The following is a 144179-nucleotide window of genomic DNA, read 5'->3' on the forward strand; positions in this document are numbered from 1 at the left end:
GAAGGCAGCAGGATAATGGAGAAAGGACTGGACCTGTTGGGAAAGGGAGAGCTCAGCTGTCTTTAGATCTTTAGAGGAGGGAAGCAGCACATTGCTGCAATCGATTACGTTGGCACTAACAGGGAGAACTCAAGCAACGGTGCTTTTCGGGGACCGGGCACAACGGACAGCGGATGCTCGCAGGCTGCTGTATGGCAAGAGCAGACACATCCTTATTATTGCTAAGAAGCAATGTGTGACCAGGAATTAGCTACACGCTTCCAAAGCGGAAAGACATTCCCCAAGGGCTGGGGAAGAAGGAGCTCTAGGGTCTCTCTTTCCTCCCGTAGTACTGCTCAGTGGGTACCTGCATTCCTTGTCGCGTAGGGAGCCTTCTCCACTCGTATCACAGCTTTTTTAGGGCTCTAAGCAGTGCACATGAATTGATTTATGTACATTTAAATGCTAACAAGGCATATCTTCCTTTCGACTATAAGTACTTTAACTATGTTCCTCACCTCTTTCAGTTAAATTCTTCTCTCATCCTATTCTTTATCCATTCTCCTGTCACCATTTCTTCATTTGGAAGAGTCCTGGATTTTTTATTGTGCTTTGTGTTAATTTGGATGATTTAATCACACCCAATCTAACAGTGGCTGAGCTGAAGGGGCAGCACAGTATCACACACAGGCGAGAAATGAGCCCTTGGGACAATGGAAAGAAAAGGCTAAACTGGTTTTGTTGCTAGAGAAAACATCACGTGGAAAGTCGCTGTGAGTAAGATTTGAAATAGGTATTCTGAGCCACAACACAGGTGTCCTCTCCTCATCCTTTAGGAAGAAACAGAAATAAGCGAGCCCTTTTTCTTTGGCCCCTGTGCTGAGCCAGTAAATCATTCCCCCTGGAAGTAGTGCATCATTTTTCACGTCTCTCGGACCGTGTGACCTGCAGACGGTAATGTCCTTTTGACAGGGGTCTCTTTTACATACGGAGAGACCACAGCACATGGTTATAGTGGAATCCCAGAACGAGCTTTACCGCCTTCAGGGGGAAACTATTCCTTCCAGAGCAGCCTCTCATGTACCGCTGTGTCACTCTGGTTTTTTTCCTGTAGCATATATTATATTATAGTTAATCCGCTGAACAGGACAGCTCCACCAGTTAGAAAGCATTGTTCTGAAAACAAAGCTGAACTAAATATACATGTACAAATACATCTACAGTTTTGACTTCTTTCGGGAAAGGGAGAAAACCCTACCACCCTCAATTCCATTTGTCAGCACGGCCAGGGTTTGCTTTCATAGCAAGTCCCTCCATGGAAGAATAATTAAAGAGAACAAAATCACTATATGCTGAGTTTTAGAAAACTCTGTCCAAACTCTACGAGAAGCGATTGACTCACTGGAGTGTAGGCTTGACTTGACTGTTACGGACTAAAAGTAGTTTTTCAAAGCTCTTTGTGTTCATAAATGCTATCTATAACATCCTTCATGGTGCCTTTTCTGCAATGTACGATAATGTGAGCTCACACACAGTGAATAATTAGCAGCCAATGGACTAAGAGTAATGGATATGGAAGCCGTTTCCAAGAGGGGATTTCTCTTCTTTTCTCTCTCAACTTTTCAGGCGAATATTTGAATAGTCAGAGACAGGAGGGATTATATCCTAAAGGTAATTAATATCAATCAGTCATCAAAACTAGCTGCTTTTGTGAGCTCTAATTACCGAGGAGTCCAACAGCTTGGTGGATCACGCCACACGGGGGGGTTCTGGCCATCTCCTTGCTCTAGCCCCCGGAGTAATGGTGGACTTTCACTTAGTCATCGAGTAGAGAGTTCTCCGAGGAAAATCACAGAACAGCCTATGGAAACAAGCAGTGCTCGGGGAAAGGACGTCAGCCCCTGGTTTGCAGCCTGGAACCCAGGAAGGACACAGCCTTTGGCCCTCCTTCTTCTTGGAAAAGTTTTATCAGTAGCAGACAACTGCTGTGATGTGGCTGGCGTGACTTTGCGTGACGTCTGAGTTTCCTGAAGGGCACATTTTGTATTTCCTTAGAGTAAACCCATCAGATTGAGCCAGTCACAAACTGAGAAGGTCACCTGCTCTCAGAGTCCTGATTCAAGTTTCGGTGTTGTTTAAACCTAGAAAAACAGGCATAATATTGTGCTCATCCTGAGGCACAAACTTTAAGGTCAAAGAGAGCAATTGAGAGATTTGTCAAAGTCCTGCCTGACTCAGTGGGTGGTGTCAGCACCACAGACACTCAAATTCTGCGTAAAAGCCATTTTAAGCACTCAGGTTCCTCCTCTTAAAAGCCTTTTCAGCACTCAGTTCCTACTAAATAAGATCTCACTATTTAAATGAAAGCATTTTTTTTCCCTGCATCCAGCACTGCTCCTTCATGTTTCTGTTGTGTCTGATGGTTTAAATGTTCTTTAATTGTCATCACACAGGATGGAAGAATATTATCAAAGCAATTGAACTGTAGACAAAGGGACTTCGAACATTTTCAGCTGCGTTCAGCCCTCCAGATGAAGCTCATGACAAGCTTGAAGGCACAGCAAGCACCAGGCTCAGCTGCCGGCCACAGCAGGCCAGTACTCACCCAGGGCAGATGTGGAGGGGGCGGGGAAGGCACAAAAAAAAGCTGGACTGTCCTAAATGAACTTAGAGGAAGAAATAGATGTGATATTCCATGGGGCTTTTCCTACCCAAGCAAAACTAACAGCCTTTCCTGGTTAGTAACCTGGAGTTCCTCCTTTTTACCATCTCATACCAAAGGCTTGTAATGCAGGCAACAGCAGGAAAAAAGCAGCCTTAAACCAATACCGACTTCTAATTCATCTGGGTTCCTAATCACTGCTCCACAGGGACTGGCAGCACTTTAAAAACAAGATGTATTTAATCACAGTGTCCCACTGACAGCAGTTCAAAGGCAGCTTCAGTTGCTCTCATCTTCAAGAGAGAACTTTCTTGCCCAGACTTCAATTAATCCCCACGCTGTCTAATTTTTCAGCATTTTCAACCTTGTACAGATTCTTTGCACAAAATCCTGTCACTTCCACTTGTTCTTTCTTCTCAGTTTGAATATACAGGTCTTCAGCCAAAAAGGAAATAAGAAAACTCTCTTATCCAGAGTTTTCCTTCCCTGCACTGCAAGCCAAGATCATAGCTGCTTTTTGATTTGCTTTATTTGTCATAATCAAAACTAAAAATAACCCCCAGGGCTCAGTCTCCTCAATTTTAGTCCATTACAGAGATTGTCAGTTTTCTGGCTTGTGCAAAACAAGTTCTTCACTATTTTGCCTAAGAATTAATTATGATGAACCATTTCTTCAGCACATGCTCCAGATTTTCCTAAAACTGTATGATTTGCTTTTTAAATATGGGAAACTCTTCAGTCTCCTAACATACAGCTATACTCCTGTGTTTTGCAAAAGGAACAGATTTCCTAATTCCCATTTGACTCCAAGTCATTTAAGTAATTTTATTTATACTTATATACCTCAGAATTACATGAAGCCTCTGAAAAGCATATTAATTTTTCACTTCTGCTTGAATAGCTTTCAGTATTATATATTAAATATCAATTTAAAAAAGTCTTAAAATACTGTATTCCTCAAAAACAGACATGAGAATGGAACTTTCTTGCTCAACAAATCTGCGCTCTATGCGAGTAATTTCTCTGTTCAAGGCATATTTTCTTTTTCTAAGATAGTCACCCATTTCGCTCTTACGATGTTTTCACGGAGCATTTGCAATGAAATGGATCACAAAGCGCACATGCAATATACTTCTAAACATATGACCAGCTATGCAAGGACAGCTGTATTGCGTCATGTCTTCGACTGTGACCAGTAACAAAAGTCAAAAGAAGAGTGAGGAGAAGGGTAAGAATATATTAATATTCCTCTGTTGTGTTCTCTCAGTTTCCAATGACTTGTAGGTTCAGGAAATTCAAGAACTGTGGGTAATGCTGTGTTTAACTGACCTTGGTGAATGTTTCTTCCGTGCATTTATCTAATTGCTATTTAGCATCCACAAAACACTGTAAGGAGCTCCATAGTTCAATTACGCACTGTGTAAAAAGCACTTCCTTCTATTTGTTTCAAACCTTTCTCTTGCTAATTTCCTTTTGATACCATCTGTTCATTAAGAAAGTGAAAAAACAATCCTTTCTTGTTCACTTTTTCCCATATTACTCAGGATTTTCCACAGAACGGCTTAGGATAGAAGGGGCCTTTTGAGACCACCTAGTCCAACCCTCCTGCTCAAGCAGGGTCACCTAGAGCAGGTGTTGTCCAGTTGGGTTTTGTACATCTCCATGGATGGAGAATTCAAAGCTTCTCTGGGCAACCTGTCTCCACGTTTGACTACCCTCACAGTAAAAAACAAACCAAACCAACCAAACAAAAAGTTTTCTTGTGTTCAGATTGAATTTCCTGTGTTTCAGTTGTTTCAGTTTGTGCCCGTTGCCTCTCGTCCTGTCACTGGGCACTACTGAGAAGAGTCTGACACCACCTTCTTCATTCCCCATCCCCAAGTATTTATACACATCGATAAGTTCCCTCTTCTCCAGGCTGAACAGTCCCAGCTCTCTCTGCCTCTGCTCACAGGAAAGATGGACCAGTCGCTTAATGATCTTTGTGGCCCTTTGCGGACTTGCTTCAATAAGTCTGTATCTTTCTTGTAGTGGGGAGCCCAGAACTGGACACAGTACTGCAGATTTTAAAGACCTCCGTCACATCCTTCTTCAGCCACCTCTTTTCTAGACTGAAGCTTCCTGGTCCAGCTATTGATCCTTTGTTGGGAGTCATTTTGTTCCCTTGCTTACCCTTTTTACTCATCTTCATATTCTCTAGACCCAGTATATCCATTTTGGGACGGGACAAGCACAGCTTTGCTTGCATTCAGTGTGTGGATGCACATGCACACACGCAGTGGCATGAGGATGTTTTCTGTACATGCTCTACTCCGTTTCTAACAACTCCTAATGTTCAATTGCTCTTTGACTGCTACTGAGCATGAAAAGATGTTTTCCTAAACCTACATATTAGAACTCAGAGATCTCTTTCCTGAATAAGCCTTTTAACAGATGGGGTTGTATAATGCCAGTTTTTCCTTATGGTATTATTATTATTATTATTATAATCACTTCCAAATGCTTCCCCCTATTCATTCTTCCTTCAGTTTTTGCTTTGCTTTCTTAAACGAAAACTGAAAAAATAATTTATTTTGCATTAGCATTTTTTGCCCCCTTTCAATTATTTTCTTACGGCAAAACAGAAAAGTGAATGAAAGGGGGGGAAAAAAAGAGAAGGATAAAAAGGGTAGAAATGTATGTGTAAAAATGGAACACAGAAGTGATGTATTGATCCTACAAGTGATTTTCTTTGTGAGATGTTTACAGCATAGCTTATGTGAATGCCTTCTACACTCACATGGTGGTCTATGCAATGACAGAAGAATTCAGACACCTCTGTCAACATTGTGGGCACAATTTTAGACATATGTAAAGTAAGCTGTGCAAGGACTGAAGACTTCTGGCTTGTGGAATGGAGAAGGAAGCAGAACAGCCATGCTTTCACTACCTACTTCTGCTATGTAACGTGCTTTTCAAAGCCAGATTGGCTACCACGACCTATGACTAGATACTTGGAAGGGTCTGAAGTAGTTGGATCTCCTTGTACAAGACAGACATGCATAGAGATTGCTTTATTGTAAATATTTGCATCATTTTCTTTCTTTTCACATTTCCAATAAAGTTTTGTTTACCTTCTGACATGCAGATTAGTATATGCAAAACCCCATGGATTTGATCAGAAACGGCTGTTTGTTCAGGAGCAGAAGAGGTATGTCACGCTATGAACGAGGTAGGACTTGGAGTATTTTAGGATTTCATTCCAAAAGGATGAGAAGCACTCAAAATACACTCGGGGCCAAAGGCACAACTCTTTTGTGATCAGAGGGCTGGAACCCCTCTCCTATGAGGGCAGGCTGAGAGAGTTGGGGTTGTTTAGCCTGGAGAAGACAAGGCTCCAGGGAGACCTTGTTGCAGCCTTCCAGTACTTAAAGGGGGCTTCTAAGAAAGATGGGGACAGACTTTTTAGCAGGGCCTGTTGTGACAGCACAAGGGGGAATGGCTTTAAACTAAAGGGGGGTAGATTTAGACTAGATATAAGGAAGAAATGTTTTACACTGAGGGTGGTGAAACACTGGCCCAGGTTGCGCAGAGAGGTGGTGGATGCCCCATCCCTGGAAACATTCCAGGTCAGGTTGGACGGGGCTCTGAGCAAGCTGATCTAGTTGAAGATGTCCCTGCCCATGGCAGGGGGGTTGGACTAGATGACCTTTAGAGGTCCCTTCCAACCCAAACTATTCTGTGATTCTATGATCATATGATTTTGTTACAGACAAAGCTTGGCTATCTCTTTTTGCAATCCAACACATGGCTTCATGGTGTGGAGTCAGAAATTCACAGGGATGCGTTACTGCCACCTTAACAATAACATTTTTCTGACTGAAGTTTCAGACAAGACATTTCTTTCCAGCTCTATCCTAACATAATGGTAAGCTATCTGAATATATTAACTGTTTTGTTCTCCACCAGAAGTTATTTGGCACAGTCTAGCAGGCAGACTAGAAGGATTTCACTGGGTGATTATACGGTTTGGTTTAACAACAATAGTTGACAGTTTTTCTCACTTTGATTTAGAAAGCAAAAAATGACATTTTTTTCTCATATTTTCAGGTTGACCAAAGTGAATATGTGTGAGGTGAATTATTTCTAGCAGAAGGTATACATTTTCTTCAGAGGGCTTCTGTCTTCTGTGCAGCTATCTAGTGTCCCTTCTCATTTTACAGTTAATTTAACTATCAAGATCCAGCTATGTTATTTATTCATTTGGGCTTGGATTGCTGGTTTCTTCCATAATTATTTGTATTATAGGAATGCTCACAGATTCTAGACCTATAGTGAGAATTATGCAAATGTAATGATATGATCCTTGCTCAGAAGAGCTTACAAATTTAAAAGGTCAAGAGAAGACAACACAGATGGATGCAACAGATGAAATACGAACTTGGATCCCTGATGCCTGATATATAGGACTTAAAGGAGACTGGATAAACTGTTCATACATATAAAATGGCAAACTGCTGGCATGATGTCTATGGAGCAGTGGGATCAAGTCTGTCCTTTATTGTGCCAGCAGAAATTCACTGTAATGATTTCAAATTCAAGTAAAGCTCCTTTCTTAAATTATTTAGATTGGAAATAAATTAAAAAAAAAAAAAAAAGAAAATAAAAGTACCCTCCTTCCCACCCTCAATCATGTTGGATTTTATGGAATTAAAGAAAATAGGAGGGAAATGATCAATAAAATCCTCAAGAGACATTTGAAAACTGCAGTATCAGTACAAATTCATGTTTAACTTCAGATAATTCATGCAAATCTCTACCTTACAAAAGTTAGTAATTTATGCCTCACCTGGCATCTTTCCACTGTCAGGACCTGAACAGGTTTGTTATTTTAAGCCTCACAAAACACCTGAAAGCAGGTAAAGAATAGAGATCAGAGCAAGCACACCTGAAGCCTAGCTACCATGGCAATTGGATGCTACATGAAGATTTAGAGCCCAAAGCTGGGCATAACAGAACAGCTAGTTGATTTCCTAGGGCAATGTAATTATCTGCTCTGTGATTTAAGCTTGCTTGATGTGCCTAGTTGTGTGAAATACATTTGGCTCTGCTCCAGCTTCCGAGAAGGTGGCATTGCTAAAAGGTGGTCCTCTCTGCTGCAACATCATCCACTAATAAATTTAAGTAAAAGCGGTCTGTCTTCTTGGGACACCACCATCTCCTATGGTTCTGGGGGGAGACCTCTCATTCTAGTTAAGTTTATGGGCATTTGAATGCGGGAAAAGTATCTCAGTGTTCAGTGACGGGGCTGTACTCCTAATACTTTACTATATGTGAAGCTCTGAACTTCTGCAGAGGTTGGGCTCATGGGAACAATGGTAATCTTTTCAAGGTAACCAGCTGGACGAAAACGTGATGGGATTAACCCTTTCTTTGAACATTCCTGTACCTATGACTCCTCTCAGAAAACAAGTGTGTGACCATACAGTCAAGCAAATTAAAGCCTAAATGTGATTTGGATGCACGCTTAATCCACAGCTCACAGTGAATTCCACTGCTTGGAGAGTAACGTAATGTCTGCATGCCAATGACTGTGACCTCCTCTTAGAGAAGGAGGGGGCCTAGTGCCTTGAACTTCTCCCCTGCCAACTGGTAGGACCTCAGACTCCCTTAAAATTATCCAAACTTCCCACGACTGGGAGATCCAGTTAGGGATGCCCTCTGTTTGGTCCTTGTAAGGGACGTGCCAGTACTGGAGAACAGAACTGCCATGTGTGTATTTCAGCTTCATATAAATACCTGCATCTAAGTTCCCAGCATGGTCCATGGAAATCTACTCAGTACAGTCAGTGAAATCCAGTAATTTCAGAGTTAGCTCATCCTAAAATAGGCACATAAGCCTTGATTCAATTTGCTAAAACTAAGCACACAGTGCCATTTGAAATGGCCTGGGGTAGCCAAGACCGACACGGCAGGCCAGCAAATACAACACAGAAAATATGGGTAACCCATGCTCTTCTAGAGCAATAGCTAGAGTCCAGGAGGGATATTGGTTAGACCTGGGACCTACCTTAAACAAACTTCCTTTAGAAATCCTCATCTGTGATCCAAATATCACAATATAAAGCTAAGGTTGATGACCCTTACCTGCTTGCCTGGCAAGATAAATGGGAAGGAAGAGAGTATTCAGTAGTTATCCAAGGGCAGCAAAGAACTGAACCGGATCCTGTCGATACTGTAATCTACCGGATTACAACATGAGTACACCTGGCAGCTTTAATCTAGTAGGATTAATTGCCCCAAATCTGTGTCTGTATGGCACCAGCTGCAGTGGTCCCAGATTCCTTTTTCATGCCTCCGTATTACAGTACATTGTGTAAACTGTAGTCAAGTATTTGAGCAGTGATTGCATCTTCAGAGATATTTTAGTCCAAGGTCAACACTCTGCAGTCACAAAAATTAGGATAGCTGGTAACCCTACTATCACACCTGTGCTTGCCTTTGCCCTAGTACCAACACCATGGCTGAAAAATGGCAAGCTACAACAGTAATGCACTAGAACTCTATATGCAAAAAATTGAGTAACAAAAAGAACAATCTTTATGACTGAACAAAAGGCTCAGCACTAAAACCGCTATTGAGGAGCATTAGTAGGTAACTGACCAGGGACATTAACATGGGCAACAAAATAATGAAATAGTAGAAAAACATGCTAAGTAAGCCTTTTGTATACATACATAATGGAGATGTAAGACTGAACTGTGGGTGTCCTGATTTATGCTGATTTACAAGTCTTAAATGAGTTGGTCTTCTTGCTTACTATATCACTCTAACTGTAAATGAGAAAACAATCCTTGGAACTCGTAATTCTCAGTTGTTCTTGTACACACCCATTTACAACCCATATGGTGTTACACTAGAAAAAACATACAGCTTTTAGCTATCCTTCTGGCTGTATCTCTTCATTGAATAAAAGAATTTATCTACTGCAGCATATTAAATCAGGATCAGGTACCCGTTAAGCTGGATGACGCGGATGCAGAAAACATGGACCCTGATAAAAAGGCCTGACAATATGTCTTGTGGCTATTGCCTGCTTAAGCTGAAAAACTGATCATCTTATTTTGCTGTATTTCAGTTAAGCTTTCTTTTTGTATGTACAGAACTTTAGGATTAGTTAATGAAAGGAAAGAAACATTTTCATTCTCCCTATTTTTACTACAGCTTTCTAAGACAGAAGGATGGAGAGAACCGCCAGAACAGTGTTTGACAGGAACAGGAGTTCCAGCAAGTACATTTCTTCAGGCATCTTTCAACTTTAATGTATGGAACAAATACAAGCCAACAAACCAAGGCTGAATGCAAAATGCAATCAAACACATTGCTATTTGGCAGATTACAATGGCACTTCCCAGATCCATCTGAAATTAAAGCCCCAAGCTACGGTACTTCTTGTGTGAGACAAGTTAAAAACGGATCCTGCACCGCTGAGTTTACAGAGCTGGGAGGGAAATGGAAGTTCAAAAAGTGAAAAATCTTCGAGGCCAATGGACAACGAAAGCCACAGCCAGGACTAACGCAGAGTCTCTCAGCTATTATTTCAAAAGTAGCATCTGTCAAGTTAGAAACAGAATGGGAGCTAAGACCTGTCATCTCCTCGTTTGCAGAGTAAGATGCCACTCAGCACCTTGTTATTGACATGTTGTTTGCGACTTGGAAAAGGTAAATGCAATATGGCCCAATGTCCTTGAAAAGATACCACCTACAGGTTTTAGTAAATTGTGTGGACTAACCACACAAAACACTTCCGAACTACGTAACCACATTTTTTTCCCCCATTCAGGATTTCAACAAGTACAGCTCTTGTGGTAGCCAGCTCTCTACTATGTATTTAATTTTTAAAATGACCTCATTTCTTATCCCAAGGTCTGTTGCTGTGCTTTCCCTTGGAAAAGAAACTGAATTAACTTCCAGTGTAATGCTGCCTTGACAGAACCCGGTCAGAGACCTCAGCTGAATCACTACTTTAAAGAAAGAGCTTCCTGCCATGCATGCTGCTGCCCTCACCCTTGAGGTTGGTGAATGAATCAGATAATCATTACAGCATCAACCATCTCCCCTTCACCTCTGCTGGGTCAGAAAACTTAGTATCCAACTTAGTCACTGCACGATCAGACCCAAGCGTCAGAAGTGAAGCAGTTATCCACACAAGAATGGCTCCCAGCAGGGACAGGCAAAGGGAAAAAAAAGCCCAAGTTTAAGCTGAAATGGAAGCTGCCTTCCTCAGGGAATAGACACTGCTACTAGATCAGTTGTGCTTTCATCAGAAATCTCTCCCTGGTATGTCAGTTGACGACGATACAGCATTAAAAAGGTGACAGACGGCTGACTGGACTGAATGAGTACAGTTGACATCACCAGATATGGGGAAAAAAAACAATCCAGTATTTACTGGGAGAAAAAAAAAAGCTCTGTCCCTGTCCCGGGGACACAGTCCCCCACACCACCAGCTAGGCAAGGTAAGTAGGCACCTCTCTATACCTGTATGCAGACATGGAGCTTGTTATTCCACCCAAAGTTCAAAGGGAAGTAGTTTGTGAATGGTTTGGTAAAAGCAGAGATTTTCCCTAATTACTTTCCATCTTCTCAGCCAGAAAACTCTTTATATATGACTGTGCTAGAAAAGAAACTTATTACAAAAAAAGCGCCATTTTTCTTTCGCAACATGGGTTCTTCAGTCTCTAATCAGCGAGAGATGTTATATTAAACAGACATGGGAGAGAAAAGCCTTTGGTTACAATTAACTTCACAATCCAATTCCCAGTGAAAGAAGACACACTGAAGAAAGGACTGCACAAAAAGTCTTCTTATTTTATAGATCAAGGACAGATGAAACGGTTTGTTTGACAGTGTGGAATGTGTATCCACATTCATTACATATTCCAATTAACGTCTAAGCACCTAGCGAGATGGGGGAAAGTGCCGTTATCCGACTGTCACTCTGAGGACTACAGGCTGGAGCAAACTGAAGAACTGATCCCAGAGCTCCCCAGAGTCCCCACATTGGCTCAGCCCTGCCTTCACATAGCTTCGCTTTCCGTGCACGGTAGTTTATGAACTGAACATCCTCCTCAGAGCAAATCTGTAAAATTGCCGTCTTCTGATCCCTCACCACTGACGAGGGGGATGGGGAAAAAAATAGAAAAAAAACGTTTCTGTCACGGGAAGGAATTCAAAGTGGCTCTGTTAAACTTTGCACAACATCTAATTGTGGAGAGGTTTTATTCAGAGTTTAAGTACCTCCCTGTGGTATAGCTTAATTGACTTTGGAAAGGACCATCCCGCACACAGCTTAAGTGATTAATGCCTGTGTGTAGATGAGCTATGAATTCCTCTCCAAGCAACGCTCCTGCCGGTTCGGGTTTGAACCCATGCAGGTGAACCGCTTCCCTGCTCAATAGTCTAGAAGCAACTGGGGTTAGGTATTTTACCCTCCAAAGTGAAATTTCTTCCCCCCCGGCAGAGTCCCTTCTAAATCACGGATGCTTGGAAGGGCAGGAAGACACCAATACTGCACTTCAAGTAGCTTCACTATTACAAAGAATCATCACATCAGCTGAAGAGGTTAAAAAAATCTATTTTAATACAACCCACCTGCAATATGTTTTCAATGACTCCCTTAAGACTCCTTAAACGTATGTGCTTCAGATACTTCATAATAACCACGGTATTTTACCATCCGCTCATGATACCGGGTCTTGTGAGTAAAACCTTTGCTGATTACAAAAGGAAGGCTATTTAGCCATACTACCTCTTTGTTGCTACCCTACTCTGCGAGGAGGTGTTAAGGTTCCTCCTTCCTTTTTCCAAAGCCATTATTCCCCCAAAGCCTTGCAAAAGTGCTTTTTATTTTAGATTGCACACAAGAAGAACAAAGCCAGGTCTATAAGAACAGGGACGTTTCTTGCCAAAAGGATATATGCCTTTTATATTAAAGCAAAGAGCCCATCCCTCTCTTTCCCACCCCACTTCCCCCCCACCCCAATACTATTTTGGCAATTACTGCTTCTTGCCCAAAAAAAGAAACAAAGATGACTCTGCTACTTTCTGCTCCTGAAGCACCGGCTGTTGAAAACAACCTATACAACAGTGTATATGGTAAGGGAGGGGAAAAAAGATGGAACAATTTATTTTGGTTCTCTCACCTTCAATCCCAACAGAAAGACCACCAGAGATTCCAGAAGAAAATAAAATCAAGATGAAGCCAAGATGGATGTTGAAAGGCAAATAATGCACCCACAAGGTGGCTTTATAGTACCTTTTATCTCTAGTTATACAAAATACAACTGCTGGGTAAAACAAGCCCATGGCAAAATTACTTTTTGACTGTTCTGTTTCTTTTTCTCTGCAATGCTTCTTGGAGAGACTTAACGGGATGACTTTTGACAGGTTATTCTGTGACGCAACTGGTACAGCTTGGTTTTCCACCAACTACTGCATCATGCTTCGATACACGCGATGGAACTCACAGCCTCACTCTACGTACAATTTTGTGTGTGTATGCGCCCCCCACATATGCATACACACAAATGCATGTGCAGGGTGAAACTGCTGCCTGACATTCCCTGGGGACCTACCTTTGCGAAACATGTAGGAATTGCACCTTTAGGATTTGTACCCCTCAAGTCAAAATTGGTAGTAGTTATTCAAGGGATTCAGAAGTTACCAGAGACAGACACATAACATATAGTGTTGATTGCATAGTGGTATCGAGCTGTGATAGATAACCTCGTAAATTAAACATTCCCACTCCAGTTAGTCGAAGCTTTAGACTAACATATTAAACCAGAAAACCCTTCATTCAAAACAAAATAGCTTATTCTCCCCAGTTTTCGGTTTTGTGGGTTTTTTTTGTTTTACTTTAAATAGATGATGCTGCAGAAAGTGCTAAGAGCCATTAGATTTTACAAAATAAAGGCAGAACTTATTTTGTGTATCAGGATTTAAAAAACCCATCATCTATTGATACATGGACTTCTAAGAACCATTTTCAACAATATTTGGTATTTAGAAGACAAGACTTAAAGTAATGATTTTACTTACATCTAGTATGTTGTAGCAGTCCCGGTGCTGTCCTGTTCTTCATGCTGTACGGGTTCATAGGAGCTGGGAACAGAATATGCAGATCATCCCCAAAACAGTCATTAGTTTGATCAGAAACATATCCAGACAGTTTGTCAGCACTCAGCTGGTATGTGTCCTACAAAATTCTTTGGAAAATACACTGAAAAAATATGCAACGGTCACTCAACAAGCAGAAACACAGATGAAGACACTGGTTCAACTGACTCAGGCAAGCTTTTCCTTTTCTGTGCCTGAGGTTGTCCATTTATGAAGTGGTCAGCGATTTACAGTGAAGTCAGGGTCTTCCTAAGCCTTACATATCACACTCAGATTCCATTTGGGTTCCCATGCTAACATTTGTAACTGACTTAGTGTACAGTTTTAATGGGCTGTTGCATAGTCCAGCACATGAACAGGTTATTATATTCATTTTAAACCACAAGACATAGTGAACAACCATGCATTCATTTGTAATGTGTTTATACAAGTTACATTTAACACTTTATAAACCTCTTTGCAAAGTGGAATGTGCTGTAGGATCAGGTTGATGATGCCTTTTGGGTTTTAACAAGGAGTCATCCTTGGCTTGTCTGGTCAACTGGTGCAGAGCGGCCCATGCCATATTCTTTATAATTACTCTTGGGCAAGGGGAAGAGGAAGTTTTCTTCAAAAGAAGAGTTTTCTTCAAAGATCTGGAGGGAAAGTCCTAGAATATATACAGTGGAAAGGGCTGGGGATCAGGAGTCAAGAACTCAGCCAAATGAAGTGTGGCTACATCATACAAATTAACAAGTTTTGTGAGTACATAGGATGCCCCTTCAAAACAAATTAAAAAAGACAATTTTTTTGTAGAATTTTCTTTGAATGTCTGAAAATTCCATGCTCTCAAAAATACCCTTGTAAGATACCACAAAGTACTGTATGGAGAATGAGTTCACGGGAAATGGAGGCAGTAGAGAAATATGTATTTTTGCCAGATGAAGCAAGACCAAAAAAAACCCACAAGAAAATGACAATTACTACTTCTCCAAAGAAGAGTCAACTAAAGATAAGAAGTACTATTGTGGCTCCTCTGTGGCATTGTGTTTTGCCAGCAAACACAAGCACTAAGTAACTAGGGCAATACAGTTCCTCTAAGTCACACATACGTGGAAAAAGAGGGGCTGAACCAATGTTGTGCTTAACTAGCAAATTTAGGTAATATGCTGAAATAACTAAGGGCCTATCACAGCCCTCGTGGATTTTCCTCCATCAAAGCACTTCTGGTGTTTGCTAGCAAAAGAAGCACAAAGCAAGACTGACTCACAAGTATCAGTCAGATTCAAATCAGTCCTTCTGATCTTTGTAATTGGGAGGGATTTCTTCCTGACTTAAATTATTATTAAAAAAAATACAGTAGTATAAGAGCACCCTTTGAAGAGATCCACACATTTATGAAGAGCTAATTACGTTGTTGATCATTCAAAACAGATTCATTATGAACTCAACATGTGGCACAAAAGTCATTTTATGAGTGGCCTTACTCCTGCATCAAGTGAACTGAGGAGTGAAAATCCTTGCAAAAAGCCAAGAGTTATGAACATAATCCTCTAGTATGCCATGTCTCAGCAGGTAAGATTAAAAAGACAAAACAGAACACCTCAAGACTGCAACAACAAAGAGTTTATTAGAGTCAAGAATATATGATCACTGTACAGAAAACATTCAGAGTTAAAGTGTGAAATACTGAACCACTCACTGTGCATTCCGGTTGCTGAGCCTTTTAGTGACGATTTAATTGGCTGCCTACAGCTGGCTAACTTATCAACAGTTAAAAACATTTTTGTAAGCAGGGAAGAAATGATTGTCCTTTCTAAATGATAACATTGCCCAAGGTGGGAAATAAAGGATCATACGAATTACATTTAAAACTTACTCAAGGAACAAAGTTGGTGGGAAGAGAAGAGAGGAGATTGCCACAGTTTTGTGTTTTTTCTGCACCGAGGAACTGTAGCCTCACTATTGTAACTTTGTACATACTCATGTTCAGTACAGCAATGATTTCTGTTTTTAAATAAGAAAATATATTAACAGGTACAAGAATTTACCCTCAAATCCAGCCTCTTCCAGTTATCTTTGGCTTGAGAGGAAGTTGCTTACTTCAACCTTTGAGGCTCAAATGTTGTCACTGGAAAGAAATGCCGTAGTATCTGAGCCCCAAGGATGGTATAAACAACCATTTTCCTTTAAAAAATGGTTGTTTTTAAACCTTCAGTGAACGGAGACTCAAAAAGCTCCTGAGCTCTAAATTCTCCATGCTACCAAACCTGCAGCTTTTGCCTTCCAAAACTGTTTGGTGAAGTCCACAAGGGCTTGAGAAAGTCTCTTTCTTCAGCATTTGCTTGTTTCCACCACAGGTAGGCAAAAGGCTTATTTTCTCCAATACTAAAAGAAAACAAAAAACACATAGCACAGCATTTATTCAACTTGGTTTACTCTCAAAGAACAAAAGTTATGTGTAAATTGAACTCTGTGTTTAAAACCATGGTGAAATGCCTAAAGGCAGGCGATTTTCACAACCCTTCAGGAGAACAAACAGCATGGAAGCCAACTCTATCTGCCCCTTGACAAATGGTTTCAGCCAATCTACACAATCCTGCTGGTAGATGTTCCCTATTTTATTTTGGCATCCAATGGGAGGAAAACAGAAACCCTGTCCTAAGGGAAGGAACTACAGCTGCATTCTGGGATACAGCAGCGCTGGGACCACAGCTTGGAAATATCCTAAAGCCACTTAACATTTACAGCTTAATTTGAGTTTGTTCCTAAACAGAGAGCAGCCAACCATCAGTACAACCCTAAATTGTACAGCTACATTTTGGGTGGGACACCCCTCATCCACCAAGCTTTCACTTTTATAATCACTGCTTAACATGAGCCCTGAATGCAACTGACTTGACTTGTAAATTTACAAGGGAAATAAAATGTGAAATTAGTCACTTCAACTGGAGATTGTTTCCTTCCTCTACAGAAATAAATAATGCTGCTAAAATGAAAATGACTCTCCGGGGAGAAATGGCTATCCAGTCTTCATTACTATCAACTAAAATTAGTATGCACTTTTTCTCCTCTTGAGCACTATTGTACAACACCATTAACTTATTCTAAATGTTAAATTTATTTACTTTTGAGACAACAGTTTTTTGATAACCATTAAGAAGGAGACAAGTACTACATAAAAAGGTCTGTAAAATATCTGATAAGATTAGAGATGCATTAGAAACTAAACTAAAGGCTTCATAACACAGCTTTGAACTGAACTCAATTTACAATATTGTTACAAAAGAACAATACCAAGCTGATGCCAAAATATCTAGATTGCTTTATCCAAGAGCTTTACTTACTACAGAGTGACATATAGAATGCTAATATACAACAGTTACTATAATAACCAGCCTTATTAAAAAGCTCTTAACTGCTGCAGTAGACAGCACAGATTCCTCGTAGGCCTATTTTGGAGGCAGTAAGAGAATAAATATCTATCGATAAACAAGAAAACATGCTGAAGGGCATTTCAAATGAAAAATTGTGTGGCATTAGGCCAAAATCTGCTGTTTAAGCATGTGTCATAATACCTGTGTGGTGGTGGTGGTTTTGGTTTTTTTTAGACAACTTATTTTACTATTAAGAGCAAGGCCATTGGAAATTCAATGCAGCATTATACATGAACAAATTGAAAGCTTCAACTGGCCATTGTGTAAGATGACCCCTTTACAGCAAATTCAATGATGCATTAATTGTTCATTTGTTCAACGATTTACAGACTCTGTGAAGACTCCAGCAGCAAATTCTTAAGACCGCCTCAGACAAAAAGGAAAGATAATGATTTTGACTAATGAAGTACTAAATAGAACTAAAAAGTATCCTATCTCACTTGTAATATAAAGAGAATAGACATTAATTACATTTTATTTTGATGGATTTTTTTTTTGTAAGTGAAAAAAAAATATAGAGCGCTTAGATTCTTAAGACTTGTAAACTGCTAATTAATTTGTGACTATTCTTTTTGTATCCTACTCACACTTATAAGCATCCAGTATTTTTGCAGGGGGAAGCCTGCAAGTGTAATTATTTACAGAACATGAATGAAGGCAATAATCTCAACTCCAAAACTAGCAGAAGAATCCTACATCACATGGAGCCAAGAGATGCCTTAAGCACTCACAAAGCAACACACGATTGTTTTCATTTTAGGCACCCGATCCCAAAAGTAGAAAGGAAAGCTAAGAGCACATAGGTAGCAAACTCTGCAGCAGCGCATGAGGAGCGTTCAGGGCCGCAGGAAAATCAGCCCAAAAGTCTCCATGCTGGAAGCCAGCCTCAGCCAGCTGGAGAGGTAACAACTCCTAAATGAGACAACTGGATCAGGCCTGCATTGGTGGCTGTCACATCTGCTTATTTGGTATCCAAAGCGCAATACACACTGTGGGCTTGCTTTTTAACTCCCAAAATACGAATGGAAGATGCAATCGGTGCCTGCTGTTGTATTTATCAGCCTGTTGCTTAGAACACCATTCCTGGGAGCTAGAAGCCTGGGGTTCAAATTCTTGGGTACTTTTAAATATTCTGAACAAATCTGTCCTGTGATTTTAAAAGCAGTTGTAAGTGCTGAAGAAAGGTCAAGCAAGAACAAATCTGAATGGAAAAAGAAAAGGTCACCTAAATCAAACCTGTAAACTCTGACTTACTAATACAGCTTCACAAATGCAATAACTATTATCTGGGAGAGTCTGGCAGTCACCTAAAACCAATGAAGTAAAAAGACAAGTCTTAAAAAAGTGACTGTCAGTATGTGATTAGAAGAAAGGTCTTCTTGAATCTTTGTAATGGCTTTTTAATTTTTATTTTTTTTTAACCTAGATGTTAGGCATTTTTCACTTTGTCTTATGAAATTACCATCCTCCATCCTACGATCAAAGTAGTCCATAATGAATGACAACAAATTTTGCAACATTTTCATATAATTACAGTCCTTTTTTTCACATCACGTAAGAGATCACCTTTATTAAATATATATGCAGATGAAAATGACATTTTTGCTTCTTACCCTGCACTACAGTGCAATTATTCAAAATAAAAATTAAGTTTGCAGGAAACAACAGATTAGTTGGAAGACCTTTAGCAAAATGGATAGGCATAAAAATAGTTCTCAGTTTCTAGCAGAATTTGATCAGTCTTTTGAAGAAAGAATCAATTAAAAAAAAATGGCATAATGACTGGCGTTTCAGATCAGTTTCATTTTTCCTCTCAATTCTGTTTCTTGTCATGAGTCTAATACTTAAGGCAAACAGTGTAATATCTTAAATCCCTGATAAACACAAACTAAATGTGTCAGATGGCTTTAAGGAAAAGACACTGTAATTTCACAGAAAAAATGCTTTTGTGAATACAGTTTTATTCAACATGAGAATTAAACATTTTATTGTCTTACTGTGGCTTGTAGCAGGACAGCACACGTGTGGTTAAACATTTCATTCTCCATACTAGACCAAGGGTAAATTTTAATAATAAAAATAGTGGAGACAATAATCTATTGCCACCCCACACCATTAGCAAGAATCAGATAATGTGTGAGGGTGGATGGGACCTCTGGAGATCACTTAGTCCAACCCCCCCCTGTTCAAGCAGGATCAAACACAACAGGTTGCTCAGAACATTGTGCTCTTGGATTTTAAGTATCTCCACAGATGGAGACTCCGCTACCTCTCTGGGAAACCCGTCCCAGTGTTTTATTACCCTCACAGTAAAAAAAGTTCTTTACGTTTAGATGAAGTTTCCTGTCTTTCAGTCTGTGCCCATTGTCTCTTGTCTTGTCACTGGGCACCATTGAAAGAGTCTGACTCCACCTTCTTTACTCCCTTCCATCAGGTATTTATACACATTGACAAGATCCCCCTGAGCCTTCTTCAGGCTGAACAGTCCCAGCTCTCTCACCCTCTTCTTGTATGACAGATGCTCCAAGCACTTGATCATCTCCATGGCCCTTTGCTGGACTTGCTCCAGCATGTCCATGTCTCTCCTGTACTGGGGAGCCCAAAAGGGGCACGACGCTCCAGATGCATCTCACATAGCACTGGGTAGAGGGGAAGGATCACCTCCCTCCACCTGCCACCAACACTGCCTAATGTGGTCAAGGAAGCTGGTGGCCCTTCTTTGCCACAAGATCGCATTGCTACATCATGTGCAACTTGTCCACCAGAACCTTCAGGGCTTTCTCTGAAAAGCTGCTTCCCACCTCATCACCCGCTCCCCTTGCCTGTGCTTGTGCAGGGGGTTAGTCCACACCAGGTGCAGTACTTGGCATTTCCCTTTAGGGAACTTCATGAGGTTCCTGTGCGGTCATTTCTCCAGTCTGTCAAGGTCCCTGTGAATGGCAGCACACACTTCTGGTGTATCAACTACTCCTCCCAGTTTTGCATTGTCTGCAAACTTGCTGAGGGTGCACTTCATCCTATCATCCAGGCCATTAATGAAGACATTAAACAATTTTGGCATCAGTATCAACCCTTGGAGTACCCCACTAGTGACTGGCCTCCAGATGGAGTTTGTGCCACCAATCACAACCTTCTAATCCCAGCACACCAGCCAGTTTCCAAGCCATGTCAGTGTCCATTTCTCTAGTCTATATTGCTCTGCTTTGTTTATGAGGATATTATGGAAGACAGTGTCAAAGCCTTGCGAAAGTCAAGATAGAGAATAGCTACGGCTCTCACCCAGTCCACTGAGCTAGCCATTTTATCTTAGGTGGCTATCAGGCTGGGCAGGCATGATTTCCCTTTTGTAAATCCATGCTGACTACTGCCCATCACCTTGAATCCATTCTGCAGGTGCAGATCTGTAGGTAGAGCAGAAGCCTTCCCTCCTAATACCAGAAGTCTCAAGGTTCCAGCCGTCACCATCCTGGGAGTCTCTATTTCCTAACTTGATGAGCACAACGTATTCTTGCTCCTCCTTCAATGCAGCTGGAGGTTCAGGCTCTTCTGTCTCCAAGGTCTGGGGAAGATCTGGTCAACCTCTTTCTTGTCAGCCCTGATACTGTGCAGTTTGCTGACCTCCTCCCTCAGCTCCTTTACTTGGTGATGGAGACATGCCACCGCTGCACACCTCCTGCAAGCAAGGAGCCCAATTCCCACTGCCCCAGCAAGAGGTCTCAGCCACCCCCTACATCCCCAGATCTCAAAGACTGCATTCTCCCTCGGGAACTCCCATCTGTGTTGAGGCCTCTGACATAGGGGATAGCTGCTCACGTAGCCGCTGGGGACCACATTCTGTGGTACACTGTCAACACTGCAGAGGATGTGGATGCTGTTATGAGCAGAGTTCCTGGCCCCTGCTGTGCAAGCTGCTGTGTCTGTTAAGCAGCAGATCTGATCAAAATAATTACATGGAATGCACAGTTCAGGAAGTCTAGCAAAGGTAGGAAAGAAAGGAAGTTTATCCTCACTCATTTACTTTGGGAATGAAAGCTAAGGAAGTTCTGGATCCTTCCCTCAGAACTCCAGCTTTCCAATTTGCAGTTCTTACCCTTGGCAATACAACCAGTTACATCCCACGTAGTGTGTTTGCTAAGGTGCTTTAAAGAATTTTCTAGGACCACTAAGAGCTTGCTCTCCAGTCCTGGCAGCAAGAACACACTTTTAACTTGTTGGAAAATGAATTAAAAACATCATAAACAATGAAGTTAAGTCTTGAACTTACCACTCGCAACCTCTCACCTTACTCAGCTTTCACAGAGACCACCAACAGAGAAGATATCTCACCTGTGCAAACTTGTGTATCTGCTCCACCACAGCTGCAAAGAGGGCATGGACACTTTCATCAATTAGACTCTGCATATAATGGACAGCTTCTTCATCAGACAGGTCCAAACGAAACTTGTCCTGCACCTGGAATGGGAGCAGAGATGACAAAAATTAATTCAATTCAACAGTTAAAACATGCATTATTCTATCTGAACTATACAGTAGCGGACATAATGACTTCAGTTATGGAAGTTTAGTAGCGAATCTCTCTTTTACTTCTAAGTTACAGCAATTAATTGGAAATTTACGATGTTATGTAAAATGCCTGTTTTTAACTGTTTCATAAAAACGAGTATTTAAATAATCTAGAAACAGCCCCCTACACCTCATCCCCCCAACTAGTAATTTCAAAGCTCGAGGCCAGAAAGTCAAAAGAAGTATCTGGACGTAAGAGTTTAAACAGAACTAAAATGCTATGAGAAAAAGAGAAAATAATCAACATTCACTAAACAAGAATGAAATACCACTTGAGAAAGAACACACAACTTTGAATATTAAATACAAAGTTGGACGAGTCTGGATTATCCTAACCATTTTTGAAAGTATGTAAACACTTCCTTACTCTAAGCTTGTTTTCAGATAAAATTGTCTTTCAGAAACTGTAAGGCTATTAAGTAAAGAATACAGAAATACAGGAAGGGGCAAGCAAATCAACCCTGTCAAAACTGACCTTTATACGGCAGGTGAGAATTTCATTAACTTTGATTATATCCACCATCCATGTACAGTTGGTTGGAGACACTGCTACCCCCTACATTGTTTTTTCTTTGACAGCAACGTATTTTAACTATTGTACCAATAACGCATTTTACTTAATACTTGCAATTTGTATATGAATTTAAAGCTGAAAGCACTATAATTAAGAATACAGCAACAACATCTATACTTTTCTATTTCAGCCTTGGCAAAGCCTTGACCCGTGAATATTTACAAAGGTGGAGTGGATGCCTTTCTGTGAATTCCAACTAATTCCACGGCAATTGTTCAGGACTGCTCCAGATGGCAACATTTCACAAGCACTGTTACCACAGACATTCCTTTGGTAATACTCAAAAAACCTCTGTACACAGAACTGACAAGAGCTTAAATAGATCTTTAGGGGCGGCGGGGGGGGGGGGGGGGGGGGGGGGGGGCAGGCGGGGAGGAATATAAAAAGATTTTGCTTTACAAGACCCAAGTAAATTTTGCAGACATGCCTTATCCCTCACAACATTTATGAGAGGCAGACGCATAAATAAGCATTTTGGATGAGTGCAAATAATCTGATGCATGGATCTGAGAAATTGCTACAGATATCAAAACTTCACTTTCTAAGTTTTCTGAAGTGCTGGCTGTGCAGCAAGGTCTGCATATAGGAATGGCAAGTGTTCAGGTTCTTTCTTAAAAAAAAAAAATCACTACATTTTTTGGATAACAATGCTAACGTTGGGTGCTCAATTTGGAAAACCATTTGTACTGTTTAAGACCTTCCAGCGAGTCCACGATCTCTCAGAATTAAGGAGTCTAAGATCCCAGCATTCTCTAGTCAATCCTATCCCCAAATTTTAAAACTACTAATCACCTTGCAAAGTAGTGCTGATCACAATATGAAAATTGTCCAGCAAATTCACATTACTTACAGAAAACTAATTGCTGCCATCTCATCACGCACTTTATTCTCATAAGGATAAATTTCAAATGATGTGAGCTCTTGTGGAGACCATCATATTCATTTACTTCAGTCTCCTGCATAACGAGCTAGGTAAAATTGTATCAAACAATTTTTGCATCAAGTATGTAACTTCTAGTTTACCTGTGAGAATCTCTTTTATGGAGTCTTTATCCTGAAACAGAATGCTTCACATTCTAGGTAAATTGTTTCAGTGATTAATTGCCCTATTTAACAATTGTGACTTATTTCCTATCTGAATTTTTCCAATTCTGATCTCAAACAGTTGAGCTCATTAAAACTTTTTACATTAAAGAACTGTCCATCAGAAATCTCTCTCATGTAGGCAAATATCAAATGATTTCAGTTGCTTCTTAACCTTCTCCTGGATATGACGAAGGACACTGACTGTAAGACAGAATCAAGTCTTTCCTGAACATTTTCCATACATTCACTTTTTTTAAGCATTGACAAAAACGCAAGCCAAATTATTTCAACAATATTCTTAATAAGGTCGTATTTGTGAGATGATACTACCTTCTCTTCCCATTTTGTATTCTTTCTATGCACCAAGGATACCGCATATGCAACCACCCTCTATAACAGCAAAATACTTCAAGATTTCAGTTTAGTTTTACTCTGCATTCTTTTCAAAGGCAATGTATTCCAGAATAGTGCCCTTCAGCGCTACAATAAAAAGCATAAGTTAGCCTGCCAAATATGGAAAGATAACGCTGCTTCACTCAAAATACTGTTATAACTCTGTTGCTGATAAGTTTGAAGTAAGCATAAATTGAGTTTTTCCTCAACTTCCCCTCAAAAAGAAGTTTGATCGATATGAAATAATAGATTAAGCCAAAAAAGTTCAAACTCTCAAGGAAGCAAGTACCAGGGAGAGATTTAGAAGATATTTCAGGCTAATATTACAGAACTTTTATCTTCATAACAAAGATGATGAGAAGGAAGTTTATTATCTCCCACAGACATATTAGGAGTTTGACAGCCAATGAAGCACACAGTAGAATCCAACTGAATTTAATGGACTCTTCACATGCTTGCCATTATGCACAGGCTTAAATACCTCCCCAAATTAGAGCACAGACTTCTATGAGATCTATTTTCACGCTCGTAGAAAAGGTGATGTTAATGAGTATTCAGCAAAATTGCTAACTGCAGTTTAAAAAAAAAAGTATCACTGTAGCGCTCTTTTACACAACTCTAGTAATCAAACACTTCAGCGATCTTCTAATTTGTTCATAGAAGAACTTCTCTGTTCTGAACTACTAGACTGAAAGTCTTGCAGTTAGTGATGTTAAGATGAAGCTTCATTCTATGGAATTAATGACTATTTAAACCCACTTCCCATCTTCCCCAGGAACAGACTGGCACGCTGATATATGTGGAAAGAAATTTACCCACAGTTAGACCTTAAAATCAGTTTGCAATTAACAGCAGGATCAAATGCTGCCGAATACTAGATCTTTGCATGAAAGATTTTCAGCACTGCAATTAAAATTGACTGCTGCAACCTAGCCGAGAAGGAACACGGCAAGATGACAAATTACCTCTTGAGCTGCAACAGCAGCAAGAAGATTAATATACATTGACTTATGGTTCTTGTAACAAAACCAACAGTAATTCTTATTTGAAATCTCTGAGTTCCAAAGTAAATCATGTATTCTGAAAGCCAATGGTTTCTCGCAGAGGAGATGCAATTAGGAAGAGATTTCTGCATGGTGTAAAAAAAAAAAAAAAAAAAAGTGATGAACACGCTCATTCTACACACTTGGGAAGAATGGCAACCACGAAGGCATCAAAAACGTCCCACCTGAATTATTCACTCAGAGTTCTCACTTTGGCATTTAAATTAAGTGCATCTTGTTAGTTTAGTCATTAGTATTTGTCAAAGAGAAAAGAAATAAACTTGATGAATCTGGTTAAACTTCTGCTTTGTTTCCAGAAAGGAAAGTTTTAAAACCCACACCGTATACACACATAGATTTTAAACATCAGGTCTCAACAGCAGCATTTGAATGTTTAAGGATGAAAAGGTTGGATAAAGAACTAGAGAGTCCATGAAGATACTGCCATTCAACTTTAAGGTTTCAAGTTGTCCACCTCCTATCCCCCTGCACAGAGGATAGTTCAGTAATAAAGTATAAAAGAACAGGAATACATAGTTATATGAATCTGCATGACTAGAAATTTTATTATACTTCAGTTAAATTTGAAGGGTCCTGTAAGAAAGCTACTGTCAGTTATGATAGAGCTTAGTTTTCAAAGAAAAATAAAAATCAAAATCAAAAGGGGAAGAGGCCATAAAGAGAAACCACGAGGGACAGTTCAGAAGAAAATATGGGGGGGCGGGGGTGAGGGAAGAAGCATTTAAGTATAAATTACTTGGAGCTGAACCGGTGATGAGAATAGAAAAAAAGCTGGTCATCACTTGCTGCAGAATCACACAGAGGATGGAAACTTAGCAAGGTAACAAGCCAAGACAGGAAAAAAAAAAATGTATTTTACAGTAAAACCACCAAGACATACTACTTTGAACCATGATTATCCCATCTAAAATTACAGGTTTATCAACTACAGTTGAAACAAACTCAAGAGAAAAGCATACAAGAGGAGGAAGTGGTACCTAGTAGCTCCCTCACTTTCCAGCAGTGTGCCAAAACAATACAATAACATATAGTGTTTTTTTGGTGGTGTTTTTTTGTTTGTTTGTTTTCCTGCAACTGATATATATCAAAGGTCTTTGCACATTCCATTACTGCTGCCCCATGCAGTGAATTTCTCAGTATCTGAGGAGATTGCAGATTAAAGCATTAACTAAAAGATCATCTTCTTTTAATGTAAAGATGAACTTATACAGCATGTATTTTTAATATGGTCTAAAGCTACATTTACGCATTTTATTTATAATCAGGTCACAGTTTGCAGATACATTACCATGCTTTCTAAAATAGTTTAAACATAAGGTTTAAGGTGCTAAGAAAGGGTAGGGTGGGGGGTGAAATAACAAAACCAGACATCAGTTTTGACTACACTTTTGCTGAAAAAAAACAACCAAACAAAACCATCAACCCCCCCCCAAAACCCCAAAACACGAACACCCTGTGAGACTCCAGTCAAAATTAGAATTAACTTCCTCTCTTCCTCCACCTGCCAAAACCAAACAAAACGCCTCAACCCAAAATCAAGTGGTCACTTCACCCATCTATTGTAAAAAAAACCCAGGATCCTATAATGACACAGCCTGATCAGAGCAAACACTAACTAGAATCCCACATCTTAAATTCTGGGGTAAGTAAAAGAAGTCCCATACCACAAATGTTGCTATGGGGAAGTAGAACATCATGAGAGATAAGACTGCAGTAGAAATTAAACTATTTCATGGAAAACACTGATATTTCCTACAAAAAAAAAAAAACAACCCCACCCCCAAAAAAAACAAACACCAAAAAAACTGTTTTAAAGATACGAAATTTCAAAACTTGATGCATATTTACATCTGATGTGACATTTCACTAGAAAAAGGGAAATTGTAAAGTTAACTGAGAGGGAAAGAACATAACATCTACAAGAATAATGGGCAGTGTTAATCGCTGGTAAACTCACACTTCATTTTTGCTTGAAGTGTCTTCAAGGAGCACTAAAAAGACCATCGTTTCAAAATGGTATCAAACAGGTTGTATGAAGCTGATTTCACGGAAAACTTCCAGTCAGGCCCACAGAGCTGCATACAATATACAAACCAAGATGGCAATAAAGAGGAGAGGAGATACTCAAGAAAACCCTAATCATCATATTAAAAATTGCAGTTAAAGGTCTGAGATAATGGCAGGCCTGTGTCTTCATTCAGTTGAATGAATCTCCAGGTTTACCCTTCTCCCTTTTGGTATTTTGTATTCTTGGTAGCGCGACAGGCTTAGGATTGAGAGATCATACACAAACCCAGTTGGGAATAGTGCTAATGCAGGTAAGTGCACTTCATTGCGAAGTTCCAAGATTTTCACTTACGCTTTTTGCTCCTTAACCACAAGATTGCCCTTTTCCTCTCACCAAAGAGTGGATTTGTATGGATTTTTTATTCTTTTTTTTTGTCCTCCAGTTTGACCTGCTGTACAGTATAGGCCATAGTTACCCTTGTATTAAGCTCAGGAATTTTTCTTTTTTAGTAGCAAGCATCTTCTCACTGCTAAAACATTACCTAAAATGGATTAGGTAGTTAAGGCTCAAGGTTAAGATAGGCTTTTTAGAAATTCTTAGGACACTTTTATAAATTTCAGGGCAGTATCCAAATCCATACTTCATGAACATTTCTAGCTGTGTTTCTCATAATTACTGAAGAAGGCAGTAATCATTTTGAGCTAGCAGATCACATGTACATATGAGAACCCTTTCTCAATCCTATTTACTTTTCAGACTATTTGCAAGTCAGCCATTCTGAAGACCGCTGGCTGCTCTAGTATTTATCTTTTCAGCAACATTAAGCAGCACTGCTTGTGTTTTCTATGACTACTAGCTACATAATTTTATCACTCCAATATGGGATTGCTCATTGCAAAGTCAGCTACTTCAATTTAAGAGAAACTTCAGTGTCCTTTTTCATTGGGTCATAATATGCATTGGATTTAAGCACCCTGACTACTACTAAAACCACAGAAAAAAATCAAATGATAGCCAAAGAAGACAACAGCAATATTTAGTGGGGGTTTCATTATTATTTTTACTATTTTGCCTTATAATTGTTACCGACAGTCAGCATTCAATGTTCATGAAGCAGAAATTGGCATTAAATTCTTGGCTTAACCCTTATCACATTTCATCTTTTTCAGCAAAAGGCTCTCTTGCTTTCCGTGTTGCTTGCAGTCCAAACAGCTCACTGTACAAACTATTCAGATGCTTTATTTGCATGAACAATTTTATTTGAAAGACTATTCTGACAATAGCTTTTGTTTTCAAGGCTTTGATTTGAACAAACTGCAGTTTCTAAACAAATCTGTGCAGGCTTGTTTTTATTTTTTTTTTTTTAATAGAATCATAGAATAGTTTGGGTTGGAAGGGACCTCTAAAGGTCATCTAGTCCAACCCCCCTGCCATGGGCAGGGACATCTTCAACTAGATCAGCTTGCTCAGAGCCCCGTCCAACCTGACCTGGAATGTTTCCAGGGATGGGGCATCCACCACCTCTCTGGGCAACCTGGGCCAGTGCTTCACCACCCTCAGCATAAAAAAAGTCTTCCTTATATCTAGTCTCAATCTACCCCCCTTTAGTTTAAAGCCATTACCCCTTGTCCTGTCACAACAGGCCCTGCTAAAAAGTTTGCCACCACCTTTTGTCCAGGTCCCTCTGGATGGCATCCCGTCCCTCTGATGTGTCGACCACACCACTCAGCTTGGTGTCATCTGCAAACTTGCTGAGGGTGAAGTCGGAAAAGCTGTTAGTGAAGCCAGTTAAAGATGTTAGTGAACATCTCTAAATTGAACTTCCATTAAAATAATGGTTTCAGCTGCTGCCGTATGCAAAGATGATACTCTTCCAGCCCAGATTTCATCATATTGGCCAAAAACTTCTAATCAAATAGACTGCATGATATAAAGCAACAGGAGCACAGGAGTGTTCTCACACTCTGTTCACGTTGTGATGTTTATTCCTTTTTTTTAATTTTGAAATGAATTAATATGCATGCAAAATCAACAGCCTAGAAACAGAAAAGCTGGGTGTGCAGCTGCAGTGTCATTACCCGAATGGACAGAAAGGGCAAAATAAGCTCCATGTCAATGTGACACTTTTATAAAGAATAAATCTCCTCAGAGCAGCAAGCAAATATAAATACTGAAACAAACAGACTGCGACCAAGGAAAAATGAGTTTATTTCTCCTACAAAAGTAAATTTCCTCTTGGCATTAATAAATCTCAGAAATGTTTCCTAGCTCCACCTTTTAACAAATACTTGCATTTTCAGTCAGGTGAAAAAGGACAGATGCCTTTTTAGGCAGTGGGTATGTCAAGCATCGAATTAGAAGTCCTTTCCCTTTCACTAACTTGTGAACTCAACTCTCAATTATCCATTGACTGACTCCTGGGGAAAGAGCACAGGGAGTTTTACTACAAATCACATGAAGAAAATGGCAAAGTTAGCTCAGGCTTAGAAACAAGCTAGCTCAGAAATTCTTTCTGTACCTCAAGTCACATTGTATCTCTGCTTCAGCTTTTCTAGCTGTAGAACAAGAATCATCTTACTTTAATATGTTTAATGCAAAAGGAACATTTATACTACTCATTTTCTTATCAAGTGGGATGAGTCCTAGTCAATACTTGCAGACTTGGAAACACAGAGGGTGCTCTCAGTGTTACACTCTGTAAGAAGAAAATTCTCCACTCTGCTGAATGGTTTGAATTTAGCCTTTTCCTGTGTATACCCAAAGGCACTATCAAAACTGAATGGGGCTACTTTCACAAACGGCAGTTACCTACTGCTTGCTGGAAGCCAGGTATTTGTGCCGTCTACGTTCACAATAACCTTGCCTGTAAATGAAACAGTCACAGCATCTTTGCAGCACCTTCTTTAATCAATGGGCATCTGAAACACAGCTCAGTCAATTAGGACACTGTCCTTTAATGCCTGCCGAGTTCTTTGTGCGCCAATGAATCACTGGTCCCTGATGTTTTCTAATTTAAAGGTCAAATTTGCTATGAAGGACAGATAGAAACCATCTGGCTTTCCTGTAGAAAAATCAAAAGCTTTTTTTGTTAGGATGTGACAATGCTGAGTACATTAGCTACATCTGAAGAGTGATAGTCTACCTCTTCCTTATGCAAAACTGGCTATATAATTGACTCCAGATTTTAGTCATTACTACTAAAATTTATAGCACTGGCTAATTTAAAAAAGCCCAACAATTAGCAATTAGTGTTGTAGCTTTACTGGAAAAAAAAAAAGCAAGTAGCACTGGCAGGAAAGAAAAAAAAAAAAATGCATTTGTGGGAAATGTTCATTTTATTATCAGTTATGCATTGACAAGTCAACATAAAGAGATCTCAGCCAAGCCCTTCTCCTGAAAACTGAGAGGTGGAAAAGAGTAAGCGAAGAGTGGAAAATTTAAAGGCCATTACCTCAGAGGCCACAGAAAGGGAGAGGCAAACTAGGGAGAATCTTCCACTACTTTTCAATTTAATTTCATTTTGTGACATTTTTGAGCCAAAGTGGACTTTCAGAAAAGCCTAAATCAGAGGGTGGCAGCAGAAGATGGTGTCATGAACCATGAGGTGCAGCACACTAGACTGACAGTTTTCTTTATAAATAGTATGGAGAGGACAAAAGGAGATGAAAGGATAAAAAGGACAACTAATTTCAGGCTCTGCAGCTACTTTTTCTTGGTCAAAAACTGACAAACGTTTTACTGTTAAACAAAACACCAAAACTTTGAAGAGGGTTCCTATGGTTTTGAGGATGGGGAAAATTTTGTGTAGTTGGTAATCACCGTTTTCTGGGTTTCTCTCTGGGGAAAAGTAGTGATCGAAACTGGAGCGAGGGAAGTGAGTCACTAAAACAAGCTTTTCTTACAACTGAAAGGTACTAGCCAATTTATCTAGTAATGCTGGATATACATGCTGAAAGTGGATAGCTGGTTGAAAAACCATTTTTCCGTACGCTCTCAAAGAACAGTTGTGACACTTCAAACAGAGCTTTTCTTGTTTTCAGGCCAATGCTGACTAACTCATTTTCAGTCCAATTTTAGGTGTGAGAATGCATCATTAAGGTCAGCATTGATTTAATTTCTGAAAACAAATGTTATGCAAAGCAAGTCAGAAGGTACTGCCACATTTTGGTATGCTCTAAATCCGTATTGGTCAATGAAGTCAGTGGGAATTTCTGGTTCTTTTCACACTAACAGGAAGAAAATATCCACATTGTCATCTTCCTCCAATAAGTAAAATCAGTTTGTGTAGAGCTTGTTCTCTTTTAAAGAAGAAGAATATGAAAGTACCTTCACAGATGACAAGAACAGAGCACCCAGCTCTGCTTACACCATCCTGTGCCATAAACCACATCAAACAGGTGTAAATCTATACTTATTTTTACAGAAAGTTGTACCTGACACACGCTGCTGTTTCAATTTTGCCTTGACTTGATACATATTTCTCCCAAGAAATTTCACAACTGTTGGACAGAAAGACACCTGGACAATATGCTTTCAGTTAGATTTTAAGCTTGATTATACAACTACATTCTGCCAGTTAGCTCCTTGGGATGTAACGCTGTTACTGGAAGGTAGATAGTATTTTGGCAAAAACAGTCTTCAACTATAAAGATCCTGCCTTCCCTTTCATTCCTCAGGCTAGTAATAATACTCCTTAAGAGTGCTTTCCGCACTCAGATTTTTCTAAAAAGTCTCATTTAACATACCAGTCTGAAATTCTTAAAAAAAGTGAATAAAAAAAAAAAAATCACAATTCAAATCATCCAATGCCTCACTGAAGAGGACATGTTCCACATAACACTTTCTTTCATGATCTTACTTTGTTTCCTGACTTGTCTGAACATACGAAAGTCGAAGGATTGCTGACTTCCAACCATCTTTTCAGTCTAACTAGTGAGCATCCTGTTATAATACACATATATCACAGGAAGCGACAGAAGAGAGCACAAGAAATCAAGCCGTATTATAATGACAGTAGTATTCTTTATCCTATTTCAATTTATTTTACGCAAGCCATCGTCATCATATGGTATATATAGTTTCTTTTTACTTGTATATGTATATCACTACAAAAAATTAAACCCTCATTCTGGCTCTAAAAACTCAGTAGATTACTTTCTGAAACCTTAGAAAAGGGGAACACCAAAAATATTTCCAAAGGCAGCTTTACTCGCTAGCATGTTTTTACATCTTACTGTATTTTTCACCAGCGGGCAGGTATTTCCTGCAACATAAAGCACCTCTTGCCTATCAGAAGTGAGTAGGACGCATTATGTCACTTTGTGATGCTAAAGATTAGACTGGAACTTGAGCTACCATCTAACATCGCAATGCTTTCCCTTTGAGGAATCAAAACTGTGACTGTCAAAGAAAAATCTTTCTTCAGAAATAATCTTTAGAATAATTCATGCCTTGGTAACAGCAGTATAGCTGCACCTACTGAAAAATTCCAATATCAAAGATCTCTATGCCAAACGACTTGTGCGCCAAAATAATTGAAGTATAATACTCTTTTCAGTAAGCATTCCTTTGTTTAAAAACAAGAAAATTCTTTTTTTTCCCTACTATATATTTTTCCTTGTAGTTTAATCATAAACTAGTATTCCCATTTATCACCAAATTTAGATAAAGGTAACCTATCTAGTTACCTCCGTGAGATCAGAGCCTCACTGGCTCACCAGCCCCCTAAAGCAAAAAAGAGGGTTCTGCAAAACAAAGAGTATTACTGCAGCACCGATACGGAAAATGCTGGCTATGAACCTCCACCTACACTATTAAGGAGGATACCTTCTCAGATAGAGAAACATTTGCAAATCTCCACCTTTGTCTTCCATGAAAGTGGCATCACAGTTGAAATGGCTATTGACTTGACTCACACATCAAAGGTAATTTAATTTTACAGGTCAGTCCAAAATGGATCTTTAGCTAATTTGAGCCTGTTGAAATATATATGGATTTTTTGTTTAAAGCTTTAAGAAAAAAAATAAAAATCAATTGAGATGCTGAAAGCATTTATGCAATTTTCCTACAACAAGGTACAGTATTATCTTGTTAAATGACTGAACAAACTTGTCACTCAGCCCAAGAGATGCAAGACACCTTATTCCTTTTTTATTAGTACTAACAAAGCTCATAATTGATTTGAGACAGGTTAATGGGCATTTAATATCCAAAACAAGTTTTCTAACACATTATTTAAAAAAACAACAATGACCTATTCACCATTCTATAATGGGTAAGATGATTCTGATCCTAGTCCATTTACAGCTGATTTGCTAACTGTTTTTTTAAGAGCAAAAAAGTAAAATCAAAAATCGAGAACTACAGAAAGCAATTACTGTCATAGGAGCTTTGAACATAGTTGTATGCATCCAGTAGTTCATAATGTCAACAACTGTTCACCTACTCTTTAGAGATCCCATTACGATGTATTATTTTTGCACAAATTCCAAGAGTATATTCGAAGGACAATTTTTAAACCAAAAGGACCAAACCTGAACAGTTAACAGGAGTTAAAAACAGCTGAGCTGCCAGAAAAAATGAGAGTTTAAGAACAATACCTAGGGGAGGGCTGAAAAGTCTATGAGTTACAAAGAAAATATTTACGAACAAGCTAAACAATTTGGTTATCTTTCTGATAATACCTTACTGTGTGGGTTTTGTTTTTTAAAGGAACAAACACACTGTTAAATGAACTTACAGAACGTGGGAAAATAAAGCCTTTTCCTCTCAAAACATTTGAAAATGTGAAAGTGATTTGCATTCCTTAACAGAAATACTTGCCTTACTGGTTCAGTTCTAGCTCTTTTCACATTTTAAAGCCTCTGCGAACACAGACTTGAACTTACCATGAGGGTAAAAGTCACAGTTCACCAAACTGCAGCATTGTCAGAGCTCCGTATCCCAATAACTAATTGCTGCATTTGATCTAATAGTGATCCGTCATATAACAACTAAGCTTACGTTCTCTTCATGTAAAGAAAGCACTATTATCTACACTTTGTAAGGGAATTTATAAGTAACCAGACTGATCTAATACATAGCTCTTAGAACTTCCTTTTAGACTTTGCTTCCTTCCATGATCTCCAATCGGATACAACACAATCATGCTTTACATAATCTTGATTTTTAACTACTGTACATCAGTGAACCGTAACATACTTAGCAGCTGTGGAAAAGACTGTTTGCTTTCAATTCTGTATCTTGATTTGTTATTTCAATAAAATTATATGGGAAATTTATGTAGAGTAAGAGGGCTTTAGAAGTGTCTGAAATACTTAAATGTTGTTACATTAGAACAATCCTTTACGAATATTTTACAGAATCTGACATCCTATTACCATTAATTACAGAAAGCAATATACCCTTGGACAGCGCTTCTACAGACTTTACCAACATAAAATATGATGCCAAGATCCTAATAAGAAACAAGGATACTGCATGTTAATTGGCAGGGAACGCTGGGAGACTCAGTTTGATAAAAAATGTCAAAGCTCATGAGAGCATTCAAGGCAAGAATGAACAATATCATGTCAAGCGACGGTGAACTCTGGACAGAGATGAGTAAGACAGGAGACAGATACGGGGCCATGGAACTTGAGGGCCAGGCAAATGAGTATGTAGATGAAGGTCCATCCAGGGGGTTGCCTAGGGTGAGGCAGTCAGCCCCACACATTATGGCTGCCTCTGCTAAGAAAAAAAGGAGGGTAATTGTCATAGGCGATTCCCTTCTGAGAGGAACAGAGGGCCCAACATGCCGAGCGGACCCGTCCCACAGGGAAGTCTGCTGCCTCCCTGGGGCCCGGGTCAGAGACATTACTAGGAAGTTCCCTGGTCTGGTACAGTCTTCTGACTACTACCCGCTGCTGGTTATACAGGCTGGCAGTGATGAGGTTGCAGAGAGAAGTCCAGAAGCGGTCAAAAGGGACTTCAGGGCACTGGGGCAACTGGTTGAAGGGTCAGGAGCACAGGTAGTGTTTTCCTCAATCCCTACAGTGGCAGGGAAGGATACTGAAAGGAGCAGGAAAACACACCTGATCAACACGTGGCTCAGGGGCTGGTGCCATCGGAGGAAATTTAGCTTTTTTGATCATGGGGAGGTTTACACAGCACCAGGCCTGCTGGCGACAGATGGAGTTCGGCTGTCACACAGGGGGAAAAGGATTCTCGCTCATAAGTTGGCAGGGCTCATTGAGAGGGCTTAAAACTAGGTTCGAAGGGGGAAGGGGATAAAACCAGGCTCACTAGAGATGAGCCTAGGGGTGGCATGCCAATGCTGGGAGCGAAATGGATAGCCCAGCTCAAGTGCATCTACACCAATGCACGCAGCATAGGTGGCAAACAGGAGGAGCTGGAAGCCATTGTGCAGCGGGATAGCTATGACTTAGTCGCCATCACAGAAACATGGTGGGGTGACTCTCATGATTGGAGTGCTGCAATGGATGGCTATAGACTCTTCAGAAGGGACAGGCGAGGAAGGAGAGGCGGTGGGGTGGCCCTGTATGTTAGGGAGTGTTTCAATTGTCTAGAGCTCAACAATTGTGATGATGATATGGTCGAGTGTTTATGGGTAAGGATGAGGGGGGAGGCCAACAAGGCAGATACCCTGCTGGGAGTCTGTTATAGACCACCCAACCAGGATGAAGAGGCAGATGAAGCGTTCTACAAGCGGCTGGCAGAAGCCTCACAATCGCCAGCCCTTGTTTTCGTGGGGGACTTCAACTTCCCAGCCTTTCATAAACCCATGCTGACTGGGCCCGATCACCTGGTTCTCCTGTGCATGCTGCGTGATGATGGCACTCAAGATGATCTGTTCCATAACCTTCCCCAGCACTGAGGTCAGACTGACAGGCCTGTAGTTTCCCGGAGCCTCCTTCCGGCCCTTCTTGTAGATGGGCATCACATTCGCTAACCTCCAGTCAACTGGGATCTCCCCGGTTAGCCAGTATACATGACTGAAAGTGGCTTGGTGAGCACTTCCACCAGCTCCCTCAGTACCCTTGGGTGGATCCCATCCGGCCCCATAGACCTGTGTGTGTCTAAGTGGTGTAGCAGGTCACTAACCATTTCCCCTTGGATTATGGGGGCTTCATTCTGCTCCCCATCCCTGTCTTCCAGCTCAGGGGGCTGGGTACCCCGAGAACAACTGGTCTTACTATTAAAGACTGAGGCAAAGAAGGCATTAAGTACCTCAGCCTTTGTCACTGTTTCCCCCCCCGCATGCAATAAAGGATGGAGATTCTCCTTAGCCCTCCCTTTTGTTGCTAATGTATTTATAGAAACACTTTTTATTGTCTTTTAGGGCAGTAGCCAGATTAAGTTTAGTTGGACTTTGGCCCTTCTAATTCTCTCCCTGCATAACCTTACAACATCCTTGTAGTCTTCCTGAGTTGCCTGCCCTGTCCTCCAAAGATCATAAACTCTCTTTTTTTTCCCTGAGTTCCAGCCACAGCTCTCTGTTCAGCCAGGCTGGTCTTCTTCGCCACCAGCTCATCTTTCAGCACATGGGGATGGCGTGCTCCTGCGCTGTCCTAGCTTCAGCAGGGATAGAGTTAATTTCCTTCCTAGTAGCTGGTACAGTGCTGTGGTTTGGATTTAGGATGAGAATAATGTTGATAACACACCGATGTTTTAGTTGTTGCTACGTAGTGCTTACACTAGTCAAGGACTTTCCAGCTTCCCATGCTCTACCGACTGAGCAGGCTGGAGGTGCACAAGAAGCTGGGAGGGGGCACAGCCAGGACAGCTGACCCCAACTGGCCAAAGGGACATTCCATACCATGGGACATCATGCTCAGTACATAAACTGGGGGAAAGCTGGCCGGGGGGGCCGCTACTCAGGGACTGGCTGGGCATCAGTTGGCGGGTGGTGAGCAATTGCACTGTGCATCACTTGCTTTGTGTATTCTTCTTCTTCTTATTACATTATTATTTTATTTCAATTATTAAACTGTTTTCATCTCGAGTTTTCTCACTTCTACTCTTCCAATTCTCTCCCCCATCCCACCGGGGGTGGGGGGGAGAGTGAGTGAGCGGCTGTGTGGTGCTCAGTTGCCGACTGAGGTTAAACCACGACATGCGCCTTTAAGGTTTCCTTCATGAAGAATGTCCGGCCTTCCTGGACTCCTTCGCCCTTCAAGACTGCCTCCCAAGGGACTCTGTCAACCAGGCTCCTAAGCAGGCCAAAGTCTGCCCTCTGGAAGTCCAAGGCAGCAGTTCTGCTAGCCCTCCTCCTTACTTCTCCAAAAATCGAAAACTCTATCATTTCATGATTGCTATGCCCAAACTGGCCTCCAACCATCACATCACCCACAAGTTCTTTGTTTGCAAAGAACCTTCTGTTAGGAAGGCCTCTTCCTATAAAAGAGGGTCTCTCTACAAAAATGTAGTTACTCCCATCATCTACAACTTAGAATCACAGAATAGTTTGGGTTGGAAGGGACCTCTAAACGTCATCTAGTCCAAACCCCCTGTCGTGGGCAGGGACATCCTCAACTAGATCAGCTTGCTCAGAGCCCCGTCCAACCTGACCTGGAATGTGTCCAGGGATGGGGCATCCACCACCGCTCTGGGCAACCTGTTCCCGTGCTTCACCACCCTCAGCGTAAAAAATGTCTTCCTTCTATCTAGTCCAAATCTACCCCCCTTTAGTTTAAAGCCATTCCCCCTTGTCCTGTCGCAACAGGCCCTGCTAAAAAGTTTGCCGCCATCGTTTATATAAGCTCCCTTTAAGTACTGATAGGCTGCAATAAGGTCTCCCCAAAGCCTTCTCTTCTCCAGGCTGAACAACCCCAACTCTCTCAGCCTTTCTTCATAGCAGAGGTGTTCCATCCCCCTGATCATTTTTGTGGCCCTCTTCTGGACCTGCTCCAACATGTCTTTCTTATGCTGAGGGCTCCAGAGCTGGATGCAGTGCTCCAGGTGGGGTCTCGTGAGAGCAGAGTAGAGGGACAGAATCACCTCCCTCCACCTGCTGGCCACAGTTCTTGGGATGCAGCCCAGGATACTATTGGCCTTCTGGTCTGTGAGTGCACATTGCTGGCTCATGTCCAGCTTTTCATCCACCAGTATCCACCCAAGTTTTCTTGGCAGGGCTGCTCTCAATCCCTTCATCCCCCAGCCTGGATTGACACTGGGGGTTGCCCTGACCCAGGTGCAGGACCTTGCACTTGGCCTTGTTAAACCTCATGAGGTTCACAGGGGCCCACTTCTCCAGCTTGTCCAGGTCCCTCTGGATGGCATCCCATCCCGCTGGCATGTCAACTGCACCACTCAGCTTGGTGTCATCTGCAAACTTGCTGAGGATGCACTTGATCCCACTGTCAATGTCATTGATAAAGATATTAAACAGTACTGGTCCCAATATGGACCCCTGCAGGACGCCACTCATCACCAGTCTCCAGCTAGAGACTGAGCCGTTGACCACTACCCTCTGGATGTGACCATGCAACCAATTCCCTATCCACTGAACAGTCCATCCATGAAATCCATATCTCTTCAATTCAGAGAGAAGGATGTTGTGGGGGACCATGTCAAAGGCCTTACAGAAGTTCAGATAGACAACATCCATAGGTATTCCCTTGTCCACTGATGTAGTCCATCAAAACTTGGTAGGTATTGAACTGTTTCGGTTTTCTACTTTAAGCCTCTATCTCCCATGTTCTATGCGAGTAACCTATTCAATCTTCGCAGGGCATTTAGGGACAGAGGTGAGGTTCAAATATTGATATGGAAAAAGAATTAGCTGTCAGTTTCTCAGGAAAACAACCAAGTAGAGGGAGGACTGTCATCTTTACCACAAAATACAGTACTTCTGGCTAGCCCAGCCTTCCTGGAAGTGAAATTGAATAGCTATATGAACTCTTTGTATCAATTTGAAACCAAGAAACTCTGAACAGAAATGCTTGAATTATTGCAGGTAAAGAGAAAGATTTTGTTGGAGTCACAATTTAGTTTTCTTTAAGGGAATTGTATTAGAACATGAAATATTCAAGGTTCTGAACCTCTGCTTTCATAGCTTATTGAAAACACTGAAGAACAGCCCATTTTAGAGAAAATCCACTGCTGGAATAAAGATTACACTGAACTGATTTCCATTGGATACACAGGCTCCACAAAGTCTTTTATGGAATTAAACCAAAAAGAGTCCTTCACTATAAATCAGGTTATAAAAAAGCCAACATTTGCCTAAAATGTAAGTGTAATGAAATCTAGATGAACATTTATCCCGTATTTTTAGTGTCAACTGTTGTTGAAACATCAAATGGAGAAGAATGATTCAGGCTGGTGCAAAGGGACAAAGTTAGAATTATGGGACATGAGTTTGTTTTCACAATAAACAAAAATTTCGTGGTGATGAAGATATACCAGTCTACTGGTTTTAAATCTGCAGCAGACTGGTTTTATATCTACCAGTAGACTGGTTTTATAAAACCATCCATGACTTACAGGATTCTAGACTAGATGGAACGATCTTTCATGATATAGTCACTTTTAAGTTTCGTAAGGTGGGATCACTGTTCTTAGCAGAATGCTAATACCACTTGGAACAGAGCGCTAGAGCAGACTGTGTGCTACTGCATGGACGATAAAGAGCTATTCTGTATTTATGGGCACACGTGCTAAGTGATCTCAAAAGTATATTCTCGTATCTTTAACTTCAATGATTCTAGAAATTGCTCAAAACTTATAAAACAGGAGAACGTATTTTCAGGTCAGTTACAAATAAGTCACCACAAGTGACTGAAAATTTCATGACATGATGACTTGGGTGACTGAAAGACAAGGAAAGCTTTCCAATTACCTTTTTTACGGTCTTGTCAGGTTCAAGAGCAATATCTGGAATGTTGGCATCCACCATGAGAGAAAATAAGTTCAAGATCAAGTTGGAATACCTAAGCAGAAGAACAAATTAGGTAAAACACTTTGTAAACTGTACAAAAGACATTTTGTAAACAACTTCATTTAAGAACACATCATCTTAGCGTGAATTGGTAATGCTTCAGATGAGATGTGCTCATAACACTTTAGTTGAACAGATTTACGTTAAAACCATAGGATAACTGATATTAGAAGTGAAAGTTTAAACCTCAAACTGTCTCAAACTGCCAAAACTGAACAGACTACTCTGGTTATGTTATAATTTTCTAAAAATTGTCAGAACATTTATTCAGAAACACATCAAATATAAACTGTGAATCATATATTGTAAGATTTAACACCATTTTCTACCTCTAGTAGGACAAACGTGCTAGAAAATTGATTCAAATGTTATTTTTTATTAAAAAGGATATCGGTGATACAGCAATATTATATAAATTAGCATTCAAACAGCTGAAGTCTTCAGAATTACAAGAAATGATTTTTCAAGTTGCTGCAAGGGCTTTTGCCATAACAAGTTGAATATAAGTATTTTAACCAGATCCAAGTCTGCAGTTGCTCGGTTAAGCTGCAATAAAATTGGTAGGCACGCTACACTTACGAAGTACAAATGTCATTTATAACTATTAAAAAAGACAAGACAGAGTATAGTTTTCAGTTTTAACATGGTGTTGGAAACACTTGAGAATCTTTTAAAGAACACCATTTTGCCCTTGCAGGAAATTAGCTCTAAGTTGCTTTTTGAAAGGATAATTTTCAAGCTGTTCAACATAAACTGAAACTTCCCCTCCTCTCCAAAGAGATCTAATCCCCTTTCAGAGACAAAGTATGTGACTGACTTCAAAATCTGAAATATTGCTTTGCTAAGAGCACTTGAAGCTTCATAGATGATAGAAAATTAATTCTTAGCAGCAAAACTTGTTTATTAGGAAGCTGCTGAATATATATAAGCTGACAATTGCAAGGAGTACAAAGTATTTTAACTACACAAAAGGACTGCTTCATAGCCATATTTTACAAAGTAAATACTGCTCAACAAAAAATCTCTCTAGAAAAGCATAATTCCATCAAAAACTCTTAACATCTCATTATTATCTGCAACTAGCACTACCTAACACATTCCAATATAAGTTTTAACTCTTTATAACACAAACATTTAAAATAAACTATTTGGGCAGAAATCTTCAGTGCCTAATCTGTTTCAGCTGTTCTACTTCACTTTCCCAGGGGCAAGGGGCTGGAATCAGGAAAATTACTTTTATCACAGATTAAAAGAAAGAATGAACAGTTATGCTACCATTTTGTTTCAGATCTGGCTAAGAAATCTGGCAGTCAAGTTGCTTTGGTGCCAGGACCAGACACCACAGGTTTTAATGAAAATTTTTTCTACTTGCCTGAAACAAGCAAATCTCACTTTAAACATGCTTAAATCTTACAGCTGCATTCTCTCAAGTCTCTTCCTAGGTCACTGGTAGCTTCCATTGGTAGTTCTCCCTTTGAACTGACCCAGGAGTCCAGAGTCTCAGAGTCCCTTTTGCTCTTGAACCACATAAAGGGTAAGAGCTTATGAGCACTACAGGTTACTGGGGCTATTTAAGTGATGGAGGTTTGTAAAAGAGAGTTCAAAGGTCTAGGCATCATTGCTAGATGCCAGTTAAGGGCTAGTTCTGTTCCACACAATGAAGTTTTTTGGTTCTTGGTGCCTAAAGTAAAAGCACTGGAAGCATAAGATCATCTGAAGAGCCTCATTAAAAAAAAATAATTCAAGAACAGGTAATTTTGGGGAGGAGAAGTATGAAGTGGGATGAGACAAAAATTAGGAAAGAGCTGCTTACTATACTATCTGCAGGCCTCTCCTCTGCTCCTCACCCAATTTCTTTAACTCAGTAATCAACTAGATGGTGGTCTAAGGATGAAAAAGAGCTTATTAAGTAAATTTGTTAGCTGCCTCTAGGACTCTTGTCACATTTCACAGATTTTTAGAAAATTTATTCAAAAACCGGGACTTGACAAGAGAGGCGAGAGCTTCCTACTTTATAGACAGTTGGCTGCCATCCTTCCCATAGACAACATCCTTGGCAAATATGCCAAGATGTTCACAACTGGTCAACTGACAGCCCAAATTCACCTTAAGTCTAGACATTTTGCTGAAACACCCGAGTTAGGAATCTGACCTGTAAAAAACAAACACCTTTGTCAAGCAAGTCGTATCACTCGTCTTTGACATCTACGTTACAAAGGCCTCTGGAATGGCTGACCTCCATCCACAGCCAGAACAAACTAGGAGCTCAGTTTTTATAGGTTTAAGGAGCTTCAATTAAGCACCTAAACTTGACCCTGAATCCTTCTCATGTAAATGCATTCTTTGTTTTCCTCAAAGCCCCGTACAAGTGAATTTACAAAATAAATGAGCACTCAGCCGCACTGGAGGTTGATTAAACTTATGGTTTAAACATGTGGTGCTAAAACCATGGAGTTTCTGTAAAAGTTTAAGAAATCCAATAAAATAACTCTATTCCTACATAGAAGAGGCCTCTTATATACCAAGAAACCCACATCAGATAGAAGTTCAAATTCTTGCTGCCATCTTTTCTGAGAACAGCAGTTTTATTTTTAAGTGCTTAGTATCTCATCAAACACGTGTTTGATCCTAAGCACTTTATGTATTTTTTTAACATTTACTGGCCCCTCTTCATATAGATGTCTTAAACCAACTGAACATTTAGGCTGTTGACATTGCAATACGTTATCAAATTTGAAGCCACAAACTTCCCTTACAAAGACAGGACAGGAAAGTATAGTTACCAGCAGTCCCAAACTAAAGCCCTGTTTACCTGGTCTAACTCAAAAATTCCTAAATTTAAAATGGGATTGCCTTTTCTGCAATATAACTTGGTTACTCCCAGGACTCATATCTTCTCTTCAAGACATACATGTACTCCCCAGTCACTATCACGTCCCAAACAGCTATAATGAACTATGGCACTTATTCTTCCAAAAGCATTTCCTTGCAGTCCAGACTCAAGCAAAACTGACCTGATCCCAACCAGTTTCACCTTTGCTCTTCCCCCTTTCACCATCCACCCCCAGCTTTTAAAAGACTATCCAGACCCTGCACTGCCTAGCTACAACCTTTCCAAAGAATCAGCACTTCCGAAGGCCATCACAGCTTTCCACTTGTTGTCTATAATTTTTTCATTCAGATCCATATGGCATCCTCTGTCTACTATACCATTGAGAACAGGCTGGGGAAAAACTGGCTGGAAAAATATCCAGCCAGCTGGATATCCCCATCCATACAGAGCAAGTATCTCAGCCCAAACTACAGCTTCTGTCTCCTGTTACTTCCCAATCCTTTGTCCCTACCTATGCCTACTAACTCAAACTGAACATCAAACTTCTCACGTGACCAACACAGGGGAAATCCTTGCAATCTAGAACCTCACTCTGGGAAAAACTTTCAAATGTTGATGCTGGATTTTTCCCTGCTGGATCCTGCTGAGGACGTGTAAACTGGGAATTCTCAGAGGAAGGGAAATGCTGACGTGTAACAGGACTTGAACATCTTTAAATAGGCTCAACGTGTATAATGAAGGTAGAAAAGGCTGCTACAGTCCAAGTGAGGATGCAAGTTATGCTGCCAGCTACAATTTGCCCTGCAACACATTCAGAACGCAGAGGCTTCTCCTTCATTACAGCATTGCTGACAAACATACATGACTGATTATTGTTGTTCAAAAAAGTAGAAAGCATCTCCCCCACCCCCCAAAGAAAACCCCAAACCCAACAAAAATCTGCACACCGATCACATGCCAAACTGCTTCCAACCTAAAACAATGAACAACACTATTTTTCCACTTAAAAGTTTTAAATTCTTTTTATTTGTTTTCACTATGCAACACCAGGAATCCTGAAACACTGAGATACAGCACTTGAAATATGTAGAGAACTGTCTATACCCCAGGGAAATAAAGAAGAGAGAATAAAACACGAATTGACAGAGATGACAGAGTTTGCATTTTGTCTTAGCAATCGGAGGTTATGATTTCACACTACTCAGCCAGAAGAAGTATCTGTGAACAGGTTTGTGTCAACATGCAGAATTGTTAGAACTAAGCCATTCCACCTCTAATTATTCTTTTTTTCAATAAGCAAGTAATCCTAATTTTTAGTTCTAGCTGCTTAAGTAATAGTTACAGTAATACTAATATTATCCTATGCTATCTTTGTTGAAAGCCTTAAAGATACTTATCCAGAACCATTTAAAAATACCTTCCTATTAAACTGAACAAATATTGGAGAGACTATAATTACAACTACAATCCCAGACACTAAAAATGAAAACATCTTGATTTACAGTTTAGTTTTATAGCCAAATTACTGCCATATTCCACACTTAATGATGATCTTTGTAGCAAATCATTACATGAATTAATGCAATAGATAATCCTTCACTGACACAATAGACCTTTCCATTGAAACAGCTAGGTTTAGACAATAAAAACAACTCAAGTATTTCACAAATAAGAAATACAGTATTACAAAATAGTTAAGCAATATTTAGAACATGGAATATACATTAGCCTTCCTGAGTGTTCTCTGAAGTCACAAAAACTGTTTGCTGATAACACACTGCTGTTTTTTCATGCTGCTGAATTGCTTTTAACCCATTAATAACGTCAGTTCATAAACCAACTCCTTACTCTTTCTCCTTTTAACAAGGAGAGCGCTACATGTAGCATTTTTATTTTGAATCATTGACTGCCTACTTTTCATACTACATGTACTTTTCACATATGCTTTTCATATTACTAATTTTTTCCACATATTTGAAGGTTTGCATTATGTGATCTGGATAGCAAAGTGAAATTCTTTCATCTCCATGGAAGATGTACTAAATCAATCACTGGACAGACCAAGAGTGCTTACCTGCGTGCTGTTCAAACAGAACAAAGCTGAGCTACTTGGCTCAGAGAGTTGATGGTAAGTAATATGGCCACTGAAAAATAATAAAGCTGATTCCAAGTCTAAAGGAGGGATCTGTTGGTCCGTAAATAAATACAGTCTAAAGAGGTTTTAGCTGTCACAGTTCTAGGTATCTACAGAAACTGCTAACACACTTGACTGTCACTACAAGTAGCTAATTTTTGTCCTGCAGGACCCGAACCCAACTAAGCTTATGTATGCCATCTTCAAGCCAAAGAATTTGATCATCACTAATCTAAACTGGAAGAGGATAAAGCAGCAAACGAGTAATGACTTAAGAGTTAAAAGGACAGTTAATTGATCATCAATAATCAGAGAAAGAGTTGCTTAAGGGCAAAAACATATCCAAAAAGCAAGATATAAATTAATACACCACAGAAGTTACAAAAAAAGATATTTAGGTTATTAAACAAGCAAAACTGGGGACCTTAACTTGAAGGACAATTACATTCAAGCTCCACATTACACCAATGCTGTGATCTTTTCATTCGTTTTTGTACAAATTCTTGTGACTACGTTCAGGCTTCAAACAAGCTTTGAATTTTCAACAGAAATATTTTCTCCGATTCATTTACTCCTCTCCTGCTTTACGGCGGCTCTAATAAATTTTAGCATCAAAATACTATTGTTACCTGCGGAGGTGGAGAAAGGCTGTGTAGCACTGCTTACGGAACTCCTGGTACTGCTCACTCTGCGTGCCTCCCATACCTTCCACCATCTCCTTATTCAGCTTCATTGGGGGAGGTAGAGGCTTAGGGTCCCGACCCAAAATATAACCAAAGTCAATGTGAAATAGTTTACCTGTAGAAGAAAAGGCAAACATAATTATTTATTTCAACACTTCATATAGTATCAAATCTTGATGCAAAACTTGGGGAAAAAAAAAATCTTTAAGTGCAATCTCTAGAAGATGCTAAACAGCTCTCAAAAATACAATTCACTATCTTCTGTAAGGCTTATAACCATGTATTTTATATCTTCAGCTGCCAATTTAAAATTATGGGTTTAAAAAAGTAAAGCTGATTTCAAATTCCTTAAGAGTACTAACAAATGAGATGAGGTTTTTGCCTTTTTTTTTAAAACATATGGAGTATATTCACAAAGACTGAATCAATGTTGAAACTAGTCAGTAGATATTAAATGCACAGTTATATAATGGATACTACTAATTCTTTGCTCCTTCTTTAGAATTTGTTAGCAAATTAAAATATTAATACACACTGCATTGCTTTTAGTATCCCATTTGGTTGCTGTGGCATGAAATACGTTATTTCAGCTGTATGTTAAATTTACAAAAGAGAAAATAGGACTCACGATCCTAAGAACGACCTTTCAAAGCCACTAAATACCAAAGAAGATTTCAAAGCTATTTCAAAATTCTTTAAGAGTTATTTAAGTAAGTTTAAAATTTATCAATAGTTTTCAAATACATTGAAGAAACATCACTACACTTCCATATATGAAATTGTATTTCAAATTTGCCAAAGTCTGTCTTACACTTTTTCAGTACTGAAATGCAAGAGTTACATCACTTGATGACTACCTTTCCCTTCTCAGATAACTGACTACATTTAAAATGTTTCTGCAGCATTAACTTGACAAACTTATATACATCTCTTGCTTCAAATGCACAAGGCAACTTCCCTTCCTATCAAGAGCTCGCGTGCAGCCACGCTCTTTACAATATTGCTCAGACCTTTATTGGGGATAATTCACTGTATTCCCTTTCAATAGTACTGAACCTTATGTGAGATAGGTGGCCAAATGAACAACTGAAACACCAGCAAGTTCAAAAAACCTACTAAAACATTTAGATAATCTGAAGATTAGATATTGTATAAATACGCAAACAAAATTGTTGTCAACAGAAATCAAAATAGTACCATTCATAATTCTTAGGAAGCCAATTTTCTAGGAACATTCTTGACTCACTTAAGTGGAAAATATTGACCTTATAAAGCAAAAAACTTTTTGAAAGTGTTCTGCAAACAAATTTTCAGTTTGAAATGCGTAAAACAATGACTTGGGTCATACCAGAGCTGCATTACAAAAAGATGGTAAAGAATTCAGACACGTCAAGAAACGTTTATATATTTTTTTTTAAATTATATAAAAAGAAATCTGTTAAGTGATTTCCTTAGGACAGAGAGAAGCCATCTTCCTGAAGTCTGCAGTAATGAGGAATCTGGAAGTAAATTAAGTACAAAAAGGTGATGTGTGTTTGAACTGTTAGGTAAGTTAAGTTTTGCATCCAAAGCAAAACTACCCGGTGACATTAATAAATTTAAGTTTTATATGACTAATTCATAGAAGAGAATGAAATGTAGATACAAGATGGAAGTTCTTTTAAACAAGAAGGTAGAAAATTATTAGTATGATTGTTATCTAGACAGCCACAGATAGCACAGAACATACACAGTCTTGCTTCAGAATTATGGAACCAAACAGCATTATGGACAGAGATCTGTTTGCCAAGGGGTATTTTAACCTGCAGCATCTGTATTCATTTTAATATTTTCATGAGCTTAGGTGCTCAGCACTCTTGGGAAAAAAAAAAAGGGAACAGCCAGTATCTTTCAATTAGTCACCCCTCTTTGACCATTTCATTGAATAATGTTCTATCATCAGAGAAGGCTGCTTGAGATCTGTCATAAGCACTCTTCTTCAACCCAAGAAACAAATTCCATCACAGTCAATTTTCTAAGGGAGATCACAAGGATGCTTAATAAGCAGGCAAAGTATTTGCTAGTTGATAAATGGAACAATGATTACATTTTGCATACCTAACTGTGCTAAAAAACACCCCACCCTTCCTTCAATAGTTTTTTCAACCTGTTACAGGAGTTACTTTTAGAGCTCATTTTTGTACACAAAGTTTTTGAAGTAGGCACTTTGACATATACAGCCTTCCCCAGCATTAAGTTACAAGAGATGTTTAATTAAAAAGTTTGGGGGTCTGTTTTCTGTTCACTTATTCAAACCTGTCACCTTGAAGAGTCAAGAGACAACATTTTGAATAAAACAGTAACTCTTGTGGCAGTAATTAAATCTTTTTTTAGTTTGCTCTGGAGATAGGGAGTAAGAGACGATAATTAATAATGTAAATTGATAACAAAGATGCATCTAAAACATTTTAATAGCTGACTGATATATGTTCATATAAATTAATTAGATATCAAATAGTTTGTTTACTCATTTTTAGAAATGAAGTATAAAAAGTTTAAGATGAGGCCATCCTGCATTAACATTATAGCTTCCCTAGCTGTACTTCAAAATTCAGCAGATTTTTAGGCTGACTCAAAATGTATGTCAAAAGCTTTAATTTAAATACATTAAATATATTTAATATTTTTCAAATCCCTGTACTAAACACAGACTTAACTCATTTTCATTCGTGCAGCTCCTCCAAGATGAATTAAGCCAGCATACCACGTTACAGAATACGGGCAGAAGGCTCCCCTTGGTGCCTGCCTGAAGCCGCTACACCAGTAAAGACCAACCAGCCAGCTTGAGGGAATGCTGCAGTTTTAGAGCGTTCTACACAGAAGCCTGACTCATGTTCTCCTCGAGGACTTAACTACAAATGGAACAAAAGAAGAACAGGCCTGCTTTGGGTAACTGAAATTGGTTGTATATTTAATACTGAAAATTAGGTGATGTTTATATTATGTTAATAAATAATAAATTTATCAAGTTAATAAACTTGATTTGAACTATTTTAATACTAAGATAAAAGGTTGCAAGTATCTCAAGTGATCATCCCAAGTAAAATTTGTATCAGGGTGTAACACTGAACATCCCACTTTCACAATATTAATGAATGTGATCATTAGACTATCACTCAGTATAAGCTCTGTTACAAGAACAAGGCTGGACAAAGTTTCTTGTACCTATCCGACAAGGTGTAGTGCCAGAAAATACTAAATAGTAGCAGAAAGAGCAGGATAAAAGTAGGAACCTGAACACTCCAGCTCTATATAAAGCAACTGTTGTAGATTATATGAACTTCAAACAAAAAAAAATATCACTTTGATCCAGAAATTACTGTACTGATGTAATTTTAAAAGGACAGAAAACATATTTCATCAGAATTTTTGTTCTGCAAAAATTGACTTTCACTGTGAATAGCATATTGTCTCCTAACATAGCCATCATTCCTCATACGCATCTGTAAGAACGGAGGCAAAAGCTGTCAGTAACAACTTATGAATTTTTTTTTGGTCAACTTAAACATGTTTTTTTCCTCAAGAGCACAGCTCCACAAAACACTACTCATCCAAAATTTGCCAGCCTCAGGTACGACAATACTTAAAAATAACCTTGTCTAGCAATCACAGCTCAAAAACAGTCTACAGGAGAATCGGCATCTTATTTGGGCAGGTGTTGCATGAGTTTTTAGTTCTGGAGTGTCACATAATTTGTGCAGTTTGTATTTGGAAGTTCCTGAAAGTTATGTAATTTGGTTGATAAGAAGCATACCTTCCCAACTGAATTTAGAAGATGACTCTCTTAAACTTATATTTCACAGAATCACAGAATGGTTGAAGTTGGAAGGGACATCTGGAGGACATCTGGTCCAACTTCCTGGTCGAGCAGGGCCACCTAGAGCCAGCTGCCTTGCCCAGGACCACGTCCAGACAGTTTCCGAGTATCTCTAAGGCTGGAGATTCCATGACCTCTCTGGGCAACCTGTGCCAGTGCTCCGTCACCCCCACTATGAGTAATAAATCATACTCATAGCGTGGTATTTATATATAATTATCATCTATCCTCCCAGTAAGTTAGACTGCTTGTGAACTTTGTGTAACACCACTGTTTCTAAAGGTTTTGAACTTGCATGTTTTATAAAAGAATTACATCTCCTTCCTTCAATATACAGTGCCATAACACATACACTTCTATCTTAGACCATCATGTTTTTAACCTCAGCTTCTAATCCATCTTCTTCAGTTTTATTACATCTTAGTTTAAAGGGCTCTTAATTATTAGACACACTTAGAAATTAAAGACAAAACTGGACTTCTCATTTTGGTTTATTACTGTTCCTGAATGACTGCTAAATCATATGGGTGAGAGTTTTTTGTTTGAGTCATGTTTTAAACTAAAAGATAAGTTACTTAAGACAACAGGTGAAATATATTTCATCCTCTAAGCCTCACATTCTTGTAAGGCTAGATATAAAGGCCTTGGATTTCTAGTATTTAGACACTGAAACCTTTAGACACCTACTTAAAAATTTGAGCTCCTTATAAAAATGGGGGATTTTAGGCATCTGAGAAAACAAAACGTAACAATTCAGGGAACACCTCGAGACCACAGACAAGTACGCATGAACTTCCTGCTCTGTTTCAAGGCTAGGAGCAGGACTGTATGTAGGCACCTACATATAGTTCAAGATACACAGCTTTGGACAAACATTTCTGAGGAGTTGAGCCACTTTCAACATCAAAGTCTAAAAGATGACATCAGCACTCTTTCAGGAAGCAGGAAAAATCTCTGCTGGAAAGAGAGATAGAGTCTCTCACCTTAAAAAACAGTGCCCTAATAATCACTCTCCACTCCCTACTTAAGCTATTTTACTGTAGAAAAAAGAAGACACAAGGCATTTACTGACTGGAAGAGGATGAGATGTTTCCAGGAATATGCAATAATGCAGCATGCACACACAAAATTATTTCATTCAAAATCTAAAAGCTGATACTGTTGTGTACTTTTAAGCTTTTTTTTTTAAAATTATATAAGGTTGACTACATTTTTCTACCCAGTTTTCTAACATATGGAATAAAGAGGACAGGCCCTTGGAGAGTTCAAGGAAATGGCATCAAGCATAGAAAGTTTCCCTGACTAGCAGTCAGGGCATGAGGGATTTGAAAGTGCATCTGAGTTCCTTTCAGCCTTGAGTGTGAAGTGATCTTTGAATAAGGGAAGCATGGAGTTGCTGAGACTAAAAATTGGTATCTGGTGCTTGCAATAGCCAATAACACCTGACTGCAGCCAGAGAGGCTGATTTGTCCATCACTTTTACTGCTAATGCCTAGATTTTAGTACAGAAGGCTCCCCTATAGCAGCACAGAAATTGTTTTATTTCACCAGAGGACTGTTAGGAAAAGCTACTGAAAACCTGCATAGAACTCTGAAATCCTTAAACAAAATGTGGAAAGCAAAGCAAGTAAGATGCAATTACTAAAATAAAGTAAGTCTGGTGGCAATTATCTTTTAAGAGGTGAGAAAGCCTTAGAAATTATTCCAAACTTACCTGTTCCCACTTTTGGGAAGAGGGGGGGAAAAAAAAAAGACAACCAACCAATACACAAAAACCCTGAAGCTCTGAATTTCAATGCATTTTACGTAAACTGCAACTGCCACTACTATTTTAACCTGGCTCGTATAGAAGTACAATTTAGTGACTGTTTTAACTGAATTCCTATTTTAAATTTGAAGCAATAGGATAAAAACTCCTCTGATGAAAACGAGCGGATGGATGGATGGGATGGTTTCCTGGCTTTCCCAGAAAATTCTGATGCTACCATCAAAACTGCTCCTTTACTAACAGAGCACTGCCATGGTGAAAAAAATCAGAATGCCTAATTTATTGCCATCGTTTTCATCAGCTACATGTTATAACTTTTCTAAGACTACACAAAAATGGAAGAAAGCAGAATGAATTCTTAAGGACTTATTCAGGCTACAGATTTTAAACTCGGTATGCAGCAACAGCTGGAGGTGAAGTTTATCATCATCATCCATATAATGGATAAGGGCCCAGCTTGTGCTAAGCGTTGTAATTTTTCCCCCTCACACCTCAAGCTGTCCATTCTCAAAATACACTCCATGCAGGCATATTATAAGAAACAAAGAGTCAGATATACATTGTTAAATGAGAAATACTGTTCAAGATACCTGTAAGAGAAAATGTTTTATAGCAGACCAACAGTAGGCATCACGGAAATTGGAGTTGCAGAGAGAAATCTAAAGGATAACAGTATGTGTTAGTTTTGTGGTTTTTTGGGGTTTGTGGGCTTTGTTTTTTTAAAGGATGTTCCTCTATCAAGACCAGTAACATTTAAAAATGTATTTAAAAATTCCACTGCATTTTACATACTATAGTAGTTTGCAACATTAATAAATGTATTTATCAATGTACTTATCTAAGTACTGATATAGAAGGAGGGTTTGAATCCCAGAGTTTTTTTCCATCAATTTTTGTCATCTTCAAACGTGCTTTGAAATAGATGGTTTTAACTGAAAAGCACTGAAAGTACAAACACGTGGTGTCATCTCACATACGGAACTCTTCAGATCTTTGCTGTCTTACCCTGTCAAGCCTTTCTAACTGAGACTGAAGAATAAATCAGATGTCAATTGGTGCACTTCACACTGAAGACAGACCACAGCCCTACCTCTAAGCACTAAATGAGAAGACAGTCCAGTTCTTTCACCTGTCTACACATGATGCTAAAAGCAAATGTGGTTTTCAAGTTCTGAGCCCTCAGTCTTTGACCTGCCCTCAGATAGTAATAACCTAGTATTATCCACGTAGCAATTCACTCTAATGCTACAGAGCAATTTCAGGTGTAGAGTTCAGATCAAAGTACCTGTATTTAGGGAACCTATAATGGAAACTTGAATTTACATGTAGGTCCCTAAAGGTTATTGAAAGATTAAGCTGGCCAGTCACTAGCATGAGAATTAGTTGCTCAGACACACACATGCAGTGCTACTCAAGAATGCCATTTGAATGTCTCAGGATATCCTAAAATATCTAACACATAGCCTGCAAATATGACAGGACTTTTATGAAACCTTTGTCTGTCCATAAAGCAACTTGAAGTTATTAAGATATCTCAGATGGGACAGGAGACTTCACTTGGCTATCATAGTCTATCAAAAAGCTCTAATGATGACTGTACTGTCGTAAGACTTTAAAAGGCTTAGCAAACATGAAAACATCCATACTTGGGTGTTACATCAGTAGCTAGATCCCAACTCTACAATCAAAAACAGAGAGCAGAACAAATGGAGAAGAAAGTATTTTCAAGGGAAGGTATGACATAATTGAAACATACTAGCATAACGCGTATTAAATGAAAGTTAACTGAACATGGTACATCTCGTATATCACAATCCAGCTCTTCCTTCCAAGGCAATAAAGGGCACATTAGCTGGTAAGTGAGATACTGGCATTAATATATAAATCAGTCTGTAATAGAATAGAATGTTTCAGTTGGAAGGGAACTACAACGATCATCTAGTCCAACTGCCTGACCAATTCAGGGCTGACCAAAAGTTAAAGCATGTTATTAAGGGCATTATCCAAATGCCTCTTAAACACTGGCAGCCTTGGGGCATCAACCCCCTCCTCTAGGAAGCCTGATCCAGTGTTTGACCACCCTCTCGGAAAAGAAATGCTTCCTAGTGTCCAGTCTAAACCTCCCCTGTTGCAGTTTTGAACCATTCCCACGCGTCCTGTCACTGGATCCCAGGGAGAAGAGAGCAGCACCTCCCTCTCCACTTCCCCTGCTCAGGAAGCCGTGGAGAGCAATGAGGTCAACCCTCAGCCTCCTTTTCTCTAAACTAGACAAGCCCAGAGTCCTCAGCTGCTCCTCACAGGACATTCCTTCCAGCCCTTTCACCAGCTTCACCTCCTACAATGAGGCACTGATGTTAAAGCTGGGTATTCAGCTGCAAAACAGTGTCTTGTTATTTATAAGTCACAGTAATATCTGCTGTTACAGATTTGGAAGCAAGAAATTAAAACTTACAGCAATTGATAACATAGAATCATAGAATCATTAGATTGGAAAAGACCTCCAAGATCATCGAGGCCAACCATAAACCTAACACTGCCAAGTCCACCACTAAACCACATCCCTAAGCGCCTCATCTACACGTCTTTTAAATACCTCCAGGGATGGGGACTCCACCACTTCCCTGGGCAGCCTCTTCCAATGTTTCACCACTCTTTCAGTAAAGAAATTTTTCCTCACATCCAATCTAAACCTCCCCTGGAGCAACTTGAGGCCATTTCCTCTCGTCCTATCGCTTGTTACTTGGGAGAAGAGACCAACACCCACCTCGCTACAACCTCCTTTCAGGGAGTTGTAGAGAGCGATGAGGTCTCCCCTCAGCCTCCTTTTCTCCAGGCTAAACAACCCCAGTTCCCTCAGCTGCTCCTCATCAGACTTGTGCTCCAGACCCCTCACCAGCCTCGTTGCCCTTCTCTGCACACGCTCCAGCACCTCAACGTCCTTCTTGTAGTGAGGGGCCCAAAACTGAACACAGGATTCGAGGTGCGGCCTCACCAGGGCCGAGTACAGGGGCACCATCACTTCCCTACTCCTGCTGGCCACACTATTTCTGATACAGGCCAGGATGCCATTGGCCTTCTTGGCCGCCTGGGCACACTGCCGGCTCATGTTCAGCCGGCTGTCGACCAGCACCCCCAGGTCCTTCTCTGCCGGGCAGCTTTCCAGCCACTCTTCCCCAAGCCTGTAGCGCTGCATGGGGTTGTTGTGGCCCAAGTGCAGGACCCGGCACTTGGCCTTGTTAACCCTCATGCGGTTGGCCTGGGCCCATCGATCCAGCCTGTCCAGGTCCCTCTGCAGAGCCTTCCTACCCTCGAGCAGATCAACACTCCCGCCCAACTTGGTGTCGTCTGCAAACTTCCTGAGGGTGCACTCGATCCCTTCATCCAGATCATTGATGAAGATATTGAACAAGACCGGCCCCAAAACTGAGCCCTGGGGAACACCGCTTGTGACCAGCTACCACTGGATTTAACTCCACAACTCTTTGGGCCTGGCCACCCAGCCAGTTTTTTACCCAGCAAAGAGTACGCTCATCCAAGCCATGAACATATTTCATCTCCAGAAGAAGTAGGAAGTTGAAAGTTCTCAGAGAAAATAAATATTCCTGTAATGCAATGCTGACTATATAATGTGACCTTCAGGTTACAAGCTAAGGCACATTTATGAAACTGATACAAGTATTCTTGTAATTTTAACATTACTAATAGATGAGGAAGTTTTGACTGAAGGTTCCCTATATCTCTTTCCAAAAAAACTTCTACAGCTGCCCTTGAAGTATAATGTATAGCATTTAAAAATTTGAAAATCTATATTTCTTGTTTAAGACTACTTAAAAAAAAATCACCCTATTTCTAGAATTAGAGGCATAAAACAGTCATGAAAGACAGCAGAAATTATTTCACCCAGATAACAGACATTCTTATCCTATAGTAAAAAAAAAAAACAAACAAAAACCAAAACCCCAAAACATTTCTAACATTGAGTGGGAAACAATTTGGTTTTCTAAACTTCAGTATCTATTGCTTAAATATTAGGTTATACCATATCTATTATAAGCATAGACATCTGTATGTTAGAAGATGATGCAACAATTCCATTGGAGGGAGTCCAACACAGATGTGGCTACATCCACCAAACTAAAAGGTAGAGCTGAAAAAGGTAACGATATATATTGCCATATAAATCCAAGAAAAGTATGTGAACCCACAGCTGGTACTCAGCATTCTTTACCCTATTGGAAAGCTTCAATTCATTACATAAATATCATCAAGAAAGGATGCATATATGGTCATATAATTTTGAAGAAAGGTACTTATAGCTTCCATTCTTGAAGTTAGCTCTTTCCAACTTAAGTCTAAGGGATTCTCAGTAGCAAGAAACAAGTCTTTGTAGCAAACCTTTGTTGTATTTGAAACATAAGAATTTCTCTTGACAGTTCAAAAAACCTCTCTCGGTATGTGACAGAGCATAGGTAGCAAATGAAAACAATTTCAGGCTCAGAATGTACCGTGGATGTGCGCTGCCCTCTGCTGTACTGCTTAAATTCTTCCACTAAGCCAAACAGCCATTGTGCTGTTACTTTTTAACATAGACAGGTAAGATACACTTTACCCCAAATCAACACACTAAAATATTACTACTCTGAGTATGCAAGCAGTGCCTGCTATGTCTCTTTTCCCCAAATAACATTTTTTATTCACATGTTTCTCATTCAATAAACATTCACTTTTATAAACACTTAACCACAACTCCTAACTCTTCATAACTTTGTAATGAAGGTATTCAAGGCATCAGAACTCCTATGGGAAGCTGTAGTTCAAAAGCAAGCAAGCAAAAAAAAAACCCCAAACAAAAACAACTCCAAAAATTTTTTCCCCTACAAGAAATGTTTTTGTTTGTTAAGACTTTGTGAAGTTCATGCATCTACACACGAACTCATTTTCAACGAACACACCTGAATTTCCCTCCACCCTAAGGCATTGATTGCAATTGTTGAAGTAGCTTAATTTTAAAATCTTTCATTTCCTCTAGTAGAGGAATCTTCTATTTATTTAGAATCACTAGAATTATTCACTCTACCTGGTGTGTTATTAATCCCTACAGATGGTAACAAAAAATAACATAAAAGAAGTTAAAACAAGTTAGGGAGAATCAAAACGCGTATCTGCTATTTTGAACTCTCAAGATACGCAGCTTTTGCTGCAAAGTAAAGGTTGTACTTGATTAAACAGTAACTTCTACTACTTTCTCTCCCCCAGATGTGAATTTGTAATGAGCAGAACACTAAAGAGTCTATTTCCTTCTTTGTTTTTAGAGAAGGATAAAAAAAATAGATATATATAATCTCAACTGGAGCTGAACGGTCCAGACAGCTCGGTTAGGCTGATCATGAAAACTTGGATTTTTGCTGTACAGTGGTTTGGTTTCATCAAGAACACAGGACTCATAGGGAATAGAAAATGCTGAAGTGAATCCTCCTTTGACAGGTCTCATGTGACATTCCCACTTCTGGGACACATCATGTAAATTTCTTAGAAAAACATACAGACCTGGAAAGCTCACAGAACCATTTTGTTTAAAAGGAAGTCAAATCTGAATTTGCATGGACATCTTACTGAAGTCATCAAGATTATACCTAATTCCATATGACTACTGATAATACTTGTCTAAACATCTACTGTATTTAGAATAGCATACATAAAAAAGAATTATTTGACAACTATTAAAATACAACTGGCATCCAATTAGTAGATCTTGAATTTCCTTTCTGATAGCATGTTAAAAAAAGCTACTAAACAGGAATGTAATAATTTAATGAAAAACAAAATGGTTTGATAAAGAACAATTAGGATACTTGGGATTGAAGTCACTTTGCAAGTATTTTTTTAATGCATCCTTTTTTTCAGCTTTGGACCAAGAGTTCTGAAAAAAATACAACACAAACGTAATTATGATTTTAGCCAAGTTTAAGGTAACAGTGAAATGTTTCCTGGTCTTAGGTGAAGGCAGTCAAATCTTACCGTATACTATGTCCATACTACTTTCAAAAAAAGCAGCATCACTAAAGAGAATTCTTACGTTTAACAAAAAAAACCTTACAGGTCCAGCTTTCAGTGTAAAAAATGTGACGGTAGAACACAGGACTGTAAAATAAGCCAACCGAAAACTGTATGAAACCCCCAGTGTTTATAAACATATCTGTGTTTAGGTGAAGTTAGACTTCCATTACCTACAGATGTATAAATGGCTCTTAAACTGACATTAAAACCACGTATCAGATATACATTATATCTTGCCTACTAATGTGTTTAGAGAGCAATTAATCTACTTGCTTTCTTACTCTTCAACTACCACTTCACACTACGAATAGTTTAAAGCCAAACTTTGATTCACTGGATCAAATATTACTTTAGATGAGACAATATAACTTTACACTTAAAAATATAGTCTAACCTACAATACTCAGTGGGTTATACTCAAAGGGAAAATGAAGCAAAACAGTACCAACACATTAGAAATTAAATGACTGCTGTTATAAAATTATACTGCTAAAAAGAATTACCTGTTTTTGTTAGCAAAAGATTATCCAGATGTCTATCTCCAACTCCAAGGATGTATGTAATTACACAATAACCAGCTGTAACAAGTAAATTGTAAACATCAATGTAAGTACCTTTCCTGGAGAGCAACAAGTTCCAAACAATTAACAGCAGCATATGACATTATCTTAGTTCTTGTTCACATGTAATAAATACACCATAGAGACTCTGGGCAGGGGTCAGGCTGGTAGAGAATAATCAAGATTATCAGCCATATGAAGAACATCTGAAGTAATAAATTAAAACTCTGAAGTTTATTCACTACTGCCTAGATTTTCATTTCTTACTACATGATTATATGCCTAACACTAAAAGCCTAAATTCATTCAATATTGGGATTAAGAATACTTTGTAGTATTCCGAGCAAAATGAACATACACATTTTGAACTTAAGGTATTTTACAACAACTGTAAACAAGCATTAGACATTGATATGAATCTGGACTTATACGTCAGCGGTATTTACAAGCTAAGCAGTAAGCCAGGCAGTGATAAATAAATTGGAACTAATGCAAACTGTTTTAATTCTTACTTTCACCCACTAACCAGTCTGAAGCAGTTCTAAAGACTGCGCCATCAGAAAGAGAAGGGGAAAGAAGATACTGTGGAGCAACAACTGAATTCCCTTTTTTTTTTGTAGAATGAAGTCAGTTTTAATTTAATGGGCAGAAAATGTGGTATTTTAACACTGCCATCAGTTTACTGAACAAGAACTACACTACCACTTTTTCTTGTCATCCAAATGGAACAAGCCTCACCCCAAAAAACCCCAATGTTTTAAAAACAAATTAAAATTTTCTACCTCAAATACAGATTATTTATTATTACATAAATGCTTTACAACTCCCTGAATTATAAAGACCCCAACTCATGATGCGGAGGGGGCAAAGGTAAGATTATTGCTAGAAAGCAAAGATTATTTAACTTCTAGTCTCCTTTAAGGAGAACAAAAAGAGGGCTGAGGAGAGGAATTGTGTATGACATGCCAAGCTCAAAACTATTCTTTTCACAGGGATTCTGACAGCAAGTACATGCATAGTGCCCTACCTGCAGCCATCTAAACTGAAATATCTTAATATCTCATCTACCCTGTCCTTCATATCTGAAGTATGAAGTTACCAACTGTAAGACTCTAACTTACCACAGCTCTTAACATATGTGTCCATCACCTCTGCACTTATTCCATGAGGGCCAGTCTCACTAGGTGCATGTTTTCTGAAGAAGTTCTAGAGGGGAAGTCATCAACAAATTTAGTTATACCACATGATCTGAAACAGGATCTTTAGAACTAGTAGAAAGAAAAGATTTAAATAAAGACCACAAATGGCTGTTATTACAATCTGTTAAACTAACAACCATTCCCCAAAACCCTAGTAAGATCTAATTTAATTTTATATCGCTTTATTTGTTTTCTGTCTTAACCATCACATTCTTACACTCTAACAGATGTGAAGTTCAAATTGAAAAGCAGTTTTCTTTATTAACAGCTTCAGAACATTAACAATGCATTGAAAAGTTACTAATTAATAACTATGAGCGCAAATACTTCCACAGGAAACTGTTTAGGCCAGATCAACAAAAACTAAAACAGGATTAACAGCCCAGATTAGTAACTACATTTGGGACACACACTTTTACAAAGTTTATCATCATTATATGTCTCCTCAATATCCTCAATATGAGGAATATCCTCAATACAACCAACCGCTACCGAGTTAAATAGGAAAAATCTAAGTCATCAAATGGAAACTTCACATTTCCTGTGAAATGTGGACTGGGCCAAAACAGTCCTTCCCACCACTCAGAAGAAAACTTTTTTTCTTGATTGAGACAAAAGATAAGTAAATTAAATCCAAGCCTAAGCACAAGTTTCTTCCACTAAGCAAACACAAAGCTAAGCAAGCACTGTAAGAGGAGCTTTGTAGGCATGTGGATGATGTAAGTGATGGGAATCTTAAATGAAGGGAATCTTAAAAAAAAAAGAAAGAGAAGGAGGTACTGAAGGAAGGTACCTGCAGGCTATTTAAGAAAGTTTTGCTTGAAAAGCCGTCCTGTTGTAACACGTATCAGAGTTTTAAGGCCTGGAGAAAGTTTTAATTATCTTTGCTTATAGAGGAACAAGACCTTCTGAGATACGTTAAAAAAAAGCTGACAGAGTAGAAAGATTCTGGTAAATGAAATCCCTAAGCAAAATGTGGAACGAAATTTTTAACTGGTTAACAGGGTACTAGAGAGATCTACTTTCAGTGCTCCAAAATTTTACATGCTGTGTGTAAAAAACAAACAAACAAACCACAAACCAAAACCCAAACAAACCCCAAAAAACCAAACACACAAACAGACTTCAGACCATCCAAACCCTAAACTGTAGAGTGTGGAACAGAAATGCCTCCAAAACATGAACTGTAAATTCAAGACTGTTGATAGAAGGTAAGTTAACACTTAAACATCAAAACATCTTTTCCTTCCTGCAGATCTGTATTACCAGCCAGTATTAGATTACTTGCTTTGTATCTTTTCAGAAGTGAAACATTTTAAAATATTTATATACAGTGCCCATCTTTATTAAAACAGCTGTGACACCCAAAATCAATATTTACAAAAAATAATAAACCAAACTTTCACAACACCTAAAAACGTTCATTTAGTTTTCATTTCCTTGGCCTACAATGCCCAGCTATTTTATCATGCTTTGGCACAGGAAATCTGTGCTCTATAATGTATTTTGCCATTGATCTGTGAAGTAATCTTAAATCACATTCTTTTGGCATCTTGTCTATTTAGATTAGCAATTCTTCACAGGAAGAATTGCTCCTTACGTCTGCACAGCAACTAAAACAGTGGGGCACCTATTTTAGACTGGAATATGATGTTATAAGTAATTGCAAAATGACAATTTCACAAGCATTTCTAAATATATTATTTTATAAAAACATATAATGGACTAGAATATGAATAGTACATTTCCAAGATTACAAAGGATTGCCAGGAAAACACTTTATAAACTATATGATTATTGAATGTATAGATGTAGCTTATCACAATCTTTACTGAATGGAAAGCTCAAAAAACTTATGCAATTTGATGCTGGTCATTGTCTGATTAATGATAAGCATTTTTTATAAGTGATAAGTATTCGATATGCTTATTTGTTAAGCAAACGATAATGACAAATGATAAGCATTTTTTAATCTCTGTATTTTTAATGTATGTAGTTTATAGTAGCTGGGAGCTACTAGCTTTGGCTCCCAGTTACTGAGCTATGAACAAATGCAAACTTCAGTATCAACTACAAAAAAGGGAAAAAAGGTATGTGACAAATTGAATCCCACATAAACATGCTGTGTTTTTATTAAAAAACTTATTAGCTATCTCATATGGCAATTTGGTATGTTTTTTATCCAATCATATTATCTCAACCAGCTGAGCTCTGCTACCTAGCTTGTGTCCTGTGCTTGAAACTAGCATGAATTCTGTGTGCCACTATTCAAGTGTGTTCCTACTCAATTCCATGACAGTTACAGAAAGGTTTGCTAAATAAAAAAAGGTTAAAAAAACCCAAACCGCACACAGTATCTATATATAGGCTACGGCAGGGTAACAGACTTCAGAAATCATATGAACACACTAGTTGGTTCCATCAAAAAAAAATCATTAAAACATACTTTGACAAGGTATCAAGCCAAAACTACTGAATGAATAACAGAAACACTTTAAAACAAAACAGTACGGAAAAGCATCATGCATCTTCCATTCACCATTACAGGAAAGCCAGAATTTCAGTATCATAACTAAATTACACTTTAATTATTTAAATGGTATTACTTTTAGGGCATGAGATACTCATGTGATGATTTAAGTACTTTTTTTTTTTTAAAGCAAAACATCTGCTGTAGATACCCTTATGTTTCAAGCTGTCATTTGTCTTCTAACAACAGATAGAAAAATCAGTTGAGAGACTAAAGACTTCTACATGAGATCTAAGCCTGCAGTTTATACTGTTTGATCAGAAGGTAACTTAAAAATCCCCCATCACATACCTGTATACTTTCCTCAGTAGCAAGAACTTCTGCCACTGGTACTGACTGAATAAACTGCATAAAGCCTGTGACAGAAGACAACCAAAAAAAGTCTCCAATGTATAGAACTTTCAAGCTACTTTATAATGCATGTTTATTAAAGGGCAACACTAATACACACTTTCATTCGGCTGCTTCTCACTGGCAAAAAAACATGTTTTGTCCCCATTTTCTGCCTTCAGCAGTTTTAAAACAACTTGTCATTAACACCAAATTAGCTTGCAAAAGGTCTGTTGTTCCAAGTTTTCATGAGAAGAGAAAGATCAATCAATGGCTTCCTAAATATTTATCCAGAATGTATCTAAAAAGCATAGCCAAGTTTGATTTTGTTTTGTCTTGTTTTTTTTCCTCCATTTCATGCAAAGATCTATAAATAGGAGTGTTATTTGTCCAGATGACACAGCAAGCTAGCAGCAGAGATAACACTACCAATTGTCACATACTCCAAAATCCAGACCAGGCTTCTTCTATGAAGATATTTGAGTCACCTATGGAATACTGTGGTCACTCAGGTTGTTTACTTCCATGACTTACATTGCAACTAGGTTTTCTTACACATTTGAGCTCCTTTTTAGAATACTGTACTAAGCAAAACATCTCTCATGAAAACAGCGTGTCACAACAGTCTATGAACAGAAGAAGATTCCTCCCAATACTGTATTTTTAGGAAATAAAAGTATTCATACCATGTTTTGTACTAGTTGCCAGCACTTTATAGGGTGTCAGCTTCAAATCCAGATTCTCTTTTCTTAACAGCTGGAAAAAAACAAACACAAAAAAGCAAAGATAAATGCAATAGAAAGGCAGCTTCTACTTCTAAAAGGAATGTGTATTGGACACAGATCTCCACTGGTCTTCACTGAAATCAGTAATGAGTGAAAGCCTGTTCCTGTTTCCCAATTTTTTGTTTGTTTGTTTGTTTTTAAATCTACACCGGATCATTGCCTCTATAAAGAAAAAAAAGTGACCTAAGGTCTGAGAACCCTGGAATATATTAGCAACTTAAGCTGTATTAACAGCTTTCACCAGTCTTGCTCCCGACAAGGAGAATCAAGAACATAGAAGGACAAGGATGTGGATTAATAATTCTCACCTTATCCATGAGTGAAATAATCTGAAGAATAAGTTGATCTTGACGTAAATCATCACCATGCTTAAAAATTACAGGATATTTGCCTCCATCTTCTGTCTTGAAGAACAACTGAGCAGGCATTAAGGCACTCTGGAAAAGGAAACTTCCTCTACTAAGCTGGTTAACAGCAATGTTCACATTAACATATTGCTACAGTGGAGTTCTAAAGTACAAATCCTTGTTTACTGCATTGTAAATTAGAAGTGAATTAAGCAAGTATCAGGTCACAGGATTCAGGTACCAAATTCAGTTACAAAAAGGTTTACAATAGCCCTATTTGAATACCAACAGCATGGCTGTGAGCACCAGAAGTCTTTTCACCTTCCTTAAGTTTGGTAGAAAAGAAGCAATTCTAAAGCTTCTAAAAGCAGTTACTCACTGCCTAGGACTCAACAGTTAGAACGTACTCTTTCCACTTACAAAAAGTGTGATCTAGGCATGTTTTAAAAAAAAAATCTTAAGGCTTTCCTTCTTTCTCAGCAAGGAATGTGAAGGATACATTGCTCCTGCCTCCCCCCCGCCCCCCAGCAGCAGAAGAGGAAAGGACAGGAGGATTCCAATTTTGTTTGTATGCATGTAATTCCAACCAACATAGAAGCACTATGCAAAAGGTCATAACAAAACAAATTTAAACTGACCAGATCAAAAAGAGACACAATTATAGGATAAACATCAAAGAAATGCTAGGGGCAAGACATCTTAAACAATCAATTGCTTCTTTAATCTATTTAGTAAAAGCAAAAATGCCTTTTTACATTCTTGTTTGAGAAAGCCAATTTAATTGTTTGCAATTTCTCTGCATAAAATGGGTTGAAGGGGATCAATTACCTACATGAATGATTTAATCTATTGCAACTGACCAAGTCACTTTCCTCAAAACAAACAAAAAAAAAATCAAGGATACAGAGTTTAATATTTGAGCAGTTACATTAGATTTTCACATGCAATGAATGTTTCAAAATTATTAAGTTCCATAAATAAAAGAAAAATGATTCTTTAAATAGTCTTACAAAAGCTGCCATGTGATGTTCAAGAGCACCAAAAATCACTCATTCTTCCCTCTTTGGGTTTGTTTTTTATCCCATAGTACAGAATGAGAGATTAAATGGAAATCTATAACCTTTCAGAATCAGGAGGACAGAAACCATCTCTGATTTTGAAACAAGTTACATCTCATATTTTTGGTCCTAAATTTTCTACATTGCTACAGAAAACCAATATTTAGAAGACTATCTGACTTGAGTTTGTCCTGATCAAGTTAAGCTATTATTCTTGATAGGAAATATTTAGTTGCTGTTCCAGCAGTCTTTTTATCAACATTCTTCCCCTGATCCCGACTCTTAAATCATATTCACGCTAAGAGTTAACAAGGTTTTGCAAACCTGAGTCTTCATGACAAGATCTTTCCAATGATGCATCCAACATGAGGTGCAAGAGCATAGAATTGAAGAAATGTACTCTTCAAAGAGACTAACTGGTATATAAAGAACCAAGCCAAAGCTGGGAAACCAAGAGATGGTATGGTAGAAAATTATGCAAAGATGTTCATCTCTGATTTTAAGTAAACACAAATTATACCACAGTCAACAAGCAGCCTGTCAAAGTTTGAAACTACTGGGTATAATAAATTTGTGACTTAGTAGAGATGATGGATCAACACAAGTTGCCACAGCAGCTTGAACATTTTTTAATTGGCAGAGAATGCTTCCTGGACATAGGCCTGACTGGTCAAGCTCACTTTGGTCATCTTAAAATTAGATCAGTCACCTATAGAAAGTAAATTTATAAAGAGGTCCTACATCACTGGACACAGGTAATAACTTACATTCCAGGCAATAACTTGCATTCCAAGTGGTACAGGAAGCAAAATAACCCCAGCTCTTTCAACAGCACATTGACTGTTTATTAACTAGAATAAGGGCTGGCCATATGATCACAAAAAACTGCTACGGATTGGTTTAGGGACTTACCAACCATAGGGATACAGGATCTACCTGTCAGCCCACCGCAACTGTGTGAAATGGACCACCTTATTGCTTTCCAGTCTCTACCAATTTAATGGTTTTATTTTGCAATTAAATAGAGATACATCTAGCTGAGATGCAGCACCTGACTTGATTTGTATGATTCTGAGCATAAGCGGTACTCCTGTCGAACACAGTCTAGAGTTCAGAGAAATTCTGAACTCGGAAGTATGCCTTCAGCTTGGGGACTTCATAAACTTTATAAACTGTATCAGTCTTATAAAAGCTGCTTTAAAGTTTGCACATTAACTTGAGAGAAAAAAAAAAAGAGTTTCATAAAGGAAATAGAGTTGTTTAACCACTTTAAGAGCACGTTACAGTTACATTTTGCCTCGACTATGTCAGCCCCTTTAAATCTTTCAACTGATGTTTAAGCTTAGTGCTCATAAGATTTGTTTGTATTTCAGCTATTCAGAAGATCTCATTTACCTTGAAGAGTGTGGCTTTTTCAGGGATTATCCCTTTAATTTTCACCTGAGGTTCCAGAGGAAGTGGAATAAGTTCCATATCTGCTAAATTCATCTTTTCGTTATCTGCTAACAATGCCTGAAGCCTCTCATTCTAAAAGAATTAAAGAAAAAAAACTTGTTTTAAAAAAAACATAACACACATACTAGGTGTATATGAACAGTAAAAAAGTCTTTTAACAAAGGATATATTATTAGTAAATATCCAATTTATTATATTCTTTACTCTTCCAAAGAATTACAGTTTCACTCTTAAAATCCAGTGAAATAAAAATCCTCCATTTGCAGTAATCTGAATAAGAAAGCAGATATTCCATCTAGCCTGAATATAGTCAAGCATTTTTATAAGTGCCAGGTATAGTAGTCTCAACAAAACTTTATTCCTAAATTGCCTACACAAGTAGCAGGATGATTTATTTTCTATATCAGTATCAAATCTTAGTTCTGTTTCAGAAACTTGATTCAAGTCTTCAGCCCTGATCCCTTAAATCCCTGAACTCAAGGAGATCCCACCAATGAACCAAATCGCCAACAACTTGCATAGATCCGATTTCACAGCTTGCTCTACATTCCTACATCTGTAGTTACCAGAAATACACTACTAGTCAGTTTTAGAGTTCCTTACACTGGAAAAAAATTACTACGCTAAAAAAACCCATGCTTAAAAAGTGTGTCAGAGGAAAAGAAAATACATGAATAGAAGTTCCTTTGGCATTCTTGCTTCCTCCTCATACTTGTCTGTCAAGTTCACTTGAAATATTTTAACTAAGGACAAAGCTTCTTAAAATGCACCTATGATAGAAATCCTTTTCCTCAAGATGCAACAGATAACTTTCAGAGAACTTTCAGAGAACGCAAAGTTCTGCTAAACACACACCTTATATAAGAATAGTTTTGTTGCTCTTGGAGTAAATGAAACCTTGCCGCTAGTCAAATTTCGTTATCTATTCCGGTGTAATTCTCACACCACAATAACCTCTGCTCCCTTCCCACATCCCCCACAACTTGTTCACTGTTATATCATCAACTATTCAATTATTCCCGTATCTTCCTTTTGCCGAAATATCCCGAGATTTTTCTCAAGGGCCTCTTCTCTTTTTCATCTACAACCTTTCAGAACACTTTTGAACTTTGACTCATCTAAACCTCTCCTAAGTTTGTTTAAAGATTGCTAAAATTATTACAGGACAGGCAGACATCTGTTATAAATCTCAGTGCTAAGAATTTTTAGTGAAAAGCTAATGTTCCTATTGTCAAATTCTAGCCAGAGATAATTTTCCCAATCCTTTAGTTACCTTCTTCTTACGATTCCCACTTTCACGTTGCACTGCTTTCATTACATGAACCAGCCGATCTACAAATGTCTGCTGGGCTGCCAACAACGAACGCATAACTCTGACAGACTTATCACCCTAAATGAATTAAAAGAAACAAAATTAGTTCTTTGTTCTGTAATTATTTTATCTAGAAATTATTCCTTTATTCTTAGACCTTTGGGCTTTTAAGAGGTAAGTGAATAAAGATCAATTTTCCGTCAATTCGAAAGGTATTTTCTGTAAAACACAAATCAGAATCACTGTAGCTGGCAATCAATTATCTGACCTACCAGTGCACTTCAATTTGTATCAACAATTTCAGTGGTGAAGTCATGCATGACAAACCTATTCACACAGCCAAAATAAGTTAGTAAGGATAAGCACGTGGAATAGTCTTATGAAGCCGAAGAGTCAGATTTGAATAACATATCTAAAATGGGAATTAATATGAAGTGTGAGACACACTAAAATCAGAAAGACTCCACATCTGCTATAAATCAGAGATTGCAATTCACAAAAGTGGTTGGTTTTTTTGTTTTTGCCTTTTTTCCCCTGCTGCTCCAGCACCCTCTCTGCTGCTGATACAGAGAACAATACAGTGAATTCAAAAGACAGGTCTCTGTCTCAATTTGCACTGCAAGGACAAGTGCTTCCAATAAAAAAAATAGTAAATAAAATAGACTGATTACACAAGGCAGAAGATTTTAGAACCAGCATGTTACTAACAGGAACAAGAAATAAAACAGAGGAAAAAAGTTCTCAATACTTATTCTTTTCTTTGTCAGTAGTTTCTTTGGTTTACCACAAAGTCAAAATTCAAGCAGAAGTGGAAGATTTTTTTTAAAGTTTCAATACATATGACATGAAAAACTGTCCTCCTTCCAGACACCTCTGCCTTTTTAAAGAACGGCTAGCCCAGAACACTCTGTATTGCCTTACACAGAAGCATTACCTTCAGCAAAGCCTGACTAAATCTTCTCATCACATTTAAGTACATTTCGTGAGTCTTTGGGTCCCTCTGCTGAGTGTCTTGGTCTTCACACTCCACTATTACATACCTGCAGCATAAAAACAACCCAAGTTATGCTGTACTCTGGTGCTACACAATTTGAGTGAAATACAGCAGCCCTGTATTATAGGCCTGGAACTAAAAATAAAGTCGATCTTTGAATGAGATACCAACCAACAGACAAAATCTTCAAAATTGCCCAGTCAAATTCCCACTTGGATCAGGAGCTTCTATCAAAGTTTCTGAGGCCTTTCACTTACAGTGAAGCGGCATCACTCAAACAGGACAAGTCAGAAGTCCAAATCATATGAACACTCCAACCAAGCAGTACATGTGGGAGGAGCAGGCATTCCACTGTGCTACTACCCTCTGCACAATGTAGTGGCTGCAAACTTGCTATTCAATTATACCTGCAAAAACAAGAATCTCCCCCCACCTGTTCCCTATTTTATCATTAGCAATGGTGGAAGAGACAGTATTGGTCCTGAAGCAGCTCTGCAAAGCCTACATTCCAAAACAAGTTTGCATTTCTAAAATTATGATTCGAGTACAAGAATTTAAACAGTACAATTTGGAACAGTTATACCAAAAATTTAATTTGTTATGTTAAGCATTTGTTTGGAAAGCTTTTGTGGTTATTTATATTCACAGCACTGACAAGCAAAAAGCAGCTACGCAAAAAAGGTCTTCTTTCTGTTGACCATTATAACTCCTAGTATTACCTAGTAAAAACATATAACCCCACTACTAAAAAGCGGAAGAAATTAGCAAGTCAGTCGATTTTCAAACACTGCATTTGAATTCAAAAGTGATTCCACACATTCAAACACGCTTGGACTTTACATTGACAGCTAGAATTATCCATTCCTTACGCGCTTGTGCAGAATCTCTTTGCAACTGAATGATTATGGGACAAGATTAGAGGTCTGTCATTTGCAGCTGATCAGATTTGACTAGTCTTACTCACAAATACTCATTATATACATTAAAATAAGACATATGTAACTTATTCCATGAGTATTATCTCAATGAAATCTAAAACTAGAGATTACTTCTAGAACTTTGCAAATATATTGTTCTATACCATTCCCTCACTAAAGTGACAAAATTAGATTGCAGTAATATGTGTATAAAAATAAGCCCATATTTACAAAGTCTGTGCACCAAAACTTCAAGGGAAACAGGAAATAACGAATTGAAGCATGCCATTTTCATCTTTGTTTGTTAAAAAGCCCTAGACAGTTTCTCAAAGCTATCTTGAAACAAGGAGTAAGAGTAACGCTTCATACTTGGATAGGTGTCTCATACGTCCGAAGAAGAGACAGAAAAAAGCAGTAGCACTGACTTCTGTAGCCACTGTTAAAGTATAAGGATAGGATAGCTTTACAATGACAGGTGACTGAGCAGGGAGGTTTGATTTTCAAGGGTTATTGTACTTTTTCCATTGATTATTTTAGGTGCATGCTGTGTCTGGATAGTTGAAACAAGCAATTGATCAGCAGCCAAGAGGATTTATGGCTATGTCAGGTCAAACAGTGGCTGCAACATTTGTATTTTGTCACTGAGAAATTGAGATGTCTGGAAAGAAAACAAAGAATAAGTTGACTGGGTTTTTTTGTTTGGGTTCTTTTTCTTCCCCCGCCCCCCCAAGTCATAAGACAAAAAACTTCAGAGTTCTGGATGCTCTGAACTTTCTGTAGACTGAATGTCTGAGATGTTGCCGAAATGTAAGTGCACAGCTTCTATCAATGTGATAGAAATAAGCTAACCTACTAAGACTTATCTTAAATGAAGAATATTTGGTTAGGTCAAGCACCTGGCTTCTACCCACATCAATTAGGCCTGCAATTATTTTAATCATTTAAATTTAATAGCACTTTTTTCTGAAGCCAAACATTATCTTTGGCCACTCCAATAGAGGTATGTACACTAAGGAACTGTAGTTAAGTCATGCACTTATATATTTTAAAATTAAACTACTGAAAAAGCAATGAAATAATAAAACTTAAGACGACATTTACAAATGGAGTCACTCTCAGGGTAGGTTAGGATCCTTTTAAGAATTTTATAAGAACAGCTGAGTAGGCTGACATCACATATCACACTGTTCCTAATTCACAGCTGATCTGTGGTTAATATTCATAGCACATTAACATATGATAATGTGCATAAGTTTTTTTTAATTATTAGATACATCTACAAAGGATACAAATGAGAATCATTTGACTTAAGGTTAGCCGTGTAAAAGGCATCTAAGCTCTCTCTTTTTACTTGTATGTACACACATTTTAATAGCTGTATGTGTTGTGTATATGCAGATACATATCAACATAAACACATACACACACACTTTTAGAGTACAGCTCTATTCACCTCAGCTTTCTTCAAATGAGATAATTCTATCTGCAAATGCTTACTCAGAAGGCATGCAGATGACTAGTTTAGGCATCTAATTTAATTCTTAAACCACTGAAGTGAGACAAGATCCTTAGCTGAGTAATCTTACCTCTCCACTATCTAGATGAACTATTCGCAACTAAAGTTCCCCCTTAAGAAAGCACACATCTGCAGTGACATTTTGTTTGTGCTCGTAGCATAACCACAAATGGAATCTAAAAAATAATTAGGTTAGCACAAAAAAATTAGTGCTTTATGAACCTTCATAAAGTACACTCCTAATTAATACAAAAGTGCATAACCTTAATATTCTAGCCAACACTGTCAAAAACTATAAACACAAACCAAATAGAAAAGCAGAGCAGAAGATGAACTTTATCTCCTTCCCACCACACCACCCTAAACAAATTGAACGACAATTTATAAACTATAGTTAGGGGTTGGGTTTTTTTTTTTTTAAACACTGTACTTAATGCCCTACAAATCACCTTTGTCTAATAGTAAAGCACGTTTGTGCATTTTAAAAACCAGCACCCTCCTTTTACTAATTATTCTGTTCAAAGGCATATGGATTTAAATCTACTACTTCATCCTGACAGAAATTGAGATTCTCAAGACAGGTCATCTTTTGCTGTGCATCCTTCTGGGCATTATAGCTTTGATTTCAATTAGACATTAATACAGTACGAATAAACAGTTTCTAACATACCAGTATAAGTAGTTTGCCAACGTGGAATTTTTGCATGCTCGTGAAATCAAGAAAGTGCAAAGGTCTTGCTGGAAGGGATTTAAGAAAAGTAAAATTAAGTTATAAAGAAGTCTAAGCACTTAAGAGAGTGACGAAGTTAAGGAAAAACCCAAAATAGTTGCAGGAGTTTTGAGAGATACATTCCCTTCCAAAACGTGAATCCAGTCCAACCTAATATTTAAATTGTATTAGTTTTAATATTATTCCAAAACCAGCAACAACACTACAAGTAAAAAAAGGTCTGCTACTACAGTAATATATTTGCCAACATGTCAAAAAGTACATGATGTTCTCCAACAATAAATCTTTAATGTAAAATTTCTATTTACAATATATTACACTTTCCTCCTATGCAATTATCCCTCGCTATAAGAGTCAACCCTGAAAGGGATTTACTACCCTGTTTTGCATCCAGAAGATCTAAAACTCATTAAGATGTTCTACACTTTAACATTAAAAAAAAAATCTGCAGAGGATACACAACATTTAGCTGCTTTTTTTAAAGTTTAATATTCCAACTAGCAAGAAATCTGTGTATCTTTACTGATATGCTCAGTTTGAGGCTTATTATCTATGCTGTACTGAGACCCAAAAAGGAAGATTTGCAACAGGGAATGGATCTTTAGTTCAAAGACCAATTAACTGCACATCAGATTAAAAACAGGTTCCCTCAAACTCTCTTTATCTTTTATCTTTCCCTCCCTCCAGGCCTACTTTTGTTACTCTTCTACTTGTGGTATAAATTGAGTATAATCCTTGGCAGATGTAAATCAACACAGCGTCTCACTTAGGTCCAAAAAGATGACACCCACGCCAAGGAATACAGCTACAGGAAGAACAGACTGCAGAGATTAAAACATTTGGATAACTGTTTTCCATTAAAAAACCTGCTTTAAAACACCTCAAACACATGCAATTGTCAGTATCTATCATCATGCAACAGCCTTTGCAGTTTTCTCGTTTAAACAGAGTACTTGAATTTTATGAAGAATTCAATGCCCAGTCCCCCAGTTTTGGATAGTGTAACCATGTACATAAATAGATGGCCTGTAAAAAAAAAAAGTCAGTTAAGCTATTGCTATTTTCTTCGCATTTAGTTTGTTAAGCACTTTAAGTATTCAGCAAGATACAGTAGAAAGATTCAAATATTCACAAACAAAAACTAAAAACAGTTCTAGGTCACTAAAAAAGCCTCACGTATCAAAAATACAAGGTAAAGCATTTGACTTACATCAAGGTTTTCATTGTCTGCAAGCTCCTTTGTCTTAGAAGTAAGAGGTGGTGAGGAAACAGGTGGAATAGGACTCATGATCTGGGAACTACATAAAGGAAAGCATGTAATCGGCATGATTCAAAGTTCTTTCTTGCAGGGCAGGGGGCATGCATGGAAATAGCAATGCATTTCATTTCCACAGCATAATAAATTCAGAAATCTGGAAGAGAAGTATCTTTGAAGATACTATCTTCTTGTGGTTTAACCCGGAAGGCAGCTAAACACCACGCAGCCGTTCGCTCACTGCCCCCCACAGTGGGATGGGGGAGAGAATTGGGGGAAAAGAAGAACAAAAGTAAAATTTGTGGGTTGAGATAAAGACAGTTTAACAGGACAGAAAAGGAAGGGAAAATAATAATAAATATACAAAATAAGTGATGCCCAATGCAATTGCTCACCACCCACCGACTGACGCCCAGCCAGATCCCAAGCAGCGGTCACCGCCCCCTGGCCAACTCCCCCCAGTTTATGTACCGAGCATGACGTCCCATGGTATGGAATATCCCTTTGGCCAGTTTGGGTCAGCTCTCCTGGCTGTGCCCCCTCCCAGCTTCTCGCTGGCAGGGCATGGGAAGCTGAAAAGTCCTTGACTAGTGTAAGCACTGCTCAGCAACAACTAAAACATCGGTGTGTTATCAACATCATTCTCCTCCTAAATCCAGAACACAGCACTGTACCAGCTACTAGGAAGGAAATTAACTCTATCCCTGCCGAAACCAGGACATCTCTCAACCCTGTTTCAGAACAAACTGCATGAACAGCAACTTTGACAGCTGCAGTTCCTGAAAGTGGCAAAAAAAATCTATGCCTGCTTAGCTACACAGTTTATGGCTGTGAAGGACGTTCACTTACATCAAACAGCATTTTGTTTCATCTTCCATAAAAAAAATAAAGCAGACATAGATGGGAATTTAGCAAATGCACAGTTTCAGGATAAGCTTTTTTAGTATGTTCTTAAGATGAAATTGCTAATACACAACACCTGCAAGCACTTGTCTCTGGAATGCAACTACACATAACAGAGGAAACAAACCCAATGCTTGCAAAGCAAAATTATCAGACAGTAAATTTACCTGGAAGGAAGTAATCAAACAGCTCTACTAGTGTCTAAGTGTCATTGCAGCCTTAAAATACACCATACATCCCAAGACACCCACTCTACAGCTTAGCAGCAAGATCAATGAAAAGCAGTATTCTTGTAATACGAAAAGTATACCCTAGTGACACAAGTGATTAGACATTGACGGTTAAGACTAAAAATCCTGGAAACATGTATTAAATATTCACAGGACACTTCAGTTAACGAAGTTTGTTTGCACCTTGCTTAATACCATATTAATTAGATATTTCAACCTTTCTTTTGGATTCCTGCAAGAATAAAAAGTGTGCTCCCCAGCTCCTTTACATTCACAGGACTCTCCCGACGCCTTCTTTTGCAGGAGCAGGAAGAAACTTCTTTCCATTTCAGACCGATCGGACTTTTAGATCCACATTCTTTGATGAAAGTGGGAAGCGGAGCCTCGTACAACAACTTTATTGAAGACACCCTAACTTTTGCAAGGACAGAAGGAAGCAATGCTAGTGTTTTTCCTGTTCTCCAGGAGTTGTCTTCCTTTCATACAGCAAGGCCAAAGGCCACAACTTTGAGATTAAGAATGTTTGCTCTGTAAACTATCTGTAGTCAGGAAATAACCCCTAAGCTTTCAAGGAATGCGTTTTTTTTTCCCCCACATCATCGCTTCAGATTATAAAATAGGATGTTGAATATGCAATGGTCCCTAAAAAGGAGAAAGAATTTGAGAGCTTACAATGTTACACGTTTCTGCTTTTCTGCCGGAAATATAAGCTTCTTACCTGTCTATTTCTGCACCATTACTCCCAGATGTTGTCATGCTTTCCGACATTGAACCTTGACTGTCCCTTTTGCTAGGTTCCAGTCCATTCTTTATGTCATCAAAGTTTTCATATTTCAATGCCTGGACTAACTGTAGCAGGTACATCAGCAAATCCTCATGGAGGAAAAAGAAAAAATTAATTGAGGGCATCAGTCAAAGCTGACTAGGACTCCACGTGTTTTCAAAATTCTAGTTTACAGAAAAACTTAGTCAGGATTTAGTGACCTTTAAAGAAATGGAAATTGGGAGCTCCCTAGCAAGTAATTACTACATCAAAGTTATCTTCAGTTAAGCTGCCGTACTTGCTTCTAGCATCCACAAAATAAACCTTTCCGTTTGTGGCTCCCAAGAAGAAAACTCAAGCATAAAATCTGGACCATGGTACCAGGAATTCAGATTCTCTCCTCTCTTATGCACTATCTTGGGGTTGAATGGGATTGAGTGCTCCCTCAGTAAGTTTGTAGATGACACCAAGTTGGGCGGGAGTGTTGATCTGCTCCAGGGTAGGAAGGCTCTGCAGAGGGACCTGGACAGGCCGCATCGATGGGCCAAGGCCAACTGTATGAGGTTCAACAAGGCCAAGTGCCGGGTCCTGCACTTCAGCCACAACAAGCCCATGCAGCGCTACAGGCTTGGGGAAGAGTGGCTGGAAAGCTGCCCGGCAGAGAAGGACCTGGGGGTGCTGGTCGACAGCCGGCTGAACATGAGCCGGCAGTGTGCCCAGGCGGCCAAGAAGGCCAATGGCATCCTGGCCTGTATCAGCAATAGTGTGGCCAGCAGGAGTAGGGGAGTGATCGTGCCCCTGTACTCGGCACTGGTGAGGCCGCACCTCGAATACTGTGTTCAGTTTTGGGCCCCTCACTACAAGAAGGACGTTGAGGTGCTGGAGCGTGTCCAGAGAAGGGCAACGAGGCTGGTGAGGGGTCTGGAGAACAAGTCTGATGAGGAGCGGCTGAGGGCACTGGGGTTGTTTAGCCTGGAGAAAAGGAGGCTGAGGGGAGACCTCATCGCTCTCTACAACTCCCTGAAAGGAGGTTGTAGCGAGGTGGGGGTCGGTCTCTTCTCCCAAGTAACAAGCGATAGGACAAGAGGAAATGGCCTCAAGTTGTGCCAGGGGAGGTTTAGATTGGACATGAGGAAAAATTTCTTTCCTGAAAGAGTGGTTAAACATTGGAAGAGGCTGCCCAGGGAAGTGGTTGAGTCCCCATCCCTGGAGGTTTTTAAAAGACGTGTAGATGCGGCGCTTAGGGACATGGTTTAGTGGGCATGGTGGTGTTGGGTCGACGGTTGGACTCGATCTTAGAGGCCTTTTCCAACCTTAATGATTCTATAATCTTTTTTTTTTTTTATCCCTTGCATAGCTGAGGATCAAAAAAAAGCCAAACAAAAAACACACACGTATCTGATCTATTTTAGATTGAAGACTATAATTTTAATCACTTGCTGTTTATAATGAGTTTGTTCCCTCTACTATTCAGCTTGCTCTGTTTAGCTGCCTTCAAGTGTTTCGTAAAAGGTACATTTTTAAAGTCAAAGCAGTAGGACCCTGGCTATTGAAGTGGGCTTCCAAAAATTTGATATATTTATGCTCCCTATTTTAAACTCTATTGATTGCCAAGGATTCAGGAGTTATGGTAATACACTCAAAGTATTTTTTTTTTTTACTGTCAAAAGAAAACAGAATATATAAATAATTGAAATTTAACAGATTAGCATCTATTAAGTGTGCTCTACTCACAAATCAAAGCTCATCATATTCTAATCAGTATACAATTAGAAACATCTTGTTTCCACAGACGCTTTTCTACTTGCTTTTTTTAGCAAAAGAGTATGACAATATACTGCTTCAACTTACCAGGTGGATTTGTTGGAAATCTTTTAGCAGACTAAGTTCAGAGCAGTTCTATGCAGGTTAACATTCAAAATTTAAAATCTCCCCATTCTCCTGGTTTCTGGGGAGAACATATGGTTGTTTCACTTTGTTTGACAAAACCAGCTATCACTAGCTGTTCATACTAAGACAATTATCAATGAGTGCCACTTAATAATGTGGAGACCTTGCTCCATAAAGAGCTTAAATAGCATCACAGTGAATTTCTTTCTTTTTTTTTTTTTTTTTTTTTAGTTTTCCATCACTATTATTCACTTAAATGCCTTAAAAAGCAGCAAACATTTCAAGTACTTAATGAGACTAAAAATCCTGAGACCAGCTGACTTCACATGTACTCACAGCCCAATGAATACCTCATCATCAGCCTGCTGAAGCCTGGCAACGGCATACCGCCGAACCGTTGGGTTGGTGAAGTGAGATGACAGAAGTTCTAGAGAGTCTTCCACATCCATGGGCTTCCACTTGCCCAGCAGCTCCAGTGCTTGCTTTGCCTCTTGTGGTAGGTCCCAGTTGACGCATTTTAAGAATTTTGTCAAGGCCTAAATAGAAAGAGATGGGACAATTCATCAGTGAAAAGCCAGGCTAAACAAATGATTTAGAATAGAATGTAGACTATTTCAGTTGGAAGGGACCTACAACGATCATCTAGTCCAACTGCCCGACCAATTCAGGGCTGACCAAAAGTTAAAGCATGTTGTTAAGGGCATTATCCAAATGCCTCTTAAACACTGGCAGCCTTGGGGCATCAACCCCCTCCTCTAGGAAGCCTGATCCAGTGTTTGACCACCCTCTCAGTAAAGAAATGCTTCCTAGTGTCCAGTCTAAACCTCCCCTGTTGCAGCTTTGAACCATTCCCACACGTCCTATCGCTGGATCCCAGGGAGAAGAGAGCAGCACCTCCCTCTCCACTTCCCCTGCTCAGGAAGCCGTGGAGAGCAATGAGGTCAACCCTCAGCCTTCTTTTCTCCAAACTAGACAAGCCCAAAGTCCTCAGTCACTCCTCACAGGACATTCCTTCCAGCCCTTTCACCAGCTTTGTTGCCCTCTGGATGCATTCAAGGACCTTCACATCCTTCTTAATTTGTGGGGCCCAGAACTGCACACAGTATTCAAGGTGAAGCCGCACCAACGCTGAACACAGTGAGACAATCACCTCTTTTGATCAGCTGGTTATACTGTGTTTGATGCACCCCAGAATGTGGTTTGCCCTCTTGGCTGCCAGTGCACACCGCTGACTCATACTGAGCCTGCTGTTGACCAGCACCCCCAGACCCCTTTCCGCAGGGCTGCTTTCCAGCCATTCTTCTCCCAATTTATACTTGTGCCTGGCGTAACGCCATTCTAGGTGCAGAATCTGGCATTTGGACTTGTTAAATTTCATCCCATTAATCATTGCCCAATGCTCCAATCAATCTAGATCCCTCTGCAAGGCATCTTGTCTCTCAAGAGAGTCAAGAGCGCCTCCTAGTTTAGTATCATCAGCAAACTCAGCATTCAACTCCTGCATCCAGATCGTTGATAAATTTATTGAACAGAACTGGCCCTAGGATGGAACCCTGAGGAACACCGCTGGTGACCAGTCACCAGCCAGATGTAGCCCCATTCACTACAACCCTTTGAGCTCTGCCCTTCAGCCAGTTCTTCACACAGCACACTGTGAACCCACTCACCCCACAGTTGGGCAACTTGTCCAGAAGGATGCTGTGAAATTAACATTTCACATTAAGGTAGAACTAGATCCAGACTATATTTACATAAGCACAGACCTGAGGAACCTTACTGATGTAAGTGACAATACAATATTGGATTGTTTTAATACGTCCCAAAAAACTGCAGCTGGGTTATCTTCTAAGTCAAATGTCAATGGTTACTGCTCTACCACAATTACCACTACATAAAAAATGCCCACTGCTGGGGGATTATTTAGTTATTTAATTTACTTTGGGCTTTTGGTGTGCTGCTACTTATTCTGGTAATGCTAATCCTTGTCAAAAAGGGATGAAGAGTCTCTTTAATAATCTTTCCTTGCTGAAGGCAAAATTGACAACACTAGTATTTTAAGCTGATGGTGAGTGTTTGTAGCTGACGGTGAGTGTTTGTAGCTGACGGTGAGACTGCTGTAGTAATAGCCAGTTCATATGATTTAAGTGGGAAAATTACAGTCACCAATTTTTAAATCAGTAACATTGTAGAAAAGGTTAAAATAATCTTGACTAGCTTCCAAGACACTGAAGCTCTATCTCTGCAAGGACAGAACATTGTAGAATGAGTGCCAGATGAAGCACCTCTTGCATCAATAAGTCCTCTCAAATCATTCAACTTACCTTCTCCTGATTAGTAAGGTAATATCTGAATTTCCAAACTAGATCCTGTTCCTCGTACGTTAGCTGCTTTGTCGGTGGATAACTCACTATGATCTATTAGATACATAGTCAGAAAGTGAGTTTAAAAACATAAACAGCAATAATCAACAAGTTAACAGACTACATTGTGACAAAGCACAACACTGAACACACAAAAATAGCTAGGAAAAAAAAAAGCTTTTCAACAACACAAAGTTCTCATGGTATCATGGTGGTGCTCCTCAGTTATGCAGTTGACTGAAGTGGCAGTGTAGGCAAACATACACAGTTACTTTAAGACTGCCATTAGCACCTATATACGTGCACAGTATGCATTCTTATCCCCCCAAAACCGTTTTACAAAAAAATGAGCAAGTACCTTCTGCTGCTGAGTTGGACTCATCTAACTAACCACTTGTAAGAAACACTGAACAACATTTCTTCATTAATTACTTTCTTTAAACTGAAATGAACTCTATTTCCTTAAACTGTCACCACATATTAATACCAAACTACCTAATAAAATTGAATTTAGCCATCATATGACTGACTTACATTAAGCTGATCTCGCGTAGCTGCATTAGGCTTCAGATCATGATCAGAAGGTCCACTTCTTAAACTTCGAGCAAGCTTGTGATGTTTGCTTTCTACTAAGTTCTCCTAAACACAGAGGGTAAGTCAGTATTTATAAATATTTAAACTCCAGAGAAAATTATTATTGACATGAAACCATCTAGCAAAGACTCACCAGTATCTTGAATAATGCATGACAATTAAAATCCACATCTAAAACTACAGCGTCTTCTGGATTTTTGTTATTGTTTTAGAAGAAACTCCTTCAATAATATGTGGAGGGTTGTTGGGGATTTTGAGGTTTTGGTTTGCTTTTTTTACTTCACGCAATTTACAAACCCTATCTTGCCTTTTGGTGAATTGCTGCAAAATGCAAGCGCTTCAGTCAACACATCTGTGATTTAGCACTCAAACGTGCTAGCCGCTTTTATAAACATTTTTAGGATGTTTGCAGCATAAAGCTTTGTATGCAAGAAAAACTTCTCAAAAAGTTTTCCCACTGTTAATACCATGTTAGCAACAGTAGGAGCCACAATAGGAGCCACAGTGTCAACGAGATTTCAGCAGCCAAGGCAGTTTTCAGCATTGTCAGACTTGCTCTTGCAGTGTTAGATTACACAGTGCTCAAACAGTGTTGCCAGTAGAAGCCCACTTACATTAAGGTTCCCAAAGCTGCCAATACCAGTCCCACTGAATTGGCATCCACAATAATGGAAATCTTTTCTAGAACTGTACTTAGGCACTGTCTATATGAAAGACAACATACAAGAGAGCGTAGGGAGAAAATATTTTAACAGACAAAGTGACCAAGAGTTACTGCACCTTCCGCTAAATTTCTGTTCTTCAGCTCCCTCTTACCTTACATTCCCACCCTCTGACCTCTTTTGCCAACAATCCCCCTTCTCTGCTTTCCTACACCTCAGAAGGAAGCATATTAGGTATGGAAAGGAGATGAACATAAGCATTAAATCAATTCTTGTATTTTAATCTAGCAGCAGCAGAAAAAAAAAATTACAAAGAGTCAAATCCACTGAATTTCTCAACTGGTCAAATACATCTTTTCACTGGACTTTTAAAATATCAAAGACAGCAATATAGGCAAGCTTTCATCTCCATTTATGAAAACGTCAACAAAAATACCGTAATACAGATTGCATTACATGGAGCATTGCTTACCATAGACATCTGGGGATCTGGAATCTTAACAATTTCAGAACTTGTTAAAATTGGAGATGACTCATCACCATCCTGAATGACAAAAAGTTAAAGGCATATTAAACATCTCAAGTTTTAGGAAAAAAAAATGTCATGTTAATGTATTGTGAATTATACTACAGTGAAAGAATGATGCAACTGCACCTTGCTGACTTTGACAGTTAAAGGGGAAAACAGAAAATAAGGAATGGATTCTTTTTCTTGTTAGTTTTTGCCAGATGATAAACAAGGTGGCAAGACAGATGAAAGTTCATCTGAGGAGACGCAGCATGGCAACTCACTACCATGCTGGCACACAGGTGAGTGGAGAAATTTGCCATTATCATCACGTGTCCTCTGGAAGTACAAAGAGAAACCAAATCAGGGTCCATATTTCCACTGAAAACAAATAATTTCCTAGAAATAACAACCACGTTGCAGAAAATACCTCCTAATAGTACAACATACAGACTCTCTGAAACACAGATGAATTTAGGAAGATGTAAGTGTGCCTAGCTGTCACAGGTTCCACACAGAGCATGACATTCTCTTCTAGAAGTTCATGCTGTGCTGCTCTGGAGCACTATGACAGGAACCTGCTAGTTTTCCTTAGGGGAGTCTAACCTGCTGCTGCATAAATAAGGGAAAGGAGAAATTAAAAATTTTCTGCTTGAACCAGGCAGAAGGAAAAAAATACAAAACCTGCCACCACGTAACAGAAGCAGCAACTCTGTTTCCCTCTTCCAGTCACATCCAGCTGCTTAGTTTTGTTTTTTTTACCTTAGAAGTGTAACTAAGCATTAATTGACACGATCTACGGAAGAACATTTCATTTAAAAGACAGTATAAAACAGTAAAACAGAAAAAACAACAAGGCAACACCAGCATAATATGTGCTATGCTATATTTATACTCAGTTCTCATTTATTTTGGAGTAAATTTCAGCTCAGAATAAAGTTTTTTTTGACATATCAACATTTCCCTCAATAATGTAAGTTTTGAGATAACTTGCTCGTGTTTGCTTCTGCCCCCAACCCTCTTTTTTTTTTTCCTCGTGCTTTTCCAATCACATATGCCTCTTGGGATGGCTTCACTTTTATACTTTTCAGAGGTAACTTTCAAAGAAGTGAGGGCCTTGTATCAAGGGGAAGAACAAGTCACCAACAAGACACAGGAGTTAAAATTGCCATTAACGTTTCAGGAGAAACATTTTTTTCCAGCTGCATAAATTTTGTGTTGCTGACTACAGTAAAAGATCTCTTATTATTAAGCTGCACATTCAGGAAAACACTTCTTAGTGTCCTATGCCTTTCTGAAGTAACAATTTTACAGTCAAAATAATGACAGTAACTATACACACATCCTTCCTAGTTAAGGGAAATACACATACACTCTGGCTGTGGCTGATGATGATCCCAGAACACGAGCAGCATGGCTTTTCCCATTAGTCTTTAAAAAAAGTACCCACGCAAACAACTGAGGACAAAGAGTACATTTGCTTACAGTTTCTCTGTTTTAAAACCATACTGCCTACACGATGAACTTAGTTTTAACTTGATTGTATAGAATTAATAGCATTTCCAAAGTATTTCTGTTCTAACACAATACTACTGCATCACTATAACAGTAGACTGAACTGAGTCTGAGCCACACTGACAGATCAGCACTCGCATTGTACTAAAACCTTTACCATCTCATCAGACAGAACTTTCAGATCATGATATCCTAGTTTTACAAAGTCAAGTTACATAAAAAGCAATGAAATTGTTTGGGGGGGGGGGGGGGGAATCCTTCTAAAAATAAACACATCTGATGACAAGAGATGACAGACCAACTTTTATCTACTAATTGGTTATCTTCCTAATCAAAACCATGACAAGGCTGCAATCTGACTTGACCTTTACAAAGCAAAGGATTACCAATGCCCCAGCGACAAACAAGTTTCCACTCCGTTTAGACCCTTCACATAAAAGCACTGTAGGAAAAGCTTGACACAGGAGTGGATTCACTAGCAACTAATAAATGTTCAAACTCCTACTGAAGCATTTATAACATCCATATCCCATGTGGATTCTCTAGGGATAAGCAGTAGTAACACCCATACTACTACATCTTTCACTGAAAACATTCAGATAAAATAGCTGTAAAAGGAAAGAGGCTGACAAAGCTTTTAGGCTGGTAGAAATGGAGCACCTACCCCACAATCAAAAGCCTATGACAGCTGTTACCAACCCAGAACTTACTAGGATGAGAATGACAAAAGCACAATTGCCTAAAATTTGCTTACTTACAAAACTAAAATTAAAAATGCAAAGCCTTCCAGTGACTAATGTCAAAACATCTGTAACACCCTTTAAAACCAAGATTGGGAATATTTTCCAAAACTAGTGATAAAAGAATGATTTCTAAACTCATTGCTGACGTGTCTTTTTTTAACCTTTCAGAAGAAATATTATAATGACTATTCTTTAAACTCCTCTTCTCAAATGCAGCTAGATTATGCTGAATAGCCAAGCTGAAAAGCTCTAGTTATTCAGCTCAAGCACTAGGAAAACTTTGTTCCCATTGCATTTTAAAACAAAGCCTTAAGCTTCAACCAAAACTTGCTATGAAATCAAGTTTTGCCAAAGCATTCGTGGGACAAGTTACTGTGTCAGGAGTTAACATGTGCATAACAAACTATTTTGTGAAATCCTCAAGAAGGCACAATGCCATTAGTTTGCCCGTGAAGGACATCAGTTGTTTAACTTTGCCTTCCAATTAGATTAACACGCGGCTCTAATTCTCTCTCGTATTTGGAGAGCATCACATGGATCACTGTGACCCTGACCATACAAACTTACTAAACCATACCAATGCCTGAGGGTCAACGCTAAATTAGCGTTCGACTTTGGTCAGGTGCATGCTTTTGAAGTGTCTCTCCTGATCATCCCCATGTAGCGAGCTTTGGTTCGTATCATAGAGGTTTTAGAAATACCTAATATCCTCCAACTGCCAACAGTCATTCTGCCCATGGGACTTGATTAAAGCTAGTCCCAAGTATAAGCACACAGTGCAGACACTGGTCCTTCAGCAACAACTTCACTCTGTAAATCTGCTCCTCTTGGCTGCATTACTTGCTAGCACAGCCAGAAACCGAGATGACCTGCTATATTTTGCCACTGGGAAACAAAAGCAACATAAATACTAAACAGCATTAACTTGCTTTAAACTACTACGTTACAGAACTTTAGAGGTATTTCACTACATTAAGGTCAGTGTGTGTGACTTCTATAAAAATATTAGAGCCCATTTAAGAAAGTTAACAAAATTTGCAGAATTTTCTGAACCAGCAAGGTTCTTCTGCACTTTCCTGAAAATCAGTTTCACAACATCAATAAATAAGGAGGTTCTATTTATCTTATTCTTTACTCAAAACATCATTTCAGATAATGCCAATGGGATCCAACTTCTCCCAAAGGAAAAGTAAATGGACACCCAATGCTGTAGACATTACTTATTCTTTCTTTCAAACCATGACAAAGGCTCTGATAATCAGACTACTTTTTTTTTTTAAATAAACTGGATGCAGCAGTGCAATGAACTTATTTATTCAAACAAAGGTTTCACTTGAAACCTGCAAAAAAACACATTAATGATAAAAGTTGGTGTTATTTGCACTTGCAAAGTCACACTGAATTTTCGCCTAAACAGAGAATCAGAAGCAATGTTCTCATTACTAGCAGACTGCTATCCTTCATGTCTTGAATGCTGTATTAAAATTAAGTTAACAGAGAACATGGAAAGAGCCACTGCCACTTCACTTCATTGTAATTGAATGTTGAGTCAAAGAATCTCAAATTCTGTCAGCCACTGTTTAACAGGCTAGTTCTTCGTAAACACTTGAAAACAAATTTATCAACAAAACTGTGACAAGTAATCTCCACTTCGACTATCGGTCACAGGCAGGTGACAACAGAACCTAGTTTCATTAGACTCAATATAGTGGATTGGTGATGCCGGATATGTATACTGTACACTGTAATTGGAAGCATGACAAAACTGAGAAGACAGGCGCTAATTCATGTACTGTTTCCTACCGCTGCCAGAAAAGGGTCAAGAACTTGTTGAAAAGCTACTTCATAACAACAAATCCCTCAAACTGCAGTTAGTTATAGCAGTTATAGTTAGTTATGTAATATGTACTATTACACATTCAATTACTTCATTTCCACAAGAGCAGCCAATTCACAGTTTTGTTCCATGCACTTTTAATATGCTTCAGAAACATCTGTTGAAAGAAAGATGCGTGCTTGAAGTCTGAATGTTCTTTCCTGCACTTTGCACACCTGTAAAACCATAATGATGACAAGAAGAGTTGTGTGTGTAAATCAGGAATAGTTCATCTATAACGGTAGGTTTCTGGAGGTGAGGGAGAAAAATCATTTTTAGGAATGTCACATTCAGCTATAAAAATAAAAGAGCCAAGAGGACACAAAGCCGCATGGTAGCCACGCTCATCAGTTTGCACGTGTGAAAAGTACAGCACGTTCTAATGTAAAAAAGCTAATGGTTAGTAGAATGTTTCAGTATTTTGATCGTATTCCATTATGCTCTCCAGAAAAATATTTCCTTGATTTCCACAGAAGTAAATAAAGTTATTTTGTTTCATGGAGGAATCCGACACATTGTAGGTTTCATTCCGATTTGTAACACAAAAGAGTTTTGTAATAGTAAGATCCTCTACGATAGCCGGTTCTAGGAGAAGTCTGTAGAAGCACTATGAAACAAGCTATTCTAAAGGCAAAAACATTTGGAAAAGTGGGGACAGCTCCCATTGTCAACTACAGTCCACCAAAAGAAATGCTAAAGAGCTGCTTGGACACTCAGGAAGAAAGCTAAGCAAGTTTTTAACCTAGACACCTGCCTAAGTCACAGATCTTCACCAAAATTTTATCTTTTTCAACTCTACAAGCTGTTTTTAAGAGATTTTAAGCAAGCCTTAAGTTCTTCTGTAATGGTTTACTGAGAGACACAGTGATAACTAAGCAACTAACACGTCACTACAATAAATGCTAGGGGGAAAAAAAAACTAAGAACACCCAAACAAACAAAAAAACCCAACCCTAAAAAAAACCCAACCACCACCAAAAAAACCCCCTGACTACATGCAACAACAAAACAACAACAAAAACACAAACAAAAAAAAACCAACACACCACTCCCCCACCCCCAATTTTGTGGAATCCTGCTTTTTGCAATGTATTACTGTATTTTTCACTACCTTCTTCTAGTTAGTTAGATCAGAGTTCTGCTGCCCAAATCAACTGGTAATATTGTCACATACATAGAAATACTTGTAATCTATTTTCCATTGTATTAACATTTTCTGTACTGAATTAGGTTTTTTTTCAAATTCTCAGAATAGACGCTGCTTAAAGTTAATGCCTGTTCTCAATAGGACTCCAGTCTGTTTTTCTACCTTCTTTCTCTTTCTTATAAAGCTGCATTATTCAGTAACTTTCTGAATTCTTATGAATCTAAACATGTTGAAAATTAAGAGGTAATTACTGACTTTTTTTTTTTAAGCCAGATGATAGATATACTGCTTTTTCTGTTTTAGTAGGTCTTTCTACAATGCTTTCCAAAGCCACACTGATGTCTGTTAAGCTCACTGTTAATCCTTTGTTCCATTAACTTTGAACTCATAAAAAACACTGAGGGCACTGCTTTGGAGATCTGTTTTGTAAACAGAAAGAAAAGATGCAAGACATTCCAATCCAGAAGTCTTTTACTTAATTGACTGCCAAAGCATTTTCAGCATGAAAGACTAAACTTCTGTATTTGTTCATTTTAGAGAAAATGTTCGCCAGCAGAGCTCCTGTGCAAAGTTTTAATAACTTACCTTTTATAAAGTTACCAATCAATACAGGTACATTTCTTCCTCATATAAGATATAATTTTACATACGGCTACTCTGAAAGTACTGCTGGATGACTGAAGGAACCATAAATCAAAAAGTTTTTAATCACACTTATTAAATTCTGTAATCTTGAACTGTATTACACGAATGATTGACTTCTGCAATCTTGTTGCATCTATACTATTTGATTTGTATGTACGTAAACAGTTGCCAGTGACAGCTGTCTGCCACTATCTTGCAGCAGAATATTTCACCTCAGCAGAAAAACCTATCCGTTTTAGGTGCGTATGTTCCTTTTTAAAGACAACCATAAAGCCTGCAAGGCACATACCTTTTCGTAGTAAACTATTCCATACTCTTTATCATCACACTTGACGCAACGGAATTCAATCATCAGGTACATAAAATTAGAACTTCGTTTTTCCCTCTGAGAAGAGAACCACCACAGATGCATATCATACATTAAAGCGCATCAATCTTCAGCATTCTCAGTACAGCAATTACCCTACTTCCTTTGTGCTGTAACTAATTAGATTATCAGTTGTTGTAGCAATTATTCAGTTAATCATTTCATAGCACTACTTGAGACCATATCACCTTCTTCCTGACATTCTTACTTCCTTACATTCCTACTTTATGATAAACATCCACATGTAACAGATAAAATAACATTGTTTTCATCAGTGGCTTGCAACTGTGGTCTTTAAAAAGGTGATAAAGAATAACCAGCTGACAGCTGGGATTTTTGTGGGTTTTTTTTTGTTTTGTTTTTTTTAAATCTTTACACACAATCATGCGTGTCAGAGTCAAAAACCAGAAGACAGGGAAAAAAACAAAAATCACTGTTTCAGATGAAACCATGAAAGAGACAAATTAAACTTGGACTACAAGATTAGATTTGCAGCTCATTCACTTTCAGAGGAAGATATGCCCATGTATGCATTTTTTAAATGCTTTACCTAGAAAAAGTGCTTAGAATTTTAAAATCTATATGGGAAACAAGAAAGAAGTTATACATAACCACCACCGGGAATATATATTTAATAAAAAAATAAGCATCCCCTTTAACAACAAGTAACTCAAGTTCGTTTCATGCATTAATAATGCATTGACTTTCCAGCATAGGCAAAATGGTTCTGCACTTAAGGCACAGCTCTAGGAATCAGGAATTTTAGTTTTCTGTATTTTTACAGAAAAGGAAGGGAAAAAAAAGGACATAGGCTGAGTTCTCAAAAAAAAAAAAGATTAATAAATTTTTGTTTTTATAAACTCTTAAGTTCAAAAAGAATCTGATTCCCTGAGGTCTAATTATCAATAAGAAAACAGAAATCTCAGCACGCAAAGCAGAAAACAAAGGAGTTCTGTTGTGCAAGATGAGTATAATCAGTTAGCAGTTTTGGGGAGATTTTGCCCAATGAGGGTTAACACCTCATTCAGGTATTTAACTACCAGATTTTTTTTTTTAAATATTCATTCAAATCTTAGAAGTGTTTTTCCCCAGCAGCCAAAATCAACACCAGTAAAGCTGAACAGGTCTAAAACCAAGGTACAGCCTGTATGTCCAAAAAGCTTCCCACCACAATCTAAGTCCTAGAGTTAAATTAGTCATATCTAGCAGCATTTGTTCCAAGCTATTCCAAATTATTAATAAATTCTCTCTTCCATGATCAAGTTCACTTGAAGCTGACAACTGACAAGACAGCTGTCCATTCTCATTATTGCCAAAGTAAAATCACCTTTGGAAACTTAAAGAATTATTCTTCCTTTTATCATATACACTGGTGGTTGAAGAAAAATAGGATAAGTGCTTTGAGTTAGACTCCTAAGCAAGCAAACGTTCCATATTAGCAAGATCCCAAAAAACATTACAAATCTGATGTACGATGGCCTACCTCATTGATCATTTCTATTTCTCTAAAGGTCAGTCTGTCCAGCCAGTCCACTTTCACCATATGACCTTGCCGATGAGACTTGGTAAGCTGCATGAAAACACAGTGATAATATTTAAATTGCTGGGAGCGAGAAAAAGAATATCAAAGTCATAATTTTACAGACACTACCATAAAATCGGGGGGGGGAGGGAAGGAACTGGAAAAAATGTTTGTACAAAAAACAAAACCACGTTCCAAGCACATTGTCATTGAATTTTTAACACATTAAAAACAGGAACCTATTTTTTAAGTAAAGTCATGTAACAAAAATACTTCTTTTTTTTTGTTACTAAGTTTCATATAGTAAAACTTACCAAGTCAAACAAAAAGAAAATATTTCAAAAAATATCCAAACTGAATAATTTGGCCCTTATTAGCCTTACCAAAACAAGTTCTTAGGTTCGGACTTACACATCACAAAATGTCAGCCAAAGACTTACTCACAGCAAGTCGCAGACAGCTTGTTCTCCCTTTCTTTTTAGTCATCTGAAAAGTAGTTCAGGTTTTACTCCTACATCTACATATTGCTGTAGTAATAGCAAGGAAGTTGAGTTGTTTAAAGGACTACCTAACAGTAGAAGAGTGGAAGAGAAGATAAGAAAGATATGAGCCATACTACCTGTAGTTTCAGATGCACTGACACACAATAGTTTATGAAAAATTCAGCAGAAGACCACACAAATATGAACAAGAATCACCTTTTCGGCTACTGAGAAATCACAAGTGTTCCTCAAAAAATTAGTAATTCTTGCAGTATGCAAGAAGAGATGCAAAGGGACTAGAAGACATCAAGTTCTTTCATGTTTCAAAGAAATCAGTATCTGTCTAGAAAATGGCTAGTGAAGAGACCCTCAACATTATTCCTATTAAGGGAAGGGTTACAACTACTACTTCATTGCTTTGTTCTGTGGTCAACCAGCCCACCCATGAGCATTTAAATTTGAACAGGCCATACAATCACACCAACTGCCATTTCTTGTCCAGCTGACAGCTAGGGGACAGGCAATACACAAAGAATACTAGGATGGCATGTGACCGGAACATATTGTATGTAGGAGAACACAGGATACACAACAACAGCCTACTTCTCACATATAGAACTGGAGATGAGGCTACTACAAAAAAAAAGAGAAGACTTGCTATATGCTGGGAGTTGTCTAGGTTGCACAGTTTGTCAGATACCTGCACTAGACTTTCAGCAGCTCACCACTAAAGATAAAAAAAAAATTCACTGTGAAGAAAAAAAAAAAAAGGTCAAGGGTTTGCACCAGTAGTACTGTTTCATTATTCTCGCTCAAATCCCCCGTAAACTGATGCCTTAGCAGTACATGCACAAGTATTACCGTACACCAAGGATGACCTGGGCTAAATATAAACCCTATCATGATGTACTCTGAAAAGAGCATCAACTTCATGTCCAGGTGCAGATCCTGACAGATCTGGAAAGTATATACGTGACAAACTCACAAGAAGCCAAGCTTCAGAAATTATGCAGAATCAAATAGCTTTTTACATCTCCTAGAAGCAATGCTGACACAGCAGGGAAATAATTGTCTAGTGTCCAAAAGACCTTAAACAGCCATTAAAACCATTAATAAAATGAAATTTCAGTGTTCTGCAGTCTCCCTGAAGGTGTTCTTGTATCAGTGGAACTGATCTGTCAAAGATCAGCCGGTAAGCATTTATCCTTGTCTTTTAACATCTTAATCAACTGCCCCTTCACATCCAACAACAACAGACCTTCTTGCTTCTTCACTTTCCACAAAGTGACTTCTTGCTGTTTAAGACAACTTCATTGGTTTATTTTTGGTTTTGTTGGTTTTTTTTTCTCTTATGCACCTCCCCAGAGTTTAATTTGATGTTATGGTCTAACAACACTTTGGATACTGGTTCCTACCTCTAAGCAGGAAACAAAACTCCCAATTAATTTAGTTTTCTTGGAAATAGTTTATGTCAGAAAGAGTTGGAATACACTACAGTCCACACCATGGCCTCTGCGCCCTCTCAAGATCTGAATTAAATTTTAAGGCAGATTATTTATGAAAGCAAGCATAACATATAGCTCTGAATGACAATACTTGCTCATTTCACAAATGTTATTTAATTCAGCTTTTCTGATTCTTGGTTCCTACTAAGTCTATTAGAGATGAAGTTTAAAATTTTCCACTGAATATTAATCCTCAACTACAGTTATTGGCTCTACCTAAGTAAAGGACTAATCAAAAGCAGTCAATTTAAAAAGCACCTAAAAAGCTATTCAGTTGGGAGGAAAATCCTGCCCCCCTTTTTTTTTTTTTTAAACTTATTTCCAGATTTGCTAGGAACTGGCCATTTCAAGAAGCACTAAATAGTAAGTTAGCCATGAGCATCTGATGCCCTTTGTTCTGAACTCGTTCCATGAAACACAAAAACATAATCCCGTAACGACTATAAGATTGTTCACTTAAAGCAGCTGATTACCTAACTTTTCTTTAAGCTCTAGAACACAGTATAGCTTGACAGAAGTAATAAGATTTTGATGCAAACTTTGGAAGACCGCTGCAACTTCTAATAATTAGTTAACTCCGTTCAGTATATATTAGGGGCTTTTTTCCATTTGTTTTGTTTCCAGTAAACTCTGGGACAGCTAATCTTCAGATTAGCTTCAATAAACTTCAGAAACTTAACAGTACGAAAGGAAAGGGAATGGGGGCCAAAGTATAATCCTTAATAACATTTCAGGATGCTGGATGTAACCAAAGCACAGAAACCCAGCCTTTGGGTTCTTAAAACTTATCAGCAGGACTGTAAACAGAAGCACAATATAGTAATAATTTTTTGCCATCTTATGTTATATTCTGCAGCCAGTTCATCAAATTCTATCTCAGCAATATTACAAAGACAGAGTGTGCCAGGACTGTACTAAAAGGATAATACAAGCCTTGGCCTTTGCTTCATACGTGACTTTAATATATTCCAAAGGTAAAGAACCAGCAGCATGCAGACCAGTTATAACCCAAGATGCTGTTTCAGGCAGGCTGGACATCACCACTTAATGCATTCACAAATGTCCTACCTAGTTCACAGAAAAGGTCTTCTCGTTCTCAGCAGTGAAGAAATTCCTTACCCTTACATGTCCACCATTTTAGCCATTTCTAAATTACTCCCTATTTTTTTTTTTAATCTAACAAAAGTATTTTTTTCTTACTCAAGGTAGGGCTTTTATTTCCACTATCTTAAACCAATGCATCAAAATTTTCAGAATATCACATATTCACATCCAGCACTGATACGCAGATTTAGGATAGCACTTATCAAAGCTTTGGCAAAAAAAGTTATTTAGGTACCTGGGTCACAAATTCTTAGTTCGTTTTCTTTCCTTTATTCTCTAGTGCAGTGAACAAAAGTCATTCTGTATGTTTTAGAGGAAAATTATTAATCTCTTAAACCTGCAAACCTCCCTTATAGAGAGGAAAAAAGTCGTAATACTGCAACTAGTTAGGCCTGCATACAAGACCCAGAAGATATGTAGGCATATGAACACATGAAGAACCATTCTCTTGGATTAATATTTAAAGCTTAAAGTAAGAGGGAAGCTAGTGCATTCCCTTCAGGGAAAGAAGCATTCATCATCTGCTGCTAAATAAGAGGCATCCCTTTAGATACTATCTCACCGTTGTTATTATCTAATTTCATTCAGCCAGCAGAAGATGTGAGGGCAATGAATGGATCAAAAAGAACTTAAGAGTACTTTTTGTTTAAGTAGAATAAATTAAAACACCACTCATGGGAGAAACATCTTTATGTCATTAATATTTGAGCGTGTTAAAGGTATTCCACGCTCCTCCCATTAATATTCCTTAGTACAGGAAGAATCTGCATTCACAATGACCCCCAGGATGCAACATGGCTTTTTCATCAGTAGCAGTTTTACAAGCAACATTCACGTGTTTTGTAAGAGCACAACCATTGGCACCCCAACATGAAATGAGAGACCTGCCATAGTATCAATTATTTAAGGTAAAAGGATGCAACTCCTCCAGCAGCCAGTCACTGATTTTATACAAATTCCCTATAATAATCCCACACACATACACACACACAAACTCAGAAGCATGTCAAGAAAATAGAGTTCTCTTTCAGATGGAGAAAAGGTCCTTCAGCAAGCTTTTCTCAAAAGTTACTTATTATCTAGAAGACTCTAATTTGGCCTCTGGTATCAGATATCAATCAATAGCATGACTCTTCTAAACGATAAGTCTGTCCAATACACAGAAAAAAAACAAATCCAGAGTAACAAAGTCCACACAAACTCATCTTGTATTTAATTAGTCCTACTCCTCTTACCTATATTTAAATATACCTTCACATGCAGTAGCATCAGGAGGCATTTGGCAACTGATGAGTAAGTCATAGAAAAACTGAAGCTGATTGTACTCAAACAATGGCTATTTAGGAATGATACATCACAAGGACCTCATCTGCTGTGTAAACAGCTGTGCAAATGAAAGCTCTCATAGACACACTACCCAGAAACCCTATTCACTTTGCTAGCATCTAATGGTAAAATGTTTTTATATATGAACAAAACAAAATATCAGTGAAAACACTTTCATCTTTCAAAAATTAGTATCTCCCAAAACAGCTTTCAGAAGAGAAGAACAGTGGCAGTGATGTTATTAGCTTTTTATTAGCCATTAATTAAACTCTCTAATTGGGATGTGAAAGGAGAATTCCCTCCTCTTCCTCAGAGACTTTGAGCCCTCATCTCCCATATGCCAAAAGAATAGGCTAGAACAGACCCAGGTATTTTAAGACTGAAATACTCTACATTATTTGTATTTCTTGAGCTAGGGAGCATAAGGGAGTGAAGGGAAGAGGAGAAAACACACTGGTAGGGTATGGTCATGTTTGCATACCAGACTTAACATGAAAGGGAAGGCCTACACTCTAAAACCCTTTCTCAGAGACCTGCTGCCCACATCACGTAACCATTTGATGAACTACAAACAAGCCTTGATATTTAGTGTCTGTCTACAGAGCTTCCTTAGGCTAGAGGGGACTTATTCTACTATGATCAATAAACGAGGCACCACCGCCGGCAGAAAGCTTTAATGAGTTTCCATTATAAATTCAAGGTGAACTAGACTAGTAAGACTAGTAAGAGAGACGCTAAATGAAAGTTACTTTATTGCTGTGATAAATCTCTAGATGAGAAATTGGACATATTTATGGCACTGAACCTATCTTTCACTGGGAGTTGCACAAAGGTGAGGATGAAAACTAGGAGACCAAGATTAAGAAGAAAGTACACTGAGTAAGTGGGTTGAGCAATTTGGAAAGCTTGGGGTAAGCTTACCTGAAGAATGAGAGAGATCAGCTAGTAAAACAGTTCAAGAACTAACATCTACTGATCAATTCCAGAAGTAGCTTTGATGGCAAAAATACACTCTGCCATCAAGCTGGGAGAAGAAAATACTAATATACAAACATATTCATGAGCTGAAATGAATGAAACTTTGCTTAATTTTTGCAGTTCTATTCAAATTCTTTCTAATGTAGAGGTATGTCATACACATCTGCACATTACACCAGACAGCCTTAAATCTAAAGGATTGCTACTGAAAGAAACTGGACTGTCCTCACAAGTTACTGTTAGCAGCTGCTCTTACTGAACCTGATGGAATTTTGACTTCAAGCATCTTCAAGGCATGTTCACATTTTCATTCTTTACAAAGAATTAGGATGTGAATTTGTTACAACAGAATGCTACGTATATTAAAAGGTGTTTATATGTCCCCTTTAAAAAAAATACTTCAGAAGCAAATGAGTGTGATCTAGTTTACTCGTTTGTATAAATCCTGTGAAGTATCTAAACAATCAAAGGAAGATAGCTTTCACAGGAGAAAACAACATGAGAAGCCTGTCTTCATTAAAACCTGTCTTCTTTCACTCTGGTTAAAGCACAAGCTTTTCACATACATCTTAAAAGGTTACCTGCTATTCCATTACCTTTGCCAAGCGGCTCATTTGATCTTCAGAGACTGTGCTGCTGGTTCTCCCGGGAGTTTTGGTGGGCTCCGAGCCATCAGCTTCTACGTTGGGCCAGACTTTCAAATCATGCATTCCTTGACGAAACATACTGCAGGGAAAAATGCAGAATCGCTTCAGTAAATTCAAAATAATACAGCTGTCAGGAATCAAAGTACAGCAGCAGCTGCAAGAAAATGAAGTAGCTTCCTTTGCCAAACCTACAAACATGCACTGCCATGCATAATTTAACTGAACTGCAAAAGTGCCTTGCACCTTGTGCCCCCTATGGCCTTCATTTTTATTGGCACACGGAGTTTAGAAGAAAATGAGTAAGTCTGAGACAACTTATTTGGCAAGCGGAAGAAAAATGGGTAATTCCCAAAGTCAGTGGGGTGGTACAAACGCAGACTGAGGACAGAGCTTGACCTTCATATTTTTATTATTTGTAATGAAGCAGAAAGAATTCCTCTTGACTTGCAAATTATAATAGTGACTTTAGGTCTGCCAGTCTGAAAAAAATTCAACTAAAAAACTACCTAAGTTTCATTTGAAGGTCAACTGATAAAAAGCAGCCTTCTGAGCTGCCAGATAAAAAAAAAGAAAAGAAAACCACAACCCTCAACACACCATTTTCTCCATCTATGCTTGAAATTGAATTGGTAATTGAAAGTACGCAGTGAACAGAACTTTGCAGGGTAACTGACCACCCTTTTTCTCTGCAAAACCCTGCTTCCCTTGTATATTTGTGCCAATCCACCTATGAAAGATGCCCCAAGAAATCAAGCGCATTAGTTTTGCCAATAAGAGGTGATCACTTAACTCTAACAACTTCAGGTAAATACAACTGGAAGGAACGCTTTAAGAAGTTAACCATTAAAAATGAGAAATACTGACTAGAAGGACCATCTGACCTTGAATTTACACATCACTTTGTGGAATACTACTACAAGGGTTTCCATTTACATGTAAATACAAAATTTTGAAATTATTTGTTGCTTTCTGTCCGTCTACTTCCCCCAGGCCCCACATGCTGGAAAGAAAAGTAAGTTTCATTTATAAATTCTATCTTTTTCCAGGAAGTATGCTTTAATGCTTTAAAAACTACCAGCAGTCTTTGGGGCATAGTCCAATTGATCCAGTTCAATTTTCTGCCCTAAGACAATGTCAATCTTTTTGTCAAAGCAGTATCTTCAATGACAGAGATACCACCTCTCTAGTCATTTTCTTCGTTCAAGTGTCACTATAACAGCTTTCCTAATACTAACCTAAACTTTTCCCGCACTTCAGTTTAGCCTTATTACTTCTTATCCACTGACAAAACAAAAAAAGGCTATTTCTCCCCATTTTCCAACGCTACCTACATACTAGAAAAGTGTCCCTACGGTCTTTTCTTCAGCCTCACTAGTATTTACTCCTCCTCCATCACACCCGTTTGCTAGATGTTCAGTGATATGGACACCCTTAGACTCCCAGTAGTCAGCAACTTGCCTAAAGTCAGTTACATAGAACTGACCATATCCCAGCCGAGTGGATGAGCATGGAGAAGGAGGATACAACATTGTCCCTGATGCGCATACTTGTAGACTGTTTGCATATTCAATGTCGTTCACACATTTCACAAGAGCATCATGACCCTGAATCATGCAAAACCTAAGATTCACTGTAAAGCCCAAATCTTTTCCTCTGTTTTCCTGGGCAGCTGCTCCCCATTCTGTATTTGACTACAATCAATTACAAAAAGTACCAGCACCTCATACTTTTCTTTAAACTGCATCCTATTTTTTTTTCAGTCCCCTTTGCACTTAGTCAAGATCCTTTTGATGTATTGTCACCTTCCAGCACACTTGTAATCCTTCCCATCTTAGTGTTATCATCCACAAATTTACTAAACCTACGCTCTATTGGATCACAGATTATTAATTTTGAAAGTTTCTGATTTACTGAGTTACACCTTAATCCTTACAAATAACACTGCATTAACAGCCTAATTGCAAGCCGATTAAATCAATTATCTTAAGTAATCAGTACTGGCATCCATGCATTACAGAAGTATAAATATGAAGTGATTTCAGCATTTCCTACCTTAAAATCCAAGCTTACAGATCGAAAAAAAAAAAGCCTAAATTTTGGTGTTATACAAGAGAAGACTTTTCTCCACAACACTGTAGCATGTATGAAGTTACATTCAGTAAGAAATAGAGTAAATCACCTATGTATCAGATTTTTCAAATATGGAACTGTTAACCCGGTTTAAAAAAATAAAAAAAACCCCTCTCGTAACCACTGCTACCTTACGATTCACAAGCGAGCTTCAAATCTGTACCACAGAAGAAAAAGCAGTATACCCATATTTCCCAAAGAGCGAGACCGTTGTTCCTCCCACAGGAACTGCTTTACCAGGTCCATATACATCCCAGATGGTCAGAGCCACCTGTGCATTGCGAGGCAAGTCTGGATACTTCACAGGCAGTTTCAGCCATTCATTCCAGCTGCAGAGAAACACTTTTTATTAGTCATAAAGCTTTACAATTCAAGTTACTCTGCAAAAGTTTATACAACCCAGATTCTCCTTAGAATATGAATTTCTAAGGGCAGATGGACTATTTTCTTCTGGGCTTTAACCATTCAAATACTTGTCCTGAGTATGATTAAAAGGCTAGAGACTAAAGGAAAAATAGTCTAGCCTGATGACCTAAGTACCAAAGATCAGTCTGCCCAGTAAACAGTATGGAAGTGTCCTAGTCCAGGCCCCAGAAGTTATTTAAGTAGTGAGCCATGCCCAAACACCCAAGTAACAATTTTATTACTTACCCATTACACAAAAAGGTTGGTTTTGTGCTGTCAGGGCAACACTTAATAACCATACAGAGACTTGAAGAAACATAAGTTATTTGAAGAAGACAATATAAAACAAATCTTTTTGATGCAAATAAAAACCATAGATTTATTTACACAACTTGATGCCCTGGTAACTAAGAGGAATATGAAATAAAATGCAGTCACTTACTTCCATCTAGTGCTAAAAGCTTTGTAGGAAGTTCTAACTGGAAGAGCAAGAGGCTTCCCTTCTGCAAACACTTGACAAGTTACATACAAGTCAGAGCAAGTTTCTTGATACAGTCCTGAGAACTTCAGCATTGGATCTTCTAAGAGAGCTTTGTAACTCTTCTGTTCTCTTTTCCCTTCTAGACTGCCTCTATGTGGGGAGGGAAAAAAGAAAAAAAAAAGGGGGGGGGGGGAGAGAGAAAAAAATAAACAAACCAAAATTTATTTTATCCACAGTAAAAATCCAATTCTATTTCCATGGCTTATGTTTAGATTACCCAGTACTGAGGCTATCCTCATTTTCCATTACTAGCCAGTAGTGAAATCCAGATAATGGAGAGGAACTCAGGATGTGAAGTGATGAACAAATACAGAAATTATTGCTACACTGATGGGGGAGGGGAGAGCCAGGAGAGAAGAATCACTTGTTTGTCTTTTCAATGGAGGTAATTTCTTCTAGTACAACCTGTAGATTCTCAGACAGTATCAAATGAGGTACCCTAAGCAAGGCAACAATGAGATGACATATGCTGCTAATATTAAAAAACCAAAACAAACATCAGATTACATGTGCTCCAAATACTATTTGGAAAAAGAAAAAAAAAAACACGATAAGAAAAGCCCTGTTTTTAAGCTGTATGAAATGTGAAACATATGACTGGCTTTGGATGCCAGCCATCTCTCAAATCAACAACAAATCAAAGCTCAAGTAAGCAGACTGTTTAAATCAAACTTGATTAAATCCCTGCAACAATTTGCAGAATGCTAGGGTTAGAGTAAATCGATGGAATTTCTCAGGCCTCAGCTATACCACAATGAAAACAATCAAGCACATTAAATATCTGACTGTGGATGCACATGCGAAAACAAAAAAGGAATTGTGGTGGTAATGGGAAAACATGCAAGATCAATCTTCCAGCAAACAAAAATCTATCAGTACCACAAAAACACTTCAGAGTAGGTGAACAAGTTTCTTGCAAGAAACTAGCATAGCACATTCCAGGATGACATACACTGCGACGCACAAAAAAATCCTAGTTGTATTTTTGCTAGGCAGAATGAATTAACAAAGAGGACAGATGCACCTGATTTCTGATGTCATCTTCCATTCAGAAGTTAACCCCCAAATAAACTTCCCCAAGTTAGTTTTCAAAAAAAGTGCAATATACCTTAACGTAGCAGCATTAGGTAGACTACATTTTAAAGCCAGCCACGTCCCTCCTACACAAATGTAAACATCCCATTGCTGTGATGCTGAAAAATCCCAGACTTAAAAAAATTAAAAGATGAACCAGCAGATACATCAGCGCGTGATAATACCAGCTTCAACGCGAGCACTTGTATACACCCAGTTAGGAACATACTTACGTGTTGCAGCACCTGGATCTGCCTACAACAAAGAACCCGACTAAGAGCGACTTGCTTTCAAAGGAGCATGCAAACAAGTTAGGAAAGCGTCGCCAGTTTACCTCCTTCCCCTAACACTGAGGAGCGAGCTGTGACACCAGCAGGTGAAAGGTTATCAGAGACGTTAGCGCTGCACTGACAATCAATCTTTGCCTTAAAGCACCGCCCTGCACTACGGGACTTAAGGCCACGAACGCTTGTAACGCGTTTAGAGCGAAGCTTACAACCCCGGCCCTGCTGCTGCTGCCGCCGCGGCCCCTTGCCCGTCCCCTCCCCACGGCACCGCTCGGCGGCGGGGGACGCCGGCAGGGACGCGGCCGCGCTGCCTCCACCCGGCAGCCCCGAGGGAAACAGGTGGCGGCATCCAGGAGCTCCTGGTGTCGGTGAGGGGAGACAGAGGCAGCACCGCCGCGTAACCGGACTCCCGCGGGGAAGCCAGGCTTCGGGACCCCGCGCAGCTCCGGTGAGCGGGCGGGCGGCCCAGCCTCCCCCAAGCAGGCAGGGACCGGGCCGCTTCCCTCACAGCCCCGGCCGCCCGCAGCGGAGCAGGGGGACGCCGCAAGCCCCGGCCCCCCTCGCTTACATCTTCAGCTGCACGTTGATGTCCAGGTCGCAGCTATAAACATAATAAAGCTTCTCTGTCTCGCCCATGGCTGCTGCCGGTCCCCGCCCGCCGCCTCAGCGGCGCCCGAGCCCTCCACCACAACAGCCCGCGGGCATGAGCGCCGGCCGGCCCGCCGCCTGGGCCCCGCGCGCCGCCCCGCTCTGAGCATGCGCCGCCGCCGCCATCTTGCTTAAGGGACGAAAGAGCGGGGACCACCGCCTCGCGCTGTAACGGCCCTTTACCAAGATGGCCGCCGCCCTGAGTCAGCCGAGTGGGCGGCCCCAAGATGGTTGCGCCCACGTCCCTCTCACCACCATGGCTGCCGCCGCCTGTACGGTACGCAAGATGGCCGCTTCCATGAGAGGCATGGCAAGATGGCCGCTGCCCCAGCTGGGTGCGAGATGGCTGCCTGTCCCACCTGAGGGCGGAGAGGGCTGGGCCGCGCGGTAGCTGCCACCAGAGTGATGTGCTTGAAGGTTCCAAGGTTCTGTCTCCTGCTCTGTTTTCCGGCAGGAGTCCCAGCAGCTCCTGGATTTCCCAGCGTCTCTCTCCCCAGGCTGTGACTCTCTGCGCTGCAGCCAAGTTCTTCGTCTCCGAAACCCTTCTGTGCCCTGGAAGGCGGGTGCTGCTTCTATGAGGCATAAGTGTATGCCTCATGTTTCTCCAGGGGCAGTCACACACTGGGTAATTTTAGAGTTAATGATTCTTCCATTATGTTACTGACACCTCTGAAGGAGGCCGAGCAGAAATGGCAGTTGCCTTCTGCCACCATGCAGCGAACACCGTGCAGGACGCGGACGTTACAGGTTGATCGCTGAACCCATGGTGCTGATTTTATCATGAGTCTCGCATGCTTAATTTGGGAGTATTTTTTGCTCATTTGTCATGTTTTTTTCCTGAAGCCTCAGCTGTCAGCAGCAGTAAGTGATCAGCGATCATCACCTAACAGAAAACAAAATTGTAAAATATGCGTGCAGAATGACTCTACATCTGACACAGGCAACCAAAAATCACCCACAGCTTACATATTGTAAATAATTGTATGATTTTAAACAATCCTTAATGTTTCAAGGGTTAATAAGGATTGCAGGCACTTTTAAGTAGCAAAAATATACACGTCATTACTATCCTATGCTTCTTCTGTCTATGTAGGCAAAGCAGCTGGGGCTGACTAAAGAGGAGGTTTGCGTTTCATGATCCACCACAGCCACTGAACTTCTCAGCGCTGCTGAACAAAAGTATAAAAAGTGCTGTTTTGGTGTAGCTCGCTGTATATACAGCAGCGCTAGTCCTGAGGGAGCATCAAGACAGAGGTGCTCTCTCCCAGCATGCGCTGCTCGTATTAAAAAAAGATAATTGTTTTTTGGAACCAGCACATTCTCCTCCAATTTCACAGCAAAAACTGTTCACAAGTGGATGTAGAAGGAAATGTTGTCAGCTAGTCCTCTTCTCTTGCAAGTCATCAGCAATGGAGGAAGAGGCCAAGGCAGGGGAGGAACGCTTCTTTAAGGAAAGAAGGACTATTTCACCTCAGCACTTTTTTTTTTTTTCCCCTCAGGTGCTGTGACCAGGAGGTCTTTTTTCCTTTTTCTCCAAAACAACTAGGAAATCAGAGAAGGCCATGACCCAGAACCGTATAGCACTAAAATGAAGCCTTTGCTTTCCAGCACTGTCAATCTGGCATGTGTCATGAGTACAAAATGTAATTTAAACATAATTAAGTTAACAAATTCCTTTGCACAGATGATGTTAAAATAACTTAAAAAAAAAAAAAAAGGGTGATCTTTTATCCAGCTTTTCCTATCTTGTCACTTTTTGATCACATTTACAGTTTCTACAGCTCTGGCAGCTGCCATTCATTTATTGCCTGCCTCGTAATTTTTGATGGCTTCTGTTGTTTGTTAATTTGGTTCCAGCCCAATTTTTTACGTAAAATCTCTGCTTTCCATAGCAAAGATAAAAAAACGTATTGCTCTTCTTGGCTGTGGAGAAAAAGTAAAACATAAAACTGTAAAAATTTAAAAGACGAATCTCACAATTTTAAAGCTAAGCAATTTATATCTCTGTGTGTACACAAACGGCAAGTACATTCATGTGTGTGTACCTGTTTTGGTATTCTTTTGTCTCAGGAAAAATTGGATTCTTTTTCAGTTAATGGAATTAGTTAAATAATCTCCCCATCGATTTCACCATTACAGAGACATTTTTAGGTCATTATTCAAGTTTTGTTTATTTATCAGAAAAAAAAAAGCTAAGGGAAAAAATTAAAGAAGACTTCTGAAGTTGGCATTAAAAGTTTTTGAAGTGATGTATTTCCCAACTTTCTCAGATTCCAGTGTGTCTAACTAAATAAGTAAATTAGGTCTGTGGGAGGCAAAAGAGGAGAAAAATATTTAGGAAAGACATTTCTGACAATAAAATTGTAGAAAGATGCGATTTCAATCAAAAATGTCACTTTCTACTACTTTCTCATATTAATAACTTTACATTTGTAAGTTCTCAAATACTGCCGTAGAGGCAGATGAAAAGAGTATTTTTCACCCTGAAGGATCCTAAAGTACTTTGAAAACGCAGTGGTGAACATACCATACATGTCTGGGAATCATTGCCTATACTGCTGACACAGATCTTGCCAGAGGTGACAGATGTCTAAGCGGGTGCAGTCTCTGTACGACATGCCACACTGCTGCAACTGAGGTAGCATACTAAAGCTGAACAGGGCCATTTGGTACGGAGCAGATGCAGAGCTAGATAAGGGCATTATGCCATTTACTCTCTGCTGCCACTTCTGTGGATCCTTCAGGGCACTCGGCATTCATGGCAACTTCTATACCGCTAAAAACAGCCACCGTAGGCTGTTGCCCCTGAAACAAGTAGTACATGTGGCTCACATCTACCCTATCTTGACTTGGCCCCTGCAGACTGGTCCATCTGTATCCCAACCGCAATAATATTTGGTCTGTCTCTTCTCTAAGCTTCAGTGACCACTCTTGTGGCCAAAAGACACGATTATTCCTGTGTGTGTTTTCCAGCTCAAAGTACCTGATATAACGTAAGGGTTGTTTTGCAGCCTGCAGGAAGGTTGTTTTTATAGCGTGACATCTAGGGCATGGCATGAAGGCATGTTGTGGTGGTTGAGTGTTTTTGGCCTACTGAAGGAGGGCAGGATTATTCCAAGCACCGGGTGTCAAACGAGATGTCTGTTCTTGTATTGTCAATCTGCAGCACACCCATAAGCAAACTATCCTGGCAACCCTACTTGGGTTTCTTCTTTAAGGGGACTAATAAGTATATTCCAGAAGGGAGTCTGGGAGTGAACTAGCACACACACTGTACAGGCAACTGCATATATGTGATAGCAGGAACAAGTTCTGGAAGCGAACCAGAGTGTCAAGATTGCTGATGCTGCAAGTACGTTGTGAAGTAAACTCTGACGTTCATCATGCCCACAGAAAAAGGGCATCTGTCCCTTCCCTTGGGAAAATGAGAGGGACCTGAAGGACCGATAGGCCTTAATGGTCACCAATCTCCCCTGCTCATGGCCCAGGACCCCATTTTGGGGGGATCGGTGCCCCAGCAACACCATAGGTATCAGTCTCCTGCTCCACCACAGCCCTGCCTGGCCCAGCCATGGGCTCCACTGAGCCGACTCCCACTCTTGGGCTGATGTCCTGGCCTGGCATCAGCCCGTCCCCATGGGGTGCTTGATGCCCGGGGCTGGGGCTATCCTGGCTGCCCTCCAGCCTGCCCTGCTCTCTGGCTCGGGCAGTGGGACAGGCCCTGGCTTTCTGCTACAGCGCTGCCCAACCACACGTTCATGTAGTGAACATGTAGTTTCATCACAGAAACATGGTGGGGTGACTCTCATGATTGGAGTGCTGCAGTCGATGGCTATAGACTCTTCAGAAGGGACAGGAGAAGAAGGAGAGGCGGTGGGGTGGCTCTGTATGTTAGGGAGTTTCAATTGTCTAAAGGTCAACAGTTGTGATGATGATACGGTCGAGTGTTTATGGGTAAGGATGAGGGGGAAGGCCAACAAGGCAGATACCCTGCTGGGAGTCTGTTATAGACCACCCAACCAGGATGAAGAGGCGGATGAAGTGTTCTACAAGCAGCTGGCAGAAGTCTCACAATCGCCAGCCCTTGTTCTCGTGGGGGACTTCAACTTCCCGGACATCTGCTGGAAATACAACATGGCAGAGAGGAAGCAGCCTAGGAGGTTCCTGGAGTGTGTGGAAGACAACTTCCTGACACAGCTGGTGAGTGAGCCTACCAGGGGAGGTGCCTCTCTCGACCTGCTGTTTACAGAGAAGGACTGGTGGGAGATGTGGTCGGAAGCCGTCTTGGGCTTAGCAACCATGAAATGGTAGAATTCTCGCTTCTTGGTGAAGTAAGGAGGGGGGGCAGCAAAACCGCAACCATGGACTTCCGGAGGGTGGACTTTGGCCTGTTCAGGACGCTGGTTGAGAGAGTCCCGTGGGAGACGGTCCTGAAGGGCAAAGGGGTGCAGGAAGGCTGGACGTTCTTCAAGAAGGAAGTCTTAAAGGCGCAGGAGCAGGCTGTCCCTGTACGCCATAAGAAGAACGGGTGGGGAAGACGACCGGCCTGGCTGAACGGGGAGCTTTTGCTGGGACTCAGGAAAAAAAGGAGAGTTTACCACTTGTAGAAGAAGGGGCAGGTGACTCAAGAAGAGTACAGGGATCTCGTTAGGTCATGCAGAGAGGAAATGAGAAAGGCAAAAGCCCAGCTAGAACGCAATCTGGCCGCTGTCATTAGAGAAAACAAAAAATGTTTTTACAAATATATTAATGACAAGAAGAGAGCCAAGGAGAATCTCCATCCTTTATTGGATGTGGGGGGTCACCGAGGATGAGGAAAAGGCTGAGGTACTTAATGCCTTCTTTGCCTCAGTCTTTAACAGGCAGACCAGTTATCCTCAGGGTACATGGCCCCCCGAGCTGGAAGACAGGGACAGCGAGCAGGATGAACCCCCCATAATCCAAGAGGAAGCAGTCAATGACCTGCTACGCCACCTGGACGCTCACAAGTCTATGGGGCCAGATGGGATCCACCCGAGAGTGCTGAGGGAGCTGGTGGAGGTGCTCGCCAAGCCGCTCTCCATCATCTATCAGCAGCCCTGGTTAACGGGGGAGGTCCCGGACGACTGGAGGCTTGCCAATGTGACGCCCATCTACAAGAAGAGCCAGAAGGAGGATCCGGGGAACTACAGGCCTGTCAGCCTGACCTCGGTGCCGGGGAAGATTATGGAGCGGTTCATCTTGAGGGCGCTCACAAGGCATGAGCGGGACAACTAGGGGATCAGGCCCAGCCAGCACGGGTTCATGAGAGGCAGGTCCTGCCTGACCAACCTAATCTCCTTCTATGACCAGGTGACCCGCCTAGTGGATGAGGGAAAGGCTGTGGATGTGGTCTACCTGGACTTCAGTAAGGCCTTTGACACCGTCTCCCACAGCATTCTCCTCGAGAAGCTGGCTGCTCACGGCTTAGACAGGTGGACTCTGCGCTGGGTCAAAAGCTGGCTGGACGGCCGGGCCCAGAGACTTGTGGTGAATGTAGTTACATCCAGTTGGCGGCCGGTCACGAGGGGTGTTCCCCAGGGCTCAGTTTTGGGGCCAGTCTTGTTTAATATTTTTATCGATGATCTGGATGAGGGGATCGAGTGCTCCCTCATTAAGTTTGCAGACGACACCAAGTTGGGTGGGAGTGTTGATCTGCTCGAGGGTAGGAAGGCTCTGCAGAGGGACCTGGACAGGCTGGATCGATGGGCCGAGGCCAACTGGATGAGGTTCAACAAGGCCAAGTGCCGGGTCCTGCACTTGGGCCACAACAACCCCATGCAGCGGTACAGGCTTGGGGAAGAGTGGCTGGAAAGCTGCCCGGCAGAGAAGGACCTGGGGGTGCTGGTTGACAGCCGGCTGAACATGAGCCGGCAGTGTGCCCAGGCGGCCAAGAAGGCCAATGGCATCCTGGCCTGTATCAGCAATAGTGTGGCCAGCAGGAGTAGGGAAGTGATGGTGCCCCTGTACTCGGCACTGGTGAGGCCGCACCTCGAATACTGTGTTCAGTGTTGGGCCCCTCACTACAAGAAGGACATTGAGGTGCTGGAGCATGTGCAGAGAAGGGCAACGAGGCTGGTGAGGGGTCTGGAGAACAAGTCTGATGAGGAGCAGCTGAGGGAACTGGGGTTGTTTAGCCTGGAGAAAAGGAGGCTGAGGGGAGACCTCATCGCTCTCTACAACTACCTGAAAGGAGGTTGTAGCGAGGTGGGGGTCGGTCTCTTCTCCCAAGTAACAAGCGATAGGACAAGAGGAAATGGCCTCAAGTTGTGCCAGGGGAGGTTTAGATTGGACGTGAGGAAAAATGTCTTTCCTGAAAGAGTGTTGAAACATTGGAAGAGGCTGCCCAAGGAAGTGGTTGAGTCCCCATCCCTGGAGGTATGTAAAAGACGTGTAGATGAGGCGCTTAGGGACATGGTTTAGTGGGCATGGTGGTGTTGGGTTGACGGTTGGACTCGAAGATCTTAGAGGTCTTTTCCAACCTTAATGATTCTATGATTCTATGATTCTAGTGCCTGACATTTACCTGAGTGTTTGGTCTTGAAACATCCAATTTAACTCAACACGTGGCAGCATTTACAAACTTTTTGAATAAATGTACACAAAGAGAAATCTACTCTATTTTTTTCTCATGAAGAGTATAAGAAACTGGCTAGCTACATCTAGATTTAGTTAGTCACTGATATTTTGCCTTTCTTGTAATTGGAAAACCTATAGCAAGCATGCAATTGACACTCTTCATTGCTTTTCTCATGCATTAAGATCTCCCACATCCCTTTTCAGTCTGCTAGTTTCTCAGGTCCCAGAAACCTGATGAGGTGAAGCATCGAGAAAACAGTGGGAGCAGCGGAGAGCTCTGCCGCTGACACGATTCTCTTTGGAGGGAGTGGAGCTATTTTTCTTGCTTTGAAGCAAAAGTATCACTCGCAGTCCATATTCGATTGATAGCCACGGAGAAATATGTAACTTCTCAATCCTACTAAGAAATATATACCATATTCCAGAGGATGGCATTGCTTCCTCATACACCATCTGTTTTCTGCTAGTGGGACTACCACGATAAGCAAGAGGACTGATCAGTTCAGACGTTCACCCAGCTCCCACATTCTTGGCAAAGACTTTCAGCAAAGGTGCTGAACGTCGCTGTGTTGTCAGACTTACTTTGTTTCATCTTTTCTGAATGTGGACATCTGTCCACTAGAAACTGGACTGAGAAAACTAAAAACTATACATAACTCTTAGTACATCTGTCAGATAGTAATGACTTTCAGTCACTAATGAACTGGAACAAAACTGAATTGGCATCTGCCTTTTTCCCTTTAGTAATATAGCAAGAAAGACTTCACATGGTAGACAGACAGAAGAGAGAGTTTCTGCTGTTCAGATACCACAATGACGGGAAAGTCTTCAGAACCACACTGTGGTTAACACAGTGGTTACCTTATTTCCTTTAAAAATGGGTACAAATGGGGTTTAAGAAAAGTATACAACTTTCCTTTCCCCAAATGTATGTTTTACATTTATTTATAGATGCATTAAAAGGTCGCTAATTCATATACAGTAGATACTGAATAATTTGAAGTATCCATAGAATCATAGAATAGTTTGGGTTGGAAGGGACCTCTAAAGGTCATCTAGTCCAACCCCCCTGCCGTGGGCAGGGACATCTTCAACTAGATCAGGTTGCTCAGAGCCCCGTCCAACCTGACCCTGAATGTTTCCAGGGATGGGGCATCCACCACCTCTGGGCAACCTGTGCAAGTGTTTCACCACTCTCAGCATAAAAAATTTCTTCCTTATATCTAGTCTGAATCTACCCTTTTTTATTTTAAAACCATTACCCCTTGTCCTATCGCTACAGGTCCTACTAAAAAGTTTGTCCCCATCTTTCTTATAAGCCCCCTTGTAGAACAATAGTTAGGTATAAAAAACCCCACATTAATTTGGAGTTAAATTCAAACCTGGTAGTATCATTTGGGTCCAAAAACTGATCCTTCTCACAATTCTAGCCTTGGAACAAAGCTGTACCTGTAATGTGCTCAGAAAACATTCAGATCTAGACCGTATGGGGCAGGGAGCAAATGTCCAAAGTCTAACAGAGAGCTTTCAGCCAGCAGCATATACGCCTTTAGAGCGCCGAGGCTCTCACAAGGGTGGCCCTGTGGATACTCATCCAGATAACACAAAGCCATGTGTAAAGCACAATTTGAAAACTCAGAGCACTAATAACTTAGGTTTATGGAATGAGGTTTTACCTAACAAGATTCACTTTCCAGCTGATTTTATATTTTTCCGTAATTAACGACTGTTAGATTTAGAATAGAGTGCTTTGAGGAAGAAGTCATCTAGTCTTCTACATTTCTACTGTGTTTTGCTATTACAGGACTTAGCTCCTAAACACTACAGTAAAAGGTACAATATTTTCTGTCTAGTGTGTGTCAGGCCTTTTCTCAGTAAGTGACACTGCCACTGAACAAGCTTTCCATGTTCTTGTTTCCCCAACCTTTTGTCCAAGCACAACAGCATCATTCTTTGTGCTCAAAGAAACCCCGGACTTGCAGGCATCTCTTCACATGTTCAGTCCCATCTTTTACAATTACCAGCACCAACTGTTTCAGTCTGTCTGATCGAGTTCCACTTTACAAGCAAAAAGGGTTTCAGCTCCACTAAGACCACAAGAAGGTTGTCCCAAAACACTCCTGCTCAGGAACCACCTTCTTTTTTTTTTTGTCCCATTCATAAGAGTCTGTTTTCACTGAGTCTGATCCAGACTGGTGCTGCATTTCTGCTATTTCAAGGAGTCAAATCTTCACAGTGTCACCTTGCTCCCAGGACAGATGTCATACCAGTCAGTAAGCCCCTCCCCCAGTTGCCATTGATAGAGATATGGTGGAGAAGATGGCCATTCTCGTTGGCCATACAACTCAGAGTGTTCTGGGGAATAGGTAGACATGAACAGGAGTATTATTAAATGCATTATTGATAATATTAAATATTATTATTCTAAACAAATAAAACGAGGTATAATTTTACCTTTCTGTGCTCAGTATCCTCAGGTTTCGTCACATCAGCTGAAGATGAAAACACTGGGCTTCTTGCAACATTTAATTTCCATTGAATTGACAACAAAGCTGTGGACTTCCCTTTTATTATAGAATCGGCCTCTGCAATAACACCCTTTGGAGGAGTCCCTGAACTCATTCATCCTATATAACTTGAACTCAATAAAGTTGCACTAGGGAAGAGTTTGGCCCATTAACTTTAGTTTTCTAATGCTGTTTAGTCAATAAGCCATATAATTCCCAAAACAAAGAAGGGGAGGAATAATAATAATAGGAAACATGAAATGTCAACACAGCCTGTTCAGAAGGCAAAAAAAAAAAAAAAGAAAAGCTAAAGCAAAACAAAAATACTGAGTCAGGTCATCAGCTAGAGAAAATCAGTGTAACTCCAGTGAAATCAATTAATGATATTGGATTACACCAGGTGAAGAACTGGCATGTAATTTTCAGGTTTTTTCAGTTCCTCCTCCCCCTCCCCCCATCATAAAATTTGTTTTAAAAAAACCCAGCCTGCCAGATTTTGCAAGTTCAGTAGCCTGTTAACTGAGTAAGTAAAGATATAATGAAAGCAATAAGTGCTGAAACATCACACATGCAGTACATCTCTCCAGCCAGTCCAATTTTATGCCTAAGGAGACTGGCAGAGTTCCTGCTGCAATTCAAATCTTATGTCAAATTTATAAACTTGTTTTCTTCATTCTCCTCTCCTTTACCTGTGCCCCATCAGTCAGAGCTTATACCTGCACAAAAGGCTGATCCATCATTAAGGAGGCAGGTTGCAGCCAAATGTAAATTTGCACTTTAAAAAAAAAAAGAAAAGGAATAATACTCATGTTGCAGGGCAGGGTCACGCTCTGACCCTAGGCAATGTGCTTCTCAATCTGCAGAACACAGGCTAAAATAATGTGTCCGCCGAACAAGCAGTAAACTTTTCTGCTTCTGCCTTTTTGAAGATTCTTGGAGTTGCTGCGTCTGCCGGCTGACACTCTGTCTGTCTTTTAAAATATGAAAATCTCCTCCATATGCATTGAGCTCAGTTTTCTACTTAGCATTTCAAGAGCCCTAAGGACCTTCAGGGGAAGAAAACCCAACATTCTGAATTTTCAATTTTGATGACAATTTGCTTTCCCTACAGGATGTGCAGAAACACCTTGAAAAACTTGTCAGCTGCACTAAAGGAAATGTTCCTTGCCATGGGAATGGGGGCACATCACTTTCAACTAACTCAGGGAAAACAAGTTTGACTCTTTTATAAGAGTGGGTCATATTTTCACCTGTGCCCCGTGCTTTCCCAGAGTAGCTGAACATCTCTTTTAGGTTGTTCCAAATAAGAAGCAACAATAATAGCAACTTTAAAAAATAAAACAAAAACGTGAGTTTTGACCATGCAGCTAAAGACAAAATTTAGCCCATCCATCCATCCATCCATCCATCCATCCATCCATCCATCCATCCATCCACCCACTTACAGAGGAGTCCATTTTCAGAGCATCCAAATACAAATAAGGCTTCAGGCCATAAGCAAAAGATTGTTAATTTCTTTAAAACTAGATTGTTACAGTAAGATATATAATTTTACCTTGTCTAGGCTAGCCTCACCTTGCTTTAGAGTCAAGGGAAGGAGACAGTAACATTTAAGAGCAATATAATCACACTTACCTTCAATAATTGTGTGAGGCTGGGATGTGCCACTGTCTGCAAACCCGTTTTTCTCCAAAAATTGTAAAAGAAACCTAGGTGGACTACTTCTATTAAACACTGCTCTTATAAGGTAGTATTAAATGAGGTGGATCCCACCCTTAATTTGAGATTTATGTGTCTTCTCTGTAACCACCAGATCACTAAAGGGCACATTGTAAGTGTTAGTTCCGTAAGCACCAGATAACATCCAAAATGTTCGGGGTGCACTGGGTTTTGTTGCTTCCATGCCACAGATGGGAGGTGCTGAGGTACAGGGAATAGAAAGTTCAATTTTTTCTTCTCTAACTAAAGTTAATGACAAAACTATAATTGACCCTAAAGGGCTCAGGAACAAGTTGTATGGGCTGACTGCTCAGAAAACCCAAGGTTACAGAATTCCAGATGAAATCACTGGATTTTAGTATTCTGGATGCTCAGTATTCAGCCTTCATTAGCTCCTGACAGATGAACCACGAGCTGAGTTAGGAACAGGGGAGATAAGCCTTGATTTCTGGGCTTGTTTTCCAGCCATTAGACAGCACTTATCTTTAATGTGAAACTCCTACTTTTAGAGATTGGACTGATGACAATTGTTTGTTTTGGTTTGGGTTTTTTTTTTATATTACCAGTATCTCCGTGTTCTACACGGGCTAGACAGGACTGCATGAATTCTAACATCATTTAGTATTTCTGCTGCTAATCCTAGTTTAGCCTTGACACAGACAAATCTGGTATTAAGCAAAGGAAGATGTTGCATAAACACAGTAAATGCTGCCTCTTTTCCTTTCAGTGGACTCAGAAATTCACACCAAGGCAGTCAGTTAGCATATGCAATTTACAGCACAGAGTATTTAAATGTTTTAAAATGGAAGGGTTCATTACAAATGCCTTCTCTAGCCTTTTGTCCAGGGTGAGATGCAAATACAGCAGTGACTGATAAAGACAGACATGTAAATGAATATGGATGTTTGCATAAACTGTATTTCTTTGCTGTTGTGGAACGAATTCTGCTCTTAGTTACATTTCAGCATCTGCTATTGATTTCAGCGTAGTTATGAGTATGCAGCTGAAGACAGGATAACTCCATCCATCCACCTATTGACTGATCAAACCACATTTTTTATTATGGATCCCATTTCCATATCGAAGTGAAGCAGGCCTTGGTCTCAAGGGCAAGCTATGCGGCATCGTTGCTGCAGCCCCGTGACACGATATGGGTATATGCCTCACCCTAGTGGGTGCTCCTGTTGGGTACCAAGGGACTGAAGTCCCCCGTGCCTCTCTACAAAATACTGAGGGCCAGATGGACACCAGCAATTAGAAGTTTGTTATTTTCTTTAAAAAAGATATTTAATAAATAGTCAAAGCTCAAAAAGCAAGTTGAAAACTCATAATCAATTTTGTCATTCTTGCTTTTCTTTCTTAATTGTAGGAAAAAATTAATCACTTTTCTCCCACCCTCTGATAAGACTAGGCTTTTGCACTCTATTAACCCCAGGGGCTAAAAGATAGACTGTTTTCTAACAGGTGAATTAGTGCTAGATAGCATTACTACAAATGCCAAGTCATTAAACATGTAATTGGATTTTTTTTTTTTTTGCTATCTTAACTTTTCTACATTATAAAGGATCTTTACAAATTAATGACAGAATATGAATCTGCCCTGAGAGCTATTTGCCCATTAAAAACAGGCATGAAAAAACTCCCATCCCCATCACATGAAGAACTATCCCACCAATTTCCAATTACTTCTGCCACTGACAGTTCACTGGACTGTTAAGTTATATTTTGCACCATGCTGCTTAATGTGGTTAAGTCAGGCAGGTATTTGCTACTCTTTTTTTTCTTTCTTCTTCTTCTTTCTATTTTTTTTTTCCCTGATTGGGAAGCAATTAAGCTATGTCACTAATGAAAAAGCAGAATTTTAGTACTATAAAAGCACAGTTAATTTAAAGATGAATCCCTGGCAATAACTAAATAAATCCTCATAGCACCCTGGTCCAGAAATGTTTATGGAAGTTTATTCAGGACCTCCAATAAAAGCCTTTCCTATGGCACTCGCAGATACTCTGAGGCAAGAAGCCTTAGTAAAAAAAGCTAAAGAACTTACATCTGTGTTGGGTAATGACAATGATAATATTAGTGATAATAGTAATAAGAGGGAGAAGGATTCGCTGTGGAATTTTTTTTTCTTCCATTTGATGAAAACCTTCAATTGAAAATTCAAGAAAAGATTGACAAATATGATCACTTATGTCAAGGACTGAAAACAAAAGAATCTAAGGCTTTAGAAGAGTAAGCAAAATACCACTGATTCAGAGTGCTTTGAAGCTCTGTGATGGGGAAATCTAAGTGGCAGTGTGTACTAGCTTTATTATTAGATGATGGAGCCTTTAAACAGAGTTGTTAACGGTATCACCGGACATTGACTAAAGCAATGAAGCATCCTAAGTTCATGGATGCTCCTGTCTGAGTTAGAGCTGCTGGTGCGTTGCGTTCTGTGTGTCTTGTGCTGTTTTACTTCTCACATACAACCTCCTTGAGGTGCTTGTGACGGATCTATTAAGGCATCTGCTCTCCGTAGGTTGGTGATTAAGTAACACACAATTCTGTGAACTGTTATATTCAATCTCTATGATTTAAGTGGGGATATTTATTAAATAAAAAGTAATCCATCTCAGCATAAACAAGGGTAAGATAACCAAAATGTAAATGGACTTTATCAAAACATTGTGTCGGATGTGGATCTTTCCTTCAGGTTGCTGATAGGATCCCTTTTGAACCAGTTCGGTGATACCATTCATAAGCTTTGGAGGAATTTTAACCTAGCCATTTCTGCTTTGAATAGGGAGACCATCAGTTTTTACTGAGAAAGGGAAAAGACCTGGGCTTTCTAGATGTTGTGTGGTGTCTGTGATTAAAGTGATGCAACTAAAAGAAAGGTGAGTACAAAAAATTTCTAACAGGAACTTGGAGGCATGAATGGCCACAGAAAGGCAAATCCAAAGCGGAGTGGGTACAGAGGACTATTAAAATGAACAGGGGAATAGAGAACCTATTTTATGTGGAGAGATTAAAAGAGACTGAGCTTTTAAACCAAAGGATGGGAGTCGTTACAGTTTGTTATTACTGTTTAATTATCTTTCCTCATGAGGGAAATCTCTGGAAGGAGGAAAAGATACTCAAGTTAAAGAAAAACAATGAAAAATGCAGATAAGTACAGATAAATTGCATAGCTGGGTACAGCTGTCCTCTGGACGGAGAGTGCTGGAAGCACCCAGATACCACTTTGAAGCATCCTCTTTGAACACCACTATATATTCTGGAGTATCTCCTTACCACATACACTCCACATATATACTTCAATGTGTCCTAATAAGTGTCTTCTTTAGAAGTCCAAACTCCAATAAGTCTCTCAAGCAGATTAATGCAGGGATATTGCTGGATGGGGTGATGGAAACAGCAACTCCTTCTGCGCTGGCCAAAAAGCAGATTTACAGGCCTGATGCTTTGCACTGGAACTGCTACATCTGCAGCCTGTTTCATTTGCCAGACTTTTCCTTTCTCCATCTTCAAATCTCTCACTGAAGTCCACTTTGATAGTCTCAAAATTTACCTTGGCGCTCTGACTCTGAGGATTTAGTTTGGCTTACCCAACTAAACAGGAAAAATAACCAACACATTAATATGGTAAAATGCATTTTCTCCTCTTGTTGCTTTTCCTTTCCTTATATGTTGTTCTGGCTCCCTTGGCTTCTAAGATCTAAAGACAGAGGTTTGAGATCAGCTATTCCTTCATTTTTAACCTTGTGCTTATTTACACTGGTGTGATTACAAGGTAGAATATATTGCTAAACTAAGGGGACATGATTTAACACCTCTTTTCGGTGTTCAGAATGATTTAACAAGGCTAATCATTTCAAAGATGAAATGAAGAATTACTGTTTTAAATGCCCATGTTCGGTTCAAGCACCCCATTGCTGCTCTGCGGAGCTGTGTACAAATAGTATAATTTAATAATGAGTGGAAAACCTCCTGCTTCAATCTGTAAATTAATAGTTGAAATTTACTCTTGCGCAGACAGCCGGTGTCTGGGCCAGTTCACACCTGGCATCACATCAGGGCTTCTGTGAAATTCAAGTGGGCCGCAGGCTTTGTGCTGGGTTTTTGAGCAAGGCTATTTTCACTCTGCAACGAGCAAGTGCAGTCATATGTTTCAATAAGGGACTTATCTGTTAGCATGTGAAAATGTTACTGCTAATTTTACACCTTGAAAACAAATCAGGGTTTCACAGTTCGAAAGCAGAAACCAACCAGCTATAAACCGTCAGATTGACTGGGATCTCAGAATTGAATAGGTCTATTTGTTCTAACAAACAGTTAGGCCATTAAATTGCAAAGCCTTCCAGTGTTTGTCCAGGTAAATAAGGACACATCCAAATTGATTATCTGTTGTTCAGAGGTAATGATACGTAATAAACTATTTGCTTTGGGTAACGTAACAGAAATGTGCTTTAGTGCGCAGATGTGCAGTATCTTCCAGTGTAAGAGCAGGATCTCCCCACTAGTTTAGCTTCAGTCCAGGACTCCATCACACCCTCCTGTCCCCCACCCCTGCGGGCAAAATGCATTTGCCTGATAAAACAAACACGTACATTTTGCTTGCTCGATAACCTTATGTGATGCTGCTGCTTCTGCTGATGGGGATTCCTCAGAAATCTGCATGTGGGTACATCTGCAACTCACAGAAAAAGACTTCAGGGACGTTAAGGCTGATCCTGTTCTTTTCGGTGTCATTATACTAATTTGAAAAAAGAATATCTGTCATCACAGATGTCAGATCCACTAGCTGCCCAGCAATAAATCTTGTGCTCATGTCAAAATGTCTCCAGCAGAATTTCTAGGATGAAACTTCACAGCTCAACATTAGGCAGCAATTTATAATAGACGATATAAGCAGCATGAGCAGTATTCTAACTGGAAAAGGGGTAATCTCTAAATTTTGTCGAATGGGAAGTAGTTAAATGATTCTTGCTTTTCTCAGTTAGGAACTTAACTGACTTTTTTAAACTGTCATATAAGAATTCCTCCCATGCACGCATTCTTGGTATCTCCATAGTTAGACTATGGCTACATGCAGATCTGGCTGGAAACCTCCAGTGTGGGGGAGAGGGAATAAGCAGCTGGGACCGAGAACCAGGGACAGAAACATTTTCCAGCAGCAGCAGGACCTTCTTTATGGGATCCTGCTCCATCGCTTGTGACAAACACCAAACTGAATGTTTGTGGGGACAAACTCTGAGAGGGTAATAACCCGTGCTGAGGCAGTGTGAGAATGATAAATGTTTTATTGTCTTTATTTTTCTCACATCACTTGCCAGTTAGACTTACAAGGTGAAACTAGTAACCTTCTGTGGTGGAATTTGTCTTGCCAAATTTTAGCTGACTAAAGTATTGAGTGGGGTAGTGTGCGTAAGTAAAACACTTGAATTTAGACACCTAGGGATGTTTATGCCCAGATTGGTGTTTAAGCTGTCCTTACAGCTGCTAAGGAGCTGGTCAGCACTGCTGGTGGCTCCTAGGGAGCTATTGGAGCAGTCCTGGTGCCTGCTGTTGGGTGAGCAGCATTGTCCCCTGGCTCCACGGGCTGCACTAACAGGTCTCCCCTGCACGTAAGGAGAGCCTGGGCATACAAGGACTCAGACTATCTGATTTCAGGCCCTTTGAGCTGCTGTTAGCACCCTCCGGCCCTGGGCTGCCAGGCAGGGAGAGGGCAGGTCTCCTGAAGGCTCTTTCATGCCTCGGGGAGCTTGACCAACGCTGGAGGTCGACAGCCAGGAACTGAATCATGGTCCAGGGGCCTCACCTGACCTGCATCGATGAGCTCCCTCTGTAATCAGGGGAGAAGACAGGTGTCTTAAGCAACATTTTCATTTCATCTCTCATAAATGCCTATTTTAGGATGATACAAAATCTAATTTCTCACAAACAATTATTTAAAGGTGACTGGCTATGACTTACATAACTAACATTTGGAGCCTTATGCTAGAAAAGAATCACATAGATTGGTGGAAAGGAGGAGGTCACCTCTACCTGTTTATGGTGTAACTTTGCTGATATCAGGAGAGCAACACCGTGGGTACATTTAACCAATGTCCACTGAAACAGAAAGCATGATAACTAATCAAACAAGCGAACCAGGCATTACCTCTCAGTGATCATATAACAGATGGCAGACAATATGGAAAGGGGAACACACAAAGAGAGATATTAATTTAAGACAGACAGATAGATGGAGCAATACTTTCAAAAGTAATAAATGGCTCAAATTGAAGGTCAATTCTCAAATGCATATTCAGAGACGTATGGGTTGAGCTCTTAATGGAAAACTTTTTTTTTTAAATACAAGGAAATGAAAGATCATGCATTGACAGTTATTTTCTATCTGTAAAAGAAAAAAAGGCACAGCTACATTTTTCCTGAGCCCTTTTTTCTCTGAAGTTGCTAAATATTGCAATGCTTCCAGTGGAACTGAGACAAGATGGGTAAAAAGACATGAAGATTTTGTTTTATTAAAAAAAAAGGGAAGAATAATAAATGGAAGAGTCTTTCTTTTTTCTTTTTATTTCATTTCAGAAAATGATGAGACTAGTTCATCTCTAAAAGATACAGAAATCTGAATCCGAAGATCCTCCAACAACAGTAATGCAAATATATTTCTAACCACTAGATGGTACTTAAAGCACAGGGTTGAAATGAACTGCTCTACTGTGAGATGTATAGTCAGGGTACCTGTGTCAGAGGCTTGGTGAAGTCGAGGTTGGTTTTATTTTCCCCATATCCAGGAGGGGAAAAAAAAAAAAAGAAAAGAAAAGAAAGAAAAAAGACTAAATCTCTTCTGTGCCTTTTTTGACTTAAAAAGAAAAATGGACATGGCAAAAGTGTTCCTGATTAGATTGGTACAAAAAGATGATGCATTCTTTCTGGATGAATCAGGAGATATGAGGTTCTGTCACTCTTTAGATATAGACCTGAAATACTAAGCTTAAATTTATAGCCTCTTGAATGAGCCACAGGACTCTGTTTACTCATAGAGTAGAATTGGGTGCAGTTCCAGCAGTTCTTCTGTGTGATCAGTTACTTTATCACCTTGATCAGTTCAGAAGATACAGTAACTCTCTTTTTTAATACATCTGACTACAGTAGATCCTTTATCAACCTTCTTTGGATTTAATCACTTCTGGGGCAGGAATCCTCTCCCCATCTCTCTCTTTCACATGCATGCAAACACATGTCTGTACACCCATAAATGCCTGTGTGTTACTTTTTGACTTTTTGTGATTTTTATTTTTTTTCTGGGGGAAAGGCTGGAAGAGATAGGGAGCAGGATCTAGAGAAAAGATAGCTCACTTGCAGCTGCTCCCTTTTTCCAGCTCTAGTTTTCAGAAAGGACAATCTATTTCCAAAAGTGACGAGTGGAAAAAATTTCCATCTATAGGAACGATATTGCAGTGGAAATTTGAAAATGTACCTTGGTGGCAGATTTTGGACTTTTGGACCAACTTTGAAGCATTAGGACTCAAAACTGTTATTCACCGTGTGCTGGGTGAGCTCTCCCATTCCATCCCACACTCAATAGGTTTTTTTCTGGTGCTTTGGTTTGGGTTCATTCCCAACGTAAATTTTTACAGCAGGGAGCACTGGAGAAGCCAGTGAGATTTTCCAGGAAATTGCGAATAACAAATATCTCCCTGTAGTTCCTCCCATTGAACACCCTGTTGTGCAACTGAGAGCATTTCTTCCTGACCTCTTCTGCCTATAAACTGTCCCCGGAGGTATGCAGATCAATACTGTTGCCTAATGTACATGAAGAGGTTAGTCTGACTCTTATTCTTTAAAAAAAAAAATGCTACTAGACCTTTTCTAAAAGTATCTCAGATGATTTGTGTCTGAGGTATTCTGTGCCATTGAGCTCTAAAACCTCCAAATATTTGTTTGGTATCTCTGATTATCCAACAAAAAAACCCCAACAAACAAACAATCCTGCTGTATCTTTATACAAACAACCATGAATGACGTTAAGGTTGGAAAGGTGCATCTAAAAATGTTATAGAGTGTTAGACCATCCAGAGAGTTAGTAGGGAATGGCTTTGTTACCAAGGCCTAACTTTTCTTTAGGAAAAGGTGAGTCTCTGTCTGCTTCTTCATAATCCTTTGCTTGTCTATGACAAAACCAACAATTTTGGGCCTGATCCAAAGCTCCTTGAGCACAGGACAAGTTCTCCCTGAGGACAAAGTCCATTCATTAGCTTCATGGCAGCCCCTCTGAGCAGGAACTTTTTCCACAAAAACAAAGTTTCAGGAATAGCTGTAGCATTGATCTCATCACTGAGATTTGCTCTTGCATAATGGCTTTGCACCAAAGGGCTTGGCTTTGGTAATGAGTCCACGTGCGAAACCTTTGACTGTGAGTTTTACTCTGCAGTTCCCGAGTTTGACTAGCTGCTGGCTGGGAGTTACTTATTTTCTAGAATCAAGGTTGTTCAGATTGTAAAGGTTGTTCAGGTTGTTCAAGAAAACTTCTGAGCAGTTTTTATTTTGTTCTGTGGTGTTTTATAAAGATGGACTACAGCATCTTCAGAAGTCACACACTGGTTGTATCTATTGGCCAGATGTGTCCTATAACATGGAGGGGATTAAGGCATAGGACCTGATGTAAGCATGCTTGAAAACACTTCGCTCTTTCTTCCAGTTGGTAACTTCTATTTCATTGGTTGCAACTTGCCTCCAAGTCCCTGAAATCCCTTTCCAATTTTTTTTTTTTTTCCAGAACTGCATCGCTCCTAGCTTAGCCATGAAAGTATTTACCATTTCTTCTTCTCAGAGCACATCCTATCTGTTCCTGTCTGTCTGTTGCTCCATCTGTCTGATCTGCCGCTTCACAGCCTGGATGGGAATACCTTTTGGGTTGTTTCGTATACCTCTTGTAACCACTACAGAGCTTTGCTCGAAGGAGCCAAACTCATTCGTGATGGTGAAACTTCACTGACTCCAAGGAAGATATACACGGGATGAATTTGATCCACAATCTTCCCTGGGGACCACTCCGGATACAAAATGTGTATCTGTGCATATGAACAGTCGGAGGTGGGGAGGAGAATCAAAGGTAAGGTTTTGCAGAGATTGTTCCAGGACAATAGTAAATCATACGCTCATTGCTGCACTGCACAGAATACGCTAAAGGAGAGCAAGAAAAATGAAGGAACATGCAATTCTGCCCACTTCAGCAGTTAGGCTTTTGTTAGAATACTCTTAAGCAATTACAAAGCTGCCAGGACTGTATTTAATTAAATGTATAAATATCCATACAGAAATAAAACCCAAGCAACACTTACGTCATGCCCACAAGGTGTTATTGTTCTGTTTATTTTTTACAGATGGACATTTTGTCAGGGAGAAACTTGCCAAGTGCTGTGAGAGAGAGGGGGAAAGAGAGAGAGGAGGAGGTAGAGGGATGTAGTGAAAAGAAATGTTGATGCTACAGGAAAAATGGCAGCTCTTATATTTCAGAGAGGCAAACACACTAAAGTGCACATGTGATAAGGAAGTGTGACTTGAGTTCCCTACTTAAGGCTTCACTGAAATTATCCAGTACTTACGGGAAAACAGATGACAGAGTAATTAGAGATGGTGCATATAATTTATCATCCATGGTCTTGAACTTCCTGTAGCTGATTTGACTGACCAGATGATTTTTACTAGTAGACTAAATATTTGGGGGGGAAGGGTAGGGGAAACAGAGCTGAATACAAAAAGTAGCTCTTATTTGCCTAGAATCCTGAATCTTTAGCCCCTGAAAGACAAAAAAGCATGCCTGCAGAGTCCGGCTGTCTACGATTTCATGAGCACACTAAGGCTTTGCCTACAGACCAGGCACGTTCCTGAGGGGCTGGGTCCTCATGGGGTCTTACGAGCTGCTGAATCCTGCCTAGTGGAAAAGCTGGCACGAGGTTTGATCCTGGGCTTTTTTGGCATTAGTGAGGCTAGTCAAAAACTTGCATATAGTCAATATTTTAAACTGCAACTAACGTGGGGCAGGATAACTCAGGGGCAAAGTGATACAGCATATAGTTTATATCCTCTTGGTTAAATTATCTCAGAAATACGATTGCATTCACACTGAGCGACAGTTTCTGAAACGTTAGTGTGCTACGTGGAGGCAGCCAAGGCATGTTTCCTTCTCAGCTACCAGTAATGCAAAGTAACATACCTGTCCACTCGGCAAAACAATTTTTAATGGCACTCAAATCCATCAGGTACTGTCTGAAAATCTCATATACTGCCTCAGCATCCGCTCAACTGTGCCAGTGTTGCGGTATGTTTTCTTCTGTCCTAGGAGGGGGACCAAGTCTGTTACTGCAACTCTCTATTCACGGCCTCAAGAGATGCACCTGCAGGTGCCACGAGTCTATGATGATGCCCAGGCACAGGACTTAGTCCTTAGCTTCAGCAAGAGAGGTGTTTTGGTCTAAATGCTGGAGTCCAGGCCTGGGTGCTATTACAAAGGAGGATGATCACCCCAAACTGATATGGCCTGTATGTGAGGCTTTCCCATCGTTTTACGTGTCCCTCATGTCCTCTCATGACCTATAAGAGAGTGAACCTACAAAGGAAGGGGGCTTTTCTAGAGCAGGGGAAAAAGTCCACATTGTTACCTGGGAATGTGCCTTTCTCAGTCCCCAGAAGGGGGAAAAAAAGCGCGGTTAAGATGAAATAACAGCTGGATTTTTCTTTCACTCCCTAAAAGCTGTGGCTATAGTTTTCAGAAAGGCTGAAGGAATTAAGTATCCATTTCCTTTTCAAGTGAAAAGTCCAAATCTCTGACCTAAGCCTAGAAGGTAAATGTTTTGCTTGCTGTATTTTAGCCTCAGAACTGATCATGTGTTGGGTTTATCTGTGCTCCTTTATTACCTGAACCATCCTATAGTAGTCATTATCCTAGTAACAGACTCTTATGTTAATTTACAAAGAGAAAAACTCAGGGACATCTATAAGCTCCCACACAGAAGCACGGATGAGGAAACAACTTGGCATTGGGTGCACTTTCTGTATTTTCCTCAGACTATCTCAGGTGGTGGCTGCAAAATGAAAATGCTCCACTGATAAACACTTGTGAATGGTAGGTGAAAGAACCTCTCATTTCAGGTGCAAATCCGATAGCTTCCCCTGCGGTTCGAGGGAGAGGATTAGTTCCCTTCACCACACGCTTCTCGTACCTCCACCCACACCCCACCTTCAGGATCTATATCGAACCCTCCGTCTGAACCAAAAAGCTATATCTGTCCCTTAGTAAAACATCTTTTATTTGCCAACTTGTTTTTCCCACAGACTCCCGCTCCCTTTTGTGTTTGCGCTAATGTTCCGAATGTCTACACCGCGTAGCCGATGATTATTTGTGAGACAGAGTGAGTTAATGCAGATTTGCAAGCTGTTCCCATTTGTTAAATGTCAGAAAAACACATGCAAGTCACTGGCTTTAGCACTTAGCTGCCAGCTGGCTCTTCTGAAAGGAGGGGACAAATGACAGTCTATCAAACAGCATGCTTTCAAAGAAAGAGGAGACCTGTTCCAGAACTGCAGCTTCAGAGGCTCTTTTAACAACATAAGCAAAACTGGGAGCCAACCTCATTTTTTCCCCCTGGCTGTAATGAACACATAGTTTAGCTATGCTCCCCCACCCCTAGTAAAAACAAACTGGAATTACAAAGCTTATAAAGGGAACAAGTGTCAATTATTTTTTTCTTTCTCTCTCTTTTTTCCCCTTCCTTTTTTATTTAATTTCTTTTTAATTCCTGTTGGCTCAAAAGTAAGACCAAAAATGTCAAAAGGGAAAGGAGTGGCGTTCTGAGATCAGTCTCAAATCTCAGAAGAAGATTGCGGGAAATTGTGCCAAATGGAAGTGTTTATCCATGGGTAAGTGCCCAGTATAGATTAACATATTTTAATTATGGTCTCCGGGTTTGCTGTGCTCCCCAGAGAATACATGGTTTAGGCCTCACCGGTGAGCCAAAGTTGTCAGGGGGGGATTAGTTTCGGTTGTGCATGCTGATGGGGAGCTCTGCCCTCACCGTGCCCGGAGAGCCGAGACGTGCCTTCCTCCTCGAGCAGATGCGGCAGGAGTTGCGGCGGTGCCGGTTTCTTTATGCCACCCGACATGCTCCGACCCTGACCTGGAGGCTACCGCTCCTCTGCTGCGGCTGCCAGCGCGGAGGCCCCGGCGTCGCGTTGCTTTTCCCGGGTGATGTCCACCAGGACCTCCAACATCGCCCGCTCATTAGGATGTCTCTGAACAGCTGTCATGTGGTGCTGACTTTTTGTCACGGCTGACAGCGGTGAGATTAAAGCAGGTAGCCGGAGGCTGAAAAACTCTGTGTTTTTTTACGAAGCCCTGAGTCATCTAGTCCCCTGTTATAAATATTAGGTGTCAGATTTGGATTCACACCGAGTCACTTGTAGCCTTGGGTAGATCCCATTGCACAAATGGTCCAATTTATTGCAGCAGGACTATTTGTATACAAGATTGCCATCATTGTCAAGATGTCAAAATCTGGCCTCATATGTTTAATACTTAATAATTAACAGGCTGTATTGCTCTAGCGAACATCTTCCAATTACACAGTAAGATTTTGAAATGAGTGGTCAGTTCCCAAAGTTTTCTCTGGTTTAAACTCAGTGACAGTTAGGAGAGGGCTTTGGGAAGAAAGGGTTGTGTCGAGCAAGATTAATCTTTTCTGCCTTCCTTTATCTTAGTCTAAGCTGAACATCCGGGTTCCTTCTTATAAGGTAAAAAGAGAAACGAAACTATGAAGAAGGTAATTCATGCTGCATAGGTTACAGAAGAAGGGTCCCTAATGCTTACCTCTGTCGCTGGAGGGATCCCAGGTGACTCCAGGTGGCTCCAGGTTCAGTGCTACCCAGTGAAATGGTGAGGTGTTACCCTTTCTAATTGCAACCACTGCCTGCAAAGCTCATTGCTCTGTTGCTCACAAATGCACTTCAGGAGCAGTCCCAAAGAAGGACTTTGGTGCCAAATGTAGTCTCAAATTGTCATCCAAACCACGCCTCCTTTCAACTGTTTAATCCATGGGAATCATAAACTCTCTAAATGTCCATGCTTTTACCCTGAAAACGTACCCTGGGCACCCTTAAATTTCAACAGTGGGGTGGGTGGCTATCTCCTGCCTAAATCCTGGTGAGATCCAGGAATTAGGTAAAGTTAAGCCTCTGAATCTGATAGGTACAACTTGAACCATCCCTGGTGTCTTCAAGTTCAGCACAAGGCTTTACTTCAGTCAAGGCCCCTTTCATAGACAAAACAGGTCTAGCTATTTAACCAAAAAGTGAGATGTGCCAGGTTCCAGGCTGTCCTCATTCAGATGAATATGAAATAAGAGACTTCAATGGCTCTAAACTTCTCATTATAGTCTCAAACTCTAGACTATGAGACTGTCTGGGGAAAAGGGCTATAAAAGTTACTGTTCTGCAGCTGGAGGAATCTAACCCCATTTTGAATTTTGAGTGCTCAGGGTCTTCAGAGCTAGGTCCACAGAGAGATCCTTCATCAGGAGAGATCACAGTCAGCTTGGATGTGAAGAGTATCAGAAAATGAAAGCACCAAGCAATATCAGCCTGGAGAGAGAGAGAGGACAGTTGTTATCTGAAAATTTCCTCCACATTAGATTCTTACTATCTTTTTTTTTGCACCATAAACTGTTCCATGCAATTGTGCTTGGGATCATTCAACTGAAAAGAAACGCTCCCCTGTCCATCTGCCTGACAGGCCCGTCCAAAGGTACCTCCTTTTCTCATTCCCTTCCTCGGATCCAGCCGGTGAAACTTATCAGACAGAGTGTTACGATATAGTAGCTTCTCCAAACTTCCAGAGTCTGACTCCAAATGCTGAGATCCTTGAATTTGTTGCAGGTTAGCAACAAAATGCACTCCTGCATTTTTTAGTGACTTGAGAATATTGTTAGTGAAAGACCAAATTCGGCAGCCTGACAGAGCCAAGGCTGCCGCCGATCCACGTCCCAGGTCCAACCAGTAGAGAGACTGAGCATGTATTCCCAGTAGGCGCGCACACACACACAAACACGCATATACAGCATACATATTTTATATAGATGTATTCAGATCCTTACAGATCACAGACACACAGAGCACTCGCACAAACACAGTCAGCACCAACAGCCTCATCATGTCCCCTCTCTGGCTGATCAGGGTGAAAGTCTGTCAGTGCAAAATACACACATATGTATAAAATACGGATCCGCCAGTAGCTGGGCTCAGACCCTCAGTCTGCCCAGTAGCTGCCTGTGGGTCCCAGTCTCGCCCATGTTGCTGGCACCTGGACACAGGAGGCTCTGAGACCGCAGCCCCACTCCAGGGGGGTACAGGGGTACAGACACCTTGCACACACCATCTCTCTCTCACACACACACACACACACACACACACACGAGTGGATCCAGACAAGAGCACTGGCCAGTCCTATTTACACACAGCTGGCCATTTTATCCCCTTTCCCCTCAGTTTTCCCATGTTTGTCTCTCCCAAACCACTTTGATCCCTCCCTTTCCCACCTTTTTTTTTTCTGCCCCTAAACATCCCATAATAAGTCCCATTCAATCCCAAAACACTCTTCCCGTGCACCCCATTATGTGTGCCTGGGCAGTGACCCCTCTCTGTCCCTGAGGTGCTCCAGAGAGCAGCTCCCGTGACTCACCGTGGTGGGGTGATGCTCTCCCGGGGCAGCCCTGGGAGGGGCCACGGCAGGGGCACGTTTCTCCTCTGAAGTTATTTGGGTCCCCCCCTCCCCGTTAGTATGCTCTGTGCTCCTCTGTGTGTGTGGAGATGAGCCTTTTATCTCACAACCTGACAAATACCTGCTTTCTGTGAGATTCTTTTTGTTGCCTGGGTAGATCCTTCTCTGTCTCCGAGGCATATAAGCTCTGTCATACTCGTTACATGAAGAGCATTAAGGTGAGTAAGCCCTTTCCCTTCATTTTCTTGAAGAATGTCAGGCTCAGACTTAAGCAGTAAATGCCAGTAACAGCAAAGATGTGGTTCACGTGGGAAGATGGTGAGACAAGACCAGTCTTGTAAATAGAGTAGGGTGTACCTGGAGAGGCTCTGGGAGTCTGGTCATCAGCTCTTGGACTTTTAACCATGTGAAAGTCAGCATCCCCACTTGGCAAAAGGGGATATTAGTGCTAACTTTCTCTTGGGCCATCATAGGCTGTAAGTAGTGCTAGCAAAATACTTTGACAGTTACGAGTGTCAGGCATGCACAATGGGATCTCATTTTTAAGTGCACACAGGATTCAGATTTTCAAGGATGCTTAGATGAAAGATCAGCAGATGCGAAGGAAGATTTTCAAAAGTTTTTATGTATTTCATTCCCATAACTTCAGCAGGAGATAAGCATCTTTTCCTAACTTCAGTTACCACTTATTAGTGTCTTTAAGTATCTAGATGACTTTAAAAACTTCTCTGAGAACTTCTAGGTAGAAAGTTCTTCATTTTAAAAATGAGCACTAAAAACATTTCTGCCAGAGCGTTTAGGCGTTATACTGTTGGTATCATAAAGCAATGCTTATCTTTTTTCTAGGGAATGGTTAGGCACATAATTACTGGACAAACTGGATTTTTAGAAATGAAAAAGGATGCACTAAACATGGCAGAAGACCTGAGAAGGGACAAAAGCGAAAGCTATAGCTTGCTTTGGGATTCATCCTGAACCTTGTTTTATCAGCATGGCAGATGTACTTTAAGCCTGGACAGTGGTAAAGTAGGGTTTATGAATGGAAGCATTGTTTTCTCATTTTACTACTTCCTGGGTGAATTGAGGAAGGTTATCCTGGGCGTTTGTGGTCATATTTGGTCGATACACCCTGAAGCGCTGTACGTTGAGCCAGCTCTGAATGCGGAGGCTGCAGGACCTCAGTTTACCAGCACCAAGCTGGGATGGCCAGTCTGCTCCCGCAGCCAGAACTAGCATCTCTTCAGGCAGCGATGCTGCAGTGCAGACACTCAGCTATTTTGGAGCCAATTTAAATCTCTGTCTCACAGTGATGTCTTATGCAGAGCAGGCTTATGCTTAAAGGCTGATGCGGAGCCCACAGAAATGGATAGGATGCTTTTGACTGTGCTTCAGCGAACTCCATCTGAATCACGAAATTCTCCCCACCTCGCTTCCCTTCCTTGAAACGGGGATAACAACCTTTTCTTAACCATACCCGTCTTGCTCAACACAATAGATCCCTAATCAGGCAGGGAAGAAGAGAGGAGAGGGGAGGGAAGGGCAGATGGTATCATACTAATGCAAATAATAAATAATCAGATTAATCCCTGCATCATGACAAGAGTTTCATTAGGTGCAGAACTAGGGAAAAACACTGCTGCATTCCCCGGGAGCAAGTCAGAAAGGGACGTGATATAAAGTGCTCCCAAGCTTTTTTTTCCCCTTCTTTTTCTTTTTTTCTTTTTTTTTTTTTCTCATTTGTATTTGTGTTATACTGATGGTAGAGCAATGTGGGAGGGCAAAGGCAGAAAATTATAGTGCTGGAAACCAACTTCTGTGTTTAAAAGATTTTTGTCAGCATCTCACGAGCAGGGTGACCAAATGCTCACGTCGTAGGGGTCTTGTTTTTGTGATCTGCATCCATATGTCACACACTTAATCAGAGAGGCACAATCGTGGACTGAAGCAGGCAGATCTGAAATGTCAGTGCTCAGGTAGGAGGAAAGCCCTCTTTCCCCGACTTCTTTAGCTGAAATGTTGTGCACTTTGCACTGCTATTGCTACTTTTTGGTTGGACTGTTTCTATTTCTGCAGTGCCCTCATGCCTGTCATTGCCTGGACCTGGTTCAATAAACACATTAGCCACATCTGAGAGTACAAATATTTCTTCAGAGGCTTAAATGTCTATTTGAACATGTGATTGCAGTAACTGCACGTGCAGTCAGAGTCGGCCCTGTATACAGCATCAGTGCTGACATGTCCAAATTTAGGAAGATCACACGTAAGAGGAAGAACTACGCTGGTGTCAAATGATAGGGAATACAGGCTGACTGCATCAACGGGTCTGCCGGAGGTGGTCCTGTAAGTAACATCAGAGGTTGGGTGGGATTGCCAGTCTCTTGAAAACCCTCCGTGCGGAGGATGCACATCACTGCCCAGCGTGTGGCTGTGCTTCTCCTGAGCATGGCTTTCCTCCTGCTTGCTCCCGACCACAGGCTGGGGGTGTCACCTCTTGCCCTGTTGATGTAATGGCACCGGGATGCTGTGCAGCAAAAGGCCTGTGGTGGCATTTGTTGGCATCTTGCAACCCAAAAAGTCAGTGTGAAGAAGATTCCCCATTAGCAAACATAGACACGAGTGGCAACTCAGCTGCACTCCTGAAGGAATCTTCCGAACAACACTCCCTTCTTTTGCACTCCTGAAAAAGGGGGTTTCTTCTAGTGCAACTGCTGCTAGCCAACACACACTTTCGCAAACAATATGAATTAGGCAAAGGGAGTATTTAATATGTGAAGAATGATTTATAATGTGCTTTACAGAAAAGTTTTCAGCAAGTCTGAATTCTCTATTAAAAGCTGCTTGCTTCATTACAGAGTTACCAAAATAGGCAAAGAAAATATTCCTTGCTTATCCCAAGACTCCTTAACTCCTGACAATTTTAATAAATCAAGGAACACTTGTAAGTACTAAATGTTAAATGTGTATTCACAGTTAATTTTTAATCAACTAACAACGGTGATGTGTTAATTGAATGCCATTAAGAAACCATAACTTGATGCATTAGCTATTTTCCTATGCAGAGGAACTTTTCCCAAGGCTTTCAGTTGTTGCCCAGGCTCCTTTTGAAAAAAAGTATTTTAAATGTGTTTAGACCTGGACTGTTCAAACCCTAAAATTGAGCCAAGTTCACAAGGTTCACTGAGGTTTGTAGTTTTATGAACCTGAGCTGAATTTTAAACGAGCCTGGGCTAAGTTTCAAGTCATCTTGTGCCTTAAGGTATGACTTACAACCTACAAAGTGATTGTGTAGACTCAACATGTAGACTCCTGGCTTCAGTATGAATTGCTTAATTTTGGGGATGTCAACCAAAAGATCAAAGAGAAACTCAGAAGGGTGACATTCACCCATCTCCGAGACTTGTGAAACTTGCTATTTTTGCATCCATCTTATCAGCCGGCTCCTCCTCAGTGTGAAGTCAATAGAGCTATGCCACTTTTATTCCAAATGAGGACTCGCACTAGGGCCTTGATCGCAGATCTCCGTGGCTATAGTGCAACTAGCTGAAGAAGTTGCTGTTCCCTGTCCAACCCCATCTATTCACTCCTGCTCTTGCTGGCCTGCTGGATGGACTATTTGTGTCGTCTGCTCCTCTCTCTCTTTAGTGAAAACAAACTAGGTTAGCTTAATCAGTCTAATTAGGAAGTCTTTGCTAACCTGGCTGAATCTGAGTGATAACAGGCAACGTTCACATAAACAGCTGAGAGAGCAAGTTTCATGGGATGACAGCCCCTGGCAGAGCAACTGGGAATGGACTGAGGCGACTCCTTTGGCCAGCTACGGTACAGGTAGAAAAGGTGGTGAAGCCCCCAGATTCTCCCCTGTACATAGTCCTTACATGGGTGCTTTACATATTTCACCAGGGTCTGAAATAAGTCTGATCAGAAGTGCAAGGAGGAAAGGGGGAGGAGAAATGTGAGACAAAAACAGCCAAGTTATAAATATCTCTATTGAAGATAGATGAAATTTGCTATGGGGGTTTTTAGTGATGGTAATCAGGAGAAGAATGAAGGGCATCAGTAAAGATGATTGAAACCTATCCAACAAAAATAATCTACTGCAGTTGGCTCATTTTCTTTCTGATGTTGTACTCAATGAAATGAATTTAAACTGTTTATTTTACAATTAACATGCAATGTGCATTTCTGAAGTAATTTATGAGAAACAATTTTCTCTTTATGTGGGGCTGCAGCAGACAGAGAGCAGAACTTCAGTTCACAAAGGCAAGGTGAAGTTCCAGGGAGGGGGAAGGTGCTTTCTCATATATGAAATTTGCCACTTTCCATAAAAGTTGTGTGCCCTTTCATGGGTCTTTGCCACAATAACCTCAGGGTGCCAGGAGCGGAAGTTGGAGGAGGAGGAGGGACGCTGGGTTCATGGGCGCCTGGTTCTTGCAATGCTGCAGATAGCATCATCTGGTCCATGAAAGTCAGAGGACAATCAAGGCAGACATTTGCCATTACATCAGCAACAGGTTGAAGCAGACATGTAGGAAACAGTCTGCCTCATGAGAGGCCAGAGCTATACAGAGCTGAATTCCTGAGCAATTTCTGTCCTTTAAAACCAGGTCTCTTCTGTTGTCCCCCAGCCGCAACACAGTGGTCTGTACGTGACTGGAAGACGCAGAGGTAACATTGGCCTTTCTCACAGTCTCACCTGTAAAACCCTTTCTTCATGCTGCATTAATAACCATTATCCATCCCCATTCTCCAAAGTGGTCTCAGCAGCACGGATGAGCTGATGATCTGGGCACTATCCTGAGATTTCGGAGTCTAAGGTTTGGTTCCTTGCACTGTTATATATTTCCTTTGTGACCATGTGCAAGTTGCCTCCTAAGGGAAGTATGCTGGGTTGTAAAAGAATCTTGAATCTTGAAGATAAAGTCTTAACAAGAGTCAGTGGCTGGAAGCCAGGCAAATTCAAATGGGGAAAAAGTTGCACATTTATAGTGGAGAAGGGAATTAACTCTCAGAACACAATACAGAGATGAGGGGAATTCTCTTGCTTTTGATGACAGTTCAAGACTGAAAAGTAAATGTAGCCAAATACAGATTATTTTTAAGCAAAACCAAGCACCTGGGTTTAGTACAGTTATAATTGTGTGGCAGTAAATAGCTGATGATATCCAAGTGGTTAGACTAGGTGAGCTAATACTCTTTTTCCAGGCCTTACATTCTCTGAGCCTATAAAGTGGAAGAATTTTTGAAGGACTGTGGCCAGTTCCCGACTCAACAGTTAAATTAAGCAAATATGACTCCATAGGAAATATCTGGTATGGAATTCATCTCACTTCACTTAAGTTGACTAAAAGTATGGCATCTAGTAATTAGTTATCAAGGTTTTTACTAAAGTTGATGGCACACACTGGCACACGCCATGGGTGTTTCAGCCTGCCAATAGTGGATATCAGGTAGATAGACCCTCAGGTCTTTCCATCTCTCTCCATCAACTAGAAAGGAGCCTAGATAATTAACTTGGACCTGATTATGGTCTTTTAAGTGGATGAAGTTGGATGAGATGAGTTCCAGCCTGTACACTCCTAGCTCAGATGTTTAGCAGCTGTACTGTTATCTTCACTCTTCTTGTCTCATAACACTTCTCCTTATATTTATCACAGTTGCAAGACAGTCCTACATTTCATATCCACCCCAAAATGACTTTCACTTTACCAAAAGCAAGACTGAGCCTGCGGATTAATTGCCCTCTGAAGATGTTTACCTCTTTCTATTATCTATGATGGAGCCTAGGTGTCTAGCTCAGACTTAAATCATTTTCTGTCCTGAACTGTACAGTGTTGTTAGCAATTGATAAAAACCTGCTGTGTTTCATCCTAGCTGTGCTTGAATTTTAAGAGATGATTTTGCAAGGAAATCTGAGAATCACCCAGATGAATGGAAACTTGCATATAATGAAAAGAGAAGGGAGAGGAGCAGCTGATGTAATCTCTCCCCACCTGGAGTACTGCGTCCAGTTCAGGAAAGACACGGACCTGTTGGAGCGGGTCCAGAAGAGGGCCACAAAAATGATCAGAGGGCTGGAACACCTCTCCTATGAAGACAGGCTGAGAGAGTTGGGGTTGTTCAGCCTGGAGAAGAGAAGGGTCCAGGGAGACCTTATTGCAGCCTATCAGTACTTCAAGGGGGCTTATAAAAAAGATGGCAGCAAACTTTTTAGCAGGGCCTGTTGCGACAGGACAAGGGGGAATGGCTTTAAACTAAAAGAGGGTAAATTCAGGCTAGATATAAGGAAGAAATGTTTTACGCTGAGGGTGGTGAAACACTGGCCCAGGTTGCGCAGAGAGGTGGTGGATGCCCCATCCCTGGAAACATTCCAGGTCAGGTTGGACGGGGCTCTGAGCAACCTGATCTAGTTGAAGATGTCCCTGCCCATGGCAGGGGGGTTGGACTAGATGACCTTCAGAGGTCCCTTCCAACCCAAACTATTCTATGTAACTTCAGGTGTCAAAAAGTTGTAACATTAATGTGTGTCTGGTCATGGTAGGCTGACACCCCTAGAATTGGTGTCAGCAGCCTCAGATGCCTGTCGCAAGATGAGGTCAACCACTGTGCAAATCAGACTAAATTCACTGGCTTCAAACACCTTTCTACTGATCTGCACCAGATAAAGAGAGGCATTGTTTTATTTGTCTGATCAAGGAATTTGGAACTAGGGACCAAATTCAACTTCTAGCTTTTTAGCCAGTGTGCTAAATAAGAAGTAATCCTACATTGTCTGCTTAAGCAGGGGATAAAATAGGCACCTCCAGAGGGTGATTCAACCAAAAAAAGATCAGAGTCACCTTCTTAAGAGTATCTTCCTCTCTTTCTCTCTCTCAACTGTAGAGAAATTCAAGGGTGACCAAGTCCTAATTTACAGCTATTAACTAAATATATGAAATTAGAGAGGACGAATCTGTGCCAACAAATCTTAAAAACCAAACCAACTGGAATTTTGTTCTGCATCCTAGTTATAATTTTGTTGACATTGCTGGAACCAAGATGTATTTTAATGTTTATTCAAATCTCTCTATGTAAAGATATTTATATGTTTATTTATATGAATATTTATATACTCATATAGATAATCATATAGGTCTCTCCACCAAGCAATTCTCTAATTAGGTGCTGTCAAAGAAGAGCGGTATTTCAAAAAGAATAATTTGGGGAAAGTTTGCATGAGGTAGAAGTTTAGGCCCCAATCCTGCAAACACTTTCTATATATTAATATAGAATATATCTACATATTAATAGCATTACAGTGCAATTCATGGTAGCAATTATGTAGTTAACTTTGTCTATATAACACTAGACCCCATCATGCTAGCTAAGGTACATATATATATATATATAGTATTCAGCTATAAGTCAATTGTAATCCTATTGAGGAAAATCATAAAAATATACCACCAGATGGACTCCTCTCTCGGTGTGGAAATTTCCAGTAGCATTTTGTTGTGGTTGGGCATGATATTTTTGTTGTATTTATTGGCTGGTCATCCTTTTGCTATCTGAGGTAGCAAATGATAATCCAGCGTATCTGCTGACAGAGACATTTAAACGTTGTCTGTTGATGAGCCTCCGTGATGTTTTCCATTTCAGAATTTTAATTGATGTTCGCTCCTCCAGGCAATTATCTCTGCAAAACTCACCACAGCTTCAGCCTGAAGTTCACAGACTGCCCCTAGGAATGGACATGTTTCTCCACCTGGGTGACCTCTGCGAGAAGCAACAAAGCAGATTTCCAAACTAATTCTCTCATCTTATCTGCCACCTCATTTCGGCTCCTCTATGGTCTACAAAGGAAGGGCAAAACTCCTTCTTCTAGTCCTTGAGATGCAGTTTCTTTGCCTCCAGCATTTCTCTGCTCCTCAGCATCAGATATTTTCTCATTGTAGAGCATGCTTTCATGGCAGCCATATGTGCCTAGAGCTCATGCAGCTCCTTGAGCAGAGTGGTTTGCCTTGATTTCCTCACTCAACAGGAAGAAGCATCTGGCTCTACAATGAGTGAAAAAAAGTCAAGCAACTGCTTGTTGAAACACCAAGAAAGGACGTGATTTCAGCAGTTTGCATTTCATCCCCAAACTAGCTATTTTGGCCTCAGGTATAATCTTCACAGACATTATCATGCTTGTGTTGATGTAAACCCCAACCACAATGCATTTGGAAAGGGGGGTATTTTCCACCCCCAAAATGAACAGTGGAAGTGCAGCTTGCTGGATGTCGGCGGGGAGATAGGAGCACTTGAGCCCAGAATTCAGGATCAGAGAGTATCTGTCTCTGTGTGGTGGGTAGGATATAATTTGATCTGAACAATCACTTCACTGTAACATGGCATGGATTGCAATTTTTCCACCTACAAAAGCAAGATTTAATACTGCTAGGTACCGGTATGCCTGACCATTTCAAAACACATGTTAAGGGTTCATAAGAGTTAAGCAGATGCCCACCTAACAGTATGGATATTTTCCACAAAGCTCAAGGTCTTTCATTTGTGGAATAGTACAAGTATGCTGATGGCAAACTTTGATTATACCTAATCCTCTTTTGTCTGCAGGGGAATAAATCAGGAGGAACATGAAGCAAACAGCGAAGGAATATCTTTTTCCTGAGGAACAGTGTGCTGTATATTCCTTACCCCAGAAACATCGGGGATAAGCAGATTTTACCTTGGTTTGCATCTTCACCCAGAAAGCTGTGGATAAAACGCCAGGTCTCACTGCCGATGATGGGAAGAAGGAAAAATGTCTCTTCCTTGTATTAGATTTTCTAATATTGCTTGTCTGACAAAAGTTATTTTGTCCTGGCTTCGTGCCAGTGAGATGAAGCTTGGGTTCATTATGAACTCTTTTTCTGTGTCCCTTATTCTTTGGCAGTGATATTAACAGATACAAAATGCTGTGATTTGGATTTAAAAATAACCTTCTGTTTTCATGCACCTTTCATGCGTGAAAGAAAATTTGTAAATTGTCAAGTTGACTTAATTTTTCCTCTGGACTTGCACCTATTTGCTGTAATAAGAATTTGCCCCTTGGGTTTCACTCATCTCCAGTGTGTGGCAGGAAAAAGGGATTAGGATTGTATTTGTCTTCTTTCTGAAGCCAATACCCTTTCAGCAAGTCTGCTATCAGTTCTGGCTGCCAAAACAGCATCTTAATGCCTTACCTGAGGGTCAAGTATTTTATATTAAGTTAACTTTTGCCTCTGCTGACTTTCAGTATTCTATTTACTTTGGAATCCTCACTCCTTATGGAGCTTACTATTGTTTTATGTGCATTCAAACCTGTATTGTGCTCTTTGGTTCCTCCTGCTAACCCAGCAAAGAAATGGGGAAGGAGTCTTGGGGCTTCTTCTTCCTCCAGTAATGGCCCATTTTAATGAGTTTATCCTCTGATTTGGAGAGACTCTTAACCCTTTGGCACCAAGAGATGGGATTTCTTGACACTAAGTGCTCTGCAAATGCATTTTTGTCAGAGCTACGGACCATTGGAACCTGGGGGAATTTACACAGTACTTAGCAGTCCCATTTATTTGCAATACAAAATAATGTTTTGTTTACAGCATCCTCCTCACAGGGCATTAATCATAAGGCACCTCTTTCCAGCTGCAAATTGTCAATAATCCAGGGGGTTTTTTGCTCATTTTTTTGTCACGGTATAGAAGATCTCTTATGTCTTGTGTTAAGAAAAAGGATGTGCCTGTGTGAAGTTCTATGTGGAGTTTTTTCCAAGGTGACTTGCAGTTTTGGGAGGTTTGTAGGTTCTAGCTCACAGACTGCTAGGTGTACATAAACTGGATGGGCACCATTACCCATCTCTAACCATATAGTACTGTCATAGGTTGTCAATGAAGCGTCTGTCACAGTAATTTAGAACTTGACCATCAAAAGGGCAAAAATTTCTATCAGCAAACTACTGACATCTATTGTTTTACCTGAAAAATCAACTATAAACTATTACCTACTGTAGCAGTTATCTATTGCGCTAAAGGACATAAGACACAGTTGAGCAGTCATGATTTCTTCCAGGGGAAGGCTGAGTTTTACTTTCCTTCTGGCCAGTCAGTTGGAATATTTTCCTGGTATATAGCATCACTTCATCTACTGATCTAAAATATATCAATACATTAGATAGATAGGTCAATGTATTTTAATATTTTGTGTCTATAATTTTGTCAATGGATTAAATAGAATTTTCCAAGTGATGCACAAGAGAGATTAGTGTTCTTTTTTTGAAGGTGAATGAACTGATACAAGGAAAATCAATGTAATTTTACCTAAGAGGATACAGTCTGAGTAGTATCCAATGGGGCCATTCAGGTACCTAAATGTAGGTATCATTTTATACTGTCTTTGGCCCTGAAACGTCCACGTATGTGACACTACCAGACTCAACTGGGCACCTGAACCACTCCCTGGGAGCCCTCATCTATTGTATTTTCATCTCAGCAGTACATGTACTATGGACTTATCTATACTTAGATCCTTATTTGGCTTTTCCTCCCAACACATAATCAAGTTGGCACATGGGCATATAGGAGAACAAGCTTTAAAAAACAGCCAACAACCAGCCAAAACCATCCATCTTTCTTTTCTTTTAGGACAAGAAAATAAATGAACTTGTTACTGGATATGGGAGTTTTCCAGTAAATCTACTAAAGAAAGAAAATATTTTATTTTCATTAAAATTTCTGACTTTCCAAATCAAGATATTTTTTGTTTATTTGAGATTTTTGTCATGAAAGTTTTATTAAAAGTGTTCAGCTGTAATTTCATTTTCCTAATTTTATTTCTCCTTTCTCCTATGAAAAAATGGGGCAGATAGAAAGAAAGGGATATAAAAAAATGATGGAGGGAGAAAACGGTCACTTAAAAATTGAAAATTTTGAGGAGAGAAAAATCATTATGGCGGAAAATAGTTTTCTCCAAGGCCATTCCCTAGTTTTGAAAAGGAGGCAGTTTTACTAAAAGCATCTTTGTTTTTTGAAATGTTCTGTCTTATTTTACTTTTCTTTCACTGTTGATTTCAGCTACATCTCAAAACCTTCCCCTTGCGTTACCTGTTGATGCAGCCCTGCTGTACTGTTGAAGCAAGCTGGGCTTGGATAGGCACTGACTACTTTTGCTCATCATATCTCGTCTGCTGTGTTTTTACTGAGTAGGTCCTTATATAGCCCCCATGTCTTGCAGACTGCTCTTGCAGACTGCCCCTTACTGCAGGAGGATCAGTGAATGAGGCTGATAGTGCCAAAGTGTCTAAATTGTAGCATGCTGTAATGAAAAATAACAAAAATAGTGATTATCATTGCCCAAACCAGTAGTGCTTTTAAGTGATAGGCTGAGATATCTAACTTTGGAGAACTATTTTGCCTGGGTTTATCAGCTACTCCTTGTGGGTTTGGAAAGACTGATAGCTTCCAGTTTTGGGGCTTGCTGCTTTATGCAACATCCCCGAGCAGGATCAATCCCTGCGTGTCAGCGTTTCCACAGCCTGACAGTAATCAATGTACATTTTAATTGGATCAAATAGTCGTCTTTTTTTTCAATTTATGAGTGACAATTTCTCTTTCTACGAGATCGAGTTTTAGATTCACCTGTTCAGGAAGCACGATATCTGCTACCTGGCATGTCATACAGCATCAGGATTGTCTACTGTCTTGTGTGAGGTTATTATGACAGGTTCCTGTGTTTTTGTGGCCTGGCTCCATGAAGCATGTCACATTTGATGAATGTCTGACAAACGTGAGTTGCTATTTGTAGGCTTGATTTAGATGGGAGGGAAGTTTTGCTGGGAGACCTGTTCCCCCTGGATGTGATCTGATTCCAACCCTTTCAGTTCAGGACAGTCAGTCTGCAACCCTGACTGAATGACGGGTCGATATCCAATAACTCATGATCAAAAGCTGAAGTCTTCTTAGTCAGCAGAGCTTGGGTTTCCTTCAGGGGATGAGAACACTGCGCAACCACTCTGACAGAGATGCTATTTCCATTTTCCTTTAATCTGAGGACACTACAGGCAAAGCTAACTTGGCATGAAACATTTCTTACATTAATTACCACAGCAAGATAAAAAATAATAGAATATATATTTTGATGCCCAGCCAGTTAAGATCAAACCTGATTCATTTTAGGTCAAAGCTATGCAGTTAGGGTTGGGTTTTCTTTAGGATGTGTGTTTTCCACTTAATTGAGCTATACTATCTGCAAGTTAACTTTTTTCCTCCAAGTATGTGCAGGAATATTAATAAGACATCGTAGAGTTTTTATTTTTTCATGACTAGATTGCTAAGTGTCACGTTCCTTTAACGCAGTGACTCAGGGAGAAATGACAAATGGATCTAATCTATCGCCATTCACCATGGTATCCAGGTACAGAGCATGAAAATTTATGATGGTCAAAAGATTTCGCCATAAAAAACCCTGCTGTCTGCTGCCTAGTTGAGCCAGCGTTGGAGATTTCTCTGTCTTCCGTTTTGGTATGAGTCAGGTGTCAGACCTGACTTCAGCTTTGCTTTGGGGACAGGATCTTTCAAAAGTGTGTGACACACAATATCTTTGCATTTGGCCAACATCCTCCTGAACTGTTCAGACCATATTAATCTTAAATTGCAGATTTGCCTTCTCCTTTCATGGTTTATTTATTTTACAGAAGGCATCTTCTATTGTTTAATGATCAAGTGATTTTTCAGGCATATCATTTGCAGTATTCAGCATTATTTATAGAAATTTGTCATTTCTCTGATACCACTGCGTTAAGCTCGTCTTGGAGAATTAGTCCACGTGTCTGCCAGTTGACGATAGGAGAAAAGGATTTTGCAGAACTTCTGTCCTTCTGAGTCCTGGGCCCTAAAAGGGAAAACAGCACCATGCAGAACTTGCATGTGGCAACATGGTGATGAGGCAAAAAGCCTTGAGGGTCTGGAAGCAAAAGGCAGACAGCACTAGCCAGAGCTAAACATAATGTGGGGAAATACTTAATGACCAGTATTTCTGCTAACTCGGAGGAAAGTGCCTCCGAAAATCACATCCTTAGTTAGCCAAACATTGAACCTACAATTTAAATGTCCCTGTTGGCCAAAGCCATTCCCTCTTTTTAACAGATGGAAAGGGACTCTGTTAACAGTAAAATTTTTGATCACCAAGTTTCCAGGGTACGTTTGGGATAAAGGCAGTTCTCCCATGAGAAGGAGAGCTCATTTTGTTTGTACCTGTAAACAGACTATGGTCTGACATTGTTGAATCGCTAATGCCAAAAGCCATCTAGCTTTGCACCTCGTCCTTTACATTTCTTCCTGTTTTTAACTGTTACTCATTTTTACAGCACCTCAGGTGTGTAAGGTTTTCTGAGCTATCATAAAAGCCAAGCGGTCCCAGTCCATTAGTGGCGCGTAAAAGCTGTTTGCAGTTTTATGTCTGCTAGTTTAATCGACTTTTCTGCAGACTACCACATGGCGTTCCTTCCATTATATCACACTGAGGTATAGCAAGAGAGCATTCAGCGTCAATAGGATCAAAGCACAATGAGCAAGAGCCATATGAAAACTGAAGAGCTGCTATATGAAAAGCATTTCCCTTTTAAGCTGGTTTTAAGAGGTTTAAGGCTGTCTCCTGCCTCTTGTTGTTAAAGGTGGATCCGAGTGGGACACTGCAGTCTTGCATAAAAATCAGAAAACCTTCCAAAGAACAACAGGTATCATATTAGACAGAAACCTACAGTTTACTCCATAGCCATTCTGGCAGAAAAAAAACGGTACTGGATAACTAAAAGACGTGTTATATCTAAAGCCAATGATAGAAAACTGGGCCACTGATGACATTGTCCGAAAGCAGAGCCATCTCCCTGGCTGAGAAGGGTGGAGTCAACAGACAACTCTTGAATGGGGAGAGGAGGATGACATGCAGCTTAATGACTGCGGCACAAGACTGTAGGGCCTCCGGTTGTCTTTTTCTTTAGAGAAAACTGAAGTCAATCCTGTCAATAACAAGCATTAAATCGTCAGTCTTGGAGGCACTAATGTGTCTGAGAAGTCCCAGAGATCATATCTCGGTCTGTGGCGGTATATGGTCCCCCTATAATTGGAGGGGTCCAAACTACCTACTAAATAAGGAAAAAAAAAATTATATTCCTATAGTAGTTATAAAGATCTTTAAGGAAATACTTAACAATCATGAAGGCAGTCTTCAAATCATTTTAGATAGTTCTCTGAAAACATCAGCTCAACGCTCAGCAGTGGTTGAAATGGTTAATAGCATGTTAGTAATGAACAGGAAAGGAAATGGTAACTGAATGGAAAAATCCTGTGCTTGCAGGTTGTTAATAGATTTCCCTGATAAGTTCTGGGCAGGAGGGGAAATTGTAGGCTACAACTCTAAAATGCTGCATGCTGTTATGCTGTATTACTTAGTGCACTTAGCTGAGAGCACAGTCTACCATTCTAATTCAGCAGCACAGTCTTGGGAGTAAAAATTTGCCTGATCAAACTCAGTTCACTGACAGCCTCGGACATAAAGACTGCTTACAAATACCAGCAAAGTAGAAAAAAAAATCAAGAGAGAGGAGTCATTTGGGTCAAGTCTTGCATAACTGAATTAGCAGAATGGGAATCAGCTGTGGAAAATGTAAGATGAATATTTTGCATTTCAGCGCTGCTAAAACAGGCAGAGTAGGCATTCAAAAGAGAAATATCAAGAAATATGCCTTGATACAGAGATGATGAAGATTTTTCCTATCATGTAGGTAGATGGTAGGAGCTCTGAGTCTGGTTCTCAATCTGTTATGACAGTTTGCATCACTGTTGCTCCATTTACTCCAGATTTACGCTTCACTTAGCCTAGACAAGCATGAGGATTCCCAACGTCCTATCTGTGTTACTAAATGTTCTCAGCGTTTCTGCATTCACCCATGTGTGTCTGGTGCATATCCTGTGGTTCTGTGGGCTAAGATGCTTTAGTGTTATTTCCCATCGAGTTGTTTCATTATTTATCTGTCCCTGGAGGAGGATTTGTGGAAATGGCATTGGGGAACTGTCAGCACTTATATGTTCTTGTTTGCATCCTCTTAGCAAAGTGAGTTCCAGATCCTGTAAAGCACAGCTCAGACTTGAATTCATATCCCAGGTAAGCATATTTACAAAGAGCAAAGACTACACACTTTAGGATTTTACACACATTTGGGGGGTGGGAGGGAGAAAAGCAGAGTGTGTAGGCTGCAGGTTCATTTTTGTTTAAGTGCACAGCACAAAACTATGATGTAGCCTTCCCTGGGGAATATCAGCAGGTGACACATATGTTTCCTGTGAACACCTCTGCAGTAAGGGTAAAGCAAATGGATTTTCCTTCTCCTGCTTCATTTTGTTTTGCATCTCATTCTGACTTCTGAAAGTTCAGAAGAAACTTCAGGAACTTTAAAACTGTAATTAGTCTGGACAAAGGGTAGGAGAATCTCATCTAGTGATAGGTACTGAAATAGAAAGACTAGATGAACAAGTCCTTTTCATATTTCACCTTGTGGCAAAGACACTTAATACAAGCTGAGAGATTTGTGATCCATGTTTCATTCTCCCCTTGACCTATCCTACAACTTTGGCCAAGTGCCTCTGTGGACATTTCCTTTCTCATCTTTTGTCTCACTTGCCTGTTTAGCGCTTCAGGGATGCTCTGGCTCATGGCATGTACAGCTCTTATCACAACGGCTATGCTGGAGTTTGGGGAACCAGTCTCTCACATCCCTCAACACCATTCAAACTCCCTTAATATCCTCACCACATAGGATGTATCTCTCAGGCTCCAAACTGACGAAACAAGTAAAGCAACAGACATTTTGCATACGCTGTAATTCTGATATTTATCAGGAAATTTACTTTGTAACGAGGCTGAACAAAGACTGACCTTCATAATGTTTATGAAGCAAAACAAAAATTGGAAATTTTCTCCTGAGTACTGTCTGAATCTATATATTATTTAAAGTCCAGGTATCTGCGAAATGGCTTATTAGTTTATGTATTTCTAGGGGAATATAGCGTATCTGTAATCTTCTAAGGATTTGTAACCATCTACAGGTAGTATTAAAAAGGGAGAAAGCATGAAAGTTGAAAGATAAGCATGCCACAGTATGGCGTGACCTCCCTGAGCCAGTGGCAGTGTCAGAGTTGAGCTGATTTTCAAATGGAGAAGACCAGCCTCTGGAGACAGCCAGAGAGGGATTTCAGAGGGGACTTCCTCTGGAAAATAAGCTCACTCTGATGGAAAACATGTCTTCCACAGGAGAAGGGGCTTTGCCTAGTGATTTGGGGGCAGAAGATGCAGAAGATTTGGATTCTGTTTCTGCGCTGGTGACCTTGAGTAAGCAGCTGAGCCTCCCTAGGCCCATTTGTCCAGGAAACTTTGTAAAAAATGCTGTTGATAAAGCAAAAGCAGGAGACAAAAAGTCACACAGACTATAAGCACACAGGACAAGACTCAGACAGCTAACTTTGGCATCGCAGTAACTGAAAAAATAGATGCCTGACAAGGGGGAGTGCAGTCCAGGGTGGGATTCAGCTCTAGATTCAGATCCCTAGATAACATTTCCATACATGCTGTGGGTCTGTATGTTTGTTGCAGTCAGTGCAGTACAGTCAATGGAGTCTTAAGAGCTGTTCTTTGAACTAGTTGATACTGTTGGTGGTGAGCTACAGCTAAGGAAATGCCAGTATCCACTTCAGGGTGGGTTGAATCACCGCTGGATATAATGAAAACTCAGGCTGCTAAGCTCGGTTGTAGGCATTTCCAGCTGGACACCAAGCTTGAAAGCCTAAATCTGGCCTGACATGTGTCCAAGGTCATAGTAGCTGCTCAGTGACTAGAGGGAGATAGTTAGCTCTGGTCTATGATCCAGAAGTCAACTAAGTGGGACTCACCAAGAGCTAGCCAAAAGGAAAACTGAGATGCAGATCGTGTCTCTGAGGTTTCATCCTGCCAGCCCCGGGTTTGAGAGTTGCCCCTCTTCACTCAGGATGTCCCCCTTGGCAGGGGCTTGAGGGTGACTTCCCACTTCCAATATGTGAAAAGCTCTCCCAAGAGCCAAATGTACTCTTTTCTAGGCAGTGGAAGACCCCAAACTCCATCAGTGAATTCCTGGCTTGAGAGAAGCTGGTGATATACGCTTTTGATTTCTGTGGGACAACTTCTCCACCCAATGAATTAACTTAATGGCAGTACTAACAACAGTCAGTCAATCGGCGTTAGGAGCCTGATCTATCCAGTATTGCTGTCAGCATGTTATATATCATGTAATCTATCTTGGCTCAGAACAATCAATACATTGCTCTAGAATTTGCTTGAAACTGTTGGAGTTGAACCAGTCATAGCAAGAGTGGAAGACATTTGCAAAACTTCCCCTTAATGTGTACAAACTTAAGATACTTCCCCCTCCTCACCCTCCTTCATGGAAAGCAATGAAGATAATGGCTAGACTCCTGTCTCACAAGTGTTTAATGAGGTTCATGGCCCCTTTATAATCAGTTTGAGATCTTTGGAAAATGTTACTAGAAAAACAAAAAAAAGACCTAGGCATTGCATTATTATTCTTTCTCTTCCATTTTGAAAGGGGAACGTACCCTTCAGAGTGTTCTGTTTTGCAACTGCATTGTTATGGTTGTTGGTGTATAAAATTGGTGCTTGGTGTGTATAATTTCTAGCCTCTAAAAATGATAAATAGCCTGAGAAAGAGGAGTGATTTGTGTGTTCAAGTCCTAGGAGTTTCAAGAGGAAAGTAAATTTGTTTGGGAAATTGTCTATAACTTCCCACAAACTATTATTTAACCTGCTTCTTAGCAGTGATGTTTCTACTTACGCTGATGGAATTTAATTTTGAAGGCATCCTAGCTCTGGTCTGGCTGGTGGAGTCTGTCCAGGCCTGCTGCAGTCCATAGGAATGGAGGATCTTGAACATCTTCCAGAAGAAGTCTAAATCTCTATGGGTTCAGGTGTCATAGGCATTACTGGTATTACCAAGATCTTTTTGATAGGTATAAACAAGAAATGAATATATTTAGCCTGGAAAAGGTGATAAGGATTGCATCTATTAGAGGAATATGGCTCTGGAACTTGTCTTCTGTTGGAGTCAACTAGACTCAACAAGGCTTTAAACAGTGTCCAGTACATTTATATGTGGGACTAAATTATAGGCTTTCCTGAGAAAACAGGGAACTGGACTGGATTCTTTCCAGGCTAGATTTCTGACCTGATTCATCTACATTGGATACTGGCCCTTACGTTCATGTTTAATGGGCTGGCTGTTGTACTTAATAAAAACTAGAGCTGCCCAAGTAATTATTAGCACATAATATATTTGGTGATTGTTGAGGACCAGTGTCAAAAATGTGTTAAGTCATGAATGAGATTAACTTTACTAGGTTCTCTAAGAGGTATTCCAGACTAAAGAGGAGGAAGGAAGGCAAAGCAAGGCAAGGCAAGGCAAGGCAAGGCAAGGCAAGGCAAGGCAAGGCAAGGATTTAACTAGAAACTGTCATCAGTAACAAGTAAACATGCCATGGGTTTTGTTTCTTCTATTTTGGAAATGTCTTCAAATTCCTGTGCACTTTCATTGTTGTTACTGTAACTAAAACATTATCTTAAGATTTTAGATTTCATCGATATTGATCTCATAAAATGCTGAGCATGTCTGTGACGTTAATGGAAGTTGAGACTATTCAGCAGCTCACAAGTTCAGGCCCAAAATGGCTGCATTTGGTTATATAAAATGCATCAACCTCCTAACCTCGTTTTACAAAAGTTTCACATTGTTATGGAATCAGCTTAAATGATTCTGTCTTAATGGAGCTCTTGAGTAGTGGTTACTAGAAGCTCTTTCACAGGTCAGCAAAACACTATTACGTTGATGGCTCCTGCTGACAGAGACTAGCAAGAAACAAGTCTTCATAGAAGATAAAATGCATATTTCATTGGAGGAAGTAGAAGTGTTATTCTGTATTTCAACTTGCTCAGACCTACACTGCAACATTTAACCTCATGGTAACTCTGTTCTTCCTTTTATAAAAGCATGAAGTATTCACACAAAAAGCACATGTTTTGTCATGAAAATGGGATGAATATATGAATCCAAAAGAAGTTTTCTAAACTTGCCAGCTTCATTATTTGCAGAACTCAGACAATTCCGATTATAAGAAAAAAGTGTAAGGGCAGCTGCATCGGCTTGTCAGCTGCAATTGGTATAAAAAGAGTTTCCTACATTATCTTGTTAGACCTTGTACATCCCAATCATGTATAAAAACAACTACTGATGTCAAAGCCTGTTAGGAATTTTTTGGTAAAAAGTTCTGCTTCATCTAAAGTAAGACTTTTGCGGGAACCTACCAGGTTTATGTGGCCGGTGGATCAAGGGAGGAGAATGAGCAGATGTCCCTAGTCTGTGAGGTCCATGGGTGGAAGGGGATTGCACGATGTACCTCATCTAAGAGACATACAAGTGCTGATGGAGGTGGGGGCATGTTCCTCCATGAGACTTTACAGGTCCACAGAGTAACTACTTTCCATCTCACAGACA

The 144179-nt window shown here is 40.0% G+C and overlaps 1 protein-coding gene across 2 annotated transcripts; it reads right to left on the bottom strand.

The window, feature by feature from the left end:
• Positions 1-15386: 15386 nt before the first annotated feature.
• LOC143171965 (phosphatidylinositol 3-kinase catalytic subunit type 3) lies at positions 15387-99082 on the bottom strand. Of its 2 annotated transcripts, XM_076361152.1 has the most exons (26): positions 98937-99082; positions 96909-97097; positions 96247-96390; positions 93881-94010; positions 87851-87937; positions 86290-86385; positions 80039-80110; positions 79519-79608; positions 78845-78949; positions 78272-78364; positions 76301-76486; positions 74016-74170; positions 72120-72207; positions 70850-70917; positions 67687-67792; positions 66714-66830; positions 65381-65512; positions 62889-63017; positions 62482-62551; positions 61757-61821; positions 58858-58942; positions 57680-57754; positions 45442-45610; positions 39747-39837; positions 21544-21669; positions 15387-16168 (listed from the first exon to the last, which is right to left on the bottom strand). In XM_076361152.1, exons 1-26 carry the CDS (start codon positions 99002-99004, stop codon positions 16154-16156), a joined length of 2751 nt encoding a protein of 916 aa, XP_076217267.1. In that variant the 5' UTR covers positions 99005-99082; the 3' UTR covers positions 15387-16153. The 2 variants fall into 2 exon arrangements, with proteins under 2 accessions (XP_076217267.1, XP_076217268.1); XM_076361153.1 differs by lacking the exon at positions 79519-79608.
• Between the last annotated feature and the right edge of the window lie 45097 nt (positions 99083-144179).

Source organism: Aptenodytes patagonicus, chromosome W, assembly GCF_965638725.1.
Source record: "Aptenodytes patagonicus chromosome W, bAptPat1.pri.cur, whole genome shotgun sequence".
NCBI lineage: Eukaryota > Metazoa > Chordata > Aves > Sphenisciformes > Spheniscidae > Aptenodytes > Aptenodytes patagonicus.

Bases quoted from the DNA above. Each gene is read 5' to 3' on its own strand.
- LOC143171965 (XM_076361152.1), bottom strand. From the start codon at position 99,004: ATGGGCGAGACAGAGAAGCTTTATTATGTTTATAGCTGCGACCTGGAC. The intron at 76,487-78,271 runs GTAAGTTGAATG...CTTTCTATTTAG, and splicing joins ACCTTACTAATCAGGAGAAG to GCCTTGACAAAATTCTTAAA. The intron at 70,918-72,119 runs GTAAGTCAAATG...AATCCCTTCCAG, and splicing joins CAGACAATGAAAACCTTGAT to CAAGACCTTTGCACTTTCTT.